This window comes from Hylobates moloch, unplaced genomic scaffold, assembly GCF_009828535.3.
Source record: "Hylobates moloch isolate HMO894 unplaced genomic scaffold, HMol_V3 SCAFFOLD_12, whole genome shotgun sequence".
Lineage (NCBI taxonomy): Eukaryota > Metazoa > Chordata > Mammalia > Primates > Hylobatidae > Hylobates > Hylobates moloch.
The window spans coordinates 95,383,527-95,527,705 of record NW_026652287.1 but is presented as its reverse complement, the minus strand read 5'-3'; the positions used below and the strand labels follow the sequence as shown (position 1 = coordinate 95,527,705).

At 41.5% G+C, this 144,179-nt stretch overlaps 2 protein-coding genes and 1 long non-coding RNA gene across 8 annotated transcripts; 1 reads left to right on the top strand and 2 right to left on the bottom strand.

Annotated features, from left to right (window-relative positions):
• Window positions 1-59,961: 59,961 nt before the first annotated feature.
• USP44 (ubiquitin specific peptidase 44) lies at window positions 59,962-89,122 on the top strand. Of its 4 annotated transcripts, none has more exons than XM_058424748.1 (6): window positions 59,962-60,166; window positions 72,179-73,679; window positions 77,222-77,417; window positions 81,200-81,308; window positions 84,775-84,980; window positions 87,318-89,122. In XM_058424748.1, exons 2-6 carry the CDS (start codon window positions 72,249-72,251, stop codon window positions 87,515-87,517), a joined length of 2,142 nt encoding a protein of 713 aa, XP_058280731.1. In that variant the 5' UTR covers window positions 59,962-60,166; window positions 72,179-72,248; the 3' UTR covers window positions 87,518-89,122. The 4 variants fall into 4 exon arrangements, with proteins under 4 accessions (XP_058280731.1, XP_032026827.1, XP_032026826.1 ...); XM_032170936.2 differs by lacking the exon at window positions 59,962-60,166 and adding an exon at window positions 62,592-62,653; XM_032170935.2 differs by lacking the exon at window positions 59,962-60,166 and adding an exon at window positions 70,043-71,107.
• LOC131380717 (uncharacterized) lies at window positions 69,705-84,781 on the bottom strand. Of its 2 annotated transcripts, XR_009208831.1 has the most exons (4): window positions 84,010-84,781; window positions 82,505-83,547; window positions 81,765-81,862; window positions 69,705-69,913 (listed from the first exon to the last, which is right to left on the bottom strand). It is a non-coding gene; the product is annotated as an uncharacterized LOC131380717 (long non-coding RNA). The 2 variants fall into 2 exon arrangements; XR_009208830.1 differs by lacking the exon at window positions 82,505-83,547.
• A 2,185-nt stretch (window positions 89,123-91,307) lies between the features above and the next one.
• On the bottom strand, window positions 91,308-131,614 carry METAP2 (methionyl aminopeptidase 2). Of its 2 annotated transcripts, none has more exons than XM_032170932.2 (11): window positions 131,381-131,614; window positions 129,515-129,622; window positions 122,095-122,160; window positions 119,378-119,480; window positions 111,100-111,261; window positions 110,178-110,359; window positions 109,231-109,325; window positions 101,177-101,273; window positions 93,731-93,834; window positions 92,835-92,950; window positions 91,308-92,007 (listed from the first exon to the last, which is right to left on the bottom strand). In XM_032170932.2, exons 1-11 carry the CDS (start codon window positions 131,529-131,531, stop codon window positions 91,755-91,757), a joined length of 1,437 nt encoding a protein of 478 aa, XP_032026823.1. In that variant the 5' UTR covers window positions 131,532-131,614; the 3' UTR covers window positions 91,308-91,754. The 2 variants fall into 2 exon arrangements, with proteins under 2 accessions (XP_032026823.1, XP_032026824.1); XM_032170933.2 differs by having other exon boundaries at window positions 129,515-129,619.
• Window positions 131,615-144,179: the final 12,565 nt, after the last annotated feature.

The window sequence follows — 144,179 nt, the reverse complement described above, 5'->3', positions numbered from 1 at the left end:
ATGCAATATGTGGAAATTTTCTTTACAAGTATACTGCCTTTAGGATATTTATGTTTAACCAGAATTGCAGGTTGGAACCTGCAACTAACTTGCATTTAGTGAAATGCAAGTTATTAATGCAAGTTATTTATTATATCCTTACTAGTAAAAAACTGGCTCTGAGGTCATTTAACATCTCCTAAATGTCAAGAGGTCATTCAACCTCTTTACAATGACTTCAGGTTAACAACAAAAGCAAAGAAACATTATCTTTAGTTGTTGCTTCCAACTGGCATCTTCAGAATCAAGGGATATAGTGCCACATCAGTACCATGTCAGACTTGCTACAGGATTTTGAAAAGACGAGTTTCCCAATCATCACTTTTTTCTAGAACTAGATTAGTGACTAAAATAAAGTAATAACACTCCCAGGGGACTGTGACCATCCATATTTAGATACTTCTTACCAGAAGATATAGTTGCATTACGATATCGGTTTGAACACCTTAACAGAATCCAAAATAACAGTGACTTAAATAAGAGTTAAAAACTTATTTCTCAGGCTGGGCACAGTGGCTCATGCCTGTAATCCCAGCACTTGAGGAGGCCAAGGAAGGAAGACTACTTGAGCCCAGGAGTTCAAGACCAGCCTGGACAACATGGTGATACACTCTCTCTACAAAAAATTTTTAAAATAAAAAATCAGCCAGGCACGGTGGCATATGCCTGTAGTCCCAGCTACTTGGGAGGCTGAGGTGGGAGGATCACCTGAGCCAAGGGAGGTTGAGGCTACAGTGGGCTGTGATCCTGCCACTGCACTCTAGCCTGGGCAACAGTGTGAGATTCTGTCAAAAACAAAAAACAAAACAAACAAAACAAACAAAAACAAAAACAAAACACCTTATTTTTCCTTCACATAGACATCAGAGTTAGTAGGTGATCTGGAATGTAGGGCAGCTCTCTTTCCAGGGCATCCAGGGAACCAGAGTTCATGAATGTTATTGTTCTACCAGAGCAGAGATGCAGAGATAAACAAACTATAGTTAGCAGGCACCAGTTTTGGTAAATAAAATTTTACTGGAATACGGCCACATCCATTATAGAAGTCTTGTCAATGGCTGCTTTGGAGCTACAAGGTCAGAACTGAGTCACTGGGACAGAGACCCTATGACTTGCATGGCAAAATATTTCCTATCTGGCTCTAAGAACATGTTTGCTTGGCTGGGCATGGTGGCTCACACTGTAATCCCAGCACTTTAGGAGACCGAGGTGGGTGGATTGCTTGAGGAGTTCCAGATCAGCCTGGGTAACATGGCAAAACCCCACCTCTACAAAAATTAAAAAATTAGCTGGGGCCAGGCGCAGTGGCTCACACCTGTAATCCCAGGACTTGGGAGGCCGAGGCCAGCAGATCACTTGAGGCCAGGAGTTCAAGATCAGCCTGGCCAACGTGGTGAAACCCCGCTACTAAAAATACAAAAATCAGGTGGGCATGGTGGCACACGCCTTTAGTCCCAGCTAGTTGGGAGGCTGAGACATAAGAATCCCTTGAACCCGGGAGGCAGAGGTTGCACTGAGCCACGATCGCACCGCTGCACTCCAGCCTAGGAAACACAGCAAGACTGTCTCAAAAAAAAAAAGATTGAGAGAATGGATATCAGAGGCCAATTAGCAGGTTCTATAGACCACCTTTCTGGCCACCCAAGAATCAGTGCATACCCTTCTGAAACATAAGAACACATTCATCTCTTTCCCAAGGAAACCAATCCAAAGTCCTACCCAGTTACCCCTCAGAGTCCAAGACCTCTCCATCGAGTTTGGATGTGGCTCCTTTAGGAGAAGTGACTCATCTACTAAACATCCACTCTCCACTTCTGTGACAAAGACAGGATAACTACAAGTAAAACTCCAAGTCAGACAAGGGAAGAATGGGAAATACACAGTTGTCACTCGTCCTCAGCAACTGTGAAATCCTAATGAGCAGAAGCTGCAAAGATTCCCTGCCCTGGCAGAGAGTAAGTTCCTTGGTTGACCCACCTGATCACCCCGAATTCTGTTGTCTGGGAGGATCTTTTGTGTCCATTATTCTCTATAGCAGCATCTGGGTCAGCATTGGAAACTACATCCTTCTTATTTTATTTTTATTTTTTAGTTTTTTGAGACAGAGTGTTGTTCTGTCACCCAGGCTGGAGTGCAGTGGTGCCATCTCGGCTCACTGTAACATCTGCCTCCTGGGTTCAAGCACTTCTCCTGCCTCAGCCTCCTGAGTAGCTGGGATTACAGGCACCTGCTACCGCGCCCAGCTAATTTTTTCATTTTTAGTAGAGACAGAGTTTCACCATGTTGGTCAGGCTGGTCTCAAACTCCTGACCTTGTGATCCGCCCGCCTTGGCCTCCCAAAGTGCTGGGATTATAGGCGTGAGCCACTGTGCCTGGCAGACTTCCTCATTTTTAAAGTCAGTTTGAGTTGCACATTCCATTAATTGCATCAACATCAAGCTTTTATTAAGTAACTACCGCTGGGCACAGTGGCTCACACCTGTAATCCCAGCCCTTTGGAAGCTGAGGCGAGCAGATTGCTTGAGGTCAGGCATTTGAGACTAGCCTGGGCAATATGACAAAACACTGTCTCTATAAAAAATATAAAAACTAGCCAGGTGTGGTGGCACAAGCCCGTGGTCCCAGCTATTTGGGAGGCTGAAGTGGGAGGATTTCTTGTGCCAAGGAGGTCGAGGTTATAGTGAGCCAAGATCACACCACTGCACTTCAGCCTGGGCAACAGAATGAGATCATGTCTCAAAAAAATAAAAACATAACTACTGTGTCAGGGACAATATTAGGCACAGAGAATATAAAAATGAAGAAGACGGCCAATTGGCTCAACATAAGAGTTTTTATTCTAAAGGAAGACATGAATACCTAAAGAAATAATTATGATATATGCTATAATCAAGACAGGTGTAATGTGAGCGTAATAGAAGAAGCATTCCTTCTGCCTGTCTGGGACATTGAATCTGTTTCCTGTAGTAGATTCCTCAAGGGCAGAGGATCAAATCATTTTCTTCTTCTCATTCTCAATATTTGGCGTAATTCCTTACACACAGCTGTTCAATAATATTTAATTAATATAGTGTACTTATCAAAAGGATCAATTTTACTAAGTTCTCTAATGTGCTTGTTGACTTTTAGAGGGTAAAGTTGCGTCCAAATGCAATGCATAATTTCATTAATATTTCCACCTAGTTTGCCAGAAGTCTCCAGCCCTATCTAGTATGTATGTGTGTATCTGGTGTACCTCCAAAATATGTTTAACATATCTTAAAATATAAAATACAGATAAAATTTAAACTGAAAATCACTAATCCAAGTGAAAAGACAAAATTAAAGTAAAAAGGAGAAAAGGGAAGAAGTAGGAAGAAGGAGACATTCCAAAACGTCTTAGAAAACCTTAAAGCGGATGATGCCAGTTGGCTTCATAAAGATAAAAATGCTTAATTACAAAGCTTGGAGTGAGAAACAAACTAAAAACAAAACTACTGATCGTCTGTGCTTAAAGCGTCCTTTTCACTGCTCCCAACACACCCAACAGAAAATAGCTTACGCTCAGTGGATTTATCCATCATATCGTCAGTACATCTTGAAATCAACCTGCATTCCTAAAAAGATACATGGGCCACAGTTCTTTCCTTTCAGTTATTTCCTTGGGTCCTATATTCCTAATATTTTGGGAAAGAGTGAAGCAACAACTCTATTCCCTGAACTAAAACTTCCCATTCGGTCATAATATATTTTTTTGAAAGATTTGAATGGAGAATCTTGTCAGACAAGCCACCACCTGCCTGGATTAAGGAAACCACTCTTACCTCTAAAAAATTCTCACTTTTCAAAAAATTACCAAATTATATGAAAACCTGTTCTAAAGTTTCAACAACTGTGATTTACATTTCTAAGAAGGAAGCTATTTTTAAGGTTGCATACATTTTTCTTAAAGACTATGTTGCTGTTAATTATGACTCTTGGATTGCAAATGAGACAAACACAACTTAAATGCACTAAAGTAAAAAAGTAAATGAAGGTCTTAGAAGTTCAATTGTAGCTGCATCCAGGGGCCAGACCAATATTGGCACTTCTCATCTTCTCTGTTTCCACTCTGCTCCCATGTGTTAGTTTTCTATTTATTTATTTATTTATTTTTATTTTATTTTTTTTTTGAGACGGAGTCTCGCTGTGTCGCCCAGGCTGGAATCACAGTGGCGCGATCTCAGCTCATTGCAAGCTCTGCCTCCCGGGGTCACACCATTCTCCTGTCTCAGCCTCCCATGTAGCTGGGACTACAGGCACCCACCACCACAGCCGGCTAATTTTTTGTATTTTTAGTAGAGACAGGGTTTCACCATATTAGCCAGGATGGTCTCGATCTCCTGACCTCGTGATCCACCCACCTCAGCCTCCCAAAGTGCTGGGATTACAGGCACGAGCCACTGCACCTGGCCTAGTTTTCTCTTAATATAAGGCAGATTCCGTGTGGCTTAGGACGATTACTATATGTGGTTGTATGCTGCATTCTAATGTAGCATCTTCTGCAGGGGAATCTTCCACCATCATCTATCAGTTCAGCCAAGTCTCTGATTGGCCCTACTTGGATCAATTGCCAACACCTGAACCAATCCCAGTGTCCAGACGAAGAAGTTAACATGACTGGTCAAGCCTGGATCATGTGCTGTTACTATAGTGAAATAAGTGACGCCTGGGAATTGTAGCCCATCAGAATTGCAGGATGTAGAGGAAAGACCCTTCCTGAAGAGAAAGGATGCTGAACAAAAAACAAAAAACGAAAAAAAGACCCATTATGTAGGAAAGAACACAGTCATGATCTCTGGGGTAAATCATATTACCCCAGAAAGTGCTTAGGCAAATGTTTAAGGGGCCTATGACAATGAATGCTTTTCCAGTTGGAGCGGGTTGAGGGGTGAGTTGGAGAAACAGTGGCCTTCTGCCCTAGAACTAGTAACCATGGGAATTTGTGTTGTGTGAACCTTACAGTCTGCCTGCCCCATAGATCAACGCTTCTATTCTGTTGTTGCCTCAGGTAACGTGTTTAGCGCCTAGATAGTCTATCATCTGTAAGAAAGGAGAGGTGGGTCCTAAAAGGCATGCAGTTCTTTTCAACAGCACTTTTTGAAATCCTGGGAAGATGGGAGTTATGGCATATGCTCCAGTGAGCCTTTTAAGATTACTCATGATGACTCTAGGCTATGTTTGGAACTCCTTCTAAACTGCATAAACAGATGGCCAGCAGTGGCTAAACCTGAAAGTAGTTTGAAAAATGCTGAGAATCAATTACTTTAATGCTCTCCGAGCTTAAAGGTCCTTCAAAAATGACTGGACAATATTTATTAGGAAACATGCTCCTTCTGGAATAAATTCAGCTCAAGGAGAACAGATGTGCTGTAATATTCTGAGACATGAATTCAACATGATGTGAAAAAGAATTACTGGCTTAGATCCCTATCACAGAAGTCTTGACGCATAGTTAATTGATGATGATTACTTCAGGAATATTCTGAGCCAAGACTCCACCAAAAAAAAAAAGAATTTTTCTCATTAACTTCCTAATAGCACATGTTATTCACAAGAAATTCCCAGGAATGGGCATGCTATATCTTGGAAAATAGACCAATTTGGGAATATGCTTGAGCCAGAAACAGCAAAATGGGTGGGAAAGGCAAGTTTCAGAGTTTTGAATTCTAGAAACTATGCCAATAAGGTTTTCTGAGGGCCAAAAAGGACAGCGAATCTGCCAGCCCAGCTGTGAGAACACAGCTGTGAGATTTCTGAAGGAAATGATGAAGGAGAAGGCAAGCTCATAAAGTGGACATATCACCAAGCTGGGAGCAGTATGAACACACTGCAGGATGGAAATCAGCACCTGAAATACCGATTTAAAATGATTCTGGCAAGTTAGAGACTTGAATCTAAGGGGGGAGAAAAAGAGAATAAATTTCAACAAGCCTAGTCACAAGTTAGTATCAAATAAGAATATACGGGACCAATATCGGGTCGTAGGCAGAAGTTGAGCAGCAATGGAACAACACAGACTACACTCTAAATAATAGGTTATAAGAGGTAGAGATTACCTTGTCCAACTAATTCACTTTACAGGTGGAAAAAAGAAAGTCTTGCCCAGAGAGAATGTTTCAATTATTTCTCGGTATTTCACAAATTACTCCAAAAAATACTGTCTTAAATAAATGATTTGTTCACAATTCTTCAATTTGTGCAGGGCTTGCCAAGGAGAGCTTGTCAAGCTCCACATGGCGGCAGCTGGGATGGCGCAACTATGACTAGACAATCTACTTCCAAGATGGCCTCATTCATAGCCAGGCCAGTGGGTGCTAGCTGTTGGCCAGGGACTTTGTTCTCCACCACATGGCTTCTCCATGTGGCTAGGTTGGGCTCGTGGAGAGGCCATGTGGAGGACAACTGCTCACAGCATGGCGGTCTTAGGATGGACATATTACATGGCAGCTGGCTTCCCCGAGAAAGCTGCTAGGTCTTCTTAAGGATTAAGCCTTCCTCTGTGTTCTGTTGGTTAAAGCAGGCCTCACGGCCAGCCCAGATTCAAGAGAAGACTACAGAGGGTATGAATATCAGGAGATGTGGTTCAATCTGCTGCAGAGGGGATATGACTTGTGCAAAGTTAATTATATGCTATTGTCAATTACAGGAAAATTTTATAATAAAAATTTTTTCTTTAAAAAAAGAAAAAGGAAAGTCGGCAGAAATAGTAAAAATAATCCTATTACAAGGAACATGATCAAATCTCAGCTTCACAATGTAAAAGAAACCTGGAAATCTTGGAGATAAGGTAGAAGAGAGCAATGATTATGACTGAAAGATAGGAAAAGAAAACAGAATGAATTATTATTATTATTATTATTATTTTGATGACAGAGCAAGACTCTGTTGTCCAGGCTGGAGTGCAGTGGCACAATCCCGGCTCACTGAAAATTTTATCCCCTGGTTCTAGTGATCCTCCCACCTCAGCCTCCCAAGTAGCTGGAACTACAGGCCTGCACTACCTCGCCCAGCTAATTTTTTGTATTTTAGTAGAGATGGGGTCTCACTATGTTGCCCAGGCTGGTCTCAAACTCCTGAGCTCATGCAATCTGCCCACCTCAGCCTCCCAAAGTGCTAGGATTACAGGCATGAGCCACTGCACCTGGCTGAAAATTTTTTAAAAAGTAAAATTGTATAGCCTGGCATGGTAATGCACGCCTACAGTCCCAGCTATGTAGGAGGCTGAGGGGGGAGGATCACTTGAGCCTGGGAGTTGGAGGATGCAGTGAGCTGAGATCACACCACTGCATTCCAGCCTGGGCAACAGAGCAAAACCCTGTAACCGTCTTCAAAAAAAAAAAAAAAGAGAAAATAATGAAATAAAGTTGTATAGCCTGGAGAGTGACTTAATAATTAAGCAAATTAAAAATTAAGTCACTGGAAAGTAACTTAATAATGATCCTCAAAGCCTGTAGATGAATATTCACTATCAATTCCTATTCTCTAACAACAGAAAAGGAGGGTGTCTACTGAAATTGATTATATAAGATTTAGGTTGAAAGAATTTCCTGGAAAAAATGATAGATCAGAAAGAGGAGAATATAAAACTTTCTTTCTAAAAATCTTTAAGACGCTAGGTGCAGTGACTCACACCTGTAATCCCAGCACTTTGGGAGGCCAAGGCGGGTGGATCACTTGAGGCCAGGAGTTTGAGATCAGCCTGGCCAACATGGTGAAATTCTGTCTCTACTGAAAATACAAAATTAGCCTGGTTTGGTGGCGCACGCCTGTAATCCCAGCTTCTTGGGTGGTTGAGGCGGGAAAATCGCTTGAATCTGGGAGGTGCAGGTTGCAGTGAGCCAAGATCACAGCACTGCACTCCAGCCTGGGCAGGCAGAGTGAGACCCTGTCTCAAAAAATAAATAAGTAAATAAAAATTAAAAAATAAAAATGCTTAAGAGAAGTTACGGTTAAATATACAGGAAAGAGCCTGGGCGCGGTGGCTCACGCCTGTAATCCCAGCACTTTGGGAGGTCGAGGCGGGCGGATCACGAGGTCAAGAGTTTGAGAACATCCTGGCCAACATTGTGAAATCCCATCTCTACTAAAAATACAAAAATTAGCTGGGCATGGTAGCGGGTGCCTGTAGTCCTAGCTACTCGGGAGGCAGAGGCAGGAGAATCGCTTGAACTCAGGAGGCGGAGGTTGCAGTGAGCCAAGATCGTGCCACTGCACTCCAGCCTGGCAACAGAGCAAGACTCTCTCTCAAAAAAAAAAAAAATATATATATATATGAAAGCCTTCTCTGCCTTTCAAAGAATGGAAGCCTCCATGATGACTCTTTTATGAAGCTGTGAAGTTCCTAGAAAGTGGTGACACTATCTATAGTCAGTTGTCTACACCTGCCCACCTGCATTATTATTAATCCTTTTATGCCCTTGTCCTTGTCCCTGCCCTAAACCCCACTGAGGATTGGAGATTCCTTGAAGGCAAAGATCACGTCTTGATCTTCTTATCTCAGAGCCTACAACTTGCTATAGACAGAGTATGTACTCAACAAATAAAGCATTTTGATACCTTTGCCCATGCTGATTAGATGCTAAGCATAACGATTAAATAATTGTCCAAGTATTTAGCTTAATTGATATTTACTCTGCATTGACTCTGTGCCAGGTACTGCGCTATACACAGTGAGATACTGTGGCCAGCAAAACAAACATAGTGTCCTTATGTATAGTTTAAAGAAAAAAAAAAAAGCCCCACCAACAGTGTAAAAGTGTTCCTAAACCATTGTGGAAGACAGTGTGGCGATTCCTCAAGGATCTAGAACTAGAAATACCATTTGACCCAGCCATCCCGTTACTGGGTATATACCTAAAGGATTATAAATCATGCTGCTATAAAGACACATGCACATGTATGTTTATTGCGGCACTATTCACAATAGTAAAGACGTGGAACCAACCCAAATGTCCATCAATGATAGACTGGATTAAGAAAATGTGGCACATATACACCATGGAATACTATGCAGTCATAAAAAAGGATGAGTTCATGTCCTTTGTAGGGACATGGATGAAGCTAGAAACCATCATTTTCAGCAAACTATCGCAAGGACAGAAAACCAAACACCACATGTTCTCACTCATAGGTGGGAATTGAACCATGAGAACACTTGGACACAGGAAGGGAAACATCACACACCGGGGCCTGTCATGGGGTTGGGGGAGAGGGGAGGGATAACATTAGGAGATATACCTAATGTAAATGACGAGTTAATGGGTGCAGCACACCAACATGGTGCATGTATACATATGTAACAAACCTGCACGTTGGGAACATGTACCCTAGAACTTAAGGTATAATTAAAAAATAAAAAAAAGCCTGTATTCCCAGCTACTTGGGCACAGTGGCTTGCGCCTATAATCTCAGCACTTCGGGAGGCCAAGGAGGGCAGATCACCTGAGGTCAGGAGTTCAAGACCAGCCTGGCCAACATGGTGAAACCCCGTCTCTACTAAAAATATAAAAATTACCCAGGCATGGTGGCAGGAGCCTGTAATCCCAGCTACATATATATATATATATATATATATAAAACATACATGTATATATATGTGTGTGTATATATACACATGTATATGTGTGTGTGTGTGTGTGTATATATATATATCTCACTATATAGTTTTTTAAGGAAAACTGTAGGATAACATAAATGATGAAAATAGGAGGACTGGCTGGGTACGGTGGCTCACACTTGTAATCCCAGCACTTTGGGAGGCTGACGCAGGTGGATCACCTGAGGTCAGGAGCTTGAGACCAACCTGGCCAACATGGTGAAACTCCGTCTCTAAGAAAAATACAAAAATTAGCCAGGCGTGGTGGTGGGCGCCTATAATCCCAGCTACTCGAGAGACTGAGGCAAGAGAATTGCTGGAACCCAGGAGGCGGAGGTGTAGTAAGCCAAGATCATGCCATTGCGCTCCAGCCCAGCCAACAACAGGGAGAATCCGTATAAAAAAAATAGGAGGACTAATTTATCTGGGGAGATTGAATAGTAAGTAATTACGAGCATGGGCTCTGGGGTTAGACTGGCTGCAAGGGGGTTTTTGTTTGTTTGCTTTTTTTTTTTTTTGAGATGGAGTCTTGCTCTGTCACCCAGGCTGGAGTGCAGTGGCACGATCTTGGCTCACCGCAACCTCCACCTCCCAGGTTCAAGCATTTCTCCGGCCTCAGCCTCCTGAGTAGCTGGGATTGCAGGTGTGTGCCACCACACCTGGGTAATTTTTTTAGTTTTAGTAGAGACGGGCTTTCACCACGTTGGTCAGGCTGGTCTTGAACTCCTGACCTTGTGATCCACCTGCCTTGGCCTCCCAGAGTACTGGGATTACGGGAGTGAGCCATTGCAGCCAGACAGGCTGCAAGTTTCTTAACCCTGAACACTGAGGTTTTTTTAATCTGTAAAATGGGGATAAAAATAATATCTATCTTGTAAAATTGTTACAAAATTAAGCCCTTGGTACGTCAGTGTCTTTTAAACTCATTTTTTGATTTTTTTTTTTTTTTTTTTTTTTTTTTTTTTTTTGAGGCTGGGCATGGTGGCTCACGCCTGTAATCCCAGCACTTTGGAAAGCCGAGGAGGGCCAATCACTTGAGGTCAGAAATAGAAATTCAAGACCAGCCTGGCCAACACGGTGAAACCCTGTTTCCACTAAAAATACAAAAATTAGCTGGGCATGGTGGCATGTGCCTGTAGTCCCAGCTATTTAGGAGGCTGAGGCAGGAAAATCGCTCAAACCTGGGAGGCGGAGGTTGCCATGAGCCAAGATGGCACCACTGCACTCCAGCTTGGGTGATATGGCGATACTCCATCTCAAAAAACAAGAAACATAAAATAAATTTATTTTTTGAGCTGTTCTATTTGTAAGGATTGACTTTTTCATAAAGATCTTCCTCTAGGAAGATTGACTTTGGTTTTATCTTAGAGTTCTTCAAAAAACAAAGAGAAATTTTGCTCTTTGTTTTTGAATTTAATTTTCTCTATTTTATTTTTAATATTTGTGGGTACACAGCAGATGTAAATACTTACAGGGTATGTGAGCTATTTTGATACAGACATGCAAAGCATAACAATCACATCAGGGTAAATGGGGTATCCATCACCAAGCATTTATCCTTTGTGGTACAAACGATCCAATGATACTCTCTTTGTTATTTTTAAATGTGCAATTAAATTGTTTTTAATAGGCTAAAACGTATTCTATTTTGCAATTGCCATATGCATCAGCTGGACCCTTGTAAAAGCTAGGATAAATTAGGAGATGTTAGTGATCTTGTTTTTCTCACATTTTGAAATATTTTGCTGTTTCATTATCCTAGGAATTCGTTCACCATTTCTGATCAGTTTTTCTCAACTATGATTTTTTTTAAAACTAAAATAATCAGAAAATGGAAGAATTGTAGAATTGCTTAGAAGGATGATACAATAGTGAAATAAGTTACCACTAATATATTAATTTCTAATTGTACTACCCAAAATATTAAATCATCTTTCAAGGAGGTATAAAAGATAAATGAAAAACTATCTGCATTTTCTTTCAGCTTTTGTTAAACACAGTTGAAAGATCTGAGTGTACAAGTGAAGTTTAGGAGATGAGAGAATTCAGAAAGGGGGAAGTAACACTTCATGTGGTACACAAATATAACAACGACAAAAAAATGATGAATAACTAACTAAGGTTTAGGAAACATTCCTCTTGATAATCTTGTGATCCCTCAGCTAGATTAAATGCACAGAAAACACTTATAATTTTTTTATTCCCCCAATCCTGGCTGTGCTGGGCTCACAGTATGTTTTAAATAAAGACTTGACTGACCATTTGAAAGGAATGTATTCAAATCAGTCCTTAATGTCAATAAAATGGAATGGATAGAGGCATGAATCTGGCAGTCCAATTAACCTGGGTTCTCATTCCTGCTCTGCACTTACTAGATGTTTGACCTTAAGCAACATCCCCCTCTGAGCCACAGTTTTATCATCTGTAAAAGAGGGTCAATAATATTATTGGCCTCAGCCAGGCATAGTGGCTCGCGCCTATAATCCCAGCACTTTGGGAGGCCGAGGAGGGCAGATCACCTGAGGCCAGGAGTTCGAGATCAGCCTGGCCAACATGGTGAAACCCCGTCTCTACTAGAAATACAAAAATTACCCGGGCATGGTAACAGGAGCCTGTAATCCCAGCTACTCAGGAGGCTGAGGCATGAGAATTGCTTGAACTCGGGAGACGGAGGTTGCAGTGAGCCCAGATTGTGCCACTGCACTCCAGCCTGGGTGACAGAGTGAGACTCTTATCTCAAAAAAAAAAAGAAAAAGAAAAAGAAAAAAAAATTTATCAGCCTCTTAAGACTGAGAAGATACTTAAATGACATAATACAGGTAAAATACTTAGTACAGGGCTCAATAAGTGCTAACCTCTATTATTCGTATTAGTATCATTTTTCCTAGTTAACAGATATTTTTCATCAGCATAGCAGTCAAATACAAAACCAAATGTCAACAGCAATAAGAAAATAGTCTCACATGCTTATTCTTCCTAGAGCAGGAGCCAAGTTTTTATTTAATATTAGGACTTTTGACGGTGTTACATTTGTCAGGCGGATGAATTAAAAGCCTCGGCCTGGCTTTTCCCTTAATAAGCTGGGAAAGAGAGTTCCTTAGGAATCATTGAATGACACTGAATTCGATCTCATAAAAGCAAAAGGGAAGATTAACATTTTCATTACCATGTGTAAAGGGATTAGCACTCATACTACAGGAAAACAACCCCAAATTTGAAACTTTTTCAGGGCCAACTCTACATAATGTATGTACAACAGAAATGTAATAATATTCTTTTCAACTAGTATCAGATCTGTCTCCCAAGCTTTGTTTTTATTAAGCATCTTGCCCATGCTTAATGAAAACAAAGCTTGGGAAACAATACCAGGTCTTTTCAAGACATCTGCTAAGTGAGAATAACAATATTAATAATTACAATGATAGCTAACATTTAATAAACCATATTTCACATTTTCTCATCGAATTATCATACTGATACACACTACATCAATTCTGAAGAGAAATAAAAGACACATAATGGTTTTAAACTCTGAGAAGCTGATCCCAAACATAAGAACGGTGCGTGAGGTAGGCATTGTGATAACCACTCAGAGGCGTCTTCAATGAAGGACATGTTACCCAGCTGCTACTTCTGTTGGCAGATAGCCTTACCCTGTGTTAGCAACCCTATTAGCCTTCAGCTGTCACAAATTCACTTCCCAGCTTGCCTCAGAAGCAGAGAGCAACATTGCCCAAAGTCACACCCTTTCCAGGGTGGCCCACATCCAACGACTGGATGATGAGGGAATAGAAAGACTTGGCCATCTAAGGCCAACTTAGGACAACACCAAAAGGCTATTCTAGCTTCAGAGCTTCTGGTGGGATTGGCCGAGATTGTGGCGGGTGTGCATCACAGCTGGATTTATCCCTCTGCTTCCCTCCCCCTCATTCCACAAGTCGTGATCCCAAGGGCACTCCTTAATAAACATCCTGCATGCTAAGCTCTGAGTCTGTGGCTGGGGAGCCCAATTTGCAACAATACAAGTACACTACTAATAAAAGGTCATCTGTAGTCACACAAAATACATCACATTGTTAATAATTTACATTACTAAATTTAGTCATCATGAAATACTGAATCTTAAACAAGCTACATTATTCTTAGTCTTATTCTCCACACTTCTACAGCCTGCAGATTGGAGGAAAGATGGTCATGGAATATCTGTGCTTTTGATGCATAGAATACAGTGCTAGTTCCAGCATAGAGTTGTAGGTGAATATTGAGAAAGAAAATTTGTCAGGCTAAAGGTGATAACTGATACTCTTAATCAAGATACAATCAAAATATAGAAAAGTAGTATCTTCCCCAGGAATAAAGAACAAATGCAAGAATACACTGCAAGGGGAGAATTTTAATTAGAGAAATTGTAAAAATAAAAAGGGAGGCCAGGTGCAGTGGCTGGCTCATGCCTATAATTCCAGCACTTTGGGAGGCTGAGGCAGGCGGATCACTTGAGCCCAGGAGTTTGAGACCAGCCTGGCCAACATGGTGAAACCCTATCTCTACAAAGAATAAAAAAATTAGCCTGGTGTGGTGGCACGTGCCTGTAGTCCTAGCTACTCAGGAGGCTGAGGTGGGAGGATCACTTGAACCCGGGAGGTTGAGGCTACAGTGAGCCAAGCTGAGATTGCACCACTGCACTCCAGCCCAGATGACAGAGTGAGACCCTGGTTCAATATGAAAAAAAAAAAAAAGGAAAGATATGACCCTTTTCCTTACCTCAACTCCTATTTAATTCCCCAAAGGAAATAATTGTTGTACATTGTTTCCAGACCTTTTTCCATGAGTATTTGTGTAGATGCTTGAACATAAATTTTTAATAAAAATGAAATTTACTATGTGTATTGCTCGACAACCCACATTATGGAAGGCAATCTGCTTTACTCAAAGCCTACTGATTTAAATGTTAATCACATCTAAAATACACCTTTACAGCAACATCTAGACTGATGACCAAACATCTGGGCACCCTAACCAAGTTGACACATAAAATTAACCATCACAGGTCTACCCCTGGTCAATTTGGCACCCATAGACATCTCTTTAAACACTACTTGATCTCCAAATAAAGATAGTAGCAAGATTTTACTTCTGCCTAACATGATACAACTATCTTGTACACAACTGAAATCGTACTAACCCTCTCCCCAGAAGAGGATGCGAAGCCTTTAGGTGATTTGCACTCATCTTGATACAATGTAACTTAAATTCTACAATGCAAAGTCAATACATCCTATGCTGTATAATAAGCGGATAGCAGAGGAGAAGAAAACAAAGATAATTGTGTGTATATATATACACACACGTGCATAAACATATTCATAAGAAAGGAAGAAATACTCATGACACAGTTCTCATTTCTGTAACTGGTCAGAGCTGATATTTATAACTACCTTCTTCCAAGACTTGTTCTGTATTTCTTTTGCCTTCAGCAAGCACCTCAGCTGGCTGTGGCTCTTCAGCTAGTGGAGTGACTCAAACGTTCATTCCTGAAGGGTCTAGGTCATTCGTAGTCCTGCCTGGATTGAGCTGTTGTAGTTTCCCCTTGACCTTAATCACAGGACATAGTGATACTAAGGGACACCCTAAGAGATCGCCCATATTCCAGACATACTCCTCCTCACCTCTACTGTGATCCATTTTCCCCTTGGTAGTGAGGATCAGTTACTCCAGCCAGTGCAGTTAACTCCTTTGCCTTTTGATTCAGAGGTCTAAGGAGTCCGCAGTGGCCAGGTAGCAGTCTTAACTTCCAGTTCAATGAAATCATTATTGTGTCTCCTAGTGGAAGCATTTATCCTTTTAGAACTAGGATTTCTAGGCCAGCAGAGGTGGTCATGGAAACAGAAATAAAAAATTTGGCCAGTGGATCATTACAGGTAATGGTGAGTGGTACCACTCCCATTTTCACCCCTTGATACCTGGCCTCATGAATCCAGGCTATGGGAGACAGCATCATATATTGGACACTGATTCAGAGCATGCACAGCCTCCTGGGAACCTTGTCCCAGCCCAGCAAAGTACTGCCACCTGGCTGGTGCTGTAACTGAGTCTTCAAAAGGCCATTCTACTATTCTACCAAGCTGAGTGCTTCAGAGTGATGGGGAACATGGTAAGAATTCCTTCAGCATGGGCCCATTGTGACACTTTGTTTGATATGAAGTGAGTTCTTTGGGCAGAAGCAATGCTGTATAAAGTACTATGATGGTGGGGTGAATAGGCATTCTGTAAGTCCACAGATGGTAGTTTTGGCTGAAGCATTGCATGCAGGAAAGGCAAAGCCATATCCCAAGTAAGTGTCTATTCCAGTAAGAGCAAAATGCTGCCTCTTCCATGATGGAAGCAGTCCAAGGTAATCAACCTACCACCAGGTGGCTGGCTGATCACCCCAGGAAATGGTGCCATATCAGCGACTCAGTGTTGGTCTCCACTGCTGGCAGATTGAGCACTCAGCAGTGGCCGTAGCTGTCAGCCTTGAAAAGTGGAAGTCTATGCTGCTGAGCCATGCTTACCTCCAGCCTTGCCATGAAGGCCACTATTTTCATGCACCTACCAGGTGATGACACGGGTGGCTGAGGAAAGAGGCTGACTGGTATCCACAGACCAGGGCATCTTATCTGCTTGATTATTTAAATACTCCTCTGTTGGCTGGGCACGGTGGCTCACACCTGTAATCCCAGCATTTTGGGAGGCTGTGGCAGGTAGGTTGCTTGGGCCTGGGATTTCAAGACCAGCCTGGGTAACACAACAAAACCTTATCTCTACAAGAAAACTACAAAAATTAGCCAGGCGTAGTGGCATGCACCTGTACTTGTGGTTACTCAGGAGGCCAAAGTAAAAGGATCGCATGAGTCCAACCTTGGTGATCCCATGTTCTTGCTTTACCTAAACCTGCAGTGAGCCCTGATCGTGCCACTATACTCTAGCCTTGGCAACAGAGTGAAACCGTCTCAAAAATAAACAAATTAATTAATTAGAAGCCTCCTCTGGGCCGGGTGTGGTGGCTCACGCCTGTAATCTCAGCATTTTGGGAGGCCGAGGCAGGTGGTTCACGAGGTCAGGAGATCGAGACCAGCCTGGCCAACATGGAGAAATCCTATCTCTACTAAAAATACAAAAATTAGCAGGGTGTGGTGATGCATGCCTGTAATCCCAGCTACTCAGGAGGCTGAGGCAGGAGAATTGCTTGAACCTGGGAGGCGGAAGTTGCGGTGAGCGGAGATCGTGCCATTGCACTCCAGCCTGGGCAACAAGAGTGAAACTCCGTCTCAAAATAAATAAACAAATTTATTTCATTCATTTTAACAACTGAATTACATCCCATTGTATCCTTGTACCATAATACAACTTTCCCATTATAATACATTTTCACAGCTTTTCTCCAATTTCTTGTTTTTAAAATGTTCCAGTGAACATCTTTATTTTATTTATTTATTTTTTTGAGACGGAGTCTCGCTCTGTCACCCAGGCTGGAGTGCAGTGGCGCGACCTCGGCTCACTGCAAGCTCCGCCTCCCGGGTTCACGCCATTCTCCTGCCTCAGCCTCCTGAGTAGCTGGGACTACAGGCGCCTGCCACTGTGCCCGGCTAATTTTTTGTATTTTTAGTAGAGACGGGGTTTCACCGTGTTAGCCAGGATGGTCTCGATCTCCTGACCTCGTGATCCGCCCGTCTTGGCCTCCCAAAGTGCTGGGATTACAGGCGTGAGACACCGCGCCCGGCTCGGTGAACATCTTTATACACATGTCCTTGTGTATCTGTGAGAATTCCATAAAAAATGGATACTAGAAATAAAAAACAAGATTTCTATTAATGTGGTGATGAGATTGGCCACCCTAGAACAAAGATACCTCAGGAAACTCAAAGTGCCATTTCTCACAGCTATTAAAGAAGGCTTCCTGGCTCATGTCTGTAACCCCAGCACTTTGGGAGGCCGAGGTGGGCGGATCACTTGAGGTCAGGTGTTTGAGACCAGCCTGGCCAACATGATGAAACTCCCATCTCTACTAAAAATACAAAAAATAGCTGGGCATTGTGGTGCATGCCTGTAATCCCAGCTATGCGGGAGGCTGAGACATGAGAATCGCTTGAACCCAGGAGGCAGAGGTTGCAGTGAACCAAGATGCTGCCACTGCATTCCAGCCTGGGCAACAGAGTGAGACTCTATCGCAAAAAAAAAAAAAAAAAGGTTTCCCTGACTACTCAGAAAATAAACTAATTGAAACTCTCAAGAAAATACGTGTGTGCGCGTGTGTGTGTGTGTATCTACATATTTTATCACTTAATGTATATTGTTGAGCTAAAATCTAAACCAATATAGGAGCAATTGTTTTTACCCACAATTTTGAGGTGGCTTAGTAATTACTGGCACCACATGACTTTTGGGTATTCAACAGCCAGAATATAGTCCAAATTGTTTAAACTTATTCTGTTAGCTGCAAGTACAGGTCTACAAATTACCTAGCAAATCAGTTAGCTAAAATACTTCTAGTATTCTTTTTTTTCCACTAATTTCTATTACAGAAGACCGTTCAATCTTGGGGATAATTGTTTAAAGAATACATTTCAAATTCAGCAGAAGTCTTATTCTTGTACTTTTGCATAAAGATATATCTTTTCTAACTTTGCCAAAGTAATGATCTTAAAATTTACACTTTATAAGTCAAAGAAACTCATTTCATCCCAGCCAACAGTCATTTTTCCAGCTTCTTTCTTGGTCTCTCTCTGTCACTCAGGCTGGAGGGCAGTGACACGATCATAGCTCACTGTAACTCAAACTCCTGGGCTCAAGTGATCCTCCTGCCTCAACCTCCCAAGTAGCTGGGGCTACAAGGACATGCCATCATGTCCAGCTAAGGTTTTCTGTTTTGTTTTAATTTTTTGTAGAGATGGGGTCTCACAGAGGCTGGCCTCAAGCAATCCTGCCTCAGACTCCCAAAGCACTAGGATTACAGACATGAGCCACAGTGCCCAGCCTCTGGTTTCTTTTATGAAGGACTTCTAAGTTTCATATTTTAGTGGTTGGTTATATTTCACTTGACTGAGCTGAGACTAGCTGTTTCATACGTGGGCAGCTAAAGTGTCTATCACTATTTACGGTTCATTGAGTTAGTAGAGATTTCACCTCTCACACAGCAAAAACTTCAGGCAAAGTGCCCTAAATCTTTGTCAGTTTCAAAAGAAACCAACTCCTAGCCAGAAGGAATCTCTTCTTTGGTAGGTCTTCTACAAGCAGTGGTTGCTTGTTACTTACAATACCTTACAAGTAAGATATCTTGTGAAAAATGGCCTCACATTTCTCAAAAATAGCTTAAGTTCCATCACCTTGAGATTTTATTTGGGGTCTATAAAGCCTTTAAGTTTATTTCAAATAAATCTCTTAAAATACAAATTCCTGGAAGAATTAACCCCTTAAGTCAAGAGAGTAGCTATCATCTTCACTAAACAAATTAGAAATGAGATGCAGGATTTGGGCAAGACAATAAAACCAGAAGGGAAGAGGGCATACAGCCAAAAACTTTGTCAATTTTATAATTTTACCTATAATCTACCCTTGCAGGATTTCAGGTAAATATAAACCCCTACTACAAGTTAGGCTTGGATATTAATTTTTCCTCTAAATACTTCAAAATATTGACCTCATAACTCTAGATAATATCTTTTATTTTTTATCTTTTTTTTTTTTTTGAGATGGAATCTCACCCTATCACCCAGGCTTGAGTGCAATGGCGCAATCTCGGCTCACTGCGACCTCTGCCTCCTGAGTTCAAGTGATTCTCCTGTCTCAGTCTCTTGAGTAGCTGAGACTGCAGGCACCTGCCATCACGCCCGGCTAATTTTCATATTTTTAGTAGAGAAGAAGTTTCACCATGTTGGCCAGGCTGGTCTCGAACTCCTGACCTCAAGCAATCCACCCACCTTGGCCTCCCAAAGTGCTAGGATTACAGGCCTGAGTCACTGCACCCAGCACTAACTTTCATCCTTATCACGTTCTGGCTTTTCTTCAGTTTTACTCCCCGTAAGTATATCCTTAAATAATATAGTTTAGTTTTGCCCACTTTTGACCTTTCTTTAATGGAATCATACTGTATGTATCCTCATTTCTTTTGCTTCATGTTGTTGCTTGCAGCTGTAGTTTGTTTTCATTTCTGTATAATTTTCCATTTCATTTTTATTAATTTATTTTTTTTGAGACAGGGTCTCGCCCTGTCACCCAGGCTGGAGAGTAGTGTTGTGATCATAGGTCACTGCAGCCTCAAACTCCTGGGCTCAAGTGACCCTCCCACCTCAGCCTCCCAAAGTGCTAGGATTACAGGCATGAGCTCCCCATGCCCAGCCTCCCCATTTTATAAATACACCCCAATTTATTCCTCCCTTGTACAGCTAATGAATATTTATGTTTCCATTTTGGAGCTACAATGAACAATGCTGTTATGAACATTGTAAAACACAAACTGTAATAAACATAAGCACACAGTATATACTTAGGAGTAGAATTATTGTGTCATAGGATATGCTTATCTGCAACCTCATTTGTTAATGCAAACTAATTTCCAAAGTGTTGTGTCAATGTCCACTGCTACTAGAAGTGTATGAGAGCTCCTACTGCTTCACATCCTGGCCAAACTTTGATATTGTCAGACTTCCCAATTTTTGCAAATCTAGTGGGTATATAAAAGTATCTGAATTTTTGTGATTTGTTTCTTTTATTTGTTTGTGGGGTTTTTTTTTTGAGACAGAGTTTTGCTCTTGTCGCCCAGGCTGGAGTGCAGTGGCACGATTTCAGCTCACTGTAACCTCTGCCTCTCGGGTTCAAGTGGTTCTCCTGCCTCAGCCTCCCAAGTAGCTGGGATTATAGGCGCTAGCCACCACGCCCAGCTAATTATTGTATTTTTTTAGTAGAGACAGGGTTTCACCGTGTTGGCCAGGCTGGTCTTGAACTCCTGACCTCAGGTGATCCACCCGCCTCAGCCTCCCAAAGTGCTGGGATTATAGGCATGAACTACCATGCCCAGCCCTGTGATTTGTTGTTTGTTTGTTCATTTGTTTTGGAGACAGGGTCTCATTCTGTCATCTAGGCTAGAGTGCAGTGGCATGAACACAGCTTACTGTAGTCTCAACCTCCCAGGCTCAAGTGATCCTCCAGGCTCAAGTGATCCTCCCACCTCAGCCTCTTGAGTAGTTGGGACTACAGGTGTGTGCACCACCATGCCTGGCTTTTTGTTTTGTTTTGTCCTGTTTTGTAGAGATGAGGTCTCACTATGTTGCCCAGGCTAGAATTGAACTCCTGAGCTCAAGCGATCCTTTGGCCTCGGCCTCCCAAAGTGCTGGGATTACAGGACTGAGCCACTATGCCCGGCTGTGACTTGTTTAATACATCATTTCTCACCCTTGAAGTACTCTATTATCTCCTGAAAGCTTTATAGGCCAGGCATGGCGGCTCACGCCTGTAATCCCAACACTTCGGGAAGCCGAGGTGGGCTGTTCACTTGAGGTCAGCCTGGCCAACATGGTGAAATCTTACGATATGGTTTGGCTGTGTCCCCACTCAACTCTCATCTTAAATTCCCACATGTTGTGGGAGGGACCCAGTGGGAGGTAATTGAATCACAGGGGCAAGTCTGTCCCGTACTGTTCTCATGACAGTGAATAAGTCTCACAAGATCTGACAGTTATATAAGGCAGAGGGAGTTTCCCCGCACAAGCTCTCTCTTTGCCTGCTGCCATACATGTAAAATGTGACTTGCTCCTCCTTACCTTCCACCATGATTGTGACGCTTCCCCCACTACATGGAACTGTAAGTCCATTGAACCTCTTTCTCTTGTAAATTGGCCACTCTCGGGTATGTCTTTATCAACAGCATGAAAACAAACTAATATAACTTGTCTTTACCAAAAAATACAAAAATTAGCCGAGGATGTTGGTGCATGGCCAACAGCTAGCCATAATAATGACATAGGCCGGGCACGGTGGCTCACACCTCTAATCCCAGCACTTTGGGAGGCCAAGGTGGGCTGATCACGAGGTCAGGAGATTGAGACCATCCTGGCTAACACGTTGAAACCCCATCTCTACTAAAAATACAAAAAATTAGCCAGGTGTGGTGGCGGACACTTGTAATCCCAGCTACAGGAGGCTGAGGCAGGAGAATGGCGTGAACCCAGGAGGCGGAGCTTGCAGTGAGCCAAGATTGCGCCACTGCACTCCAGCCTGGGTGACAGAGCGAGACTCCGTCTCAAAAAATATATAAAATAAAATAAAATGATATAAAATAAAATATTTGTTAACACTGCCAAATAGCATTTGCTCCCATTTTAAAATGGTTGCAGTCCCAGCTACTCAGAAGACAGGTGCATGAGAACTGCTTGAATTCAGGAGATGAAGGTTGCAGTGAGCCGAGATTGCACCACTGCACTCTAGCCTAGGCAACAGAGTGAGACTGTGTCTCAAAAAAAAAAAGCTTTATAGTTTTGACTTTCACATACCTGGAATTAATTTTTGTCTATGGTGTAAGGTTGAAGTCAGTTCAATGTTTCCCCATATAGACACCCAATTGTTCCAGCACCACTTATAGTAAAAAGAACAAGAAGACATTCTTCAAGGTTGTTTTTTCTTTTCTTTCAGACATAGGAAATCTCTGGGCCTTGATTCAATTATTTGCAGCTCATAGAGAAGGTAACGAGAAGGAGTTCCATTTATTCCAATAACCGCTAAAACCCAGAAGGGTTATTTTTGACATTGTTAGTCATAATAATCTAAAAAGAGGCTAAATGTGGAAATAGATTTTTCTATAAAAAACTGAGATCCACCCTTGAGCTCAAGAGTTTAAGACCAAACTGGGCAACATAATGAGACCCTTGCTCTACAAAAAGTTTTTGTTTTGTTTTTCTTTTTTTGAGATGGAATTTTGTTCTTCTTGCCCAGGCTAGAGTGCAATGGCACAATCTTGGCTCACTGCAACCTCCACCTCCCAGGTTCAAGCGATTCTCCTGCCTCAGCCTCCCAAGTAGCTGGGATTACAGGCATGCACCACCACGCCCGGCTAACTGTGTATTTTTAGTAGAGATAGGGTTTCTCCATGTTGGTCAGTCTGGTCTTGAACTCCCGACCTCAGGTGATCCACCCACCTCAGCCTCCCAAAGTGGTGGGATTAACAGACGTGAGCCACCACGCCCAGCCCAAAAAGTTTTTAAAACACTTTGCCAGGTGTGATGGCATGTGCCTGTAGTCCCTGCTACTCAACAGGCTACGGTGGGAGAATCCCTTGAGCCCAGAAGTTTGAGGCTACAGTGAGCCACAATCATGCCACTATACTCCAGCCTGGGTAACAGAGTAAGACCCCAACTCAAAAACAACAATAACAACAACAACAACCACCAAGCAAAAAAACCCCTCAAATCCAGCATTCCTTATTTTTTTGAGATGGAGTCTCACTCTGTCACCCAGGCTGGAGATGGGGTTTCACCATGTCACCCAGGCTGGTCTCAAACTCCTGGGCTCAAGTGATCTACCCACCTCGGCCTCCCAAAGGGTTGGCTGGGTGAGATGGCTCACATCTGTAATCCCAGCACTTTGGGAGGCCAAGGTGGGCAGATCACTTGAGGCCAGAAGTTCGAGACCAGCCTGGCCATCATGGCGAAACCCCATCTCTATTAAAAATACAAAAATTAGGGCCAGGCACGGTGGCTCATGCCTGTAATCCCAGCACTTTGGGAGGCCAAGGCAAGCAGATCACAAGGTCAGGAGTTCCAGACCAGCCTGACCAATATGGTGAAATCCCATCTCTGCTAAAAATACAAAAATTAGCCAGGCGTGGTGGTGCACACCTGCAGTCCCAGCTACTTGGGAGGCTGAAGCAGGGGAATTGCTTGAACCCAGGAGGCAGAGGTTGCGGTGAGCTGAGATCCCACCACTGCACTCCAGCCTGGGCAATAGAGTGAGACTCCATCTTAAAAAAAAAAAAAAAATTAGTCAGGCATGGTTACCGGCACCTGCAATCCCAGCTACGTTGGAGGCTGAGGCAGAAGAATGTCTTGAACCTGGGAGGCGGAGTTTGCAGTGAGCCAAGATCATGCCACTGCACTCCCGCCTGGGCAAGAGTGAAACTCCTTGCAAAACAAAGAAAAAAAAAAGAAAATTAATTAATGGGCTTAATTATACTGAAAATGGAAAAATGGATAAAAATATTTCTGGGCTTATCACTTTAAACCTACTCAAATTCAACAAACACTTAAGAAGTAAAATATTTTATAACACTTGTTTTATGCTTAAGGTTATATTAATACTTGTTTGATTCTGCACTTTTTTAGTTATTTTCACATTCTTCCCAAATAAATTGAGTTTTGATTCTCAGGGTTTTGGCAGATTGATGGTCTATCTTGGTCTCAGACTTCATCCTATCATCATTCTATCTTCCTATTTGAATCTCCTCTACAAATGCCCAATGGCTTTACAATCGAAGAGCTCAATATTTAGCCAAAATTTGCCTGATCCCTATTACCTCCACTCACTGAACACTATCTACTTGGAAGGCCCATCCTAAAGAAGCCTGATCTTTCTTCCTTTTCTTGACTCCTCTAGCCTTGCCTTTTTTAGACTCAACAATTCCAAGATCATTTAGTTCTTCCTTGATGTCCTAATTTCATGGCCCCTCATCATTCTCGCTCTTCTGAAGGAATAGGTCGATGTTATGAGTCATAACATTGACCAGCAGAAAGCAGAATAACCTATTAACTTCCTTATTCCTGTTGTAATACCTTCATTAATATACTTGCCCTGGTGAAAGCCACTTTCCATTGCTGTTTCTGTATGCAATCAACAGCTAGCCATAATAATAAAATAAAATTTTTGTTAACACTGCCAAACAGCACTTTGTTCCCATGTTTAAAGTGGTTGAGTCTAATCTTTTATATATCTCTCTCAAAAAATAATCTCAATTATGTTGCTTACGTACTTAGAGATGATTCTAAATATATTAAAACACACACACACACACACACACACACATATACATATTTGAAAGAAAATAGAACCACCTCTAATAAAGTATGTATCAAAGAGAGGTTTTCTTTTTGTTTTGGTTTGGTTTTTTTGAGATAGAGTTTCGCTCTTGTCATATAGGCTGGAGTGCAATGGCACAATCTCAGCTCACTACAACTTCCACCTCCGAGGTTCAAGTGATCCTCCTGCCTCAGCCTCCCAAGTAGCTGGAATTACAGACGCTCGCCACCACGCCTGGCTAATTTTTGTATTTTTTAGTAGAGACGGGGTTTCACCATGTTGGCCAGGCTGGTCTTGAACTCCTGACCTCAGGTGATCCACATGCCTCGGCCTCCCAAAATGCTGGGATTACAGGCATGAGCCACCACACCCAACCCTAAGAGAGTTTTATATCTCACCCTTTAACACTCAGAGGTAGAGATACTTTGGTCACTTTATTTTCTTCATTATTCTTTTTTCATAAGTAGAATGAGGAAAATTTCATGTCTCTGCGTATTCACAGTTCTCAGCATGTGATAGGAAAACATCTTTGCCCCTGGATTTTTCCCTAGTGTAGCCAGTCATTATTTTGAAGTCATTCCTTTATTTAAACGGTAGGGGGTTTTTTAGTTTTTTGTTTGTTTGTTTGTTTGTTTTCCGTTTTGAAGATTTATGACTAACAATCCAAAAAACTTAACTATACCCAGCAAAATCTCATTATCTCATTTCCCAAGGGTTACTTGTGGGTCCTGCCACACCAGCAGCCAGGATCCACAAGACCTCTGTTTTAAAGCAGTTCCACATGGATGCCTATTTCTCCCCTGTGTTGTGTATGGCTGGGAATCACCTCTTTGAAAACCACAATGCCATGATGAATGTGCATTTTTCATTAAAATGTGACCTGTTTCCAGGCTGGTATCTCTGCTCCGCATTCAACTAACCCTTTGGCCAAATGCACACCCACATATCTTGGTCATTCTTTTGCCCTAAAACTGCACCCCGAGCCTCTGCACTGCACAAAGGATTAATGGGGGATGGGGGGGAATATGTGTGCAGGTAAGAAGCCAATCTAGCCACTGCACATCCTCGTCTGATGCTTGTTCAGCCCACAAAATGTATGGGACAACTATCAGCCAAGTGGAGTATATGGTTTACTCTAACTCTTAAAACCTTTGGCTGGGCGTGGTGGCTCATGCCTGTAATCCTAGCACTTTGGTAGGCTGAGGAGAGTGGATCATTTGGGCTCAGGATTTCGAGACCAGCCTGGCCAACACAGTGAAACCCCACCTCTACTAAAAACAAAATACAAAAATTAGCCAGGCGTGGTGGCGCGTGCCTGTAATCACGGCTACTCAAAAGGCTGAGGCAGGAGAATCACTTGAACCCAGGAGGCAGAGGTTACAGTGAGCTGAGATTGTGCCACTGCACTCCAGCCTGGTGACAGAGCGAGACTCTGCCTTAAAAAAAAAAAAAAAAAAAAAAACTGAAAACATTTTTTTCCTTTTTGTTTTAGTTATTCACCATTTGATAATCTCCTATGGCTTCTAATATTAAACTCTTTAAATTCTTTTCCTTAGGATGTTCTGTTGTAATCAAAAGTCTAAGAAATATGTGAGTTTTGTTTTTTTTCATGGGTGGGAAAAACAAGGAAAATACAGTTTTAAACCTAAAAATTAAGAGGGAGAAAAGCTCATGTTCATTTTCCTTTAACCAGAACTACGTTTTCCTCTTTTGCTTTTATCACCTCTAGGAAAAATACACACACAAACACACCCCATAAAGAAAACCAATTCTGGGAAATGAAACTTAACAAATATTTAAGAAATATGTTTTTAGGTTTCTTTTTGTTTGTTTTGTTTTTGAGACAAAAACAAACTGGGTGGCTCTATCCACCCAGGCTGGAGTGCAGTGGCACAATCACAGCTCACTGCAGCCTAGCTCTCACAGGCTCAAATGATCCTCCCACCTTAGCCTCCAGAGTAGCTGGGACCACAGGTGCACACTACCATGCCTGGCTAATTTTTGTATTTTTTGTAGAGGCAGGGTTTCACTGTGTTGCCCAGGCTGGTCTTGAGCTCCTGACCTCAAGCGATTGCCTCAGCCTCCCGAAATGCATGGATTACAGGAGTGAGCCACTGCACTAAGCAGGAAAATGTATTTTTTAAAAGTAGGTATTGGTGGCCAGGTGTGGTGGCTCACGCCTGTGATCCCAGCACTTTGGGAGGCCAAGGTGGGCAGATCACATGAGGTCAGGAGATCAAGACCAGCCTGGCCAACATGGTGAAACCCCGTCTGTAATAAAAATACAAAAATTAGCCAGGCGTGGTGGCTCATGCCTGTAATCTCAGCTACTTGGGAGGCTGAGGCAGGAGAATCGCTTGAACCCAGGAGGTGGAGGTTGCAGTAAGCCGAGATCGTGCCACTGCACTCCAGCCTGGGCAACGACAAAGCGAGACTCCGTCTCAAAAAAAAAAAAAAAAAAAAGTAGTTATTGGTATGACTATATCTTGAATTTTTAAAAAGTACTGGCATCACGAAGATACTAAAGACCAATGACTGGACATTATTCTCTTATAAAATCTCCCAAGTTAAATTATGTAAATCCTCAGCCAAATTTTCATTTTGTATATGGAGTTAAATGTTCATGAAGATGACTAAAGAAGCCTCATCTGCTTTTGCCTAATGAGATGAGTTCAGAGAATGTGTATCGAGAGAACTGCTCTCCATAAGCAAAGGTGTAACATTCCTCCCAATCCCTGTACTGTATACCAGGGCTATTTGTCACCCAGATTGGAAGGAACCAGCACCTTCAAATATGCTGCCGCAGAACCCAGGGAATTCTTTTGACCAAACATTGAGGACTACCTATTCCTGCCTCCATATTGTGGCCATTCTCCAAATGTCCTGTTGGTGGCCTTGACGAGTTTGTTGTCCTTCACAATATCATGTGCTTAGAATAGCTGATTGCTACTGATTGCCTCTCCCAAGTACTTGAAAACAGAATTGAGTTTCCTCTCCACCTCCTCACCTCACACAATTAGACAGGAATAAAACCTAAAAATTGGTCAGGCATGGTGGCTCATGCCTGTAATCCCAGCACTTTGGGAGGCCGAGGTGGGCGAATCACCTGAGGTCAGGAGTTCGAGATCAGCCTGACCAACATGGAGAAACCCCATCTCTACTCAAAATACAAAATCAGCCGGACATGGTGATGCATGCCTGTAATCCCAGCTCTTTGGGAGGCTGAGGCAGGAGAATCACTTGAACCCAGGAGGCAGAGGTTGCGGAGAGCCAAGATCGCGCCATTGCACTCCAGCACGGGCAACAGGAGCGAAACTCCATCTCAGAAAAAAAATAACAAAACACACAAACCTAAAAACTGATTCATAAATGTGACAGAGGTGAGAATGAAATTACTTTGTAATTCTTAATTCCTATGCTTTTCCCCAAGGATGGGTTAACAATGACTGAGCTTTGTAAGAAAGCAATTTCAACCATAATGAATCTCCACAACATTGGCAGAAAGATATAGTTAACATAATGCTATCAAAAAATAACTAAAGTAAAAGGACAAATGCAAATCCTTTATGGCTTTCTTCTCCTAACCCAGAAGAAATCCAGTGCAGGTTCAGTTCACTGTGACTCTAATCTCTCTCTCTTTCTTTTTTTTTCTTTTTCTTTCCTGTTTTTGTTTTGAGATGGAGTTTCACTCTTGCTTCCCAGGTTGGAGTGCAGTGGCATGGTTTTGGCTCACTGCAACCTCTGCCTCCTGGGTTCAAGCAATTATCCTGCCTCCGCCTCCTGAGTAGCTGAGATTACAGGGATGTGCCACCATGCCTCGCTAATTTTTTGTGTTTTTAGTAGAGAACGGGGTTTCACCATGTTGGCCAGGCTGGTCTCAAAATCCTGATCTCAGGTGATCCACCTGCCTCAGCCTCCCAAAGTGCTGGGATTACAGGCGTGAGCCACCGCGCCCGGCTCTAGTGTCATTGGATATTGAGTTCCCCTATTTATTTGAGAAAAGCATCCTAATTATTAATCTACAATTGCCTTATACTAAAGGCACAGTATCAATCCCACCATAGCAGGGTTCCTAAAAGGTCAGCCCTAGCTAAGGAAGTCTGTGCCCTACAAAAGAGTTTTCAATGTTTGTCTTTTCCCTAGCAGTCAGACACTGGTTGTTTACATTTTAAATAGTTTTCACTAATTTTTTCATATTTTTAATGTAAATGGACACGTTTTGAAGATTAGTGAATATGGATAGGATGCAGAATTAATAAATGCTTGCCTTTTTTCAGTTAACAGCAGAAGAGACCACTGCTTTGCTGAAAAGTATTATCCCAGAGCACCCCCTTATGGTAAAATGCACTAAGGAAGTAAATCCTTGGGAAAAAAAAATCAGAAAGTGTTTCGATCTCAGGAGACAGATGCTGCTTTTCTACTCTTACGAACGTTTCACCTTTTTTTTTTTTTTTTTTTTTTAAAGAAACAGGGTCTCACTCTGTCACCTAGGCTGGAGTGCAGTGGTGTGATCATAACTCACTGCAGCCTCGACTTCCTGGACTCAAGGGATCCTCCTGCCTCAGCCTCCTGAATAGCTGGAACTACAGGTGCATGCCACCATACCTGGCTAACTTTTCTGGGGGAATGGGGGTAGAGATGGGGTGTTGTTGTCCAGGCTAGTCTTGAACTCCTGGTCTCAAGCAATCCTCCCACTTAGGCCTCCCAAATCACTGAGATTATAGGCATGAGCCACAGTGCCTGGGCTGAACCCTATACTCTAGATCCACTCAGTCATGGCAAACCTAAACTAGCGTAGTTGTTAAACTCCTGATGAGCTTAATTCCCAGATGGATTTCTTCTACCACCAGCTGGACTTGAAGTATTTTGTAAAGTGTAATTTTTCATTAAACAATTCATACCCACTTAACTCCTCTTGGATGCCGCTTCAGAGCCAGCTCATGTTATGAACACTATATTAACTGTTATTCACTAGTAACAGTAAGCTGTTATTCACTAAAGAGGATCATGTTTGTTAAGATCATGAATGGCCATAGCTGTAAACATGGTTCTCTGGAGGATTTTTGCTATGGCTGGAAAGACAAGAAATGAGATAATAATTCTGACCCAAGCAGACAAACATCTATAATAGTTTAGCACATCAGGAAATTCACACATAGCTTTTATCCTGTTACATTTTAACACATTGTTTAGACTTTTCAAGTGTTCTGTATGTCTTGAGAATAAATCTCTACGTTCTTGTCTTAGATATTCAAAAAAGTCATCAAATTTAAGCATGCTTGGACAGCAACTAGTATGATAGAACTTGGTTTACTAGCATATTTAAATGCTAATAAAGATAATAATATTAGATATTGAGTTCCCCTATTTCTTTGAGAAAAGCATCCTAATTATTAATCTACAATCACCTTATAGTGAAGGCACAGTATCAATCCCACCATAGCAGGGTTCCTAAAAAGTCAGCCCTAGCTAAGGAAGTCTGAGCCCTACAGAGTTAAATCTGGTCTACATGTTAAATATGGGATCAACAGCAGCAGTGGTGACTTGAAAAACAGTCTCACAGGTACAAGACCAAATATCAGGATACAGGGGGCCGGGGCAGGAGGGACTGCTATTAGACAAAAGACCCAAACCAAATATCCAAACCAGGCCAGGCGTGGTGACTCATGTCTGTAATCCTAGCACTCTGGGAGGCCAAGGCGGGTGCACTTGAGGTCAGGAGTTCAAGATCAGCCTGGCCAATGTGGCAAAACCCCATCTCTACTAAAAATACAAAAATTAGCTGGGTGCGGTGGCACATGCCTGTAATCCCAGCTACTTGGGAGGCTGAGGCGGGAGAATTGTTTGAACCTGGGAGGCAGAGGTTGCAGTGCGCCAAGATCATAACACTGCACTCCAGCCTGGGAAACAGAACGAGACTCCATGTCAAAAAAAAAAAAAAAAAGTTCCCCACTGTAAGAGTGAGCCAGTTGCTGCCAGGGTTTGGGTCCTCATGACCAGAGCTGGAGCAGGGTATCTTCCTCAAAGCATCTAGGAGTAAGAACATTCTGAAAGGTAAGTCCAAATTCTTAAAGAGTTCTAAGAATTCATTTGGGGTAATCAAGATCAATGCAAGTCCAAATGGCAGGAAACATTATCTAGAGCAAGAAAAGGAACCAGGGTGGACACACCCCGGGCAATATATGTGAATGGATCTTGTCTTTTTTTTCTGGTGGTTGAGTTGGGTTGCATAAAAGGTACAGAGTTAGGGCGAGAGAGAAAAACAAAGACAGAGACTAAAAGACTGAGAAACTTTCATTTCCTTATAATCTCCTTTCCCCACCTACATACACATAGATACACTACTAAGCACAGTCCTTGCACATAGAAGATACTCAATAAAGAGTTGTTAAATTTTATTTTATTTGTTTGAGACAAGGTCTCACTCTGTCACCCAGGCTGGAGTGCAGTGGCGCCATCTTGGCTCACTGCAGCCTCTGCCCCTCAGGCTTAAGCAATCCTCCTAACTCAGCCTCCTGAGTAACTGGGACCACAGGCAGGAAGGGCCACTACACCCAGCTATTTTTTTCTATTTTTCGTAGAAACAGGCTTTCACCATGTTGCCCAGGCTGGTCTCCAGCTCCTGAGCTCAAGCAATCAGCCCACCTCGGCCTCCCAAAGTGCTAGGATTACAGGAGTGAGCCACTGTGTCCAGCCACATTTTAAAAAATAACTTAAAACAAAAATCAATGTCACTGGCCGGACGTGGTGGCTCACACCTATAATCCCAGCACTTTGTGGGGCCAAGGCAGGTTGATCACTTGAGCTCAGAAGTTCGAGACCAGCCTGGCCAACATGGTGAAACCGTGTCTCAATTAAAAATACAAAAGTTAGCTGGGAGTGATGGTGCACACTTATAATCCTTGAGCCCAGGAGGTGGAGGTTGTAGTGAGCTGAGACAGCACCACTGCACTCCAGCCTAGGCAACAGAGTGAGACTCCGTCTCAAAAACAAACAAACAAACAAAAAAGGTCAGTATCCCCTAGAGTTCCATCATTGACTTTCTTATCTTGTCACCGGGTGATCTCTCACCTTCGCTTGTATTTTTCAAGTACCTCTCTTACACTAATGACAAAATCTCTATCTTCAATTCTAACCTCTTGCCTATTAGGTTCACCTGGATAACCTAGAGGTAACCAGATTTACCATCTCCCAAACAGAATTCATTAACTTCAGTTGTGACTTCCTCCTCCAGACCCTCCTCAAGTGTTTGTGAATCACTCATCCATCCAGTTAGACATCTGAAAGTCAGGCCAGGAGCAGTAGCTCACACCTATAATCCCAGCACTTTGGGAGGCCGAGGTGAGGGGATCACCTGAGGTCAGGAGCTCTAGACCAGTCTGGCCAATATGACAAAACCCTGTCTCTAAAAAATACAAAAATTAGCCAGGCGTGATGGTACTCTCTAAAAAATACAAAAATTAGCCGAGCATGGTGGTGCATGCCTGGAATCCCAGCTACTCTGGAGGCTGAGGCAAGAGAATCACTTGAACCTGGGAGATGGAGGTTGCAGTGAGCTGAGATCACACAACTGCACAGCAAAACTCTGTCTCAAAAAAAAAAAAAAAAAAGAAATCTGGAAGTCACTTGAACTCTTCTCTTTTACTCACCCCAACAGATAGTTACCAGATGCCATCATTCTGAGTCCCTGTCTCTTGAAATCAACCCATCTTTATCCCCCCACCACTATCTTAATTCAGGTCCCGATTTCTTCTCTGGATTACTGTGATAACATTTCAATATTGCTGCTTCTAGCTTCCAGCCCTCATCCCCATCCCAGTCATAATCTGCATCACTTGGAGACTTTTCCAAAAGGCAAATGTTTATGTTGCTTTCCCACTTAAAATCCTTCACTAGCTTCCATCAGTTATAAGAAAAAAACCCCTAGATGCTGCAGCATGGCATAAAATCCCAGCCTGGTCTTTTTCTCCATTCATGCATCTATCCAACAAATATTTCTTTTTGTATAAACATTATATTACATAAATATTTATACAAGAGCACCTTTTGTACTCCAGACACTGTGCTGATCACCGGGGATAAAATGCTGAACCAAGGCCAGGTGCGATGGCTCATGCCTGTAATCCCAGCACTTTGGGAGGCAAAGGCAGGTGGATCACCTGAGGTCAGGAGTTCGAGACCAGCCTGACCAAAATGGTGAAACCCCGTCTCTACTAAAAATACAAAAATTAGCCAGGCGTGGTGGCTTGCGTCTGTAATCCCAGCTACTCAGGAGGCTGAGGCAGGAGAATCACTTGAACCCAGGAGGTGGAGTTTGCAGTGAGCTGAGATTGTGCCACTGCACTCCAGCCTGGGCAATAGAGCAAGATTCTGGCTCAAAAAAAAAAAAAAAAATGCTGAGCCAAACAGACCTGGTTTTTGCCCTCGTAGTTCTCACAGCCTAGTATGTCCTGGAAAGGAATAGAAACCCAGTCCTGGAAAGGAATGGAAAGCTGTCTTAGGGGGCTTTACAGCTCGGTTCAGAGCTGAAGGATGAGTGGCACGTTAGCCAAAGAAAGGAGGCAGAGGGAACAAGCATATGCAAAGGCTCAGAAAAGAGGTGATCTTGATGTGAGAAGAGGAGAAAGAATTAAGACTGGAGATGTAGACAAGGATAGAATCATACAGGCCAGGAACTCAGCTAAAGGTGTTTGGAGTTAGTCCTAAAGGTCATTCAGTAGGTTTAAGTGAGAGAATAACTTAATCAGATTTGTGTTTTAGAAAGTCACTCTAGCCGTTCAATGGAGAATGGCTTGTGGATGAGAGGCAACACTGAAAGCCTGCAGAACAGATACATATTTAAAGGTAGAACCAATAAGACCTGGTGATAGACTGGACGAAGGAGGGAGGAGTGAGGAAGAGAGAGAGGCAGCTTGAATGGCCTCCAGGTTTCTGGCTTCAACAACCCAGGATGTGGCACCACCATTCTTCAAGATGGGAACAGAGGAGGAGGCAGTTATTTTGGGCATGGTGGAGAGATGATGAATCCAATTTTGGACATATTAGTTTTAGGTTTGAGGCACCTATGAAGTCATCCAAATGAAGATGTCAAGTGTTTTATACAAAGGTCTAAAGTTCAAAGGACCAATCTAGACTAGAGATAATAAATTTGAAAGTCATAGTCTCAACTACTGGAGGGGCTGAGGTGGAAAGATCATTTAAGCCCAGGAGTTGAGGCAACAGAGCAAAACTCTGTCTCTTTAGGAAAAAAAAAAAAGAGAGAGAGAATCAGCTATTCTTTCTTTATTTTTATTTTATTTATTTATTTTTTGAGACACGATCTCACTCTGGAGTTGCCCAGGCTGGAGCACAGTGGCACGATCTCAGCTCACTGCAACCTTCACCTCCTGGGTTCCAGAGACTGTCATGTCTCAGCCCATAGCTGGGACCACAAGTGTGTGCCAACACTCTGCTAATGTTTGTATTTTTAGTAGAGACAGCGTTTCACCGTGTTGGCCAGGCTGGTCGCAAACTCCTGTACTCAAGCAATCTGCCCACTTTGGCCTCCCAAAGTGCTGGGATTATAGGCGTGAGCCACTGTGCCCAGCCTAAGAGTCAGCTACTATTGATTTGAATAAGAATGCCAAAAAAAGTACAAAGAATGAAATAAAGACAAAGATCAATACAAGGTTAAAGCTGGGCAGAGAAAAGAGAAACAAAAATTGATTTAGACTGGAGATAGGGATTTGGAAATCAATCAGCATAGAGATGGTAATGGAAGCAGTCAGGTAAGCATATGAGTGAGAGCTCTCAGGAAGAGTGTACAGAAAGCAGAGAGAGGAGCTAGCACACAGCCCTAAGCTACAGGAAGATCTCAGAAGTAGGTAGAAGAGAAGCCCTCAAAAGAAACTGAAGCAGGCCGAGCGTGGTGGCTCACGCCTATAATCCCAGCACTTTGGGAGGCCGAGGTGGGCTGATCACAAGGTCAATAGATCAAGACCATCCTGGCCAACATGGTGAAACCCAGTCTCTACTAAAAATACAAAAATTAGCTGGGCATGGTGGTGCAAGCCTGTAGTCCCAGCTACTCGGGAGGCTGAGACAGGAGAATGGCTTGAACCTGGGAGGCAGAGGTTGCACTGAGCCAAGATGGCACCACTGCACTCTAGCCCGGCGACAGAGCGAGACTCTGTCTAAAATTAAAAAAAAAAAAAGAAAAGAAAAAAGAAACTGAAGCCATTGCAGTGGCTCATGCTTGTGCTCCCAGCACTTCAGGAGGCCAAGGCGGGAGGATCCCTTGAGCCCAGGAGGTCAAGACCAGCCTGGGCAACATAGGGAGACCCTGTCTCAAAAAAAAACAAAAATTTAAGTAGCAGGCATGGTGGTATGTGCCTATAGTCCCAGCTACTTAGGAGGCTGGGGCAGGAGGATCACTTGAGCCGGCAGGTTGAGGCTGCAGTGAGTCTTCATTATGCCACTGCACTCCAGCCTGACTGACAGAGTGAGACCCTGTCTCAAAGAAAAAAAAAGAGAGAGAGACTCAGAAGTAAATGGAAATATAGAAAGAAACCAAGAGAACTTTATCTCTGAACATTTCTACATTGTACTGATTCCAGCCATAAAGAGCTGCTTGTGGTTCCTTGTCTGTTTCATTCCTCCGCTATGCTTTTGACAGGGTAGTTCCTCAATCTAATAAATACAAACACCTAGTCTTTCCCCCAGCACATTTCTTTTTCTTTTTTTCTCTTTTTCTTTTTTGAAACTGAGTCTCAGTCTGTTGCCCAGGCTGGAGTGCAGTGGCGTGATCTCGGCTCACTACAACCTCCAAACCCGGGGTTCAAGCAATTCTCCTGCCTCAACCTCCCAAATAGCTGGGATTACAGGCGTGCGCCACCATGCCCAGCTAACTTTTATATTTTTAGTAGAGACAGGGTCTCACCATGTTGGCCAGGCTGGTCTCAAACTCCTGACCTCAAGTGATCCACTCACCTCGGCCTCCCAAAGTGCTAGGATTACAGGTGTGAGCCACTGCACCCAGCCTCCCCCTAGTACCTTTTTAAAGACATTTCTGCAATGACCTGTGTTGTCCATTAAAGTAGCCACTAGCTACATGTGGCTACTGCGTACTTCAAATATGGCTAGTACAACTGAGGAACTGAATTTTTAATTTATTTGAATGAATTGAAATTTAAATAGCCACATATGGCTAGTGGGTACTCTACTGGACAACACATTAGCCTGCACAAATGTTCATTCCTTTCTGATGCTGCCCCTCCCCCCTTCTCTCTCCCCCAGGCAATCATGGCATTCCCAGGTCCCTATAGCACTTGATTGAAGAGCCTGTCAGAATTCATCAAATCGTATGCAATAATTTATTTGCTGGAGATGATACTAAAAATAAAACTACCTCTCAGATGTTTTATGAAGATTAAAATAAATGTTTAGCCCTCAGCTGGAACTTTAATAATATTAGTTTCCTTCTCTTCCTCCCACCTAAAGTCCCACCACTCAGAATATAAAATGTGGAATATTCACTCCATTGCTTTTACCTAAAATGTACATCATGACTTCAAATTATTCTTACTGCTTATTATTTCAAAGAGACTGCTTTTTGTCCCCCAAAATCAATCAGTGGGTTGGTCTATTCATAACCTAATCCTTGATCTTTCTTTAGAGAAATGTTAGTTCCAGGGTACTCAGTCTCTTGAAGCCACTTTGAAACAATGATGAATCTTGCTTCATTCAAATGTAGCCCCTTCATCTGCCCCAGACTTGGCATTGAAGCTGATCTTTTGCAGCCAAATAAACTTCAGTGCCCAGCAGATCTAATTTCAATAATCTATCCGATCTCTACCGACAATGACAGCTCCTTATTCCAAAATTTTCTATGAACTACCAGGAAAGTCCACTAGAGGTCACTTTACTGCCACATGCAATGAATGGGAATGTTGGAGCTCCACTTCCTCTAAAAAGGCTATGAATTAACAGAGTGTTGGTGTTGATGTTCTAGGAAAATATGAGAGCCAGTTGGAGACTAATTACATATTCCCATGCCATGGCACACAGTGCTCCCAGATTTTCTGATATATGAGGCTGAAAATTATGGAAAACTGAGAGGAAATCAGATTATTCCATCTCAAAAGCCACATTCACTACTGAGGCCTTCATACTAGATCAGATCTCAGAACCCCAGAAGTACGCTAGCGCAGGCAGGAATCCTAATTTGGAGACAGTACATTCGTGGGTATCAGAAGGTCTGTGAGCCTCTAAAATTGTGTGCATTTTTCTGAGGACAGAAAGAACCTCAAAAAGGTTTAAAAGATGAGAAGGTCTGTGAACCTCTAAAATTGTGTGCATTTTGCTGAGGACAGAAAGATCCTCAATAAGGTTTTAAAGAAGAGGGAGAAATCTGATCCAGGGCCATCTGACTCAGGGCCACCATTGGAAGAGCACTTTTTTTTTTAATCTTTTCTGACACGGAAGAAAATTCAAGGAAAAATCTGGACTGAAAAATCCCCTCCAACTCTAAGACATCTTGTTAGTCAGAGACAGGTCAAGCTACTGGTAAGCCCCAGTTTTTGTTTTGTTTTGTTTTGTTTTGTTTTTAGAAAGAGGATGAATGGCAGAACTGAAAGGCTAGCAAAGCCTCAGCATTCACCACCAAGCTAAAAGGAACAGAATAAATGATAATTGTCAGTAGTTAAGGCAGAAAACAAAAGGAAGATAAATGAGAATGGCTCACCAGGACCTGAAACCCCAAGCACTTGGGACAAATGGGGATCATTGACATAGAAAAAGAGGTGGGACCCCCCAGTGTGATGCAGATTTGTTTGAGGCTGGGTGACCAGCCCCAGAGACAGGAGTCCTCACTGGCCAGCCCTCCCCTCCCCCCGCAGCCCAGCGCGAGCTCACAATTTCTCGTCCTTCTGATGGCAGTCGGCTCCTAGGGAATTAAGCTGATCAAAATAGAAAGCTTGGGGTGAGCAGAACCTGCCACCACCCCGAAGCCTGATAGTTCAGAACAGTCTAAACTGAGCGGACAGGCAACGCTGAAGGGAAAGAGAATTCGGGGAACTGCGATGTATTTCTGTTCCTTTAGAAATGGAAGGTTTGGGCTTTAATGTGAACTTAAGCCATTTGAGGGAAGTTTGGAGTTTAGGATGATTTGAAGAATAAAGGCCTTGTTTTTGACTGACTGTTGTTTCAGAGCTTACCCATCTATCAATTAAATATGACTTATTAACAATATCTGGCAAAAATTCTATTTGAGGATAGTATGAGGTATCCTTCTACCTATTCTCTCTAACCTTTTGGGAAAATGACCATATCCTTTTGTCTTAGCACTGGGCCCCCTCAGGACTTGCAAGACTTTTTTTTTTTTTTTTCTGAGCCAGAGTCTCGTCTCACTCTGTCACCCAGGCTTGAGTGCAATGAAGCAATCTTGGCTCACTGCAACCTCCGGGTTCAAGCGATTCTCCTGCCTCAGCCTCCTGAGTAGCTGGGATTACGGGTGCACACCACCATGCCAGTCTAATTTTTGTATTTTTAGTAGAGACGAGGTTTCACCATGTTGGTCAGGCTGATCTTGAACTCCTGACCTCATGATCCACCCGCCTTGGCCTCCCAAAGTGCTGGGATTATAGGTGTGAGCCTCAGCCTGGCCAAGGACTTGCAGGGCTTAAGGAGAGAATTGTGTTTTCTATTATGTCTTAAAAGCCAGCAAACTGTAAATAGTCCAGCCTTGGAGTAGCTTGCCATCCATATAGTCTTAAAGGTACTATCAATTTCTTATTAAATCAAAGGATCAAACAGCCACCACTGTTTGTAAGGACTTGGGGAAAAATGAGCCCAATTGATACTTCTTTTCAGGCAAGTAACATCTAGCAAACTACACAAGCAAATAGGAACAAAATCAAGAGACTACAAAACTGATTCCAGCTCCAAAACTAGTTCTGTGGCCTTCTGAAATTTCTTACCTTTACCACAAATATTCCATGTGATCTGACACACAGCATATTACAGTGAAAAGAGCAAGGACTCAAAGCCAAGGCATTCATCCCATGGGAATTTTCAGTTCTAATGCCAATGTAGCCAGTTTCTAGCTGAGTGATTTTAAAGAGTTATCTAACCACAGATTCTTCATCTGTAAAATGGGGATAATAAAATCTAACTTGTAAGGATTAGGGACATTGTAGATGTCCAACAAATGGGGTGTGTGCATGTGTATATGTGTAAATTACCTCAGCCTCCCTCTGAGATGAGAGAGTAAGATAAAATACAATGAACTAGCCCAGGCACAGTGGCTCATATATGTAATCACAGCACTTTGGGAGGTTGAGGCAGGAGGATCGCTTGAGCCCAGGAGCTCTAGACCAGCCTGAGCAACATGGAGAAACTCTGTTCCTACAAAAAATTCAAAAATTAACTGGGCATGTTGATGGGCCACTGTGGTCCTAGCTACTCAGGAGGCTTTGTCTTTAGATTGCTTAATTTCATTTGCTTTTATTATAACAAAAATAAGCTTTGTTTAGAAGTCCCTTGGACAGCCAGATGCAGTGGCTCACACCTGTAATCCCAGCACTTTGGGAGGCTGGGGAGGGAGGATCGCTTGAGGCAGGAGTTCAAGATTAGCCAGGGCAACCTAACAAGACCCCATCTCTACAAAAAATTAAAAACAAAATAGCAGAGCATGGTGAGGCTCCCGTGTAATCCCAGCCACTCAGGAGGCTGGGGTGGGAAGATCACTTGAGCCCAGGAGTGTGAGGCTACAGTGAGCTGTGATAGTACCACTGTACTGCAGCCTGGGTGACAGAGCAAAACCCTCTATCTGGAAAAACAAAAAGATTCTTGGTTGGTGATGTTTCCTCAGAAATCAAATCCACTTCTGACCCTAAGCTGCATAAGACATATGCAGGGGAGACGTGGAGAAAGTTGTTTGTTCAGTGCGGCCTTGGAGGGCAAACATAGGCCCAGAGGGTAAATATCACAAAGAAGCAAATTTTGGTTTGCTCTAAGGGAGAAATTTCTAATAACAGGAGGAGGTTACTGAGTCACCAAATCCTGGAGGAAACAGCTCTGCCTTGCTATCAGGAAGCTAAGTAACCCACTGTGGCTCAGTCATTTCACCCCCAACTTCAACTGCCTCAGCGGCAAAATTCAGACTAAAGCTTTTATCTTTACTGTTTTGGGTGCCAGCGATTACCAGGACACTTCCTGTATCACTGAGTCTACAGAAGAAATTGATATATGACCATCAATGCATTTCACATCAAATAAAGATAGAGGAAATGAGGATACAGTTCAGATTAGGAAGAGGAAGTAAAACCTTGTTTATAAACCAGTTGATCCCCACCTGCATCCTTATAATGAGTAGTGTAGAGAACAATACATCTCTGTCTCTTTTTTACTTTTTTTTTTTTTTTTTTTAGAGACAGGGTCTCACTCTGCCACCCCACTGGAGTGCAATGGTGCAATCTTAGCTCACTGCAGCCTTGATCTCCCAGGCTCAAGAGATCCTCCTATCTCAACCTCTCAAGTAGCTGGGACTACAGGTGTGCCACCACATTCAGCTTTTTTTTTTTTTTTCTTTTATGTTTAGTAGAGACAAGGTCTTGCTGTGTTGCCTAGGCTGGTCTCGAACTTCTAAACTCAAGCAATCCTCCTGCCCTCCTGCCTGGGCCTCCAAAGTGCTGAGACTACAAGCTTGAGCTACCATGCCCAGTGAGAGCACATACATTTCTCTTTCTTCTCTGAGCCTTTGATCATCTGTTATTCTGCTCATTCTCCAAGGTCATGAGTTAACAAGTGAGTAAATTATGGTAGAAGAGATTCTATAAATTATGATAGAAGAACATCTCAATCAATTTGGGCACCTTAACTTGTAAGTCAGGCCATGTGTGGTAGCTCATGCCTGTAACCCCAGCACTTTGGGAGGCCGAGGCAGGTGAATCACCTGAGGTTAGGAGTTCGAGACCAGCCTGAACAACATGGACAAACCCCATCTCTACTAAAAATACAAAAAATTAGCCGGGTGTTGTGGCACATGCCTGTAATCCCAGCTACTCAGAGGGACGCTGAGGCAGGAGAATCGCTTGGACCCAGGAGGTGGAGGTTGTGGTAAGCCGAGATCATGCCATTGCACTCTAGCCTGGGCAACAAGAGTGAAACTCCGTCTCAAAAAAAAAAAAAAAAAAAAAAAAAAGGCATAAGTCAAATTAGCTTGGCATGGTAGCCATCAAACAGGAGATAAACAGCCAGGTGCTGTGGCTCATGCCTGTAATCCCAGCACTTTGGGAGGCTGAGGCTGATGGCTTGCAAGATCAGGAGTTTGAGAACAGCCTGGCCAACACAGTGAAACCCAGTCTCTACTAAAAATAAATTAGCCAGGCATGGTGGTGCGCACCTGTAGTCTCAGCTACTTGGGAGGCTGAGGCAGGAGAATTGCTTGAACCCAAGAAGTGCCACTGCACTCCAGCTTGGGTGACAGAGTGAGACTTCATCTCCAACTATACAAATTCTACCTGATGAATCCAACACACTATTCTGTCTGATTTAGTCAGTCATGTTTAAATACATTATTTTCATGGGCCAGGCATGGTGGCTCATGCCTGTAATCCCAGCACTTTGGGAGGCCAAGGCGGATGGATCGTGAGGTCAGGGGTTCGAGATCAGCCTGACCAACATGGTGAAACCCCATCTCTACCAAAAATACAAAAATTAGCTGGGCGTGGTGGTGGGCGCCTATAATCCCAGCTACTCAGGGGGCTGAGACAGGAGAATCGCTTGAACCCAGGAGGCGGAGGTTGCAGTGAGCCGAGATCGTGCCACTGCACTCCAGCCTGGGCGACAGAGCGAGACTCCATCCCAAAAAAAAAACCACATTATTTTCACAAGTAGATACATTGTGGGGTGAGAAGTTGTAATAACTATTCCTCAAAAAAGTCACTTCCATGCCATCTGTAAGGTAAACTGTAAAAGAACAATGGCTGGTCATGAGAAGACTTGCTTTCTAATTCCAGATCTGATGCTTGCTGTGTGGCTTCAGACAAGTCACTTAATACTTTAATTTCCTCAGCTATATAATGCTAAGTATGAAGAAAGAGGATCTATATGAAAATCCTTTGAGAGGTAGAAATTGCTCTGCAATGAAAAACATCATTACTAATGCATAATTCTTCCTTTCCTCATTCTATTTATATTGGAATAATGCCATTAATGTATCTTTGGGATACTCATAATTCTCTCTTCCCTCCATTGATTCATTCATGAAATGACTGAAGGCATTTTGGTGGGTAAATAAAAGACAAGTGACAATAACCTGTTACAGGATTAAAGCCAAATGGCTGTGAAAAAAAGGGTACATTAAATGATTAAATCAAAGACTATACATTTGCTATTTGTAAGACAAATACCGCGTCTTTATGGGTTTTCAGATCCATCAGTTAAATAACAAAGTAGTGGTATAACATACTCAAGAGGTTTAATATAACATTAATGAAGGCTGACAACCATGAAAACCATTTATCATTGTATTTGAACCACTAATTTCAGATGAAATTTAAAACACTCAATTCCTAATTGTTAGCATTGACATGCCAACAAAAATCTTAAGGAAATATTTTGTAGCTAGATCACACCATTGTTACACATTTGCTTGAGAAAACAAAGTATGTATGTAATTAAAGTATGTAACTAAATCCTACCTTATCATTACAGTGGTTTCAATAAGATCCACTCTGCCAAAAATTGAACAATTTATAATATGTAGTTTAATTTGAAATCTATATTGTCATCTGTTAAATTTTGATGACTATACTTTTTGATGTAGTGCATGTGGTTAGAACATTCTCTGAATAAATCCAAGGTTGCACTGCCATTCTTACAGGAGCCAGTTAACTTGAAAAGGGGAAAAAAAAATCAGTGGCATATCACAACTTGCTATCTAGCCACCTTCTCTGATTTTGGTGAAAGTGATTCAAAGGTGACCAGATAATTGTAAACGGACAGCCTGAGTAGAAAAATTACTTGAAATGACATCTTTCCAAATGTATAGTACTTCCTAAAACTACAGATAAATGGAATAAAATAAAGTCTACTTAATCTAAATATAAACAACACGGCATGCTGTGATCCAGTTAGAAAAAAACTTTTTCTTCTTTTCCGTTGCAAAATCTAACATTTCCCAGAGCAGATCCTGTTCTGGTGTGTGAATTTGAACCAGTTGATTCAATTTTGAGCCTGTTTCCTCAGCTGTAACATGGGGATAATAAGACCGATCTCCTTAGGGTTGCTGTGGAAACTACAGTAAGCAGTGAGGAAAGCTAACTACTAAGTACAAGCAGTAATAATTACAGTAGGAGCAGCAGCAGCCACAGTTCTCACTCTGTCCTGATGCATCGAGGATGATGTATGGTCTGACAGTGAAAATGAAGAGAATGTTTCAAGAAAAGAAGCATGATCAGCGGTGGCAAATAGTGAAGTAAAATCAGTGGCTTTTGAATTTGGCAAGAAAGGAATTGTTGGTAGCATTGTTTCCAGAGAACATTTCCAAAGCAGTAAGAGGGGAAGCCTCAACGTAGGCAGCTAAGGAAGAAGCAAACGTAAAGAAAATTGAGGCAGCGGCCGGGCGAGGTGGCTCACGCCTGTAATCCCAGCATTTTGGGAGGCTGAGGCAGGTGCATCACGAGGTCAGGAGATCAAGACCATCCTGGATAACATGGCGAAACCTGGTCTTTACTAAAAATACAAAAAATTAGCCGGGCGTGGTGGCAGGCACCTGTAGTCCCAGCTACTCGGAGAGGCTGAGGCAGGGGAATGGCGTGAACCCGGGAGGCGGAGCTTGCAGTGAGCCAAGATCGCGCCACTGCACTCCAGCCTGGGCGACAGAGCGAGACTCCGTCTGGAAAAAAAAAAAAAAAAGGAAGAAAGAATGCATTTGTAGTGACTGATGAAACACAGTATGCCCACTAGATTACTGCTATACCACTGAAATCTGCTGATACAGTTTTCTCATTGATGGCGTAAGGAAGAAGAGAAATAATGTGGTTGAGACAGGAAGCAATCGGCCAAGCAATTTCTTTCAAGATATGGATAAATAGGCATGCTTGAAAGCCGAAGGTAAGGGGCCAGCGAACAGGAAGAGAACGCAGAGAAGAGGAAGGGTATCTGCTTGAAGGTGATGTCTGTGTGGGGGACGGGGGAGAGGAGGAAGGGGGAAAGCTTAGCAACAAAGTATCTCATGTATTAAGACAGCGTAAGTCTTAATTCAGTAAGAGTAGCAACTCCACGTATTGAGTACCATTACCATATTAAAACAGTGTCAGATATCTGTCTTATACATAGTAACAGGTAGTGCTTAAAAGGTAATTCACATTTTTTAAAAGTCTGTTTTATCATCAGAACATATGTAATTCACATTTGATTTTTACTGGTATCAGTATAAATCGTAAATTAAGTAGTAACATCATTTATTCAACTTCTGGACTTAAAAATATACCTCAAATTCATGGGACATTCATAGTTTACAAAAGCTTTCACAGAATCCTCCCAACTTTGTGAATCTGCAGAGTCAGTTGAGTTTCCCAGGCTGGAGTGCAGTGGCACATCTCAGCACACTGCAACCTCCACCTCCGGGTTTAAGCAATTCTCTCACACCAGCCTCCCAAGTAACTGGGATTACAAGCATGTGCCACCAAGCCCAGCTAATTTTTGTATTTTTAGTAGAGACTGGATTTCGCTACTGGTCAGGCTGGTCTCAAAATCCTGATCTCAAGTAATCCGCCTGCCTCGGCCTCCCAAAGTGCTGGGATTACAGGCATGAGCCACCGTGACCAGCCTATAATTTTCATATTAAGATAAAGAGAGTCATGAAGGCTAAATGACATGTGTAAGGTTACACAGCTAGTAAATAGGAAAGCCAATATGCAAATCCACTGCTTTGAAATATCCCCTCATTCTTCCTCTCTCCATTCCTCCAGCAATAAACTCTGATTTTTCCCACTTCAGCTAGCACCCCCGATAGAGAAGACGAAAACAGTAAGATAGCAGCAAGACATAAAAATCAGGTTATTCCCACTAGTCAGAAAATAGATTTCAGCCTGTAAAAAAACTTCATTGATTCCAGACTAAAATGTAAATCATCTCCGATTGCACTATATCCACATGCTTAGCAAAGGGATCAACCAGAATCAAATAGAGTGAATCTGCATTCATGTATTAAGTCTCTACCCTGTGTGGGCCGGGCGCGGTGGCTCACGCCTGTAATCCCAGCACTTTGGGAGGCCGAGGCGGGTGGATCAAGAGGTCGGGAGATCAAGACCATCCTGACTAACACGGTGAAACCCTGTCTCTACTAAAAATACAAAACAATTAGCTGGGCGTGGTGGCGAATGCCTGTAGTCCCAGCTACTCGGGAGGATGAGGCAAGAGAATGGTATGAACCCAGGAGGCGGAGCTTGCAGTGAGCCGAAATCGCGCCACTGCACTCCAGCCTGGGCAACAGAGCGAGACTCCATCTCAAAAAAAAAAAAAAAAAAAAGTCTCTACCCTGTGTAATCTATCAATCAACATGTCAAGTTATCTTTGAAATTTTTAAATATATATTGTTATACTTTAACACATATATTAAATTATATATTTTTTAATTTGCCAATACTTTATTTTGAATTTTTGTATCATTATTGTCGAGTAAATTGGTATATAATTTAGTTTTCTGGTAGCTGTATTTGGCCTTTTAAATTAGGCCAAGCATGGTGGCTCATGCCTGTAATCCCAGCTACTCGGGAGGCTGAGGCAGGGAGAATTGCTTGAATGCGGGAGATGAAGGTTGCAGTGAGCCGAGATCGCACGACTGCACTCCAGCCTGGGTGACAGAGCAAGACTCTATCTCAAAAAATAAAATTAATTAATTAAATGTACACGGCTTTCTTCATATGAATTAGGAAGCTTTTTTACCTCACTCTATTATTTGTATTTATTTGTGTAGCTTAGAAACATCCATGCTTTGGCCTGCAGAAGATCTTCTTTGGCATTCTTCAGTTCTTCTTCTGTTTATGATTTATATATTGATGTCCTCCTACATTCATGGCTCTGAACTTTTCACTTATGATTTCCATTAATAGGTTTTCTTTGTCTTTGCTATTCTTTGTTTTCTTTCTTTTTTTTCTTTTTCAACTTTTATTTTAGATTCAGCGGGTACATGTACAGGTTTTTTACCAGCGTATATTGCGTGATGCTGAGGTTTGGGGTACAAATGATCCCATCACCCAGGTACTGAGCATAGTAACCAACAATTGAGTTTTCAGTCCTTGGCCCCCTCACACCCTCCCTCGTCTAGTAGTCCCCATGTCTACTGTCGCTTTTTTTTTTTTTTTTTTTTGAGACAGGGTCTCCCTCTGTCACCCATGCTGGAATGCAATGGTGTGATCTTGGCTCACTGCAACCTCCAGCTCCCGGGTTCAAGTGATTCTCCTGCCTCAGCCTCCTGAGTAGCTGGGATTACAGATGTGTGGTACCACAGCCCAGCTAATTTTTGTATTTTTAGTAGAGACAGGGTTTCACCACATTGGTCAGGCTGGTCTTGAACTCCTGACCTCAGGTGATCCACCTGCCTCGGCCTCCCAAAGTGCTGGGCTTACAGACGTGAGCCACTGCACCCGGCCTTACTGTTGCCATCTTTATGTGAATGAGTACCTGATGTTTAGCCCCCACTTATAAGTGAGAATATGCAGTATTTGATTTTGTTCCTGAATTAATTCACTTAGGATAAAAATAATTTGAAGAAAGAAAAATATGCACATTCAAATTTAACCATGGCTCTGTAACATTTTTAATAAGCAAATTTTCATGTAAATGATAATTTGGAGAGGATTGTAATCCTAAATGCATCTGTTGAACCTTAAAAAGCAGTTAGATTACATAATTAAGTAGGGGGGTAGTTTTACCCATAAAATGCTTGTCTATAAATTAAATCATGAATATGGCTTTGAGGAGTAAGTAGGCAATCTTACTCTGACTTCTCAGTTGCTTATTTATTGATAACAAGCTATGGAGAAGCGTAAATGTATTCAAGGATGCACAAATCAGAGTTACAACTTGAGCACCAAAGTTCTCCCAAAAGACAGGTTGGTGAACAAATTCCTTCCCCTTTATTAACACTTATGTCACTATTTGCTAGATACCTTATACATACTGTCTCATTACATTTTTCACCATACTCCTGACTAAACAGATATAGAACCCAAGCCATATTTGAGAAAACTGAGCCTCAGAGAAGTTAAATAACTTGGTCTATTAAAACTTGCTTTACCCAATAACAGAATGTGAGATTACCTCAAAACTTTCCACTGAACCATTCTGCCCCCACCCAACACACCTTACAAGGATGATTATTTGCTTCAGAGCCAAGAATGACCCTGTTGTAAGAAGATACAGCCTGTTTTTTGGGATTAGATTATTTTAGTACATTTTGGGGGTAAATTTGAGCTTGAAAAAAGAAAATAGGACTGGCTCAATGGCTTATTCCTTTTTTTTTTTTTTTTGAGACGGAGTCTCGCTCTGTCGCCCAGGCTGGAGTGCGGTAGCGCAATCTCGGCTCACTGCAAGCTCCACCTCCCAGGTTCACGCCATTCTCCTGCCTCAGCTTCCCAAGTAGCTCAGATTACAAGCACCCACCACCACGTTCAGCTAATTTTTTTTCTTTTTTTTTTTTTTTTGTATTTTTAGTAGACGGGGTTTCACCATGTTAGCCAGGATGGTCTCGATCTCCTGACCTCGTGATGCGCCTGCCTTGGCCTCCCAAAGTGCTGGGATTACAGGCGTGAGCCACCGCACCCGGCCAGTTTATACCTTTAATCTCAGCACTTTGGCAAGCCAACATGGGCGGATCACTGGAGCCCAAGTTCAAGACCAGCCTGGGCAACATAGTGAGACCTAGTCTCTACAAAAAATACAAAGAAAAGAAAAATTAGCCTGGCACAGTGACATACACCAGTAGTCCCAGCTACTTGGGAGGCTGAGGTGGGAGGATTGCTTGAGCCTGGGAGATCGAGACTACAGTGAGCCATGATCGCACCACTGCACTCTGGCTTAGGCAACAGAGATCCCGTCTCAAAAAAAAAAAAAAAAGAAAAAAGAAAGAAAGAAAAGAAAAGAGGAAATAGATTTGCGGCTATCATGCTACCACTATTATAGGGCTTGCCAACTATGGATTTGGGGGAGATACCCCTAAAGCGAATCTGTATGTATAAATGAATTCAAGTATCTTTCACTAAGATATATTCAGGTATGTGGGAAAAATAATTGGAAGAAAAAAGTGAGAGAAATTAGTAACTGAGATTCAAATATGCATACATTACTTTTTTCCTATCTTTCAGGGTTCATGGGAAGACAAGAGATCCTCTGCAGAAATGTTTAGAAAATATTTAATTCAGGCTTTTAAAAAAATTACCTGCCTAAATAAATAGTCACTGACATGTTTACGGCAGATCTATTGAGAAGCAGAGATTCTGAGTGTGCTGGACTGTAAGCAACCTAAAAAGAGAGCATTAATCCTCTTTCTACAGTGTCTGGTAAATTACTAGGCAAGGTGGGGCACAGTGGCTCATTCCTGTAATCCTAGTCCTTTGGGAGGCTGAGGCTAAAGGACTGTTTGAGGCCAGGAGTTTGAGATCTGCCTGGGTAACACAGTGAGACCAAGAACCTCTCTCTACAAAAAATTTAAAAGTTAGCCAGTTCCACAACTGTGGTCTACAGGTGCACGCCTGTAGTCCCAGCTACTTGGGAGGCTGAGGAGGGAGGATTGCTTGAGCCCAGGAGATTGAGGTTACAGTGAGATATGATCATACCACTGCAATCCAGCAAGGGCAAAAGAGTGAGGCTCTGTCTCTTAAAAAAAAAAAAAAAAAAAAAATTACTGGCTGGCCCAGTAATTTTTTACAGGATCATGCCTGTAATCCCAGCACTTTTGGAAGCTGAGGTGGGCGAATCACCTGAGGTCAGGAGTTTGAGACTAGCCTAACCAACATGGAAAGACCCAGTCTCTACTAAAAATACAAAATTGGCCGGGCATGGTGGTGCATGCCTGTAATCCTAGCTACTCGGGAGGCTGAGGCAGCAGAATCGCTTGAACCCAGGAGGCAGAAGTGGAGATCGTGCCATTGCACTCCACCCTGGGCAACAAGAGTGAGACTCCATCTCAAAAAAAAAAAAAAAAAAAATTACTAGGCAAATAGAATGTACTCAACAAATACTTGTGGCTGGGCACAGTGGCTCATGCCTGTAATCTCAGCACTTCTGGAGGCTGAAGTGGGAGGATCGCTTGAGGCTAGGAGTTTGGGACCAGCTTGAACAACTTTAGGAGATCCCAACTTTACAAAAAATTTAACATTTGACTGAGTATGGTGATGCATGCTTGTATTCCCAGCTACTTAGAAGGCTGAGGCAGAAGGATCATTTGAGCCCAGGAGCTCAAGGCTACAGTGAGCTATGATCGTGCCACTGCACTCCAGCCTAGGTGACAGAGTAAGATCCCGTCTCTTAAAAAAAAAAAAAAAAAGGGAAAAAAATGAAATAGGAAATACAGCAATGCCAAGTCATGTGAGCCCTTATAGGCCACTATAAAGGCTTTGAGATAAAAAGCCTTTCGAGGATTTTAAGGGGAGGAGTGACATGAAAATGCCTACTGTGTTGAAAACAGAATGTTGATAGATGGTGTCTGAGGCCAAGAGAGGGAGAACATCACAGTTCTTCTGATGATCATGGAACATCACCATACCTCGTATCTGGATTACTGTGACAACTTCCTACCAAAAGACAAAAAGCCAGGCACAGTGGCATGCACCTATAGTCCTAGCTACTTGGGAGGCTGAGGAGGTGCTGCTGCTGCTGCTGCTACTACTACTACTACTACTAAGGGAGGAGACCACTACTACTACTACTACTACTACTACTACTACTACTATTATTAAGGGAGGAGACCACCCCTCATATCGTCTTATGCCCAATTTCTGCCTCCGAGGAAAGAAGAAATAAAAACTAAAAGGCAGAAATGAAATCCACAGGCAGACAGCCCAGTGCCACACCCTGGGCCTGGTAGTTAAAGATTGAACCCTGACCTAATTGGTTATGTTATCTATAGATTCCAGACATTGTATAGAAAAGCACTTTGAAAATCCCTGTCCTGTTCTGTTCCGATCTGACTACCGGTGCATGCAGTCCCCAGACACGTACCCCCTGCTTGCTCAATCGATCACGACCCACTCACACAGACCCCCTTAGAGTTGTGAGCCCTTAAAAGGAACTGGAATTGCTCACTCTGGGAGCTCTGTTGTTGGAGACGTGAGTCTTGCGGAAGCTCTCGGCCGAATAAAGCCCTTCCTTCTTTAACTCGGTGTCTGAGGGGTTTTGTCTGCGGCTTGTCCTGCTACACTATAACTTCTTAAGTTATCACGGTAATCCAGATAAGAGGTATGGTGCCTTGGACCAAGATGGAAGCGATGAGAAGTAATTGAGTTTTGGATGTATTCTGAAAGTAAAGCTAACAGGATTTGCTGACCAGTTGAATATAAAGTGTGTGAAAAGGAAAAGCTGGGATTTTGGCCTGAGGATGGAGGTGCCATTTACTGAGATGGGGAAGACTCTGGGAGGAACAAATTTGGGTGGAAATACCAATATCTTTTTGTTAAATATATGCAATAGTTTCATAGAGCTACCATAATAAAATCCCACAGCCTGGGTTGCATAAACAATAGAAATTGGCCGGGCGCAGCGGCTCATGCCTGTAATTCCAGCACTTTAGGAGGCCGAGGCGGGTGGATCACAAAGTCAGGAGATTGAGACCATCCTGGCTAACACGGTGAAACCCCGTCTCTACTAAAAATACAAAAACATTAGCCAGGCATGGTGGTGGGTGCCTGTAGTCCCCACTACTCGGGAGGCTGAGGCAGGAGAATGGCGTGAACCTGGGAGGCGGAGATTGCAGTGAGCCGAGATCACGCCACTGCACTCCATCCAGCCTGGGTGACAGAGTGAGACTCCATAAAAAAATTATATTCTCAATTCTGGAGGTGGAATCCAAGGAGGTATCACAATTGGTTCTAGACCTTCTCTTCTCCTTTTTGTGTGTCCAAACTTCCTCCTCTTAGAAGGACACCAGTCAGACTGGATTAGGGTCCACCCTAAGGGCCTCATTTTAACTTAATCACCGTTTTAAAAGAACTTTTCTCCAAATATTTCTAAATCTCGCATCCTGAAGTACTGGGAGTTTGGGCTTTACGTATGAATTTTGAGGGGACAAAATTCAGCTCATAATATTAAGTGGGTTATGTGAAGTGTGAGGTACTTGTTAGATATCCAAGTGGAATTGTAGAGTAAGCTTTTGAATAGATGAATCTGGAGTTCCTGGGAGATGTCCAGGCTGAAAATATAAGTGTTCGAGTGATCGATGTAGAGATGGTATTTAAGACCCTAAGACTGGAAGAAGTCATCAGTGATCTCATTGATCACTATGAGTGGAGATAGTGAAGAGAAAAAAATTTAATAACTAAACACTGTAAGAATGTCTAAATGTCATAACATCTAATAAACAGCAAACTTTGTTATGACATTTAGACAGTCTTACATCCAGGAGCAATTTTGCAGTGGCTAGGATTTGAGGAACCTAGCCAAGGAGATCCCAGAAGAAGAGGGAGGAGGAAATCAGAGGAGCATGGTATGCTGGAAGCCAAGGGAAGAAAGTATTTCCAAGAGGGGTTAATGATGTGTCAAAACATTTGTCACATTGTGGATTTATAATGTGGAGGTCATTACTGACCTCCACAAAGTAGTTTTGATGGCATTTTGATGATGAGAGAGGGTTCAAGAGAAAATGGGAGGAGAGGGAAGCAGAGAATGTAGAAATTAATTGAAAGGGGGCCAGGCGCGGTGGCTCACACCTATAATCCCAGCACTTTGGGAGGCTGAGGCAGGCAGATCACGAGGTCAGGGGTTCGAGACCAGCCTGTCCAATATGGTAAAACCCTGTCTCTACTAAAAAATACAAAAATTAGCTGGGCATGGTCAAACATACCTGTAGTCCCAGCTACTTGGGAGGCTGAGGCAGGAGAATTGCTTGAACCTGGGAGACGGAGGTTGCAATGAGCTGAGATTGTGCCACTGCACTCCAGTGTGAGCGAAAGAGTGAGACTGCATCTCAAAAAATAATAACTAATTAATTGGAAGAGATAGTAAGGTCAAGAGAGAGGGGTGTGTGTGTGTGTGTGTGTGTGTGTGTGTGTGTGTGTGTTTAAACATTTGTTTGCTGTTGGTAATGAGTCAGTAGAGAGGGAATATTTGATAATACGGAAGAAAAAAGGAAATTGCTCAAATAACATCTTTGAATAAGTTAAAAAATGCGGGATCTAGCAAAAATGGGAGAACTGGCCTTAAAAAGAAGCATAACCGGAAGTGGTGGCCTGTAATCCTAGCACTTTGAGAGGCTGAGATGGGCAGATCATCTGAGGTCAGGAGTTCAGGACCAGTCTGGCCAACATGGTAAAACTTTGTCTCTACTAAAACTACAAAAATTAGCCAGGCATGCTGGTGGGCACTTGTAACCCCAGCTACTTGGGAGGCTGAGGCAGAAGAATTGCTGGAACCCGGGAGGCAGAGGTTCCGGTGAGCCAAGATTGCAACACTGCACTCCAGCCTGGGCGACAGAGCAAGACTGTCTCACCAAAAAAAAAAAAAAAAAAAAAAAAATTAGCCAGGTTTGGTGACATGTAACTGTGGTCCCAGCTACTTGGGGTGCTGAGATGGGAGGATCACTTGAGCCCTGAAGATGGAGGTTGCAGTGAGCTGAGATTGCACCACTGTACTCCAGCCTGGATGTCTCAAACCAAAAAACAAAAAAACAAGTAGCATGGACAGTTAATGCATAGTAACAGCAGGATGGAAGGCTAAGTAGAAGGGCAGAGAAGCAAGTAGTGAGTATATGTGGGGACAGACACCCTCTTGCTTCAATTTTTAAAATGAACAAAGGCTATCACCTGAGCGTGAGGCTGAGAGAAGAACTGTTAAAATGTTGGTGAAAGACTTGAAAGTATGAAATAGTCATCTAAGAAAATGGAAGAATACATAAACTAGAGGTATACAGGAAGATTTCCAGGCAGCATGATGGGTTCACTTAAAGTTGGGTCAGTCATCACATCATGGTTGTTTTTCTCTAGCCTCATCAGCCTCTGTAGAGCAGGTGGGAGAGTTGAATTTAAAGAGGATAGATGTTTGTCAAGACAAAGGCACAAGGGAGTTGACGTATGTGTGAGAGTCATTGTAATGATGGATCATAGAATTTAAACACACATATCACTCTCATAACATTTTCCACACTGTGCTAAAATTACTGTGTCTTTCCCACTGTTCCCAAAGCAGAAGCTGTGGCTCTTTGGTCCTTTAATCCACAGTTCACAAGCCAGGGATGAATGCACAAAATCCATCCCACAGATGTGTTTTGTTTGACCCATAGAGTGATGGAAAAAAAAATTTGAGCAAATATTTGAAAAGTAGTAAGTTTGATATCAATGAATTCATTTACGTGAGCTTTTTCAGGGCCTTACTACTTACACAATGTATACACAGTCACACCCAGACTGAGTCACTCATTTAAATCACCTGCCTGTAGCCAAGTGTGGTGTCACATACCTGTAGTCCCAGCTACTCAGGAGGCTGAGGAGGGAGGATCACTTGAGCCTGGGAGTTCAAGGCTGCAGTGAGCCATGATCATGCCACAGCACTCTAGCCTGGGTGACAGAGTAAGACCCCGTCTGTAAAAAAATAAAATCAATCATCTGCTTGGCACAGAATGAAAATTCAAATGGTTGGTTTTGCTGAAGAGAGGGGGTTAAAAAATTAAAAAAAAAAAAAAAGTCTGGAGAACAAGGCGACCAACAGGTTCGTATAACTTTTCCTAGGGTTGGCTCTATGAAGGAACATACATTTTGACATGTGTAAATGCATAAAACACCTCAGATAACTTTCAAAGGAGGCTTCTCTTTTCCCTAAGCACAGAATTGATCACAGTCATTCCTCCCAGAGAACTGTTAGGTTGTCAGGTTTTCAGTAGATATTTAAAATGTTTAACTTCAAGGCGGGTAGATCAGTTGAGGGCAGGAGTTCAAGAGCAGCCTGGCCAATGTGGCAAAACCTCATCTCTACTAAAAATACAAAAATTATTGTAATCTCAGCACTTTGGGAGGCCAAGGTAGGTGGATCACCTGAGGTCAGGAGTTCCAGACAAGCCTGGCCAACATGGTGAAACCCTGTCTCTACTAAAAATACAGAAATTAGTTGGGTGTGGTGGCAGGCACCTGTAATCCCAGCTACTCAGGGGGCTGAGGCACGAGAATCGCTTGAACCTGGGAGGTGGAGGTTGCAGTGAGCCGAGATTGCGCCACTGCACTCCAGCATGGGTGACAGAGCAAGACTCCATCTCAAAACAAACAAACAAACAAACAAATACAAAAATTAGCTGGGCATGGTGGGGTGCACCTGTAGTCCCAGCTACTCGGGAAGCTGAGGCAGAAGAACTGCTTGAACCCAGGAGGTGGAGGTTGCAGTGAGCCGAGATCACACCATTGCACTCCAGCCTGGGCGACAGAGTGAGACTGTCTCAAAAAAATAAAAATAAAATAAAATGTTTAACTTCTTGATTATAGGTAGTCCTAGATTAAAAGTTTTGCATCTCACTCAGATCCCTCTATTTCCCCAAAGACACAGTGAGTGCCCCAATCTTGATCTGGCCTCCCACAGGCAGCCCACTATCTATACACCTTTCTCACCCTTCCCTCTCCCTCCCAATCACAATTTAACAACATGCTTCCAGCTTTCTTCAGGACATGATGAACTTACCTAACTCATTGATTTGTACTAAGGTATTAGCACTAATAAGAGCTTACCAAATTATCTCCTCCCAGATTTTCATTTTACCCTGGGACCTTAAGTAGTTTAGTAATATGGGCATTTTTGACCCCAAAAACTGGGCGAAGGACATTTGGTCTCTCCTGGCATCCCATCAAACCAACACAACAAAGGCCTACTGCATAGTTTCTCTTATAGGAATAAGTCTAATCTTAATTACATGTAGACTGATATTTAACAAAACAATAAGGGGAAAATTATTCACTATGAGGCTAGTCAGAATTGTAATTGTCTTGCACAATTTTGTGACTAATGATAAGACCACATTTTTGTCTAAAATTTTTTATTTTTTATTTATTTATTTATTTATTTTTTTTTTTGAGACAGAGTCTTTCTTTTCCCCCAGGCTGGGGTGCAGTAGCGCGATCTTGGCTCACTGCACTCTGCCTCCCAGGTTCAAGTGATATTCCTGCCTCAGCCTTCCGAGTAGCTGGGATTACAAGTGCCCACCACCACGCCCAGCTAATTTTTGTATTTTTAGTAGAGACGGGCTTTCGCCAGGTTGACCAGGCTTGTCTGGAACTCCTGACCTCAGGTGATCCACCCTCCTCAGCCTCCCAAAGTGTTGGGATTACAGGCGTGAGCCACTGCACCTGGCCCTTTTATCTTAAATTTAATACAGTGTTATAGGCATAAGCATATAAATGTTTAAGTCATCCTTTATTACTACCATTGATTTTTAAGAGATTGTTTCACAGGCATTTAATGGTAAATTTATATAAATTTCCTTCTGTGATCATTCCTGTGGCATTTTGGAGTTTTCATCCAAATAGACAAAATAAAACTTTATACTTGTGAAAAACATCCCATTACATGTCATATTTCAAGCTTCCCCCCTCCCCCACCACAATGCTTGGCTCATCTTTCATTATTTTTCTAAAGATTAGGAGCCACATATTTAGGACATTTTAAAAAATCCAAGGACCAGACACAGTGTCTCATACCTGTAATTCCAGCACTTTGGGAGGCCGAGGCGGGTGAATCACCTGAGGTCAGGAGTTTGAGACCAGCCTGGCCAACATGGTGAAACCCCATCTCTACTAAGAATAAAAAAAATTAGCCGGGTGTGGTGGCAGGCACCTGTAATCTCAGCTACTCAGGAGGCTGAGGCAGGAGAATCGCTTGAACCCGGGAGGTGGAGGTTGCAGTGAGCTGAGATCGTGTCATTGCACTCCAGCCTGGGCGACAAGAGTGAGACTCCATCTCAAAATACATCCAAGAAATTCATATCAAGTATTCATTAGGCTTAATTCTTTAAACACTAATTTCAAAACCAAAAATAAAATGAAATAGATAGGGACTATCTACCTTACACACAACCTCCCTTCCCCTGAAGAGTTACCCTCCGAAATGTGGTTTTCAAGACTGGGTTCAGTGGCTCACGCCTGTAATCCCGGCACTTTGGGAAGTCCGTGGGTGGGTGGATCATTTGAGCTCAAGAGTCCAAGACCAGCCTGGGCAACATAGTGAAACCCCATCTCTACAAAAAATACAAAAATTAGTTGGGTGTAGTGGCATGTACCTGTAGTCCCAGCTACTTGGGAGGCACAGGTGTGAAGATTGCTTGAGCCTGGTAGGTCAAGGCTGCAGTGAGCTGAGATCATGCCACTGCACTCCTGTGTGGCAGAAAAAAAAATGCGGTTTTTCTAGGAGTTACTCACTGGTTAGCTAAGGAAAAGGGGCTTACAGACACTATTTACAGATGACTAAATCAATGATTGCTACCCCAAGGTACCTTGGCCTAAAAAGAAGCAACCTTAAGATGGCAGACAAAAGCAGGTTGATCATCCTAGCTCTTACACAAGAATTGTTGGCTCTTTTTATTGTATGCATACATCCTGAATAGACAGTTTGTGGTTTCTTTTAAATGATGCAATATCACGCTGCATTGAGGGGGCCTTCTATTTACTTTTCTTATCTTTTACAACCCAGGAGCCACACTGCAGGATTTCAATTTCCAAATGGTTTGGCAAGATGTAAATAATTATACAAATAGCTACAGTTATCCATCTACACTTTCCTCATTCTACTATTTTTTTTTTAAAAAAGAAATGGGTTTAAAAACATGTATAGAGTATAAAAATAAAACTTGGGTACCCCAATAACCTCTCCCTCGCGAAAAGTTACTAGTATATTTTTGGCATGGTTTACTAAAACTTTAAGAGTTGAAATTTCCACCTCTAGTGCCATTCCTTTTCTCCCTCTCCCTTTCCAGATCTTTTCCCTCCCTACTATGAGACAGAAAGGCTAAAATATTATTGCCGTGTTTCTCAGAGTAATAGAATTAATTTTAACCTTTATAGCACTTGTCCTTGAATTGACTATTACTCTATACAGAAGTAAAACTTGATTTAAGGGAATACTGCTTATCTATTCTGAGTGAGGTTCTGTATTAATTGCTGTCGAGGTTGTAAATATGAACAAAAGTCTGTTTCTGACTTCAAAGAACTTTACAGGGTAATAGTAAACCTAAGAGAGAAATAATGATAAACACACTGACTTTTCTCCTTACAGTTTAGGCAGTTTCCATGGACAAAACCTCATTTGATCCTTAAAACATTATTGTGAAGAAGATAGGACAGATACTATTTTCCAAACTCTACAAATGAGATAGAAATTTCAAAAATCCTGAAAGGATTGCAAATAACTAGATAGACAAATTGTTATTATAGCTAAATGAGTTCTAATTATATATGCGCATATGTGTGTATATATATATGTGTGTCTGTGTGTATAGTGTCTGTGTGTGTGTGTGTGTGTGTGTATTCTACTCTCATCACCTCCCATAGCTTATCCTTGGAAAGAAAGTACCTTGGCTTAGCAAAATATCTATCCCACTGATCTGTCACAATGTTTAAAATGTCATTTTAGAAATTCCATACTCTGGGTGTCTACAGGAAGTTCCATTAGAACAGTCTTAGAGAGAAATGAAAAAAAAAAAAATACTAAACACTAATAATACAAAGTAGATAAATTTACTTCATAACTGAGCTCCTTAGATAATGACAGGTTGGGGCCAGGCATGGTGGCTCATGCTCGTAACCCCAGCACTTTGGGAGGCTGAGGCACAAGGATTGCTTGAGACCAGGAGTTTGAGACCAGCCTGGGTAACATAGGGAGAACCCCCCTCCACCCCCACATCTCTACAAAAAATCAATTAGCAGAAGTTGTGTCGCATGCCTGTGGTCCCTGTTACACAGGAAGCTGAGGTGGAAGGATTGCTTGAGCCTGACAGGTCAAGGCTGCAGTGAGCCATGATCACGCTACTGCACTCCAGCCTGGTGACAAAACCCTGTCTCCATTTTAAAAATAAATAAAAAGAGAGAGAGAATGAAAGGTTGGGGTACCTGTCCTGAACAAAATGGGAAAAGTTTTGATGGGAAGGAAGAGAGACAGACTGCAGTAAAGCCCTGGACACAGCATCCTGAGGATCCCTGTAAAAGTGAGTATAGAGTGGGCCAGGCATGGTGGCTCACGCCTGTAATCCCAGCACTTGGGGAGGCCGAGGCGGGTGGATCACGAGGTCAGGAGTTGGAGACCAGCCTGACCAACAGGGTGAAACCCCGTCTCTACTAAAAATGCAAAAATTAGCCAGGCATGGTGGTGCATACCTGTAATCCCAGGTACTCAGGAGGCTGAGGCAGGGGAACTGCTTGAACCCAGGAGGCAGAGGTTGCAGTGAGCCGAGACCACACCACGGCACTCCAGCCTGGGGGACAGAGCGAGACTCTGTCTCAAAAAAGAAAAGAAAAGAAAAGAAAAACTGAGGCCGGGCGCGGTGGCTCACGCTTGTAATCCCAGCACTTTGGGAGGCCGAGGCGGGCGGATCACGAGGTCAGGAGATCGAGACCACGGTGAAACCCTGTCTCTACTAAAAATACAAAAAATTAGCCGGGCGTGGTGGCGGGCGCCTGTAGTCCCAGCTACTCGGAGAGGCTGAGGCAGGAGAATGGCGTGAACCCGGGAGGCGGAGCTTGCAGTGAGCCGAGATTGTGCCACTGCACTCCAGCCTGGGCGATAGAGCGAGACTCTGTCTCAAAAAAAAAAAAAAAAAAAAAAAAAAAAAAAACTGAGTATAGGGTGGAGGTGGAGTGGATGTTTAAAAAGGGGGAGAAATGGACTCACTTCCATTAATACCTAAACCCTGGGGCTCAGGGTTTCAGTTTCCAATAGGCCTATGCTGGAAGTTCACCTCCAAGGTGCAAGTTTCCCTGACAGACCACCAAATAAACAATGGTCTTTTAAAAACAAATCAGCTTTGGTACCATCTACTCAGCTAGCATTTACCTTCCTTACCTGCTACCACCCTCATTCTTAGAATTAAAGAGAAAAGGCGAATTCTAAAGTCCCTTCTACTCACTTTCTTCCACTAAGGCCATAGCTTACATCTGCTGCTCTTTTTCCCATACTCCTTTTTTCTCAACTCCTTTCTTTCATATTTGCCAGAAATTTAAGGTCGTTTGGGTTCCTCTCATTTAAAAAGTTCAACTGAAGTGTGTTGCTACACCTTAATCAAAAGTTTATGGTTGAGTTATTTGGCGTTTCTTTACCCACTTCCTCTGCTCAATCCTTCATCTCCTCATAACCATTGAAATAAATGCTATGAATATCTCAACGCTTAGCATGGTGCCAGGCATTTAGGTGTTCAAAAAAATGTTAAACGAATCTTAGTTATTAGGTAAGAGCATTGTCTGTAAAACTCTGAAAAGTCTTAAAAGTAGATTCCTAAAATTTCATAAGCTCATAAATTCTTTAGTCTGCAATTATGATTCCCGAAATATTCTTCGATTCCTGAAAGACTGGACTAGGAAATCCTAAAAATCAACATAAAGCATAAAAAGCCACTCTGAAGTTAATGAAATTTACAATGTTTTGTCTTCTTTTAATTTATTCATACTTTTCTCTCAGGATACAAAGGGCAAAACTAGTTTGTGTAGTAACTCAGAATTGAGTAGTTACACATCCATTAGGTTTCAGAATCGTTAAAATTTTATCTTGTTTAGGAAACTGCTTACCTTGGAAGGGCAAATTGCCATTTCTCTCCATCTGGGGATCAGGGAAGCAAGGGAAGCTCCCCTAAACATCACTTCCACGCCCCTATATTATGCTAAGGAACTTCTGGTTGATTCATTAGGCATTTCAGCAGTGTTTTTGGCCGGTACTAGGAACTGTGGAGAGGTATAGAAAGGGAGCAAGTGCACAGTCCCGGCCCCCAAAGAGGTTAAGATGCAAATAGAAGCAGGCTCAGAACTCGGAACAAAAGCAGTGACTGCATAATAATGCACTGCTGGGGGTGGGGGATGGGGATCTGCACGCCCGGTTTGTGACTTCAGGAAAGCAGTTTCCAGGAGGTGAGAGTTTAAGCCAGACCTGAAAGAGGTTGATTTGTAATGATTTGCAGGGGGGCACTGGAGGCAGCGGCCAGGACTTTTCACTTAGGAGATCAGCATTTGCCGTGATGGAAACTGGGCGATCCCACAGGGACTGACCTCTGAGTTATCCAAAGGCCGACCTGGGGAAAGACTGATTTTGAGGTTTTAATAGGTAAGTTTGGGGACATCATTGATGAAGGTGGGCAGGAAAGGAGGCTTTTTTCTTTTCTTTTCTTTTCTTTTTTAATGTTACAGTAAAAAGCTTAGATTCGAAGAGACGGGTAAAAAACAAATAGGAAAATTTAAGGAGAAGAATGACTATGATTGCTGTGTAAAAATAAAATTGCAATAGGGAGGTTCTGGAGCTCAGGAAATGAGCTAGAGCAGCTATAATTTAGGCCTAGGTAGTGAAGATCATGAATAAAATGGTAGCTGAGGAAATTTCAAAGTTGAATAAGTAGCAATAAGTATGAAGGAAAAGCTAAACTACAAACATCTGCTCTTTAATTACTAACACTAGTAATGAGAATTTCTTGTCTCCAGCCTCTTCCCTTCCCACTCCGCGCCTCTTGCTTACATCATTGTATTAAGGCATTTTATTGAAGACACTATTCAGCACTCTCCACCTATGCCTTACACAGCTTGCCTTTGCCTTTCTTCCCATTTCACTTTTTCTCTTCATTTATTCACATCATTTTAGTCCTTAAAAGACCCTGCCCAATTACTAGATCAGAGGGAGACAACTAAGACTCTTCATATCTCCCAAACGACCTTCCAGAATGGTTTTATGGCATTATAATAGGAAAGCAAGAGTTTTGATTTTTCTATTATTAACATTTTGCTTTCATGGAATTACAGGAAAAACCATATTGCATGCCAGAAATACTTAAATTTTAAATATTTCATCTTAAGAGATGCCCTCATGTAATGCTTTTAATGCATTTGAGAAATTCAGGTGGTGGGCAAAAGTACAACACAGAGGTTAGATGTTTTGAGTGGGAGAAGTGCACTGTGATCGCTATTGAATCAAAATCATTATGCACTTAAATATATAGAAAAAAGAATGAAATGAGTATTAAACTATGCAAATTCATCCCTTTAATCTTTGTGTGACTATATTTTATGCAGTTGTAACCTTAATGTACATATTTGGTATTTTTTTCAAACATGAATCGATTAGACATTGTTGCTATTTTGTTATCTATTTTGTTAACATAACAACTTCCTGTGTTATATCAGATTTTTTTTTTTTTTTCTGAGACTGTGTTTCGCTCTTGCTGCTGCCCAGGCTTAAGTGCAATTGTGGATCTCAGCTCACCACAACCTCCGCCTCCTGGGTTCAAGCAATTCTTCTGCCTCAGCCTACTGAGTAGCTGGGATTACAGGTGCTCGCCACCACGCCCAGATAATTTTTGTATTTTTAGAGACAGGGTTTCACTATGTTGGCCAGGCTGGTCTCGAACTCCGGACCTCAGGTGATCCACCCGCCTCGGCCTCCCAAAGTGCTGCTATTACAGGCGTGAGCCACTGCGCCCGGCCTCTATGTCAGATCTTAGCCATTTCCTGTTAGAATCCTGCCCCGCTCCTTCTCGCCTTTTACAGTGTTTGGATAATATGCTGCCAATACCTTTGTGCACTCATTTCTTTATTCAGGTCATACCACTGAAACATACTCCCCAGAATAAAATTGATGATGAAAAGATAGGAACAATTTTATAGCTTGTCTTACATATTGCAAGATTTTGCACTGCATTGATGTATTGTTAACTTTGCATGTTTGTCTTCTTTTTAAGCTCTCCTTGGAGAGTTTTTAAATTTTCAGTATACTCCACAGGGTGGCCAAAGTAGATCTGGCTCGTCATTGAGTATAGGTTCAGTTAAAAACAACAATCTGGCTCAGAGTTGAACACAAAGAATCCAATAAATATTAATGGGTTAATTTTCAGGTACCGTAGCCTTGACTTTCCTGTTTTCCAGATTTCCCCTCCTTTTCCTTTTCGGTATCTACTTCATTATTTAAATGGGCAATTTCGGGTTAGGCAGTTCTGGATAGCGGTGCCCTTCCTGTGCCTGTTCTGGAACCTCTCTCGCCCTTCTGCTGTACGAGGAAACCCAATTCACAGCCGTCATCGCCACTGAAGTTACACCCAGGGGTCGCTTCAAGAAGGAAACTTTTTCTGTAAGAATTTCTATGCCAGTGAATTGGGGAAGGTTTTAAAGATAACGGAATTTGCCACGTGTTTCTGCCAAACAATTCGACGTTGCGTAAATCGCAGAAATTCTGGGAAGGACTAACGATGTCCGTGGATGATTCTGCGGCTCACAGGCACACAGGACACTGGGTTTACCCTCCCGAGTCCCGATGGCACGACAGGTGCGAAGCCCGCCCGGGGAGGCAGTGCTTGTTGTCCGCACAGACCCACGTGCGGCGCTGGGGGCAGTCCGTGGCCCCGACCCCCGCCTCGAGGCGCGGAAGGCGGCCGCCAGCGGGTTCTCGGTGCCCGCGAAGAGCCGGCGCAGGGGCGGGGCTGTGGGAGGGGGCGGGGCCTGCTGCGCGTCACTGCTGTCGTAGCCGCCGGACCAGGTCGTAGTGGCCGCCGAACCGGGGGCCGGGGGGCCGGGGTGAGCGCTAAGATGGCCGTCCCGGCTCGGGCTGGTGGTGAGTGTGCGCGAGGGCGCGCGGCCGCGGCGATTGGCCGAGTGAGGACCCCTGCGGGACCGGACGTGCGACGGCAACCCCCTGGGCCGGGAGGCACCTGGGGGCGTATTCCCGCCGCGCAGGGCACTGGGGGGTCCTGAGAGAGGGAGAGACTGGGGCTGCGGGCGCGCGGAGGGGAGCGAGCCGAGGGGCGCGCGGCGGCGACGGATCCGGCGAATTTTGAATTGGCCCCCCTGGGAAGTTTCGGTGGGTTCTGCTGCGCTCCGACCCTGTCTCGGCGGCCGCCTCAGAGTGCCCGGAGATGCTGCGGCCAGGCGCCGCGGGCTGGAGGGGGCAAGCTGGGGGAGAACGGGCGCGGGCGAGGGCTTTGGGGACCCGGAGGGGCTTCGTGCTGATCCCGGCACGAGCGTCGCGGAGAGGCGGGCGCGGGGCTGGCACTGGCTGGGCGCTGTGTGGAGCACGCAACGCCTGGGTCCAGCCGCATCCTTCCCGCCGCCCGGATTACCGCGAGGTGATGCTCGAAGCCCCGGGGCGCTCGGTTGAGGAGGAATGCGCTTCCCGGCGTCTTGCCCGCCTTCTCTCATCGATCGGTCCCCGCGCTGTCGGCACCTGCTGCCACTTAAAGCTTGAAAATCAGCTTCCTAAAGCCATTCCCGATGGCCTTCGATGGGAAAGAATTCCATATGGCTGAATTCATTATGGGGGATGAGAAATATGTCATTGTGGGCGCAGGGGAACCTGTTAATACGTTCAAATTTAAGAGTAGGTAAGACACCATCCCCCGCCCCCATGAGAAAAGAAAGTGAAATATAGTAACTGTTTCAAATGCAAGGTTGAGCTGCTGTTAAATTCTACTGGTAGCTCGCAGTTTTTATACTGGAAGCAAAACCATTTAGGAACCCTTGGGAGATTCACTTTCTCCTCAGACCAGTCCTCAAGTCCCCCACTCCCGCCACCTTTTAAGCCTTAATTGTTGTATCTGGGCAAGTAACGGGGATTGTGAAATTTGCATGGAAATAAGACCTTCAGGTCCTGCACTTGAATTCCTTATTATCTGTTAAGTAGCTGCCTGTGGGGGTGAAAGTAGGGGTGGTGACTTTGGGGCCTGGAATTCCATTTTGAGTTGTGTTCAAAACGAGCATTTGGTGTAAACAAGGAAAAAGAATGGGCTGTTCACTGTGGTGAAATTCGGAAAGCCAAACAGAAGTTAAGCACATGCTTATAGAATATTTCATAATCTCAGTGAGAGTCAATATTCAGTTGAATCTTGAAAGAGATGAAAATTTGTATTCTTGAAACTCTAATCGTTTTGTCCTTAATTTAGCATCTCAGGATATTTTAAAGAGCGTTTAAATGTTTTGGCACATTCAAGTTTTCTCTCCCCATTCTGTGTTTTTTCATACTAGCCATTTGTTTTGCATATGTTCGATGTCAGATTTTTCAGTCCAGTATTTATCACTGTGGACTATCCAAATTCAAATGTAGAGATATTCTAATATTGAAGTTATTCCAGTGCATACAGTTTAGAAAGTTGAAATATCCTGACTACTTTGTGTATCAGTCCTGTTTTTCTTCCCAAATGTTAATTGTTTGAGATTTTTTAGCTTAAAAAATTGTAGGTGATAAATGAACCCGCATTTAGTATAATATACAATGGTCCACCTCTTGCAATATTTAAAATGGAAAATCTGTTGAAGATTTGGGTTAGATATTTGAAATAAATTTTCTACCCGGTTGTCTTTCTCCCTTTTCTACAGATTCATCTTTTCTGTACTACAAAAAAAGAAAGTGTCATATCCACTCTACCAAACTTCTCTACACACTTGAATCTATTACAGCGTTTTGGTTGTGCATAAGAGAATTTTCTGCTCATTGGGTTGTTTGAGGGCAGAGTCTGTGTTTTCTATGTGTATCTCTAGTACCCGTCTAACTGCTTAACGTGGAGGAAAAACCCGTGTGTAAATTTGTTGAATTGGGGTTTTGAATGGTAGAGGATACAGAAATTTGGCTTCTTGGTAGCCAAAAAACCAAGTCTCTGTTCTTCCTGCAGTGTTAGGCAGAACAAACGTGGGTGCCAGGTTCTAATGGAGTTGTCTGGTCCAGGGAGATTAGCAAGAGGCTGGGGCACGGGCTCAGGAGTCTAATCAAGATAGGAAATAAATCGTGTGCCCGAATAATTCTCTGAATTCAGTAACTGGGGACAGTTTTGCTACTAGGACCAGTCTAAATAGGTGACAAATAACTGAAATACAGGAGGATTCTACAGATAATGGCTTTCTGGCTAAAAGATCATTGTAAAAGGTGTAATATATTCACAGCAATTTTAGACGCCATAAAAAACTTTATTAGGAAGAATTCATTTTTAATGGAGCTTTACGCGTCATAGGAAAAAGGTAATTTGTAGTCTAACGATATACTTGCTAGGTCAGATCATAGATGTGCTAGAATGACAGTCTAGGCATTTTACGCAGAGTATTTGAATTCAATTTTTCAGACCCTTGGTAGGTTGCTCAGTATTATTCTGAATGTTTCTCCCATTGTTACGAAGTTAGCTGCAGTGTATTGACGTGTAAATATGTTGATGTGACACTGATGATAAATGTTTTGGAACAAAATTACTTGTTAAGTAGGGATGGGGGTGAGAAATTCAAATAACCTGGAGGCAGAAAGTGATTTCAGGAGCTTTATCTTACAGCGTGTTCAACTAAATTCAATCTCTGCTTCAGGAGAGGCATGTTAGAGACACGAGGAAGGCCCAAGGGAAAAGGGTGTCCTTTATTGTTTAATGAGGAGTTTCAAGCGAGATCAGGGTAATTATAGATTCTAGATCTCTAAAGGAAGAAAGAATAACCGGGGCCTTTCTAGGGATAAAGGAAAGGAAATACATCATGATTGACATGGAGAGGTGCCAAAGCACATAATGGACATAATAGCATACCTAAAAGGGAGTAGGGAGGGTTTGAGAGCCCATTGTGTTCATTCGCTCAGTAATTTGTTCATTCAAAAATATTGAACCCCTTTCTGTGTACCAAGCACTATGCTTGACCCTTGGCGTTTTACAAACATTTCTTAAGAGGGCAGAATACTATGGTGGTTCCTTGAAGTAAATGGAAAATGGAAAATTGCTTATACGAGTGGGTAAGATTTACCCTAATTAGTACAAACTATAGATAAAGTTGTTTTCATTCTTATCCAAATGTATTGTGGTGGTTAGTAATTCCTAAGGCCTACTTCCTACCGAAATTACCATTTCCTCCTATCTTTTATTATGGAAAATAACAAATCATACAACTTTTAATAGCCTGTAGAGGATCTGTTTAGTTTATTTGTTACTGTTTAAAGAAAAATGTTTTGTTACAAAAATTATCTTCATTAAAATAGATAGTCAACATATTCTCCCTCTGGGAGATTTCAAGTTTTTTTTTTTTTTTTTTTTTTTTTATGAGATGGTTACTGTGACACTTTTAAGTGTATTCTATTTTATGCTCAGTGGTACTTATATTTCTTCTTTCTTTAATAGAGTTAGAATGTATATGTGTTCCTGTAAAATATGAATGCCCATTTCTTATGAAAATAGTTTATATCCCAATTATGAAGAGTTTTAAAAATTAAACATTCACAATAAGATTTGTTAAAAACATCTTAACAAAAGATGTTTGGGCCGGGCGCGGTGGCTCACGCTTGTAATCCCAGCACTTTGGGAGGCCGAAGCGGGCGGATCACGAGGTCAGGAGATCGAGACCACGGTGAAACACGGTGAAACACCGTCTCTACAAAAAAATACAAAAAATTAGCCGGGCGTGGTGGCGGGCGCCTGTAGTCCCAGCTACTCGGAGAGGCTGAGGCAGGAGAACGGCGTGAACCCGGGAGGCGGAGCTTGCAGTGAGCCGAGATTGCGCCACTGCACTCCAGCCTGGGCGACAGAGCGAGACGGTCCCAAAAAAAAAAAAAAAAAAGATGTTTGGGAAGTGGTTAGTCATATATGAGAGTAGAAAAGTATATATTGTTCCAAAGTTTAAAGGCTTTTATGTGCCATGTTAAGAAGTTTAGATTTAGCTTGTGGTCTTTCAAGACTTTAAACAATATTTATAAAATCGTGGCTATTTTAGAAATACCTTAATATTGATAAAATTGTGGTTATAAGACACTAAGACATATAAAATGTAAATATTGTATGATGATTATTTGACTAAGTATGAGCTATGGCTTTTTTTTTTTTGAGACGGATCCCTTGTCCCCCAGGTGGGCCGACTCGGCTCACTGCAACTCCCCCGCTCCCCATCCTCGCGCCCGCCTCGGCCTCCCAAAGTGCTGGGATTACAGGCGTGAGCCACCGCGCCCGGCAGGGGGGAATCTTCTTAATAGTGAATAAAAATGTTATCTCATGGGAGGCCGAGGCGGGTGGATCACGAGGTCAGGAGATGGAGACCATGGTGAAACCCCGTCCCTACTAAAAATACCAAAAAATACAAAAAAATTAGCCGGGCGTGGTGGCGGGCGCCTGTAGTCCCAGCTACTCGGAGAGGCTGAGGCAGGAGAATGGCGTGAACCCGGGAGGCGGAGCTTGCAGTGAGCCGAGATTGCGCCACTGCACTCCAGCCTGGGCGACAGAGCGAGACTCCGACTCAAAAAAAAAAAAAAAAAAAAAAAAAGCCATTTCATTGACAAGTCACACTGGAGAAAAAAGAAAAAGAAAAAAAAAGCCATTTGATAGCTACTAATTTGAATTTGGAGTATGAAACATTTTTTAAATGCGTGAGAATTACAGCACAGATAGTTTTAATCCTTATAGATTTCATTCCAAGCATCCTATTTGTAAGATGGCATTATATTGCTACACGTAATATTTTGTCAGAATCTGCATGAGGGATATAAAAATGTTTTGTCAGGTAATACCTCTTTAAAATGAATATACTGCCAGAAATCATACATCCAATCTGCTGATGCCAGAGCTAATGCATAGCTTCACAGCGGTGGATTAGCAAATGAAAAGAGGTGCTCTGAACCCAGTAGAGGAATATAGGAAGTGTCCATCCTCCTTTCTTTCCTCCAAGCTCTTAGATCTTTGTGTGATGAGGCCCCTTTGGGGATACCCTAGTTACTGTCTGAGTTACTGGAGATCTCTGGGAACAGAAGCCTGGCTCTGTAGCTCCTGCTTTCCGCCGTGCCCTTGCCTCTGTTGTCTACCCCTTACTGATTTCTTTCATAAGTAGACAGGGTAAGTGGGCCCCCTGCCCTAAAATATTAATCTCGTGATCTGTCATTCCACTATTCTGGTTTCACATCTATTTTTAAAAAGATTTTATCTTTGAGAGACCCCGTTTTAAAATGCAAATTCCCCTGGGAGAGGTCAGACCTTAGTTCTTAGCTAACATCTTATCTGTTAGCACCTTAGTTGGGCTTAGTACACATTTGGCTGAGAAGAAGGAATCCTTGGCTAAAAGCGATCAACTAGAAGGAAACTAGCATTTATAATAATAATTTATTATTATTTTATTGGCAGCTAAGATGTACTGAGGGCCATATTATTAAGTGCCAGGAGTTCTAAGTTAATTCCCTCAACAACCCTATTGGTATTATTACCACTGTTACTTTACAGATAAGAAAACTGAGGTATGTAGCACATAATTTATGGTCACATAGTAAATCCTGTCAAGGATTTAGATTCCAGGGTATGCTCACTAACCGTTTTACTGTAATCCCTCTCTTCCACTGTGATGTCTCTCAGATAGATGACATCTAATCAAGATTTCACCCTTTTCACAATTTTGTATCAAATAGAATGATGTGTTTAATTATAGATGCCACTTCCCTTTGAAGGTCAAGTACTTTGTTATTATCTAAATAGATTTTTTAGCAACAGCTTCAATGAAACAGGTACTGTTTTTGTATTCAAGGGAATTTATTTGCAGAGTAGAGAAAGGAGTAAAAAGGCTAGTGTACAATTTAGCACATACTTAACGCTATCTGAGCTGTTTTTATTTAAAATATGTTATTTTTACAATTTCAAAAGTATAGATTAATAAAGAAAGTACAGTAATTTGCAGTCCCATTACCCAGAGATAACCTCAGAATAAATGTATTCTAGCCAGGCTTTTTTCTGTTGAGACTTTTCTGAAAGTGTTAACTCATTCTATGTCTTTAAAATTTTGGAATGAAATGATCTTTTTTTGCTGGCACTTCCTTCTTCATCTCTGCAAGGATGTGGAACTAATAATTATTTTCAGCCTGGCGTGGCGGCTCTCGCCTGTAATCTCAGCACTTTGGGAGGCCAAGGCAGGCAGATCACCAGGTCAGGAGCTCAAGACCAGCCTGACCAACATGGTGAAACCCCGTCTCTACTAAAAATACAAAAATTAGCTGGACATGGTGACGTGTGCCTGTAATCCCAGCTACTCAGGAGGCTGAGGCAGGAGAATGGCTTGAACCCAGGAGGTGAAGGTTGCAGTGAGCCAAGATTGCACCACTGCACTCCAGCCTGGGCGACAGAGTGAGACTCTGTCTCAAAAAATAAAATAATATAAAAATTATTTTCTATGATTTGCCAGAAACATGTTTAACTAAATTTTCTCTGTATTCTTTATCTTATCATCTTGAATAAAAGGTAATACAGAGCCCTAGATTCTTCCCTTAACCTCCAAATTGAGTAAGTTCTCTCAACCAATGTTTGTTAAGCACTAATTCTACCTCTGCCCCCTTCTTCAAAGCTGCTATTCTCCTGCAGCTTTAATTTCCTTATAATTTCTGGACTGCTAGTCTCTCTTAATCACTCGTCCCTTCTCCAGAGCTCTTTGTAATTCAGATCCCTCTGTAACCCACAGATCTGATCATATCATTCTTCTCTACAGATTTCTTCAGTGGCTCTGTGTTGCTCATAGGCCCTAGAAGCAAGCTTGGGGATGATTGGGGCAAGTAATTCTCTGAGTCCCAGGTACCAGCGAGTGGCCTTAGAAGGGGAATTACTGGTGTGTGCAGACTTCAAGTGGCCACAATGCCCTTAGCCTTGCTGACTACACATTAATAGAGGAGGGCCACAGCAAGGATCCCCTAAAGTGGTTGTTTAGGTCTAGATGCAGACCATGCTACTGTGCATTGAGAGTAGACTGTTGGTGGCAGTAAGGACAGAAGTGGAGAGACCATCTGGGAGCCTTACTGCAGTAATCCAGGTAAGACTTGATTGTAGCTTGGATCAGGCTGGTGGCAGTAGAGGCACTAAGTCAGATCCTCAGTATATTTTGAAGGTAGAGTCAACCATTTTTCCTGACGGATTGATTTAGAGAGAGAGAGTCAAGGATGACTGTAAAGTTTCTTGCCTCATACAGAAAGATATGGGATAGTGGAATATATTAATCACTGATGTCTCAATTTTACCATTAGCAACTGTTGTCAAATCCTAGGTCTTCTAATAAAGTACCATATTTGACCAGATTTTAAACCTCCGGAAATTTTTAGAGAGAGAAGTAAATTTAAAATGTGCACTTAAAACGTGTGAAATGGGGGCTGGGCACGGTGGCTCATGCCTGTAATCCTAGCACTTTGGGAGGCTTAGGCGGGTGGATCACTTGAGGCCAGGAGTTCGAGACCAGCCTAGGCATCATGATGAAACTATTTCTCTACCCAAAATACAAAAATTAGCCAGGCATAATGGCACATGCCTGTGGTCTCAGCTACCGAGGACGCTGAGGTGGGAGAATCGCTTGAACCTGGGAGGTGGAGGTTACAGTGAGCTGAGACTGCACCACTGCAGGCCAGCCTAGGTGACAGAACAAGACCCTGTCTCAAAAAAAAAAAAAAAAGCAAAGAAAGAAAGAAACACATGAACATGTGAGAGCTGGGACTGGTCGGTACCTGATACCTAAAAATTAAGGAATGAATATGAGATTTTACAAAAAGAGGTGGAAAGGAACCAAAAATCAACTGCTTTTGCAGTTTTCCTAAGGCCTGGAGGTGGCACTTGCAGGTACCATTGATATTCACAGTTTCAGCTACCCTAAAAATTTAATGCTTTGGTCATGATACATAGGGTGTTTTTAGTGTTCCGTAACTAGGTCTCCACCCAAACCCTGAAATTTGTCTTTGATTTGTATTAAATCAATGAAAAAAGTGTTTTGTGATCATGACTTTTTAAATAAGATTTCTGTTCATTACATGTAAATAACTTACAGCAGAAGTGCTCCTGACTTTAACTGATAAAGGAACAAATTCTGTGTCAAAAATCACATAAGCTTTTTTTAAAAAATAAGCTTATAATTTCAGGTAGGTTTAGGCCTGCTAGAATGTAACAAAAGCTTATTGCCACCCACTTCATATTCTTTCTTTTTCTCTCTTTATTTCCTTGTACGTTCCTGAGACTTCAAATACAAAAGCACATTCTCCTCTTCTGTCTTTCTTTCCCTAAAGCCAACTGTCAAGTCTATTCGGCCTCAGAGTATGTTATAGAGCCATGAATTAAAGGTAATTATTGATTTACCAAATGGAAAAAAATAAGTTTAATGGTAATCAAATAGAATAATATGATTTATTTAAATAGGGTAATAATATTTGTTCACTATAGTTATAATTAAAACTACCATTTATTGAGCATTTACCATGTGTCAGATAAATATTATCTCTCAGTTCTTCAACAATTCAATTGAAGTTGGTATGATTTTCCCTCTCTTACAGATGGTTTAGAGAAGTTAAAACATATGCTCAAAATCATACATTTAACAGTGAGTGGCAAAGGTACAATTCAAACCTACGTTTTTCTGCCTTAAAACTCACCTTTTCATCTTTGGTTATGCTTTATTAACTCCGCATAAGGCTTGGAATGTTTATAAATATTAGTGAGATATATTTGGGTCTTGCCAACCCCAGTCTTTAAGAAAAGGGGCCAGGCACAGTGGTTCACACCTGTAATCCCAGCACTTTGGGAGGCCAAGGTGGGTAGATGACCCGAGCTCAGGAGTTCAAGACCAGCCTAGGCAACATGATGAAACCCTGTCTCTAGTAAAAATACGAAAAACAAATTAACTGAATGTGGTGGTGCACTCCTGTAATCCCAGCTACTCGGGAGGCTGAGGCACAACAATCACGTGAGCCCAGGAGGCAGAGGTTGCAGTGAGCTGAGATCGCACCACTGCACTACAGCCTGGGTCACAGAGCAAGACTCCGTCTCAAAAAAAAAAAAAAAAGGAATGCAGTTTTGGAAACTGCCCCTCAGACTACTGGGTAAAAAGGATAGATCTTAAGCTATTTCAATGGAAAGTGATTACTACCCATTTTTCACCACTAGATGGTGGCAGAAAGTTAAAAACAAAAGTTAAAGGCGATTCATTAGAGAAAGTGAAGTGTGTGCTTTCAGAGCAAGGTGGATGTGAGATTAGGGAAGTCTAGAGAAAGGGAAATGTGAGAACTGCCAATGGTATTATGATAAGCAGCCTAGAAATTGGGAGCAGAGGACACAAATCTTTATTGTTCGTGGGAAAAATATCTTATGAAAAATATTAGCGTCTTGTTATTAACACTTGACATTGTTCTGTTTAGTTTTCAGATGCTTCAAGTGTTGTGAACAGAGACTTGTTTGGATTATGCGTTTCTCAGCTAGACTAAATAAATGCTAGCAATGGATAAGTGCAAACATGTTGGGGAGCTGCAGCTTGCTCAAGACCATTCCAGCCTCAACCCTCAGAAATGGCACTGTGTGGACTGCAACACAACTGAGTCCATTTGGGCTTGCCTTAGCTGCTCCCACGTTGCCTGTGGAAGATATATCAAAGAGCATGCACTCAAGCACTTTCAAGAAAGCAGTCATCCTGTTGCGTTGGAGGTGAATGAGATGTATGTTTTTTGTTACCTTTGTGATGATTATGTTCTGAATGATAATGCAACTGGAGACCTGAAGTTACTACGAAGTACATTAAGTGCCATTAAAAGTCAAAATTATCACTGCACAACTCGTAGTGGGAGGTTTGTACGGTCCGTGGGTACAAGTGATTATTCTTATTTCTTACATGACAGTGCCCAATCTCTGCTTCAAAATGAAGATCAAATGTATACTGCTCTTTGGCACAGGAGAAGAATACTAATGGGTAAAATCTTTCGAACATGGTTTGAACAATCACCCATTGGAAGAAAAAAGCAAGAAGAACCATTTCAGGAAAAAATAGTAGTAAAAAGAGAAGTAAAGAAAAGACGGCAAGAATTGGAGTATCAAGTTAAAGCAGAATTGGAAAGTATGCCTCCAAGAAAGAGTTTACGTTTACAAGGGTTCGCTCAGTCGACCATAATAGAAATAGTCTCTGTTCAGGTGCCAGCACAAACGCCATCATCACCTGCAAAAGACAAAGTACTCTCTACCTCGGAAAATGAAAGATCTCAAAAAGTCAGTGACTCCTCAGTTAAGCGAAGGCCAATAGTAACTCCTGGTGTAACCGGATTGAGAAATTTGGGAAATACTTGCTATATGAATTCTGTTCTTCAGGTGTTGAGTCATTTACTTATTTTTCGACAATGTTTTTTAAAGCTTGATCTGAACCAATGGCTAGCTATGACTGCTAGCGAAAAGACAAGATCTTCTTGTAAGCATCCACCAGTCACAGATACGGTAGTATATCAAATGAATGAATGTCAGGAAAAAGATACAGGTTTTGTTCGCTCCAGACAATCAAGTCTGTCGTCAGGACTAAGTGGTGGAGCATCAAAAAGTAGAAAGATGGAACTTATTCAGCCAAAGGAGCCAACTTCACAGTACATTTCTCTTTGTCATGAATTGCATACTTTGTTCCAAGTCATGTGGTCTGGAAAGTGGGCGTTGGTCTCACCATTTGCTATGCTACACTCAGTGTGGAGACTCATTCCTGCCTTTCGTGGTTATGCCCAACAAGACGCTCAGGAATTTCTTTGTGAACTTTTAGATAAAATACAACGTGAATTAGAGATAACTGGTACCAGTTTACCAGCTCTTATCCCCACTTCTCAAAGGAAACTCATCAAACAAGTTCTGAATGTTGTAAATAACATTTTTCACGGACAACTTCTTAGTCAGGTATGGATTTTTTAAAATCTTATTTTCATCATGGGGAGTTCATAAAGTGTAGCCTATAAAAAGGCATATTCTATGTACATCTAGTGTGTTGAGCTAGTACCATTTTCAGGTCAAAATAGATTGTTTTTATAAATATGTATAGAGAAATCAGTTCACTCATTTACAATTCCTTCTTTCCTGAATCATTGGAAGTAGTTTTACATCCATGGTATCAAAAGCTTTTGGAGGTAGGGAGAAATCAGGAGACGGAGCTCTCTAGGTTACCAATATTACATTCGTTATCTGAGGGATTGAGAAGAGGAGGGTTTAATCCCAGAGGGAACGGATTTAAAGATGCTGCTATTCTCGGGATGAAAATGGTGCACATGGCCGGGCGCGGGGACTCACTCCTATAATCCCAGCACTTTGGGAGGCCAAGGCAGGTAGATCACCTGAAGTCAGGAGTTCAAGACCAGCCTGACCAACATGGTGTAACCCCGTCTTTACTAAAAATACAAAAGTTCGCTGCATGTGGTGGCAGACGCCTGTAATCTCAGCTACTTGGAAGGCTGAGTCAGGAGAATCGCTTGAACCCAGGAGGTGGAGGTTGCAATGAGCTGAGATCACGCCATTGCACTCCAGCCTGGGTGACAGAACGAGACTCCATCTCAGAAAAAAAAAAACCCAAAGAAAGAAAGTGGTGCACACTTGAGCAATTTCAGGGACCAAGGAGTAGCCCTGGAGGACTTCCTATATCCTGGTCTGAGAGCTTTAACAAGTAGGTAGGGAAATTTTAAGGTAAACAAATGTGATTTCATCCAAAATAATCTTAAATTATTTTCCTTTATTTTAATTACTACTCAAAAGTTTCCTTTGTCATGATAAGGTAGGCTATAAAACCAGAATCTTCTAAGTAAAGGTTCTCTATACTGAGTGGACTTATTGGTGAACTGTTAATAGACATAAGGTTCTCTACTTTCCCATAACACACAGATTTAAACAAAATTTTTTTTATAACTGAGGCTATTAGGCTTTTAGGTCATTTCCTTCCCCCTGCACACCTGCCTCTGTTCTTCAGTTCAACTTTCATTGTAATAAGGCCATCTTTTGTTTTTATAGCATACTTTCCTACAATGTTGTTTAAGTATTTGAGATGTAATTCTTCTTAAGGAATATCTATGAAGTTTATTTTTCAGTGTTTCAGAAATGCAAAGACTTTGTGTCAATTAGCAAATAAGAATTGTACTGCAATTTTACTTCTCCATCTTTCTCTGTCATTTCCCTTTTATGCAAAAGTTTTAAAATATACTGTTACAGAGTGCAACATATAGTTGCAGGAAACCTATATAATATAGGAAATCTGTATAGAAGAAAAGAAAAATCATTCTCTAATCCTATAACCGCACAATCCATAGGTAAAACTATTAATATTTTGGTATATCTTCTAGTCTTTTTTTCTCCTGCACATATATACATATTTTTTCCCATAATTGGTCATTTTGCATTTATCTGCTTTTCTGATTTAATATTGTAATGATTTTCCAGTAATTAAAAATATTTCATCATTCTTTTCAAAACATTTCAATGTTCATAATTTTTTTGTGTTTTTTTGGTATATTTCTGCTATTTAACATCATATGTTGGTTTTTTGTTTGTTTGTTTTTTTGAGATGGAGTCTCGCTCTGTTGCCCAGGCTGGAGTGCAGTGGTGCGATATCGGCTCACTGCAAGCTCCGCCTTCCGGGTTCATTCATGCCATTCTCCTGCCTCAGCCTCCCAAGTAGCTGGGACTACAGGCACCCGCCACCACACCCGGCTAATTTTTTGTATTTTTAGTAGAGACGGGGTTTCACCATGTTAGGCAGGATGGTCTCGATCTCCTGACTTTGTGATCCGCCTGCCTCGGCCTCCCAAAGTGCTGGGATTACAGGCGTGAGCCAATGCGCCTGGCCACATCATATGTTTATACCATAACTTAACCATTCCCCTATTGTTGACTGTTTTTAATTTTTTTCATTATTATAATGTCATCAGTTAATTTTCTGATTTCCTTATGACAGAGTCCTAGAAGCTGACTTTGTCAGAGTAAGACTTCTGATACTTGGTGACAAAGTTCTTTCCAGAAAGTGTTTTTCTTTTATATCTATCTATCTATCTATCTATCATCTATCTATCTATCTATCTATCTATCTATCTATCTATCATCTATCTATCTATCTATATTTCCAGTAGTATGAAAGTGGCTTTGTGCTTGTTTTTTCCTTTATAAATGAATTTTGAAATTAATAAAAATTACTGTACCAGCTTTTTCTTCTCTTTCTTTAATACACTCTTAGGGAACTGGTTCTCAGGAGATTTAAGACAGTTGGTTGCTGTAATGGCTTTTCCTTTCTATTTTTTATTTTTTTTATAGAGACAAGGTCTCACTGTGTTGTCCAGGCTGGTCTCAAACTCCTGGGCTCAAGCAGTCCTCCCACTTTGGCCTCTCAAAGTGCTGGGATTACAGGCATGAGCCACCACACTCAGACTGGGATGGCTTTTTGTGTGTTTTTGCCTTTGTTTTTGTTTTTTTTTGTTTAATTCAAGAAAATTCTCAAAATGTCTGGCCCTGGCACTACTGAGTCCTTAGACTATAAAAGCCAGGAGAGTTCTTTGTGTCAATTTGTGAAATCTAAAATCTGTATTAGAACTGGCTTCTTTATTTTGTTGCCTGTGCCAGGACTATAGCTTGTATGAAAGAGGTTCTTTATAATATATCATATGTGAATTGTTAGTTCATGGAGTCTGTCTTTAATTATGTGCAGTGTTTGTTGGCATTAAATCCTGCTGAATGTTTCACTGAAGTTGCTATTCATTTCCTTTCTGGTTGCTACATTGCCTATGTAAGTTGTTAAAACAGCTCCATGTTTTTCATGTTTTCTGTGGATGGGGATTTTAATGTGATGTTTGCTTTAAGTAGGAGTATGACATGATCATTTATGTCATATATCTTGTCTTTTGAAATTATCAGTTGTCAGGGCCTCAAAAAAGATAGTATTTTACTTGTAATGTGGTTAAGATTGGATTGAGTTAAGAGGTTATAGGATTTGGGGTTAGGAAGAAAAATCAGCAAAAGATGAAGGAGAGGCCGGGCGTAGTGGCTCACGCCTGTAATCCCAGCACTTTGGCAGGCCGAGGTGGGCGGATCACCTAAAGTCAGGAGTTCAAGACCATCCTGGCCAACATGGCGAAAGCCTGTCTTTATTAAAAATAGAAAAATTAGCTGGGTGTGGTAGCTGGCACCTGTAGTCCAGCTACTCAGGAGGCTGAGGCAGGAGAATCGCTTGAACCTAAGAGCCAGAGGTTACAGTGAGCCGAGATTGCACCATTGCACCCTAGCACTGGGGACAGAGCAAGACTCCATCTCAAAAAAAAAAAGATGAAAGAGAAACAGGCAGATTATTCAGAATTCTAATGGTGCATTTTCATGAGAAAAGTTTATTTAGTGGCAGTGACCTCTAGTGAAAAGGGTTAATGTTTTGATGGAAAGATTATAATCTTAGGAACTCATATTCTCATTTGCAGGTTACATGTCTTGCATGTGACAACAAATCAAATACCATAGAACCTTTCTGGGACTTGTCATTGGAGTTTCCAGAAAGATATCAATGCAGTGGAAAAGATATTGCTTCCCAGCCATGTCTGGTTACTGAAATGTTGGCCAAATTTACAGAAACTGAAGCTTTAGGAGGAAAAATCTACGTATGTGACCAGTGTAACTGTGAGTAAAGATGGTGTGTTCTTGGTGCTTTCCTAGGAATGATAAAGAGAAACGCAGTTGAGAGGAAGCTGAAAGAAATCTTTAGCATTTATGAAAATGAACTTTTTTTCAGTTCGTCAAAAGAAACAGACATTTTCACTTTATAACTGGCATTTACGAACTATGCATTTGTTTGGCCATATTGATGGAATTTAAATTGTTTCTGATCTTCTAGACAATTTTGGAGACAGAAGATTCATAACAAGTTTAAATATGATATGTGGACCAAATAAAGTAGTGAAGAGGAATAATGAAAGGAAAGCATGTCATGTAGTGTGAATGAAACACTTGCTTTATGAGCTTTTTTTTGCTACATATCAAAATGATATGTAGATAAATGTATGTGTGTGTGTCTATATACATAAAATAGGAAATAGTATATGCAGGACTGCTGCATATATTATTTGGATGTGGAGACTGGCTTCATCAAAACAAAGATTTATTCAAAACCATGCACTGTCTCTTCTGTGTTAGTTATTCCCAGTGTCTGTAGATAGAGGTTATATACTGTCAAGGTGCTCACATTCCTAATGGAGGAGGCAGATAGACAGGATCCACTATGATAAGTGCTCTAAGAGGGGAGAGCACAGGAACCTGACACTGGGGGTGAAACAGACACTTCAATTAAAGAGAAGTGTCTTTAGCCGGGCGCGGTGGCTCACGCCTGTAATCCTATGCACGTTGGGAGGCTGAGGTGGGCAGATCACCCGAGGTCAGTAGTTCAAGACCAGCCTGGCCAATGTGGTGAAACCCCGTCTCTACTAAAAATACAAAAATTAGCTGGGCGTGGTGGCACACACTTGTAATCCCAGCTACTCGGGAGGCTGAGGCAGGAGAATTGCTTGAACCCAGGAGGCAGAGATTGCAGTGAGCTGAGATTGCACCACTGCACTCCAGCCTGAGCAAGAGTGAAACTCTGTCTCAAAAAAAAAAAAAAAGAAAAGAAAAAAGAAAAACAAAACAAAAAAAGAAGCATCTTCCTCCAAGGAAATGGTGTGTAAAACCACATCAGATCTGCTGTGTTGGCCAGGTGCGGTGGCTCACGCCTGTAATCCTAACACTTCGGGAGGCCAAGGCAGGTGGATCGCTTGAGGTCAGGAGTTCAAGACCAGCTTGGCCAACATGGCGAAACCCCATCTCTACTAAAAATATAGAAATTAGCCGGGTGTGGTGTAGCACATCCATAATCCCAGCTACTTGGGAGGCTGAGGCAGGAGAATCTCTTGAACCCAGGAGGCAGAGGTTGCAGTGAGCCAATATCGTGCCACTGCACTCCAGCCTGGGTGACAGAACAAGCCTCTGTTCACACAAAAAGATCTACTGTGTCTTTATCTCCTCTGTCAATGTGTATATATAGTGGCAGTTAAGCTACGAGGATGCAAAGACATAAGAATGATCGAGTGTGGGCCGGGCGCGGTGGCTCACACCTGTAATCCCAGCATTTTGGGAGGCTGAGGCGGACGGATCACCTGAGGTCAGGAGTTCGAGACCAGCCTGGCCAACATGGTGAAACCCCATCTCTACTAAAAATACAAAAATTAGCTGGGCATGGTGGCGTGCGCCTGTAATCCCAGCTACACAAGAGGCTGAGGCAGGAGAATCACTTGAACCCGGGAGGGGGAGGTTGCAGTGAGCCGAGATCACGCCATTCCACTCCAGCCTGGGCGACAGTACGAGACTCTGTCTCAAAAAAAAAAAAAAAAAAAAAAAAAGAATGATCCAGTGGACTTTACAGATTCAGGGGAGAGGGTGGGAGGGGGTGAGGGATAAAACACTACGCAATTGGGTACAGTGTACCCTGCTTGGGTGATGGGTGCACCAAAATCTCAGAAATCACCACTACAGAACTATTCATGTAACCAAACACCACCTGTTCCCCAAAAACCTATTGAAATTTAAAAAAAGAATAAGATATACTTACATAGCATCTTAGTATTTATACTATATATATAGTATAAACATATAGTGTAGTATAGTATACTATACAGTAAACTATGCTATAGTTATACTAGTTTATACTATACTGTATATATTTTTTCAGGTATTCTCCCTAATTTCCCTATCTCGCAAATAGATTCTAAGGCTTTAGATACTAAACTTTTAAGATAAACAAAAAATAGGATATTCCCACATTGAAGAAATGTTATATCAATTGATGGTTTCCTGGAATGACTTTAACATTTTTTTCTGAGTGCTGTCTAATGTGAACACATAAAGTAGCCTTAAATTTATAAGGTTTTTTTAAAAAATAAATCTTTGTCAAAGTTGTTATGAATGAAGTATTATTTTTTCTTGGACATAAATGTGATGAGTCCCAAATGCTTTCATCACCAAATTTGGGGGTGATGTTATAAATGCAGAATATGGTTTTATAGCAAATTTCTATATGTTTACTAAAGCTACCAAATACAGGCCTAAAAGAGCTGCTTTAACACAGCAATGCAAACGTTTACAATTATACGCCGAGGAGCTGACATCCCCTATCTGGCTACCCTTGGACCGGATGTGCTAGGAGACAATCCAGAGGTAGGTCCAGGACATTCAACAGCAGCCAGATAAGTGGATCGCAGGGTCAGACACCTGGAAGAAAGGCCAGTGAAGGTGGCTTAGAGCTCAGCTTCATGGTGGACTGAGCCTGCTTCCCACATGAGAAGCAGCTGCTGCCATGGCTGGAGTTGGAGCTGGTGTACAAGTTGAAGGATAGCTCCTGGACATCAGGAACAAACTGTAGCCGATGGCCCAGCTGCAGGACAGTCCATAGATGGACCTCTAGGGAAGCAGAAGGGACAATGAGAAGAATCCTGAGTTCCAGCTGTCTAAGATCTAGTGCTAAAAGAGCAAAAGCAAAACGCTTAAGTGAGGGAGGCCTCAGAGCTGGTAAAGTCCTGCTTTCCTAGGCCATTGACCAGGGCTGGGGTGGTCCCAGGAAAAGTGGAGGGATGTTCTAGGCAATCAGGACCTTCCTCTGGGTTTCTGACTAGCCTAAGTAAATGAACTGACCACACACTTTTTTTTTTCTTATTTCTTTTTAAAATATTTTGACCACCAACTTTTAAATTAAGAGTTTGGAAAATGTATATTAAAATGTTTAGGGAATGTTGTAACTTTTCCTATTAATTGGTATAGCCAGTTCCATTTAAAAATATTATTATGGCTGGGTGTAGTGGCTCATACCTGTAATCCCAGCACTTTAGGAGGCCGAGGCAGGTGGATCACGAGGTCAGGAGTTCGAGACCAGCCTGGCCAACATAGTGAAACCCCGTCTCTACTAAAAATACAAAAATTAGCCGGGCGTGGTGGTGCACACCTATAGTCCCAGTTACTCGGGAGGCTGAGGCAGGAGAATTGCTTGAACCCAGGAGGTGGAGGTTGTGGTGAGCCGAGGTCGTGCCACTGTGCTCTAGCCTGGGCAACAGAGTGAGACTCTGTCTCTAAATAAATAAATAAATAAATAAATATATTATAGCAGTATACTTTGTTCTATTACATTATATGCAAGATTATTATTAAATCATGTACTTGATTACAGATCTGTCTAACTTGACTAGCTCATAAGTTTTTTGTTTAATTGTGGATCATGAGTTTCTCGAGGGCAAAGCCCATGTCTGTATCTCTAGCACAGTACAATGCCTGGAACACAGTAGATACTTTTCATTTCTGACTTAATTAAAAAGAAGGTTCACTCAGCTTTTCCCTGCATCTTTAAATTAAATTTGATTTTTATTCTTTCTTTGATGTTACAGCAAAGCGTAGAAGGTTTTCCTCCAAACCAGTTGTACTCACAGAAGCCCAGAAACAACTTATGATATGCCACCTACCTCAGGTTCTCAGACTGCACCTCAAACGATTCAGGTCTGTAGTAGGACCAGTTGCAAAGTGATCATTCCTTGTGCTTATAATGCTTCAAAACTTAAAGAATGCATGTTATAATTTTTTCCCCTTACTTTAATCACCTTTCTGACAAATGAATTAACTTTTAATACCATATACTTGGCTAGTAAATGACTTACATTTGCTTATTTATTTATTTATTTAGAGATTGAGTCTCACTCTGTCACCTAGGCTGGAGATAGGGTTTTACCATGTTGCCCAGGCTGGTCTCAAACTCCTGGGCTCAAGCGATCCACCCACCTTGGCCTCCCAAATTGCTGGCCGGGCAAGGTGGCTCACGCCTGTAATCCCAGCACTTTGGGAGGCCGAGGCAGGTGGATCACCTGAGGTCAGGAGTTCGAGACTAGCCTGGCCAACATGGTGAAACCCCATCTCTACTAAAAATACAAAAATGTAGCCGGGCATGGTGGCGCATACCTGTAATCCTAGCTGCTCGGGAGGCTGAGTCAGGAGAATCGCTTGAACCTGGGAGGCAGAGGTTGCAGTGAGCCGATATCACGCCGTTGCACTCCAGCCTGGGCGACAGAGTGAGACTCCGTCTCAGACATACATATGTACGTACATACATACATAAACATAAAAATAAAAATACAAAAATTAGCCAGGCGTGGTGACACATGCCTGTAATTCCAGCTACTTGGGAGGCTGAGGCAGGAGAATCGCTTGAACCCTGGAGGCAGAGGTTGCAGTGAGCCAACATCATGCCATTGCACTCTAGCCTGAGTGACAGAGCGAGACTCTGTCTCAAGAAAAAAAAAGAAAAATGTTGAGATGACAGGCGTGAGCCACCGTGCCTGGCAGAATATTTCTAATACCTTTGATGTCCCCTGTGTGTGCCTGTCAATCTTGTTCCTTTCCCCTCTTCAGAAGCAAACCATTATGAATTTTGGGTATAGTATTATCTTATTGTTCTTTATCAGTTTGTTGTATCTCTCTCTTTTTTTTCTTTTTTTTGGGGGTAGAGACAGGGTTTTGCCATGTTGCCCAGGCTAATCTGGAAACTCCTGAGCTCAGGCAATCTGCTCGCCTCAGCTTTCCAATGTGCTGGGATTACAGGCGTGAGCCACCGCACCTGGCTGAGAGATATTGGAAAAGCCGAACTCAGTTTCTCCTACCATACTCTTACAACAGAGAATACGAATGTGACCTCTGCTTACGAAATGTGTAGGAGATTTCTCCCCACCAAGCAAGTCATCAGTTCTGCAGCAGACGTGAGCTGGGTGTCCTCTAATTCAATTTAGTTCTGACACCATCTACCTGGAGGTAGCATCAGATCCCACAGATTGAGAGCTCAGTCCCACAAGACTGACCCCCACTTCAGACACCAGTCATAACTCCAGGTTTGTGGAAATTCTGGCCAACCCGTTGACTGTAAATTTAATGGGATTCCCACAAGCCGCTCCCCTGGTTTGATTAATTTGCTGGAGGGCCCCCACAGAACTCAGGGAAACCTTTGTGTTTACCCGTTTATTACAAAGGAGAGTTTCAAGGATCCATATGAACAGCCAGATGGAAGTCATGTATAGGGCATGGCTTGTGGGAAGGGGCTTATAGGTTCCACACCCTCCCTGGGGGTGCCACCCTCCGGGGACCTCAGCATAGTTAGCTATCTGGAAGCTCCAGAAGCCCATCCTTTTGGGTTTTTATGGAGGCTTCAGTACATAGGCATGACTGACTACATCATTCAGCCCCATTCCCTTTGGGGGTTGGGGGCAGTGTTTGGAAAGAAGCTGAAAGTCCCCATCCTGTAGTCATTCCTGGGTCTTTCCTGTGACTTGCCCACATCCTGAAGCTATCTAGGGGTTGCCAGCCAGTAGTTATCTCATTAGCTTACAAAAGACACACTTGTTTTTTGTTTTTGAGTGACAGTTTCGCTCTTGTCGCTCAGGCTGGAGTGCAATGGCGCAATCTCGGCTCACTGCAACCTCTGCCTCCTGGGTTCAAGCGATTCTCCTGCCTCAGCCTCCCCTGTAACTGGTATTACAGGTATGCGCCACCACACCTGGCTAATTTTTGTATTTTTAGTAGAGATGGGGTTTCACCATGTTGGCCAGGCTGATCTTGAACTCCTGACCTCAGGTGATCCACCTGCCTCGGCCTCCCAAAGTGCTGGGATTACAGGCGGGAGCCACCACGGCCAGCCAAGACACTCTTATCACTCCAGAGATTCCAAGAATTTTAGAAGATGTATCTTAGGAAACTGGAAGGAAAACCAAATATATATTTCACAACCCCACAGAGAGATTGGAATATGACTTATGGTCCAGCAGATAACATGATTTGCATAGTTCATCTTTAGTTCCATGCCATTTTACACTGGACTAAGCATTTTCACATTTTTTTTTCCATCATAAAATTATGTTCTTGTCTCTCCCTTCTCTACCTGCTGTTATTTGTCTGAAACTCATGTTTTAGTACTTTACTACTATATTTTTATCTATGTCTGCCTTGTCTCTGTACCATACTACCCCAAACTGGATTATAATCTCTTGAACTACCACATTACATTATTTTCCCCTCGTAGCACCAACTCATTATGCGTATCGATAAACACATTGCCATGCTGAGATCCAGTAATGTGAAGTATGACCAGCAGACAGAAAATGACAGGATAAGGGCATTCTTTCAGTTCTGTCACCAATGGGCGGTTGTGCTGACTTACACACAGCGAGGGGACACAGTTCCTGTTGTTTTAGTCTGAAAAGCTCTGAAGTGTTCTGAGGAAATAGAGGTGGGCTGTTTTGTTTTCCTCCATACTTGGCCAAGAAAGATCCAGATTGTAGCTCCTATCTGGGATAACCCTCTTCATATCCTGGCAAGACAATAAGGAATTAAAAACCCTTTGGTGGGGCTGGACACAGTGGCTCACACCTGTAATCCCAGCGCTTTGGAAGGCCAAGGCAGGCAGATCACTTGCGGTCAGGAGTTCAAGACCAGCCTGGCCAACATGGTGAAGTCCTGTCTCTACTAAAAATACGAAAATTAGCTGGGCGTGATGGCACACACCTGCAGTCCCAGAAGGAAAATGGCTTGAACCTGAGAGGCAGAGGCTGCAGTAAGTCAAGATCGCACCACTGCACTTCAGCCTAGGTAACAGAGCAAGACTCCGACTCAAAAACAACGAAAAACAAAAAATTCCCAACCCTTTCATGGCCTTGACTTTTACCTGTTAGGGGATAAATGCCCCCATAAGGCAATACTTTCCCAAAAGTTAATTTTTTTTCCTACATTATCATGTAACTACATGAAGGCAAAATAAGCCAAAATTTCTCCATTTATAGCCAGCTTCAGCATTGAAATAATTTTATATTACATATGATACTTTGTATTCCATGCTGCCTGGGGTCATCTGTTACAAGTGTCTGGACCTAGTACATGGTTATTTTCCCTTAATTGTGTTGATAATTTTACACTGGTTTGTTCACAGGTGGTCAGGACGTAATAACCGAGAGAAGATTGGTGTTCATGTTGGCTTTGAGGAAATCTTAAACATGGAGCCCTATTGCTGCAGGGAGACCCTGAAATCCCTCAGACCAGAATGCTTTATCTATGACTTGTCTGCAGTGGTGATGCACCATGGGAAAGGATTTGGCTCAGGGCACTACACTGCCTACTGCTATAATTCTGAAGGAGGTATAGATAAGAAAAAGTATTTTATCTTGGGTTGGACTTGGAGGTTGGAGTTCAGGCTTTAACCAATTTCTAAATTGACTACTAAATCATAAAGCTACTTGACCACTTACTTTCTTAGGGAGAATACCTCTGCAGGTACTAAAAACTGAGAGTTAATGCATGAAATATTTTCTGTAGGTTTTGCAGTACTTTTGACTAAGGGCTGGAGGGATATAATAATGAGGATAGTCTTGTTGCTAACTAAAAGTCAGAGTGTTAACTTTTCTTAAAGACACAATTCAAAAAGCAGATCATATGTTTATTGGTTTACTTCAGGTAATTTTGTTAAAGAAATAGGGTACCTAATGAACTAGGGGATCACAGATATTTGGAACAAACACTGCGTTCAAGTTTAACATACAAAACTCACTTATTTTCTGCCTTCTGGGATAGTCTAGTTCCAGCAAAAGTGATTGGATTGAGAATTTATTTTTTACTCCCCCCCTCCCCTTTTTTTTTTTTTTTTTTTTTTTTTTTTGTGAGATGGAGTCTCGCTCTGTCACCCAGGCTGGAGTGCAGTGGCACGATCTCGGCTCACTGCAACCTCCGCCTCCCAGGTTCAAGCATTCTCCTGCCTCATCCTCCCAAGTAGCTGGGACTACAGGCATGTGCCACCACGCCCGGATAATTTTTTGTGTTTTCAGTAGAGACGGGGTTTCACCGTGTTAGCCAGGATGGTTTCGATCTCCTGACCTCGTGATGTGCCTGCCTCGGCCTCCCAAAGTGCTGGGATTATAGGCATGAGCCACCGCACCCAGCCTTACTTCCCCTTTTGATACTTAACTGTTGAACACAGAATGAACCTCCAACTCCCCACCTCCACCCAACACACCCCAAACAGAAAAAGAGAGGTGAGGACGAGAAGCCCGATAATCCACCAAGCTAACTCAACACTGAACTACCAAAAACTACCAAGTTAGTTGTACACTATTGGCTTTTTTTTTTTTTTTTTTTTTTGAGACAGTCTCACTCTTTCCCCTGGGCTAGAGTGCAGCAGCATGATCTCGGCTCACTGCAACCTCCGCCTCCCGAGTAGCTGGGATTGCAGGTGTGCACCACTGCGCCTGGCTCATTTTTGTATTTTTAGTAGAGATGGGGTTTCACCATGTTGGCTAGGCTGGTCTTGAACTCCTGGCCTTAAGTGATCTGTGAGCCTTGGTCTCCCAAAGTGCTGGGATTACAGGCGTGAGCCACCATGCCCAACCCAATTTGCTTTTTAATACAGATTGAGTATACCCTTGTCTGAAATGCTCGGGACCATAAGCGTTTTGAATTTTGGATTTTTTTGCATAGACATTATGAGGTATTGTAGGGATGAGACCCAGGTTTAGACATGAAATTCGTTTGCTTCATATACACCTTGTACCCATAGCCTAAAGATAATTTTATACAACACTGTAAATGATGAAACAGTTTCATTAACAGAGTGCATATAACAAAGTTTGTGTACACTGAGCAATCAGCAAACAAAGGTGTCACTATCTCAGCCACTCATGGACAGTCTGGTGGTTTGGCATCACGATAATTCCTGGCTGATTTATATGCTAATGATAAGCAGTCATTAGCATACTTATGTGCATGTAATGTATGTAAGTGCATTATACTTATGTGCACATAAGTTTCATAGTAAAAAACAATACAGTTGGAAAAAAATGTGTTCAGGGTTACTTATGACATCATGTTGGCACAAAAAGTTTTGGTTTGGTAGTTTTTTTTTTTTGAGACAGTCTATCACCCAGGCTGGAGGGCAGCTACGCGATCCTTGCTCACTGCAACCTCCGCCTCCCAGGTTCAAGCCATTCTCTTGCTTCAGCCTCCTGAGTAGCTGGGACTTCAAGCGTGCACCACCATGCCCCGCTAATTTTTGTATTTTTAGTAGAGACGGGGCTTCACCATGTTGGCCAGGCTGGTCTCTAACTCCTGGCCTCAGGTGACCTGCCTGCCTTGGCCTTCCAAAGTGCCGGGATTACAGGCATGAGCCACCACGCCTGGTCAGATTTTGGAATTAAGGATGATCATCCTGTATGATTAGTGGCAAAAGCATTAACTGGTAGATTTACACAAGGAATAAATAGTGTCAGGTACTCTCATCAGTCACATGCTATGAAAAACTTAAGCTACTTCTAGAATAAAGGTAGATAATTCCAGGATAACACTTCCCAAACTGTATTTCTCGTTAAAGAAAAATGAATTGGCTAGAAAATTATTTTCCCTTCAGAAAAAGCTTCCCACTCAATGCCTTTCATACTAGAATTTTCTAAAGTCCCTTCATAAATGTATTTCTGTGCTTCACTCTAGGGTTCTGGGTACACTGCAATGATTCCAAGCTAAGCATGTGCACCATGGATGAAGTATGCAAGGCTCAAGCTTATATCTTGTTTTATACCCAACGAGTTACTGAGAATGGATATGCTAAACTTTTGCCTCCAGAGCTCCTGTTGGGGAGCCAACATCCCAATGAAGATGCTGATACCTCGTCTAATGAAATCCTTAGCTGATCCAAAGACAATGGGGTTTTCTTCCTGTGATTTATATATACTTTTTAAAAGACTGATGTACCATTTTAAACTTCATTGTTGTTTTCTTGTGAATCGGTGTACACTACATTTATACATTTTATATCTAGCTACAATTTTTTTTTTTTTTTTTTTTTTTTTTACAAAGTATAAATGTGTGTATCAACTGAAGGTAACTACTTTCTTCAAATATTTGGAGTTTTAAACTTTTGGTGTTTACCTCAGACTGTTATCTCTTTTATATTTTTATGTCTTAATTGGCTCAGATCATGAACTTGTGCAATCTTCTACCAACAAAGTTCAAGTGGCATCATTTTATATACATGTATCTTTTTCAGGTATTTTCTATACAAATTCTTAATAGATGAAAATTAGACTCTACTTTGGTCACTAATAGTCTTTCATTTGTATATTGAAGTTACCTTGCCCCTTGGAGTTATTGAAGTGACATGTCAAGGTATCACCTAAATGTTCTTCAGTCACACTCACTGGTATTTCTGAGGCTTTGTGTGTTAACAGGCCTTGTAATAGACATTATTTTGGTTAATGTAACCCCAAAATTGTTTTAGTAATTGCTATTTGGCATAGTCAAACTATAAATGAAAATGGCAGCTTTACAAATAGTATATTTAAGTGAACTCTGGAACTATGGACATGAAAAAATGATGGCTGGGATTTATGATTTTTGTCTGGCAGCAAACAGGTTTGTCCAGAAGTCTAATAATTAAGCAGTCATAAAAAGTCTGAATTTAGCAAACTAGTGTATGATGTTATTCAAATCGTTTACCTTGGGTATGAGTTCATTTTATAATGTCTGATGACATTAGATCTCTTAAAACTTTATATATATTTTTTAGTTCAAAGGAATAAAGAGTCTTGAAGAGAAAAAATTATAGGGCAGAAAAGGTAAGTGTTCAAAATTGGCAACCGGACTATTATGTCTAGCATCTCATTCTCCTAAATAACTAAAGCTTGATTTACTCTTGCTAGGATTATGTGACTGCTAGTTAGGAGCCTCTTAAAACACTGGCCCTGAGCATTAAAAAAAAAAAAAAAAAATTAAAAGCTATCTAAACTTGCAAAAAAAAAAAAAATATACAGTGTGAGTCACTCTTTTTGTTCTTCTCTGATAATCTCACTGGATTTCTTTAAAGTCCTGTTGTTGCTAACTTTATCTTATTCGGAGAGGGTAGAATCAACTAATCTCTGTAGACCAGCTATGTAAGCTTTGTTAACCACAGGAAGATCATGTATCCTTTTTTAATAAGTGGGTTTATTTGCAGGTTGAAGTCATATTGAAAGATAATATTCTGTCGAATGCTGTTCACCACTAGTGATCATCTGTAAGTACAAACTTGAAAGAGATCTCTACTAGTAAATTTTCTTAAATTTCACAAAACAAGTCATCTGGGTTAGCTGATAGTGAAATGCAATGAGACTTTTATCACTGAACAGACAAATCATTTGTGCCAAAAATACATCTGGAATATTAAATGGCTATGTCTAAAATTGTTCATAATACCTATGCAAGTTGTTACCTCAACTGTTACACACTCAATACCTCATTAAAAATTTACGTGGTCAAGAGACCAGAGTCTACTCTTTTCTAATTTCAAGGACTATTTTTAACGTTATACATTTTAGCACGTCATTTTAATGGAATTGTAAAAACTCCTGAACTATTTGTATTGGTATCGTTGCTTGTACTTATTTCAATATAAAAATACACAAGAGGCCGGGCACTGTGGCTCATGCCTGTAATCGCAGCACTTTGGGAGGCTGAGGCGGGCGGATCACAAGGTCAGGAGACCGAGACCACCCTGGCTAACATAGTGAAACCCCACCTCTACTAAAAATACAAAAAACCATTAGCCAGATGTGGTAGCACTTATCTGTAGTCCAGCTACTCGGGAGGCTGAGGCAGGAGAATAGCTTGAACCCGGTTGCAGTGAGCTGAGATTGCGCCACTGCACTCCAGCCTGGGCGACAGAGCAAGATTGTCTAAAAAAAAAAGAGAGAGAGAGAGAGAGAGAAAAAGTGACTTAGCCCTTTACTTTTTAATCCCTTAAAACTAACACCTATGGGGAGAGGCTTGGAGAAGGGGGATATTATTGGGGGGTCTGGGAAATCTGTAGTACTGTCCACTAAATTTTAGTATGAAAAAGGTCTCAAAATACCAACAATAAAATTAAAACCTAAACAATAAACAGAAACTTAGATTTCTTACTATTTATCTTAAATCTCAACATGGACGTCTACATTCTGCTAAGTTGATCTAACAAAAAACAACATGTTTTAGTTGTAAAATAATTTACTAAAAGGCACTATTGTTAAACATCAAACTAATAACTTGTTGCCAATAAGGTACATCGTTGTAAACATAACAAAATTTTAAGAGATACATGGCTAATAAGCAAACAATACAGTTTTAAGTGACAGCTTTCCTACTTACAAGATCATGTCCCTTCCAGCCATTACAAGGGCATACAGTGATGCCATTGCTCCCAACAGTTACCTGGGAAGGGAGCTTGGAGCTCCTAATTGGTTTGAGATCATGACTGCCAAGGTCTTTAAAAGCTCCAAAAGTCTTCACTCATAAAGGGCAATTGTAAAATTGCTGGGTTTAGAAATCAAGATACTCGCTTTATACTTCCACATCAAAAAGATATGGACTCAACCCCAAAGGAGCTAGCTGGAGGGCCCAGCCCTGACAGTATGTCCAGGCATGAACTGGCGAGCTCTGCTGCTAGCCACAGCATCACAGAGAATGGAGAAATTAGTCAAATGTGGCTATTGAACATTAGCACCATAATAAACATAGCTCATACAGCTAAAACCTAGGTTGTTTCCCCACAAGATAACATTCATTTATAGCTCTAATGCTGAAAGAGCAGCTTTTTAATGTAACAGATGATCTAGGTACACAAGTCATAGGTTTCTCTTCCTAGGATAAAAACGTTCAACAAAATAAAAACTAAACAGCATCCCAGAGGCAATAAAATCTCACTGTACTGAAACATACAAATTAAGGCTACCTTGGTATATAAACGATTTAGAAATGATGATGGAACATTCCCATAAAATTATTTACATATAAGAATTCAAGCAATTTGTTAATCAGTAGTGGGCCTCAGTTCAAACAAATATTACCATTGTTACATTCAACTTAATACACTTAGCCACTATAAGGAAAGTAACTGTAACCTCACTTCCTGAAGCACCACTAGTAATGTTAAGAATTCAAACCTGTCAAAGGGCAAGGTATTACAGCATTTGCCTCATGAATGAAAAAGTCCAATAATTTCAACTTAATTTTTCTAACTAGAACAAGATCCAAACATGGGAGGTTTTTTTTTTTTCTTCTTTGCTTTTGTGGCTTTAATGCCCTTTGGGTTTTCTGAGCAAGCTGAGCACATTCCCTGATAAACACCACCACTGGACAAAGGATCTAAACATTGAGATTTTTACTAAATCAAGGTTTCGAGTTGGCACAATGTTCCTACTAAGTTTCAATTAGCACATCTTTCCAATGTCAGGGGAAAAAAAGACAAGGACTACTATGTCCTACAAAGAATGGTGAAATATTCCTAAAGCTGTATATTTATGAAGAAAAGGTGATTGTCCCTTTTTATGCATGTGTAGATCTTGTTTTAGCCACTATGTCAGAAAAGTCTCAGTGTAGAGGTCTACATTTCAGATAAATGTCTCTGCATTTGCCTACATTAAGTTTAGCTATTTATCCTGTCCAGAATTATAACCACAGACATTGAGATGTAGCTCTCAGATCTGAAAATGTCTTTATTTTTTAGAAAATGGATTCCAGGAAGGTTAAAAAGCAACACCAGAGGGTATAGGTGCAGAACTGGATGTAGTCATTCAAAGCATTCAAGTAAGAATATGGCAATATAAATATCCAAAAAGTATCTCTTAGGTATTTAAAACAAAACGTATAAGTCATTCCTAACTAATTTGAGCTTTATAGCATTTTCCTAGACAGGAAGGGGAAAAATAGTTAGCATTTAAAAGTCCTGAAAGCTTTTTCGTTGGTTAACTACATTAGATGGTTTGCCTTTGTCCAAATTCCTTCTTTTTTAAACATGGATAAAAGTATTACATGGGTCCACTGTTAAAACAGACAATATGTTGCAAATTAATTCTGGTATAATGTTTTCCAACAAAGCTTAGAAAATAAAGGTGTTGAGGTGGCTTTGGACTAAGTTTAATAGTCATCTCCTCTGCTGACAACTTCTTTACATGTTGGACGCAACAGGATGGTATGTTCAAATTGTGCTGTATATGATCCTTTAATGTCACATAATGGTGGATATGGATCTACAATACCCAAGTCACACAGATTCTTCAGAGCCATCAAGTATTTACTTTCTCCCAAGCGATCCAGCCATCTGCGGCAGAAGGCAAGGGTGCCAAAGTTTTCATTGATGACATTTAACAAGTGTTTTGTTCTTGGAAGCCTAAGAGGAGAAAATCCAAAATTAATTGTTGGCAAAAGAGTTACGAACTCATTTCCCTCATTAAGAAAAGCCCAGACCTTAGCTGTGTCTTAGTAGTTGAAGTCCAAAACTCATTTCCCTCATTAAGAAAAGCCCAGACCTTAGCTGTGTCTTAGTAGTTGAAGTCCAAAAACTTTTATTGTTGCTCTTTCAACAATCAAAAGCCAGAATGTATAATAGCCCATACCTAACTATAGATGGCAGCTGAACAGGACACCAGCTGGAGGCCATCTTATCGTGTTTACGTGTCTATGCGTGCGTGTGTGTGTGTGTGTGTGTGTGTGTGTGTGTGTGTGTGTGTGTTATATTCCCCAGTACAGACCTACTACAGGGTATTATCATGGGAATTTCCTCTTGCGTGCAGCAAGCTCAAAGACCTGCATATAAAGGATGTAAATCCAGACTTCATTCATCTTCAAATGTTAAAAAAATTCAATGTAAATTGAAAGACATTGTAAATGGAAGTTTACCAATGGAAAAATATTAAACCAAAAACCTAGGAATGCTAGCAAAATAATCTCTGACATTTATGATTATCAGAAACCGGACCTGAAGAGAGCACTTGTGTGTGTGTGTGTGTGTGTGTGTGTGTGTGTGTGTGTGTGTGTGTGTGTATAATTTTTATCTCAGTTAAAATGTTTAACAGGCTATTTTTTTTTTCTTATTGTTGGGCTACAGAACTCTACATTCATGAATATACCATTTTGTATGTATGCCACATTTTAAAAAAATGCTGTTAACTCAGAAATGCTAATTAGCCACATAAAATCAATCGTCTCGTCTCTCACCTTATTGGCACATGTCCAACATCAAAATTTTTCATGTAATGTGAACATTCCATATCATCATGAACAACACCTTTTCCCGTACTACCAAAGGTTTCAATTGCATATACTTCTCCTTCCTGAAAAATAAGTAAGGGTCAAGGGGAGAGAAAGAAGAAAAATTCAGAACGAATCACAATTACCATCTCTCTCTTTTTTGAGACGGAGTCTCTCTCTGTTGCCAGGCTGGAGTGCAGTGGTGTGATCTTGGCTCACTGCAACCTCCGCTTCCCAGGTTCAAGCGATTCTCCTGCCTCAGCCTCCCGAGTAGGTGGGACTACAGGCACATGCCACCATGCCTGGCTAATTTTTGTATTTTTAGTAGCGACAAGGTTTCACCATGTTGGCCAGGCTGGTCTCAAACTCCTGACCTCACTCAGGTGATCTGCCTGCCTTGGTCTCTCAAAGTGCTGGGATTAACAGGCCTGAGCCCAGCCTACAATTACCATCTCTTGAAGTCTCTATCTGATTACGCAGCAACATGAAATAGCCCCTGGCAGTCCTTATCTAGCCTTTCCCTGCTTTATCTCCTTAGCACTTTTTGGTCTTTCTGCTTCCCCCTATGAATTCTGTTCACAGCTCTACCCCTAGAGCCTACTATAAAGAGACTGGCACCTAGGAATGCTCAATAAATATTCATTAAATGTTGAATAAACAATCCTTTCACAGCCCCAATTTCCACAACTGATTTAGTACTGACTATACACAATTTGCAAATTCAAATGGCCCAATTCCCGGCAGGGTGAATATGGATGATAAGCTAATTCTGGTCAGTATAACTATATACTTAACTATCACGACCTTCTGCTTGGAAGAAAAAAATGTCTTCTATGGAAGTAAAATGTTAGTGACACACATACCTCCATTCTTGTTGCCTCCCCTCCTTTCACAATCGGCACTGTTTTTCCAGCATGTATTCTATATTGCCCAATTGAATGCCCATTTAGATTACGGATTGGTTTCACTGTTATAAAAAATAGGGAAATAAAAGTTATTCAAGATCTCAAGAAGCAAAAACAGATCTCTTACATTTTGGTACAGAGTTCAAGCATTTATTCAAAAACCAGATATGGCTTTACTAAATAACCTTACATTAAGGTAGTTAAATATAAACTGGAATCTAGTGGAATATAAAAAGTAGTTAGTTGCAGTGTTATTAATACTAGAAGTAAGCCAGGTGCAGTGGCTCATGCCTATAATCCCAGCACTTTGGGTGGCCGAGGCAAGCAGACCACCTGAGGTCAGTTCGGGACCAGCCTGGCAAACACGGCGAAACCCTGTCTCTACTACAAATACAAAAATTAGCTGGGTGTGGGTGTGGGGGCCTGTAATTCCAGCTACTTAGGAGGCTGAGGCAGGAGAATCACTTGAACCTGGGAAGCAGAGGTTGCAGTGAGCCGAGATCACATCACTGCACTCCAGCCTGGGCAAAAGCAACTCCGTCTCAAAAAAAAAAAAAAAAAAAGTGCTAGAAGTAACGGAGGATGGAAGAAAGAAATACTGGAATAAAACTTCTAGCTTTTTTATTCCAGTTGTTTTAAAACAACTGACAAATGAGCAGAAAAAGGCACAATTACATACACACTGTACAATTCCACATATATATAATAGTTCAAAATTAGGCAAGAAAACTAGTTTAGGGATGCATAATTAGGTAGTAAAGACATAAAAGCAAATGCAAATCCTTTCGTACTTGCAGTGCTGATAAGCTAAATATATTTCAAAATTCAGACATCATTACTATTTCTCTAAGACCTGGCAAACTGACCCCAAAAGCCAAGATGGTGGCTCACTAGAGGCAGGCTGCTGTAACTGGAAAGCAGTGTATTGCTGCTATGGTTTGAATGTATCCCCCAAAGATAATGTATTGGGAATTTCATCCCCAATGTGATGGTGTTGGGAAGTGGGACCTAATGGGAGGAGTTTGGGCCATGGAGGCACCACTCTCATCAATGAATTCATGCCATTATCTCAGGAGTGGGTTCCTTGAAAAGGAAGAGTTTGACCGCTTCTTGCTCTCTCTCTCAAACTTCTCATTGCTCTTCTGCCTAATGCCATGGGATGATGCAGCAAGAAGACCCTCACAAGATGCCAGTCCCTCAATCTTCCCACCCTCCAACACTGTGAGAAATCAATTTCTGTTCTTTATAAATTACCTAGTCTCAGGTATTCTGCGGTAGCAGCACAAAACGGACTAAGAAAATGAGACTGAGCATCTTCTGGAATACTGACAATATTCAATATCTTGAGGAGTGAGGTTACGTAGCTTCTACAATTGAGAAGTTGTGTTTTTATGCTTTGTGCATTTTGTGTTAATATTTCAAATTTTAAAGGGCTAAGAACGGCCAGGTGCAGTGGCTCACGCCTGTAATCCCAACACTTTGGGAGGCCAAGGCAGGAGGATCACTTCAGGTTAGGAGTTCAAGACCAGTCTGGCCAACATAGTGAAACCCCATCTCTACTAAAAATACAAAAATTAGCTGGGCATGGTGACACACACCTGTAGTCCCAGCTATTTGGGAGGCTGAGGCAGGGGAGTCACTTGAACCCAGGAGGCAGAGACTGCAGTGAAATGAGATCACACCACTGTACTCCCGTCTGGGCCACAAAGTCTCAAAAAAAAAAAAGGGGGGGGGGGGTTGTGGGGGAGGTCTTAAAAAAAATTTAGCTCTATAGCTCTAGAATCCTCAGTATGAGCTACCTTTCTTCTAGAGCCGAATTAAGTAGTCTGAAACAATGAACAAGTATGTTACAAACTTAGTGGAGTAGCAAAAAAAAATCAATTTGCTCTTCACAACAACCTTCTTATATAAATGTGTCAAAGTTGTCAGACTCAAACAGAGCTAGGGAAAGCCATGAAGAGAGGGTTCTCATGCTTATACGCCTGATAATGAAAATGACTATGAAAACCATAACCTTGCACAAAGCCCACTGCAACCTTACACCAAAAAAATACTTCTGCAAGGACATCTGCCCAACAACTGCCTGCCCAACCTCCAACTGGCGTCACTCTTGTTTAATTAATCTTTGAAGCCAAGGATAATTATTTCAAAACAATTATGTCATCCTCATTTTCGTCTTTAAAAACCTCTGTCTTCCTTACCTCCCTGAATATGCACAAGTTTACTATGGCATTCCCACTGCAATGCTCTATTACCAAACATCATTTTCTTTTAGAGAGCCTCTGTTTGTTATTTAGGTTGACAAGTAACAAGCTTATTTTAAAATTCAAACTTTGCAAACTGACCCTTACAGGCCAATCAATTTTTTTAAAGAAAGTTTCTTGGTCATACCAACCTAATACGTTATTTACACAGAAAAATGAAGGTACAGGGGAATTCATTTTTTACTTATGCAGGTTGTAACAGCACAGGCTAATTCTGGGACTAGTAATTTGTTAACAATCACTTTTTAATTCTATCGCTTCCTGATCAAAGGAGATTAAGGTACTCCTTTGATGGCCCAGTTGTGCTATGTGGTTTTTTGATTTGTTCCGGAAAGTTCAACCTAGAGTCCATTTCTTCATCTCCCTAGTATCATGATTTTTCCACATCCTCTCTGCTTAAACTATTAAAAATGGATTGTTGCCTTAAACTAAGAACCCTGATCAATAAAATAACAGGGGTCAAAAGAGGGGTACTGAAATAATGAAACCTAAAATGCTGCACTAGCTTAGTGGAAGAGGTAAAAGGGTAGATATTAAAAATCCCAAGGTTGCAGGCTGAAATTATTATGCAGTGACTAAACATTAAGTCAAATTTTCACCTACCATACCTTGAAAGGCAGACCACGTACCAAACAAGTTGTAGAATTAGGAGAAAATGAAAGGAAAAAGAGAAGACATTGGTATATGTTGGCTAGTGTTGGAATTTACAAAAATTTCAGCAAATTCTCAAAAAAGAGAAATAACTAATTCTAGAGGTAGTCCCCCAAGCAGACTGCTACAGTTCGTTCTCCAAGTTCACATAAGAGTCACGAATTTGGAAATAATAGATTCTGTTCATTTGTAGCAGTGAACCTAGAGATCAGAAGGCCCATGTTCTAGTCCCATAAATTCCTCAAATTAACTTGGCATTTATGCTCTTAATCTCAGCTTCCTTTGGGATAAGAATCTTGCTTCTGGGGAGCTCATAAAGTGTTAATAGAAGCAGCAACTCCTAAAACTGGTTCTAAGATATTTAAAGAACTGGACAAAACATTTCCCAAAGAAAAGCACACTGAAAATGAGATATTCTAAATTCTAGCCTTTAAAAATCTTTTGCTCTCCTTATGGCTTTGGCTAGGATACAAAGAAAAGTATGTTTACCCTTACTAAGGAACATAGTAAATTTAAACCAGGTCTTAATGTAAAAATAAACTGTAAAAATTTCTAACAGTAAGTAAAAGCCAAAAGCAGAATATGTGAATCGCCTGGGTGCAGTGCCTCATGCCTGTAATCCCAGACTTTGGGAGGCCGAGGCAGGCGGATCACCTAAGGCTGGGAGTTCAAGACCAGCCTGACCAACATGGAGAAACACCATACCTACTAAAAATTAAAAATAAATAAATAAATAAATAAATAAATAAATAAATAAAAAATAGCTGGGCGTGGTGGCGCATGCCTGTAATCCCAGCTACTCGGGAGGCTGAGGCAGGAGAATTGCTTGACCCTGGGAGGCGGAGGTTGCGGCGAGCCAAGATTGCGCACCATTATACTCCAGCCTAGGAAACAAGAGCAAAACTCCCTCTCAAAAAAAAAAAAAAAAGTATGAGAATCATGGAAGGATATCTAATGCTATGATTTTTATTCTCCTCCACATGTGCTTTCACACTCACTGAGTATGTAGAGAAAAGGGCTAATAAGGTGGTATCTCAAAGGAGGTGGGAGGATTAACACTGAAAAGAAGATCCTTAAAGCAGTGTTTGAGCTAACAATTTAAAAAAATTTTTAAAAGGAAAATACTGTATCGAAGAAAGAGTATTTCTTCCTTGAAGAACAGAGATAAAAACATAAGAATAGGGAGAAGCTGGGCAAATCCTGGCATTTGCCAATCCCGGCATTTTGCCATGTTCTTTATGCAACATGGAAAAAATGTTAGAGTGTTAGGCTTGTTTGGCTATTTTTCTCATCAGGTAAGTAATTTCCTGAGATGTGAAGAGCGATTTGGAAGAGCCTGAATAAGCACTGCATTTGTGGCACTAATCCCAGAATTGGGGTGAGAAGGGGACAGAATGACAAATATTTGTTGGATACTTAATAAATTCCAGGCACTATCACATAATTTACATTTCTCAAAATAAACTAGATACCATTAACCCTATTACAGTCAAGAAACTTGGGTATTCAGGTCATAGATTTACCTAAGACTCTAAGTCAAAACTGCCTGAACCCCAAAGTGTGTTTTCTTCATTATCCCACACCTCCTACCTAAGTGTGAGTAACATCAAGAGTATTCTGGGCCGGGCACAGTGGCTCATGCCTGTAATCCCAGCACTTTAGGAGGCCAAGGTGGGCAGATCACCTGAGGTCAGAAGGTCGAGACCAGCCTGGCCAACATGATGAAGCCCCGTCTCCACTAAAAAAAATCTGAAAATTAGCCAGCATGGTGACACACGCCTGTAATCCCAACTACTCGGGAGGCTGAGCTTATAGTGATCTAAGACTGCACCACTGCTCTCCAGCCTGGGTGACAGAACGAGTAAGACTCTGTCTCAGTAAATAAATAAATAAGTAAATAAGTATTCTGCTTTGCACTTCTGTTCACAGGATTAGAGATCTTAAAGAGAATATCTGAAAATCAAATAATAAGGAAGTTAAGGATATAGATGAGAGAAGAATTAAAGCTGCAGACACAGGGTCCAGGCAGGAGGAAGGGAAATGAAACCTTGAAGAACGATGAAATGGAAGAATATTTTTATATCAAACAACATATATAGGCTGGGCACGGTGACTCACACCTGTAATCCCAACACTGTGGGAAGCCGAGGTGGGCGGATCATGAGGTCAAGAGATCGAGACCATCCTGGCAAATACAGTGAAACTCCGTCTCTACTAAAAATAATCGCTTGAACCCGGGGAAGCGGAGGTTGCCGTGAACCAAGATCACGCCACTGTACTCTAGCCTGGGCGATAGAGTGAGATTCCATCTCAAAAAAAAAAAAAAAAAAAAAAAAAAAAAGCATATATATTAGAAATAAAAAGAAATTTTTTTTAAAAATACAAAAATTAGCCAGGTGTGATAGTGTACATCTGTAGTCCCAGCTACTCAGGAAGCTGAGAGCACTCCGAGTGCTTGAGCAAGGGGGTTGGGATGCGACCGTGCCACTGCACTCCAGCCTGGACAACAGAGGAAGACTCTCTTTTATTTTTTATTTTTTTCCCAGACGAAGTCTCACTCTGTCGCCCAGGCTGGAGTGCAATGGTGCAATCTTGACTCACTGCAACCTCCGCCTCCTGGCTTCAAGTGATTCTCCTGCCTCAGCCTCCCGAGTAGCTGAGATTACAGGTGTGTGCCAACATGCCTGGCTATTTTTTTTTGTATTTAGTAGAGATGGGGTTTTACTGTGTTGGCCAGGCTGGTCTCAAACTCCTGACCTCAGGTTACCCACCCACCTTGGCCTCCCAAAGTTTTGGGATTACAGGCGTGAGCCACCATGTCTGGCAGACTCTGTCTAAAAAAGGGTTGGGCACAGTGGCTCATGCCTATAATCCCAGCACTTCAGGAGGCCGAGGCGGGCAGATCACCTGAGGTCTAGAGTTCGAGACCAGCCTGGCCAACATGGCAAAACTCCGTCTCTACTAAAAATACAAAAAGCAGCCAACTGTGGTAGCACACGTCTGTAATCCCAGCTACTCGGGAGGCTGAGGTAGGAGAATGGCTTGAATGGCTTGAAACTGGGAGGCGGAGGTTGCAGTGAGCCGAGATCGTGCCACTGCACTCCAGCCTCGGTGACACAGCAAGACTCCACCTCAAAAAAAAAAAAAAAACACAAAAAACATTAGCCGGGCGTGGTGGCGGGTGCCTGTAATTCCAGTTAACGAGGAGGCTGAGGCAGAATCGCTTGAACCCAGGAGGCAAAGGTTGCAGTGAGCCGGGATTGCACCACTGCACCCCAGCCTGAGCAACAGAGAGAGACTCTGTCTCAAAAAAAAAAGTATAAGTCTGGTAATAAATTTCAGTATTTAGACATGAAAGAGGACTGTTATGTTGGTGGCAACTGTCTATATAGAAGGCACGGTCAGGTTCCAGAGGAAGAATCACTTCTGCTCTTGGTAGAAACACATAATGGGCAATGGGAAATGCAAAGAATGCTGAATGGTGTGAATTTACTGAGTAAGAGGCAAGAAGACAACATGAGAGTCTCCACTCAAGAGTCTACAAACAGAGACAGAATTCTGTTAAAGGAAATACAGAAAATATTCTATAAAGAAGTTATTAGAGAAAGGTCACAAAGAATAATGAGCACAGATGAGGGAGGAGGATGGTGGCTGGGGGATGGTCAGACAGACTTGGAGCTGGAGGAGGACTGGACTGACAGAGATTAACATACAGCACCAGAAAGCATAGGGGACTCTGGGAGTATATACCTGAGGTAGTCACTGGTAAAGACGAGAAAGCAAAGGGACTTGGGAATTAAAGTGATAGAAGGAACTGGCCTCCAAATTCTGAATGTGATTCCAAAAAACCACAGGCTAGGAGCAGTGGCTCACACGTCTTATCCCTGCACTTTGGGAGGCTGAGGTGGGAGGATCACTTGAGCTCAGTAGTTCAAAATCAGACTGAGCAACACAGCGAGACTTCGTCTCTACAAAAAAATTAAAAATCAGCCGGGCATGGTGGCCCACACCTGTAGTCCCAACTACCTGGGAGGGCTAAGGTGGGAGGATCACTTAAGCCTGGGAGATTGAAACTACAGTGAGCCGTGGTTGCACCACTGTGCTCCAGCCTGGATGACGGAGTGAGACCCTGTCTTTAAAAAACAAACAAAACAAAAAACAACAACAAAAAAAATCACAATGAGAAGTCATCAACGGCAAGAGACCTGGCTTCTCTCAGCCCTGATTTGACTAGTCACAGAAAACTGGCTGCACATTTTGGCTGCCCTAGGATATTTCCTCAGGTGTTTTCTTATGAGCTAACAGAGTGGCTTGGCAATAGTTTCCAGTCAGTTACAACAGTACTCCTACCATGCTCTAAGCAGGTCATTTCCCATCTTCTTTCTTTGAATTCCCAAGATAGAAACATGAAACAGCTGACCCAAAGAAAGCACTCGACAATAGTTTGTAAAATCAATTTCAAAATAAGATATATTTTAAAAGAACATACCTTGATATGTCTTCCCATCTATTTCAACTTCATAGGACTCCATAACTTCTTGGATGGCCTCACCAACATCACACAGACGAACATCAATTCCAGCACACTAAAAAAAGAGTAACGTATACTTTATTATTCAAAGTGCAAAATTTTCATAGCAACTTAATTTTGTAACATTTAAAAATAAGGGACAATCAGAAAAACTGCTTTGTACATTGTAACTTCCTGTTTAAAATACTTTGCAGAGGATTATGGGAGGATAGTGAAGTATTAAGCACCAGGAATCTGCCTCCCTAAATAGACAAGTGCACTGACAAAATCTGTCTAATGTAACTACTTGGGAACTCTGGAGTCTACTGAAGCCTTGCAACTTCCAGGGGAAAAACGGGATGGTCAAGTGTGGTTAATTTCCATCCATTTTAGCTCTCAGCACAGTAGCAGCACTACTACATACCGTTCCATAAGCTCGTGGTTGGCTCGTGTTCCTGGAGCAACATGCACACAGCTTGGGGGTATCACAGTGGGCAAAACAGTCTACGTCCTAAACATCAGGGATCTGTGCTTTGATCCCTGGTTGCTGCTTCTGGTCACACAGGTGCAGATATAGAAGTGGCCACTGTTGTTGCATCTCCCCTCATAGTTGCAAACCTCAGCCCTTACACACCCCTGTGGCTGAAGTGACTTTCAGCGGATTTAAATGGTGAGCACCCCTTTCCCCTCCACTCCCTCACACTCAGCATGGCCTCCAGCCCACACTCATTTTTCTTTTTCTCCCCAATTCGGGGCCCAGATATTAAAGACTAGGTCACTCAAAAACAAATGCATGTATGAGAAAAGTGTAAAGTGAGCGCACATGCCCAGGGAAAGAACTGAGAAAACCTGAAGTTTACGCCTCAGGTGGATCCTTGGCGGAGATTGGTTACAAGAATCAAAAACAAAAAAACCAACACAAAAAATCTAAAAGAAATGCTAGGGAAGGGGGAATATCTGATTTTCAGAATTACCATATTACATTGAAATAGGCAGTGTTCAACACAAAGTCACAAGGCATACAAGGAAATAAGAACACCCATCAAAGGAAAATAATAAATCGACAGAAACTATCCCTGAAAAAAAACCTGATGGCAGATCTACCACTAGATAAAAGCTTCAACTCTTCTAAAGATGCTTAAAAAATTAAAGGAAGATATTGAGAGAGCCAAAAAAAAAAATGTATGAACAAAATGAAAATATCAAAAAATAGAAAACCTAAAAGAAAAAAAAATTTCTGGAGCTGAAAAGTACAGTGACTGAAATGAAAAATTCACAAGAACAATTCAAAAGTATTTGAGCAGGCAAAAAAAAGAACCAGCAAACCTGAAGATAAGGACAAGGGAAATCACCAAGTCTAAGAACAAAAAAGATTAAAGTGAACAGAACCTCAGAGACCTGCATATCAAGTAGACCAATATATGCATTATGGAAATTTTCAGAAGTAGAAAGGTGAACAATATTTGAAAAAGTAATAGCTGGAAACTCCCCAAATTTGATGAAATACAAGAATATAACATCCAAGAAGTTCAAAGAACTCCAAAAAAGATGAACTCAAAGAAATACACACACACACACACACACACACACACACACGATAATCAAACTTTCTGAAGGACAAAGGAGGAAACCTGAAAGCAACAAGAAAGAAGTGATTCACTATATAAAAGGGATGCTCAATTAGAATTCAAGCACATTTCAAACTAGAAACTTTGGAGGCTAGAAGGCAGCAGTGCAACATATTCAAAGTGCTAACTAAAAGAAAAAAAGCTGTCACCCATGAATCCTATCTGGGAAAACTGTCCTTCAAAAGTGAGAAATCAGGCTAGGTGTGGTGGCTCATGTCTGTAATCCCAGCACGCTGGAAGGCCAAAGTGGGAGGATCACTTGAACCCAGGAGTTCAAAACCAGCCTGGCCAACAAAGTGAGACCCCCATCTCTACAAAAAAGTTTTAAAAATTAGCAAGGTATTGTGGCACACGCCTATAGTCCCAGCTTCTTGGAGAACTAAGGTGGGAGGATTTCCTGAGCCCAGGAGGTCGAGGCTGCAGTGAGCAATTATCATACCACTGCGCTCCAGCCTGGGCAACAGAGCAAAACCTTGTTTCGATTTGGAAAAAACAAAAAACAAAAAAAAAAAAAACTGTATTAAAAAAAAAGTGAGGGGGAAATTACGATTCCCAGATAAAAGCTGATGGAGTTCATTACTACTAGACCAGGCCTGCAAGAAGTGCTCAAGAAACGCCCTGCAAAGGATACTATGCAGTAACTTGAAGCCATATGAATTTTTTAAAAATCTCAATAAAGTAAAGTAAATGGCCAATTGTAACAACCAGAATTATTCTAACAAACACTATTTCACTAATTGTTTTCCACATGACTTAAGGAACTAATATATTTACTTTTTTTTTTTTTTTTTGAGACGGAGTCTTGCTCTGTCACCAGGCTGGAGTGCAGTGGTGCAATCTCAGCTGACTACTACCTCCATCTCCTGGATTCAAGCCATTCTCCTGCCTCAGCCTCCTGAGTAGCTGGGACTACAGGCACGCACCACTACGCCCAGCTAATTTTTGTACTTTTAGTAGAGACAGGGTTTCACTACGTTGGCCAGAACGGTCTCAATCTCTTGATCTCGTGATCCACCCGCCTCGGCCTCCCAAAGTGCTGGGATTACAGGTATGAGCCACTGTGCCCGGCCAAAATTACTTTAATTCTAAAAGTATTATTATAACTTTGGTTTATAATTCCATATTCTATTTTTTACATAATTCTAGAGACTAATGCATTTAAAAGAATTATTAGGCTGGACACAGTGGCTCACGCCTGTAATCTCAACACTTTGGGAAGCCAAAGTGGCAGGATGGCTTGTGACCAGGAGTTCCAGACCAGCCTGGGCAAGATAGCAAGACCCCGTATCTACAAAAAATTTAAAATATTATTTATTTTTTTAAATTAGCTGGGTGTAGTGGTACATGCCTGTGGTCCCAGCTACTTGGGAGCTGAGGCAGGAGGTTTGCTTGAGCCCAGCAGGTCAAGGCTGCAGTGAACTGTGTTCATACCACTGTATTCCAGCCTGGGTAACAAGGGAGACCTGTCTCAAAAAAAAAAAAAATCCCTACAAAGGAAAACCTTGAACCTGATGGCTTCCACTGGTTAATTCTACCAAACATTTAAAGAACTAATACCTCCTCAAACTTTTCTAAAAACCTGAAGAGAATACTTTCTAAGTCATTACATGAAACCAGCATTACTCTGATACCAAAGCCAGGCAAAGACACTATAAGAAAACTACAGGCCAATATTCTTATGAATACTGATGCAAAATCCTTAACAAAATATTAGCAAACCAAATTCAACTGCATATTAAAAGGAATACACACCATGACTTAGTGGGATTTATTCCTGAAATTCAAAGATGGTTCAACATAAGAAAAACAGATCAATCTAATACACATTAACACAATGAAGAAAAATAACCATATGACTGTCTGAACTGATGCAGAAAAAGCATGACAAAATTCAACACCCTTTCATGATGAAAGGCTCAACAAATTAAGAACAGAAGTAAACCACCTCAACGTAATAAAAGCCATCTATGGAAAAACCTACAGCTAACGTCATACTCAATGGTCAAAGACGGAAAGCTTTCCTCTAAGATCACAAACAAGGCAATGAAGTATATCCATTTTTGCCGTTTTTACTCAACATAGATCAGAACAATCAGGCAAGAAAAATAAAAAGGCATCTAAATTGGGATGGAAGTAAAACTATCTTTGTTCACAGATTATATGATCTTACCTATGGAAAACTCTAAAGATTCCACACAAAAGTGTCAGAATAAATTAATTCAACCAAGTACAGGATACAAAGTCAAAACATAAAAATCAGTTGCATTTCTACACACTAAAAATGAACAATCTGAAAAGGAAATCACAAAAACAATTCCATTAACAATAACTAAAAAAAGAAAAAAAAAAACCTTAAGAATTAACCCCAAGAAGGTGAAACACATTAAAACACATGTACAATGAAAACTATAAAATGTTGCTGAAATAAATTAAAGACATAAATGGAAACACATGTGATAGGTTTGACTCTGTGTCCCCACCCAAATCTCCTCTCGAATTGTAATCCCCATGTGCAGAGACAGGGAGGTGATAGGATCACGGGGGTGGTTCCCCCATGTTGTTCTCATGATAGGAAGTTCTCACGAGACCTGATAGTTTTATAAGCGCCTGGCATTTCCCCTGCTTGCAGTTCTCTCTCCTGCTGCCATGTGAAGAAGGTCTTTGCTTTCCCTTTGTCTTCTGCCTTGATTCTAAGTTTCCTGAGGCCTCCCCAGTCATGTGGAACTGTGGATAATTAAACTTCTTTCCTTTATGAATTACCCAGTCTCAGGTATTTCTTTATAGCAGCGTGAAAATGGACTAACACAACATCTCATGTCTATGAATTAGAAGACTTAATATCGTTAAAATGTCAATACCATCTGAAGCCATCTACACATTCAACACAATCCCTATCAAAATCCATTTGGTGGTTTTTGCAGGAAAAAAAAAATCCTAAATTCATATGGAATCCCAAGACATCCTAGATAGCCAAACAATTTTGAAAAAGAACAAAGATGGAGAATTTACACTTCTCAACTTCAAAACTTACAACAAAGCTACAATAATCAAAACAATGTGGACATCAGGCGCAGTAGTTCATGCCTGTAATCCCAGCACTCTGGGAGGCTGAGGCAGGAGGACTACTTGAGGTCAGGAGTTCAAGACCAACCTGAGCAACACAGTGAGACTTGTCTCTATAAAAAACAAATAAAATTGATGGGTATGGTGGCACGAGCCTGTAGTTCCAACTACTTATGAGGATGAAGTAGAAGAACTGCTTAAGCACAGGAGGTACAGGCTGCAGCGAGCCAAGATCACGCCACTGTGCTCCAGCTTGGGTGACAGAGCAAGACCCTGTCTCAAAACCAAAACCAAACCAAACCAAAAAAACCCAGTGTGGTACTGGCATAAAGACAGACATATAAACCAATAAAATAAAATGAAGAGCCCAGAAATAAACCCTCACTTACAAAGACAAGTGATTTTTTTTTTTTTTTGGACAGGGTCTTGCTTTGTCACCCAGGCTGGAATGCAGTGGCATAATCTTGCCTCACTGAGGCTTCAACCTCCCCAGGCTCACGTGATCCTCCCACCAGAGCCTCCTGAGTAGCTGGGACCACAAGGGTGCACCATCACACCTGGCTAATTTGTTTAATTTTTGATAGAGATGGGGTCTTGCTATCTTGCCCAGGCTAGACTTTAACTACTGAGCTCAAACGATTCTCCCACCTTGGCCTCCAAAAGGGCTGAGATTATAGGCATGAGGCACTGTGCCTGGCCCAGATGAGTTTTGACAAGGGTGTCAAGACCATTCAAAAGCAAAAGAACAGTCTTAACAAATGGTGCTGGGAAAACTGGACATTCACATGCAAAAGAATGAATGTGGACCCTTACTTAACACCATATAAAAAATTAACTCAAAATGGATCAAAGACCTAAGTTGAAGACCTGAAACTATAAATACCTTAAAAGGAAACAGAGTAAAAGCTTCATGACATTAGATTTAGCAATGATTTACTGGATATGACACCAAAGGCACAGGCAACAAAAAAAAAAATTGACAAACTGGACTTCATGAAAACATTTTATGCTTCAAAACACAATATCCGGAGTAAAAAGGTAACCCACAAAATGAGAAAAAAAAAATTCTCAAATAATATATCTGATACAGGATTAACATCCAGAATCTATACAGAATTCCCAAAACTCAACAACAAACGACTCAATTAAAAAATAGGCAAAGAGCTGGGCATGGTGGCTTATGCCTGTAATCCCAGCACTTTGGGAGGCCAAGGTGAGGGGGTAGCTTGAGCCCAGGAATTCAAGATCAGCGATCAGCATGGGCAACAACACAGCAAGACCCCCAATCTCTACTTTTTTTGTTTTGTTTTGTTTTTTTGAGACAGAGTCTTGCTCTGTCACCCAGGCTGGAGTGCAGTGGCGCAATCTCGGCTCACTGCAAGCTCCACCTCCCGGGTTCACACCATTCTCCTGCCTCAGCCTCCCGAGTAGCTGGGACTACAGGTGCCCGCCACCACGCCCGGCTAATTTTTTTTTGTGGTATTTTTAGTAGAGACAGGGTTTCACCATGTTAGCCAGGATAGTCTCAATCTCCTGACTTCATAATCCACCTGCCTCAGCCTCCCAAAGTGCTGGGATTACAGGCGTGAGCCACCGCGCCCGGCCTTTTTTTTTTTTTAATTAAAAAATAAATAAAAATGGGCAAAAAACTTGAATAGACATTTCTCCAAAGATTAAAAAAAAACTACCTAGAAAATAATGTGTTGGCAAGGAAATGGAAAAATTGGAGCCCTTCCTTGCGTACTGTTGGTGGGAATGAAAATGGTACAGCCACCATGGAAAGCAGTAGAGAAGATACTCAAAAAGTTTAAAATGATATAATTACCAGATGATTCCCAAATCCACTTCTGGGTATATACCCAAGAATTGAAAACAGACCTTGAAGAGATATCTGTACACCCATACTCATAGCAGCAATATTCACAATAGCTAAAACATGGGAGCAATCCAAGTGTCCATCAGTGGATGAATGGATAAACAAAAATGTGGTATATACACACAATAGATTATTTGGCCTTAAGAAAGTAAATTCTGACATATGCTACAACAAAAGTGAACCTTGAGTATATTGTGCTAAGTGAAATAAACCAGTCACAAAATAACAAATACTATATGAGGTACTTACAGCAGTCAAAACCATATATAGTAGAATGGTGGTTGCCAGGATAGGGGGAGAAGAGGAAATTGGGAGTTACTGTTTCATGAGTATAGAGTTTCAGTTTTACAATATGAAGAGTAAACAGAGATGAATGGTGATAACGGCTGCACAATATTATGAACGTACTTAATACCAATGAACAACATACTTAAAAATGGCCGGGTGCAGCGGCTCACGCCTGTAATCTCAGCACTTTGGGAGGCCAAGGTGGGCAGATCACTTGAGGTCAGGAGTTTGAGACCAGCCTGGCCAACATGGTGAAACCCCATCTCTACTAGAAATACAAAAATTAACCAGGAGTGGTGGTGGGTGCCTCTAATCCCAGCAACTCGGGAGGGTGAGGCAGGAGTATCACTTGAGCCTGGGAGGCAGAAGTTGCAGTGAGTCAAGATCGTGCCACTGCACTCCAGCCTGGGCAACAGAGTAAGACTCCATCTCAAAAAAAAAAAAAAAATTTAATGTGGTAAATTTTATGCAATGTCTATTTTAACTGCACCCCCCCCACCCCCCGCCAAAAAAAAAAAAAAAAATAGGGTGGGTGGGGAAAAGCTGGGCTGTACCAGAGCTTGGTGGACAGAGAGGGATGAATCAGTTGAGCACAGAGGATTTTGGTGGCTATGAAAATACTCTGTATGATACTATAATGGTAGATGTGTGTCATTATATATTTGTCAAACCCCTTAGAATGTATATTACTAAGAATGAACCCTAATGTAAACTATGAACTTTGAATAATTGTCATGTGGTCAATGTTGGTTCAAATGATTTTAACAAATAAACCTGTGTGGTGGGGATGCTGACAATGGAGGAAGTTGGGGATGGGTGGGTATATGGGAAATCTCTGTACTTTCTGCTCAGTTTTACTATGAACCTAAAATTGTTCTAAAAAAGAACCACAAAAAAACCACTGCCAACTGACAGGCAAAAATAGATCCAAACTCTGTTTTAATAAATTTTAGCAAAGTTCAAGGGAAAAAAACAAACAGACAAACAAAAAACAACCTTTGGTACACAATCATACAATTACCCGCTTAAAACCATAAGGGCAATGGATCAATTTTATTCGTCTTAATTACCCAAAGACCTTAAATAGGCCTTAAAAGTGCTTAAATGCTGTTAAGTGTTTAAAAGACCTTAAAGTGCTCAAAATACTTGGAATGAAATGGTGCTTACAGTTCACATACCTTTATTCCTGTGTTAGTAGCATCTTTTACAGCTTTTAATAACGTATCATATTTGGGATTAAAAGTAACAGTAAAAGCACAGTCAATAATCCTACCTGAAAGAGAAAATTCTTCTTTTAATTTTACTTATCAGCTAGTCAATTTATCTACTTTACAGCATTTAATCTATTAATCTTGCTCGTTTAACAGAAAAATAGAAGGCTCAGATGAAGGCTGCACTCCAAATACCCAAAGATCATTCATAATCAGAGACAAAATGTAGAAGTATATAAAGGATTCAGAATAGAAAGAATTACAGGGTTAGTATATATTCCTCCAAGACAGCACCAGTTCAGTGCTCACCCTGGCAGTTATACAAACATATAAACAGAAACAAAACAAATACAAGAAAAGACTAGGGAAATGAGAAATAGCAACGCAGGGCAGAGTATACGGGGCTCTGAATATACTGTTACTTTTCCAAGGTAGTGAAACCTTAGGTAAGTATTTATTCTAAGCTTGCTTTCTCACTTGTAAGTAAGATAACGAGGTGCTTACCTAATCAGGTTTTGGAGAGAATTCAGAAAAGCAAACATGTATATAAAGTCTGATAAACTTAAATATTCTAAATAAATGTTATTATTTGAATAAAAGAGGTATGAAACAATGACCTAAAGGTAGGATAATGTCTTTCATGCCTTGATACAAAGAGTAATAAACCTCAACTACCCAACAGTTTTCATTTTATTCCACTTAGTAGTATGCTTTCAAGTAAATTTCACAACTGCCTCTCTCTCCTTATAAGTGCACTAAAATTTTTTTTAAAATCTGCCTCAACACACCTTTACTAATGAAGTGAGGAAGCAAGAACAAAATTTGGGAGTTCAGTATTTATCACTCCATTTAACAGAGACAAAAACTAGTTTTTCAGGAGGAGGCTGGGGTAGGAATTTTCTGCAAGAATTTACCACTTATATGTGTTCCAAAGTCTATTTTACAGATGTCATCATACTGTAATACTGTTGTGTCACCAGCATTGGGAGTATAATGGGCAGCACAATTATTGAGAGAACATCCAGTAGGAAATGCCAGGCCTGCATTTAATCCATTCTCTTTTATTAACTTGCGGGAACAGTCTTCTAACTTTTCACTAAAACAAAAAAGCAAAGGGAACTTGTTTACTTTTACATTCTTACTTTTATATATTAATACCATATAGTTCATCAAATCCAGAAAGTTTACTAAAAACCTTTAATACTTTCTGGGAATGATCTGAGCACTTTCTCAATATAAATAAATAACAGTTCTCTGATGCTATGAAAATAGCTTATCTTTGGAAGACAAGGAATTTGATTCTGCTAGAAACTCTGAGAAAACACAATCCACTTTTAAATAAACTTACTAGAAAATAAGAGTCTAACTTAGACCAATTGAAATGATGATCTTATTTGTTCGTGTTGTATATTTTTTAAATTGTAGGAATCAGAGAATTACATGTTATACTAACCATTTATCAAAAGGAAAAACTAGAGAAATAATTACTTGAATTGGTTTTGTTACTGTATTATCATCATGTTCTGTATTTGGGCAATTGCTCCAATACTTTCTTATTTCTTAGTATGAATTGTTAGATAGCAAAATAACAGATTTCCAGATAGAAAATAACATCAGTAACGACTACATGTGCACAAAAAAGGGTGGCTGAGGTGCCAATGTGTACTCCTCTTCATGGTTTTCTCATAGTGACACTAAAATAATCTAGAAGACATTTCTACAACCTTTACTTAAAGATTTAGCAAAGCAGTAATGAAAGCCAAACATTATAATTGGAGAGTTAGTACTTAAAAAACATTTTTTATCATGTTCTTACAAAAAAAGTATTCATTTTACCAGATTTCTATCATTGTCATCCCAGGCTTGATCCAGCTCATTACGTATTTTCTAACTTGTCGATGTGCTTCTGCAGCTTCTCGAAAATCATTCCAAATCTCTTCACTTGCCTGATCTAATGCTTTCTTTTCTTCATTTGTAGTTCTCCAAGCAGCTGTTCGCCTTTAGAGTGGACATAGCATACTATTAGTCATAAAACAGCAGAACAAGCATAAAAGCTGACAACTATACTAAGTAATAAGACAGTTCAAATAAAAATACATTACATATTCAGTTTATGTCAACAAAGTTTCTGAAATACAAAAAGCCAAACACTTGCAACCAACCCAAATGAAATTAAAACTTTTAAGACTCTAAGGGAGGGAAAAAAACCATCATGTAAGATTTCATTTCTATTCAGAGGAACTAATACCCTGACAACACAAAAAGACAATAAAAGAATCAGAAAAGTCTGAAGAGTCCTAGAATCAGAGTAGGTAGGAAAAAGTCATCCTTCCACTTGAGGTCATATATACTTTAGAGACTTCAAAAGAGCACAACAATAATTTGCATTTAATTTTGCCAACAGGGTAACTACTAACCCAAGAAACTGACTTGGAAATCTGCATATACTTCCTCAAAACACATATTACATGCGTGTGCTGGGTTTTTCTAATTGTATACATAAATATAAGAGGTATTCTTCCTTGAAAGACATGGCTCACACTTTACAACTGCCAGTGCTAACGAATTTCTTTTTTAAGAGACAGGGTCTTATTCTGTTACCCAGGCAGATGCAGTGATGTGATCACAGCTCACTACATCCTCAAACTCCTAGGTTCTTCCTGCCTCAGCTTCCCAAGCAGCTGGGAGTATACAGGTGCATACCACCATATTCAGCTAATTTTTAAAAACTTTTTCTTTAAAGAAATGGGGTCTTGCTATGTTGTCCAGGCTGATCTCGAATTCCTGCCCTGAAGTGATCCCCCTGTCTCAGCCTCCTGAGTGGCTGGGATTACAGGCGTGAGCCACCCCATCTGACAGAATTTTTTATTCAGTATCTGAGAATGAGATCCATGACTCCCTGTAAGTAGGAAAAACATTAACTGCCTTAAAACAGTATTTTTTTAAAAAAACTAAACAATTTTCACACATTCTTAAATACCGAATATACAGTTTGCAACTTAGTGATCACTGAGTATAAATTACACAAGTGTAAAAGTGATACCTTCAAGGAATTGCTATTTGCCTCCCCTGCTGTTTTATAAATAAAATTTTATTGCAACATGTGCCTACTCATTTATGTACTGTCTATAGCTGTTTTCATGCTACAATGGCAAAGCTAAGTAACACTCAAGGCCTAAAATATTTACTATACGCCCTTTGAAGAAAAAGTTCACTCAACTCAGCCCTAAACTACAGACCCTGGCCAAGGTGGGAGGGTCACTTGAGGCTAGTAGTTCAAGACCAACCTGACTGTCTCTGACTCTGTCTGTACCAAAAAAAAATTAGCTGGGCATTGGGCTTATCCCTGTAATCCCATCTACTCAGGAGTCTGAGGAAAGAGGATCATTTGAGCCCAGAAGTTCAAGGACACAGTGAGCTATGACTGCACCACTATACTCCCGCCTGGGCAACAGACCAAGACCCTGTCTCTAAAAACATAAAATAAAAAATAAAAATAAATAATAAAGAAAAAAGAAACGGAATTAAAGAAATTCTTTTGCTCAAAGTCTCGAGTTCAAGTTATTAAGTTATTATTGTTAAAGTTATTAATAATAAGAGAAACCCAGCGTCAGGGTCTATAATTCCAGACCCCCCAAAAACTCCTTATAAGTGGACTAAAAATTTTTTTTAAATCTGCCTCAACACACCTTTACTAAGAATATTATTTTCCTACATTTGATCTTATTTTGTTCAGTCAATTAAACAAAAGTATAGCAATTAAAGCCAGGCACAGTGGCTTACTCCTAAAATCCCAACAGTTTGGGAGGCCAAAGTGGGAGGATTGCTTGAGGACAACAGTTCGAGACAATCCAGGGTGACACAGTGAGACCCTGTCTCCACCAAAATATATACATACACACATATACATATATGTATACATACACATATACATTCACACACACATACATACACATACACACGATAGGCCAAGTGCAGTGGCTCATGCCTATAATCCCAGCCATTTGGTAGGCTGAGGCAGGAAGACTGTTTGAGCCCAGAAGTTCAAGGTCAGCCTGGGCAACATAGCAAGACTCCATCTCTACAAAAAGAAAAAACAATTTTAGCCAGGCAAGGTGGTACACGCCTGTAGTCCCAGCTACTTGGGAGATGGGGTAGGAGGATCACTTGAGACCCAGAGGTCAAGGCTGAACTGAGCTAGATCTCACCACTGCACTCCAGCCTGGGTGACAGAATAAGACCCTATCTCAAAACATAGTAACAGCCGGGCGTGGTCGCTCACGCCTATAATCCTAGCACTTTGGGAGGCCAAGGGGGACAGATTGCATGAGCTCAGGAGTTCAAGACCAGCCTGGGCAACATAGCAAAACCCTGTTTCTACTAAAAATACAAAAAGTCACCCAGGCATGATAGTGCACGCCTGTAGTCTCAGCTACTCGGGAGGCTCAGGCACGAGAACTGCTTGAGCCTGGGAGGCAGAGGTTGCAGTGAGCCAAGACTGTACCACTGCACTCCAGCCTGGGTGACAGAATGAGGCCCTGTCTCAAAAAAATAATAACAACAATTAAAATGTATGCATATATCACATAAAGTCCTTCCTCTAAAAACTGGTACTTAAAGGATAAGAAATAAAGCATATTTTAACTCTGCCTATAAGAAGGAACTATAGTTGATTCCCAGTTGATAGAGAAAATTCTTCTTACAGAATAGTATCACCTAATAAATGTAGAATGAATGAAAGAATTAAAAATCCACCATTTTGCAGTTCCCAATGAAATAACCCATAAAAGCAAGGATCATCAATGGATATTAAAAGAATTAAGTGAAAAGTTGTTAAGAAAAGGATATTCCTTTCTTCTCAAGTTTGTATAAACTAGGAAGAACAGGAAGGAAGATAGATATTCCAAATGATACCAAAGTAGCCCCACAGATTACTTGGAAACTGCAAAAAGCAAAAAGTACCCTTAAAGGGAAAAAAAAAAAAAAAAGAGTTGGCTGTCACATTAATCAAAAGGTCAAACACAATAAAACTAACAGTAGGATAGCCTGAGATTACATCTAATGTAGCAGAATATGGTACAATGTGAAGGTCATAATCACTTATTTTATACCTCTGTCAAAAATGTTTAACCTAAATCTAATCTAAGCCCATTAACACCTAATTCCAGTTTGCAGAAAACACAGAAACAGAGAAAAAAGTTTTAACACCCTATAAGGAAACAATCAGAGAAATCCCAGAACATGAGACTTTCTACAACTGCTTGGTTTCTTCAAAGAGATGGAGCATGGAAGAGAAAGAGAAAAAGGTGAGGCCTCTAACCATATGCAATGAGAACCTCAAGTGGATCCTGGTTTTAGAAAGTAAACAAACATTACTATAACTATTAAAAATTAGTTTCAAAGCTACTTGGGAGGATAAGATGGGAGGATAACTTGAGCCCAGAAATTGTAAACCAGCCTGGACAATACAACAATACCCCATCTCAAAAAAAAAAAAAAAAAAAAAAAGGCTTCAAGCTATGTGTGAGAAGAGTGTTCACAACAGTCATCTGGATATACTCAAAACAACTACCCACAACTTAATAATTATAAGAGGAAAAAATTAGTAACAATACACTTGAGAAACTGGCTAATACTTTAAACAAACGATAAAAATTAAACATCACCAATAAGGAGCAAATTGACATCGTATGTCTCTAGATACAACCCCCTGAAAAGGATACTGTATATACATTATCTAGTATTCCAGCCAAAAATGCAGTCTCATCTCAAATGGCTCGGAAAAAAAAAAAAATACTATGCCGGTGTGGTGGCACACGCCTGTAATCCCAACACTTTGGGAGGCCAATGCAGGAGGATTGCTTGAGCACAGAAGTTCCAGGCTACAGTGGGCTATGATCACATCACTGTATTCCAGCCTGGCTGACAGAGTGAGACCTTGTCTCAAAACAAAACAAAAAAAAAAAAAAGAAAAAAAACTATATATATATACAGACTCACCAATTTAACATTTTTCACATTTGCTTTGTATCTGTCTTCGAAGGAGAAAATGGAATGTTATTTGTATATGACAATATGTAGACTTGTCATATTTCATTGAGATAGAGAAGAATAAAATGTGGCAAAACAAAGGAAATCTAGGTGAAAGGTATGTGGGAATTCTTTGTACTATGCTTGTAGCTTTTCTGGAAGTATAAAATTATTTCAAAATAAGAAGTTTTTTGGGTTTTTTTTTGAGACAGAGTTTCCCTCTTGTTGCCCAGACTGGAATGCAATGGTGTGATCTCAGCTCACCGAAACCTCCGCCTCCCAGGTTCAAGAGATTCTCCTGCTTCAGCCTCCCAAGTAGCTGGGATTACAGGCATGTGCCACCACGCCCGACTAATTTTGTACAAAATAAGAAGTTTTTAAAAATACACTTAACCTAGAGTAGTTTCAAAGGTGAGTTATTTGTGATAATTCATTCAATTTCTAATAAAAGTTTATTAATAAAACAATGAAGGAAAGATACAAACTATATGAAATCTGTAAGAATACTGAATCTGATCTATTTGCAAATAGTCAAAACTGGTTATATGAATGTAAAAAGTATTGAGATTTATTAAAAAGCAAACACACCACACTATCTTATACTTATTCTGTATTTCTCCAGGATAACATACAATACTGCAATATTTAAGAAAATTACTTTGAGAAGTATTATAACATGTAATTAATTATCTTCCTTTATTATTTCAAAAACAGAAGTTATTCTACTTATTTAATTTCAACAGAAGCTGAGAGTAAGGAAAAGGAAGCTTTTGGAATTTACAAAATCTAATTTTTTTCATGTATTAAATACCATTTCAAGTGTTCCATAATATTCACATTGTTAAAAGTATTAACAATCTGTTAGCAAGTATAAGAAATCAATGGCTTTCCTCCACTCTAGCAGCAAGTATAAAGAAACAGAAATGGGATTAAAATATTTAATTCACATCACTAACAAAAACCATAAAACACTTAAGAATAAATTTAATTAAAAAGGGCTAGGACCTACCTGAAAAAAAAAAATTGAATAAATGAAAAAGTATCAAAAACATCCCACGACATTGGATAAGACAAGGTGATAAAACTGTCAATTTTCAGAAACTAATACATAAATATAAATGCAATTATGATGAGAATTCTAACAAGGACACGTGTTTGTGTGTGTGTGTGTGTGTAAGGCTATATGACTGAGAGTAGTCAAGAAAAGTATTAAAAAGAATTGTTTGGGATATCAAATCAAAATAGTATTAGCCTAAGAAGAAACAGATCAGTGGAGCAGAGTAAATAATCCAGAAACTGATTCCATTATTCACATGGGAATACAGCATGTGACAAAGGTGGTCATTCGATTCAGTAGGAGGGATTATTTAATAAACAATAAACTGACTCTGCACTGGAAAGAAAAATAAAATTAGTGCTCCCAATCTTACACAAAAAATTCCAGATTAAAGATGTTAATAAAACACAAAATACGTGTTTAAGAAAATCTAAGAGACTACTGCGAACTCAGAAGTTTTGTTTGTTTGTTTTTTTTTTTTGGTGAGACAAAGTCTCGCTCTGTCACCCAGGGTGGAGTGCAGTGGTGCGATCTCAGCTCACTGCAACCTCCGTCTCCTGGGTTCAAGCGATTCTCCTGCCTCAGCCTCCCGAGTAGCTGGGATTACAGGCGTGCACCACTACAAACGGCTATTTTTTTTTTTTTTTGTATTTTTAGTAGAGACGGGGTTTTACCATGTTGGCCAGGCTGGTCTTGAATTCCTGCCCTTAGGTAATCCACCTGCCTCAGCCTCCCAAAGTGCTAGGATTACAGGCATGAGCGAGCCACCACGCCTGGCCGGAACTCAGAAGTATTAAACATGGACACATAATGCATTTAAAAATTTAAAACTTCTGGGAAGAGCAAAAGATATCATAAAGCCTATGATCAAAAGATGCTCAAAATCACTAATAGTGTAAGAACTGCAAATTAATATATTCTTTGATTAATCAATCTCACTCCTAAAAACTTATTTCAGAATATAACTACCAGTACATGAGAGAGAGAGAGAGAAAAAAATACACTACATATCCAGCTACCTATTTACCTAAGGAGGTTTATTGCAGAATGGTTTATAGTGGCAAAAATTATTGCAGACAAAGAAAATGGCCATCAGCTAAAGAATGGTGGAATAAAGTGTGGTACACTGACACCATGGAATATTATGAAGCCATTCAAGATAATAATAGAACTATTCTAACTGACTTGGAGGAACTTCCAACGGTTAGCACTGAATGAGAAAAGGTGGAGGAAAGTGTGCCTATGATTCCATTTTTGTAAAACAAACAATGATCAAACATTCCCTTACATAAACAGACAGATGTATACATATATGAGCATAGAAAAAATATGGAAGGCTACCTGCTAGGTGGTTAACATGGGTCTGGAAGGAAGGAAAAGAAGAGGGAACAAGCAAAAAAAAAAAAAAAAAAATTAAGAGATTATATTTAAAAATAAATGTGATCATATCATATGTACTATAAGAATTTATTAATGTAAAATTATCTGTATCTGTGGCATTTTAAAAATAAGTGCTTTTAAGATAGGGACAACTGACGATTTCAAATTCAAAGAAAAGAAGCCCATGTCATACAATTCCAGAATTTTACACTTATTCCCTAAGAACATTCGTAACTGGAAATGAGGGAGCAGGTGGTAATGTAACAACAGTTATGTTCTTTCTTCTTTTCTTTTTTATGTTTAAAAAAAAAATAAGGGTGTCTTTATAGGCCAAGAAAACGAGCTACAGTAGAAACTTTCTTAACCAACGACTGCAACCACTGGATTAAGCAATACTCTTAATTCCCTCTGTAAAACATACTGATCAATGTCCATGGTATTATAAATATTGTGGGTGACAGGTTATTATTTTGAATAACAGGAACTAGCTTGCTTTATGTTCACTATGCATCTACTCTTCTAAGTGCTATGCATATATCATTCCTCACAATGACCCTGCAGAGTGCCTATTTTATGGATGAGGAAACAAAAGCACAGATGTGATAATTACTTGCCCAAGTCACAAAGCTAATAAATCTCAGAACTGGGATTCAAATGCAGATAGTTTGGTCCCAGCTTCCATGTTCTCAATACGTCTGCATAATGCCACTTCCGCTAAGCATTTTAAATGTATCCTTACAGAACACCTTGAAGAATCAGGTGAATCTGTTCCCAAGACTGTTTAAGTCATCTGTACTTGTTACGGTAATTATGTGATTTAATAATGTTATATTGGCTGGGCACGGTGGCTCACGCCTGTAATCCCAGCACTTTGGGAGGTCGAGGTCGGTGGATCACCTGAGGTTGGGAGTTCAAGACCAGCCTGACCCACGTGGAGGAACCCCGTCTCTACTAAAAATATAAAATTAGCCAGGTGTGGTGGCGCATGCCTGTAATCTCAGCTACTCGGGAGGCTGGAGCAGGAGAATTGCTTGAACCCGGGAGGCAGAGGTTGCAGTGAGCCGAGATCCCAGCATTGCATTCCAGCCTGGGCAACAAGAGTGAAACTACATCTCAAAAAAAAAAAAAAAAAAAGTAACATTAAAAAAACTGTTTCCATGAAAAGTAACCACCCTGATAAATCTCAATAAGTCATCAAAAAATACTTCTGTCAAATTAAGTGTAGGTAAGAACTATCAAAAGGTTTCAGGAAAAAAAAGTAAAGATATAGTAGACATCAACCCTTATATCACTCAGAAACCCCAAATGGAATTGTAAATAACACATTATGAATACATATGAGGGGTGAAAAGTATTAAACCACACCCAAATTTCAAGAGAGGTAAAAAACAAATTTGTTTAAGTTAACCTTTATCTACAAGAATTTTTATTTTGTGATCCTCCATTTAATATACTTTTTAAATGACCAATAACCTGCTATTGGTCCCAATCATTTTGGATAAGAGGGCTTCTACTGTATCATCTTTACGACAAATTTGTAAGTATTTATTAACGTAGTGGAGCAAAGTTCTGAGAAATGTCAAATCTGCTTTATTGCTAAGCTATAACTGTCAAAAATTAAACAGGAAGTGATTTGATGATCCTTACCCATCTTGTGTGGGTGGGTATTCGCATTCTTGTCCTTTGGGAAATACACCATTAGGATACAGGTCACATATTGGAACTGAGGGAGGGTCTGTTTGAACTTTTGCTGTGAGATACAAATAAAGCATTAACTTCTGTAGTTAAAAATAAAATTAAGCAGTTATTAGAATTTTCTCAGTTCCTAATGGTTGTTATATGCTCTGATTTTAAGGAACCTCCTCCTTGCTGTCACAGTTAAAAGCAGAAGACACTTCATCACGCTGGCCACCTCCTCACTGATTTATTGCTGCTTGGGAAAAAGAAATTTTTAACTCCTCAGAATTCCATTATGTATTTAAACAGTATATGCCTTGGCAAAAAGCGCACTTCTAATGTCTTCATCTTCATTCACTATACTAGAGATGGAACAGCATAGAGAGGTTGGCTTTCACAAATACAAACCAAAGTAGTAAGAAGTCCTATAGCAATAAAATAAAAATATAAACCTAATATATATTAATAAAATAAGAAAAACTATTATTTCAATAGTATATAAGGTATAAAAGTTAAGAGCATACATAATCAATTATGATTTTCTGAAATCTTAACTTTTGTCAATGGATTTATCACTCCAACTTTATCTCATCTACAAATCTGATAAAGATGACTTTTATATTGTGCATAAATTACATGACAAGGGACTTAAAAAGATCATTAGAGATAAAATATACAATTTGTAATCAGAATATCAAAGTTGAAGTCTAGTCTTTACCACTTATTAGCTGTGACTTGAACAAATGGCCAAATAGTACCAATCCTAAGTTTCCTCATCTACAAAATGAAAGATCAGATGAAATCCTGGATAACCTTTGAAAATTATAATGTATTACATCAAAGTCATTATATAAAACTGAATTATCTGTAATAATCTGCATTATAGTTATCATTAACTAACATTCATAATTTTCACACTGTATAGATGAGGCAAATAAGGGCAGTGAACTGCCCACGATTATATTATTTGGCTTGTTCCAGAAATGATTCAAGAAGTCTACCAGGACATAAAAAATAGACAAATAAGAGACATTCAAAGTAAATTAGTAAAAACCAAAACAAGAAGAACATAGAATAGTACCTGAAATGAGGCCAACACAAAAACCACAAATTTGGCTCTAAGCCCTTTAGTAGCCAACATTAAAAAAAAAAAAATTATTTGCACAGGTCACAATGGTTCTGAGATGAAACAGACTGATACTCAGAAAAAAACACAATTATCCTTGATACTAGGCAGAAAAAAAAAAGAGTACCTCATAAAGAAATATAATGAACAGTACATTCAACAACATCCTCAGAGGAAGCAGAATAAAGGTTAATGGCATCAAACTTAAACATCTGTCAGAAGAATTCTATCAAGGGCAAATATAAAACAGTCCTCTAACAACACTCCTCCCTGCTGGTCTGACTTCAGAAGGGAGCAATTTTAGAGTATTTGGAGAAATAGGTATCTCTCTCTCTCTTTTTTTTTTTTTTTTTTTTTTTTTTAAGAAATAGGTATCTCTTAATTCATTCTCAGGTAGTACTATTTCTCATAGCCAAACTTTTAATAATTTTTTTAATGGAAAGAATAGGACATTATATAGCCCTTGGAAGATTCCTGGAATGCAAGTATCCTGTGCTCATCAAATACAGAATCATGGTACCTCACAGGCTACGAGAATAGTTGACATCCTCTTCTTAGAGTGGAAGGATCTAGTAATGATGGATGCCTGAACGCAAAGGCTATCCCACCTCCACCTGGAGACCAGGGAAATCACTATCAAGCCCCCAAAATTCTGATTCATAAAAGTTTAGCCTGAAAAATTTTAAAGGAAGGCATAACCAGACATTCAGTGGTCTACAACAGCCCAAATGGCATCCAAGATTAAAACTTACATGTTGTGATTCTCAACCCAACCTTTCTTCTTCAATACTATGAAATCTCCCTTTAGTCTCCCTAACATATTTTCAGGCCCCTGATGATGTTTGGTTGTGGCACTTATAGAAACTCAAAACAAGTAGGATATTTTATACAAATCTAATAGTACAATATAAAAGTTATTATTAATAATAAAGTCTCACCATATGCACACATCTTAAATAACGGGACTCTTCATTAAATACTCATCCAGAATCTCATAATTTAAAAGCTGGAAGGTAAATTACAAACGACGTTTACCCTACCACCACAGTGGCACCACTTCAGCCATTCCTGACAGAATTATTCTTTAAATTATGCAAGTTTTAAATCATAAAATTTTTAGAAACTCATCCCTAACTTGCAGTAAAATGCAACCAATTCATATTGCCATCCCTTAGCTAACAGCTAAAGAAAATACAGGATTGTTAAACTGAAGTTATTTTCTAAATAATTATTAGTTTCACTAAATTCTGCTTCTATTAAGCCTAAGTTTATTTCTCTAACATATATCAGGACCTTAAGCAACTTCAAACCTACTCTTCAAACCTGTCAGTGAATAACCACTTCTTTTTTTTTTTTTTTTTTTTTTGAGACAGAGTCTCACTCCGTTGCCCAGGCTGCAGTGCAGTGGCACAATCTCAGCTTACTGCAACCTCCACCTCTTGGGTTCCAGCGATTCTCCTGCCTCAGCCTCCTGAGTAGCTGGGATTACAGATGTGAGCCACCGCGCCCAGCCAAATAACCACTTCTAATATATCGATTAACATTAACTTAAGACACTAACGTCCTCTCTTCTTCTTCTTCTTTTTCTTCTTCTTTCCAGTTGCTCCATCACCATCGCCATCTCCATCTAAGAAAAGACATTTCAAGTACGTGTTCATTTAAACCTCATAAGCAGAGGGACAAAGCAAGTACAAGGAGACAAGTATTTGTTCTATTCAATAAATGAATAAACGTTAGTTTTATCTTGTTTACATTTATTCTTTCACTAAAATAAGAAATAGGAAGCAGCTACCAGGTGTGGTGGCACATGCCTATAGTCCCAGCTACTAGGGAAGCTGAGGTGGGAGGATCACTTGAGCCCAGGAGTTGGAACCCAGCTTGGGCAACATAGTGAGACTCCAACTCAAAAAAATTTAGAAACAGGAAGCAGTAGTTTAGCAAAGTGGGAGGTAACGTGATCTAGGACTTACGTGGGCTGAACCATATGAAAATGCCAATACTTGACCATTTTTGACTTACAAAATTGCCATTTCTTTTCTTTTCTTTTTGAGACAGGGTCTAGCTCTGTTGCCCAGGCTGGAGTGCAATGGTGCAATCTCAGCTCACTGCAACCTCTGCCTCCCGGGTTTGAGTGATTCTCGCGTCTCAGCCTCCGCCTCCTGAGTATCTGGGATTACAGGTGCATGCCACCATGCCCAGCTAATTTTTTGTATTTTTTTTAGTAGAGATGGAGTTTTGCCATGTTGACCAAGCTGGTCTCGAACTCCTGACCTCAAGTGATTTGCCGGCCTTGGCCTCCCAAGTCCTGGGATTATAGGCGTGAGCCACCATACCCAGGCTCAAAATCACCATTTTTTATGTTCAATCTTATGAAATTATCAGAAACCTAGCAGGTAGAAGAGAACAACAGAAATACAAACATTAGGCTAGGTACAGTGGTTCACACCTGTAATCCTAGCACTTTGGGAGGCCGAGGCAGGTGGATCACTTGAGCCCAGGAGTTTGAGACCAGTCTAGACAACATGGTGAAACCCTGTCTCTACTAAAAGTACAAAAAATTATCCAGGTGTGGTGGTATGCGCCCATAGTCCCAGCTACTTGGAAAGCTGAGATGTGGGAGGATCACCTGAGCCAGGGAAGTCAAGGCTGCAGTGAGCTGAGATCGAGCCACCGCACATCAGCCTGGGTGACGGGAGGGAGATCTTGTATCCTAACAACAACAAACCCAAAACACAAATATTGCTGACTTATTCATTATGGATTTTTAGATTCAAAAGCCTAACAAAATGCACACGAAAAATTATAATCTAATTCACATATCATGCACTATAACGTTAACAGTAACCTTCTTCATCCCATTAAATGTTTGCTGGGCTCTTAAGTGCCAGGCAATAGGGACAGAAAAATAAGATAGCTTCTGTTCTGGAGAAACAATCGTTTTTTCCAGACTAAAATTGGTTATAAATCTTGAAGTATTTGTTTTAGGTTGTGACTAGTGTATGTAGCACTATACTAGTGTATGTAGCACAACCTAAAACAAATACTTGAAGATACATAACCAATTTTAAACATATACTAAAAATCTTTCCATCTGTGTGACCTTGGACAAGTTATTTAGCCTCTCTCTACCCTGGTTTCTTCATCTTTAAAATGGAACAAAAAGGTCCTTCTTTGATACTTTCATCCTTTTGAGGCTAATTACCTCATTCAATGTCCAACGTCTGTATTCAGTACAGAAAAACAGCCACCATTTATAGAACTTTGTGTCAGGATGGCAGCAGAGCCAGGATCTGAATATTAATCTATATATGTTTATAGTTCCGACCATTATACCATGTTGCAATTTGTGCTTTTACATGTCTTTTCTTCACAGTATCCCAGCATATTCTTCACAGGCAGAGATGGTCGTTTTTTTTTTTTTCCTGTGACAGGGTCTCGCTCTGTTGCCCAAGCTGGAGTGCAATGGCAGGATCACAGCTCACTGCAGCCTCAATCTCCCAAACACAGGAAATCCTCCCACCTCAGCCTCCTGAATAGCTGAGACTACAGGCACGGACCACTATACCCGGCTAATGTTTTCTAATCTTTTTCAGAGACAAGGTTTCACTAAGTTGCCCAGAATGGTCTCAAATCGCATCTCAGCCTCCCAAAGTGCTGGGATTATAGGCATGAGCCACCAGGCCTGGCCAGCAGAGGCTGTTTATGTTTATTTGTGTTACTACTATGCCCAAATCAATTGATATCTGTTGAATGACAACTGGAAATCCATATTAAAAAAAAGTCTCAAGCTTTTAAGCTCTGCCTTGCACTATCTAGAAACATTAATTCTAAATGAACCATAGAGCTAAACATAACAGCTAAAAATATATAAAACTTCTTGGAGAGAACACAGAACATCTTTGTGACCTTAGAGACAGCAATGACTTAACTTTTTAGACAGGACACAAAAAGCACTACCCATAAATTTAAAAAAAAAGATAGACTGGACTTTATCAAAATTAAAACTGTCCTATAAGCAATACCATTAACCAGGTGAACAACCATCCCATAGAAATATCTGTAAAACATATTATCTGATAAAGAACTTGCATCCAGAATATACAATGAACTATTACAATTCAATAGGATGACAAATAGCCCAGTAAAACATGGACAAAAGATGTGAACAAACACCTTACCAAAGATAAAGGAAAAAGCAAATAAAAACATGAAAAGATGCTCAGTATCATTAGGGAAGTGCAAATTAAAACCACAATGACAAAGCACTACATACCCATTATCAAAGACTAAAATTTTAAAACAGACAAATACTAAGTCCTTACAAGGATACAAACAACCTGAAACTCAACCATTGCTGAGAGGAATGCAAAACAGCGTAGCCACTTTGGAAACCAGACAGCTTCTTCTGAGTTTAAACACATACTTAACCATATGACAGGCAACCCAGTCCTATTTACCCAAGAGAAATGAAAACATATCTACACACAGACCCATATGCAAATGTTCATAGTAACGTCGTTCACAATAGACCAAAACTGTAAACACCCCAAATATTGCTCAATATTGTAAAAGGGTAAAACATATTAGGAACACTACTCGCAATAAAAAGGAATGTGCTATTGATATACGCACAACTCGATGACTGTCAAAAGTACTATGCTAAGTAAAACAAGCCAAACACAAAAAACTACATACCAAATAATTCCATTTATAGGATACTCCAGGAAAGGCCAAAACTAGGGTCAGAAAACGTACCAGTGATTGCCAAGGGTTAGGTATAGTGCAAGTGAACCGACTACAAGAGACACAAGTTTTTTCTGGAGATGGAAGTGTTAAATGGAAACAGTCTGTATCTTAGGTTATGGTAGTAGTTACGCAATTGCATACTTTGTCAAAACTCACCAAACTATACACTTAAAAAGGGTGACTATTGGGGCCAGGTATGGTGGCTCACGCCTATAATCCCAGCACTTTGGGAGGCTGAGGCAGGCAGATCACTTGAGGCCAGGAGTTCGAGACCAGCCTGGCCAACATGGTGAAACCCTGTCTCTACTACAAATACAAAAATTAGCCGGCAGTGGTGGTGGGCACCTGTAATCCCAGCTACTCAGGAGGCTGAGGCAGGAGAATTGCTGGAACCCGGAAGGCAGAGGTTGCAGTGAGTTGAGATCGTGCCACTGCACTGCAGCCTGGACAACAGAGTGAGACTCTGTCTCAAAAAAAAAAAAAAAAAGAGGTGACTATTATTTTAGGGAAATTATGTTAATGAGCCTGACTCAAAATGTATTGAATGAATTACCTCCAGCACATTGTCAGATGCCCGCAGGATCAACTTTTTACACCAATACCCAGTTTCCAATTCAGCACATCTAAAATTAAACTTAGTACCCTGTTCTTTGCCTGCAAACCTCTCCCCCAATGTCTAACTGGCTCTTTCCCAACTTCACTATTTCAGTCAACAGCACCAACGTTCCGTCACCCAAGTTCGAACTCCCACAGTCCACTAATGCCTTACTCCTGCTCCCAGAATGCAAGTCTCCAAGTCTTTTGAATTCTGCTTCCACACTACTGTTCACTGGATCCTTCCTCTCCATGCCTATTTCTGACTACCAGTTTACATTTTCATTACCATACGCCTGGGCTATTTCTAAGAGGCCTCCAAAATGATCTCCTCCTTGCCTTTCCTACACACTTCCTCTCCTCTAAACAACCCTGTATATAGATACAGCCTAAATTTTTATTTCATAACATTCCTGTTTTGTTAAGAGACAGGGTCTTACTATGTTACCCAGGTTGGAGTAAAGTGGCCAGTCACAGGTGTTTTCGTAGCACATTGAAGCCCCCTGGACTCAAAGATCCTCCCATCCCAGCCTCCCAAGTAGCTGGGATTATAGGCACCAGCCACCGTGCTTGGCTCACAACATTTCTTAAAAATCCTCTAAGGCTCCCTCAATCAATCACCTCATATGGCAAGCTTGTATTACCACAATGCTTCAAATGCTTTCTCAGCATTATACCAACCCAAAATAGTTTCTTTTGTTTGGTTTTACTCAAGTTCTATTCCTTCTAATGAGCTTTCCTTCAGCATTCAGCCCACAATTATACCACCGAATTTCAATAAATTTTATTACAGGTACCCAAATACCTTTTCACCTCTAGGTTTTGTCTGTCTACCACATCCTTAGTTTTCTTTTTTTATTTTTTCTTATTTTTTGAGACAGAGTTTCACTCTTGTTGCCCAGGCTGAAGTGCAATGGCGCAATCTCCACTGACAGCAACCTCCACCTCCTGGGTTCAAGCGATTCTCCTGCCTCAGCCTCCCGAGTAGCTGGGATTACAGGCACCTGCCACTACACCCGGCTAATTTTTTGTATTTTTAGTAGAGACGGAGTTTCACCATGTTGATAAGGCTGGTCTTGAACTCCTGACCTCAGGTGATCCACCCACCTCGGCCTCCCAAAGTGCTGGGATTACAGGCGAGAGCTAACGCACCCAGTCTAGTTTTCCATTAGGAGAAAGATCTTGAAACACTAGCTTTCCATTCCCTCAAAGACCTAACAACAGATAAGTAGTATTGACTGACTCTGATTACTGAAATAACTACAAATATTCCTAAAATCTTCTTTAATACATTGAAGATTTCCAACCTGACAGGCAACTTTGTAGAGATGTAACAGAACAAGATACACTTCAAGATTAGCACTGTGATTTTTGGGGGCGGGGGCGGGGGCGGGGCGGGTGTAGAAATGGGATCTCCCTATGTTACCCAGGCTTGTCCGGATTACAGGCATTAAGCCACCACACCCAGCCAGTATTTTTTAACTAGCCTGATAGGCCCAGGAAGCATTATGATATTGTATACATAGTGGGTCTATAGCAGCCTATTATATTGCCTTGAATTTACAAAACATTTTCTTGTGAAGAGCTCAAAATAAGTTCATAATCTAAAGCATGAGCCAATGTACAATGGAGGTTTAAGGAAGAGGAAAAGCTAATAATTCCCTTGAATCTTGGCACTTTTTTCCACCAGATGTTCACTATAAGCTTCTTGAAGGCAGAAAACATATCACTCTAAAGGAAAACAACTACTCTATATTATGCTAACACAGTAATTAAAGTACAGTGCCAACTAATGGTTAAAGACCTAACCCCAGGCTGGTGGTGCTTGAGGTGGAGCAGATGTTCTCAGCAGTAGGCAACTACAAATAAAAAGAATGGGAAAGCCCCGTTTTTCCTCTGCCAAAAGAGGCTGGAAAAAATAAGTTTTCTTACCTGTCTCTTCCTCCACTGTTTTACTGATAACATCAACTAGCAGTTGCTGTCTTAAAAAAAATCTTATTGTACCCAAACACCCAGAAGGAGCTAGGGTCAAGGAATTTATAATAAAACTTAGTGCACTCTTATATGATCCCTTGAGAATGAAAAGAGTTAATTTTGGTATAGAGAGTAAAAGGAAAAGGCCGGACACAGTAGCTCAAGCCTGTAATCCCAGCACTTTGGGAGTCTGAGGTGGGCAGATTACTTGAGGTCAGGAGTTCGAGACCAACCTGGCCAACATGGCAAAACCCCATTTCTACTAAAGATACAAAAAAATTAGTCGGGCATGGTGGCAGGCGCCTGTAATCCCAGCTACTCGGGAGGCTGAGGCAGGAGAATTGCTTGAGCCCAGGAGGTCGCAGTGATCTGAGATCATGCCACTGCACTCCAGCCTGTGTGACAGAGCGAGACTCAGTCTCAAAATGAAAAAAAAAAAAGAGAGAGAGTAAAAGGAACAAACGTGCAGTCAGGCACTAGGTTTGAAATTCTGGCTCTATTCTACACATATTAGCTGTGTCACTTTGGGTAAATCAGGTAACTACCATTTCCCTATCTGTAAAATGAGATGGCTGGGTAAAGCCATGAGGTACTGGGTAAAGTCAAAATAAATAGGAAAAGACAGTCCATTACTAAAAAACAAAACAAGTATCTAAGCACAAGTAGGTTACTTTGCTTGGTTTTGTGAGGTTAAAATGTGAATGTATGTGAAAATAACCTAGGAAAGTATCTAGTACATAGCAGTTCTTCAATAAGTATTAGTTAATTAACAGCCCCTCAATCTTATTAATATTCACTACTTTGCCTTCTACCAAGTATATTTTTAAAACTTGAAATCTGTCCTATCTGAACAGCTAATTAACACACTGAACTTTTTCAAGACTTGCTAATAAATACCTTTTCCTTTTTAATCTGTGACATTAATTGAGGCTCTAACAAGTGAAATGTCAGAGAAAAGACTATATGGGTAAATAAATTTTGATTAAGGAATATCACATTTTCTAGCTTTTCTTTCTTTTTTTTGAGACAGTCTCACTCTGTTGGCCAGGCTGGAGTGCAGTGGTGCAATCTCAGCTCACTGCAACCTCCATCTCCCAGGCTCAAGCAATTCTCCTACCTCAGCTTCCCAAGTAGCTGGAATTACAGGTGTGTGCCACCACGCCCGGCTAAATTTTTTTTTGTCTTTTTAGAAGAGACGGGTTTTCACCATGTTGGCCAGGCTGGTCTCGAACTACTGACCTCAGGTAATCCGCCCGCCTCGACCTCCCAAAGTGGTGGGATTACAGGTGTGAGCCATCACACCCAACTACATTTTCTTTTTTTTTTTTGAGACGGAGTCTCGCTCTGTCGCCCAGGCTGGAGTGCCGTGGCGCGATCTCGGCTCACCGCAAGCTCCGCCTCCTGGGTTCACGCCATTCTCCTGCCTCAGCCTCCAGAGTAGCTGGGACTACTACAGGCGCCCATCACCACGCCCGGCTAATTTTTTTGTATTTTTAGTAGAGACAGGGTGTTTCACCGTGTTAGCCAGGATGGTCTCGATCTCCTGACCTCGTGATCCACCCGCCTCGGCCTCCCAAAGTGCTGGGATTACAGGCTTGAGCCACTGCGCCCGGCCCCAGCTACATTTTCTAGCTTTTCTAACCACAAAGATCAAATTAACCATTTACCTTCATCATCTTCATCTCTTTCTTTATCTTCCAATGCTTGTCTTTCCAACTGTCTTGCTACTTCATCCACTGAGGCTCCTGATTCTTTATCAGGTTCCTGTTCCCCTGCTGATCAAAATAAAATAGCAGAAATCAAATCTAATACAGACACTTTCCCACTAGAATATGCTCTAATGATCTTCGAAAACTTACAAATCCTTTCCTCAGGAAACAAAAACAGAAACATTATTGTGAATATAACAGAATTAGTTTAATGACAGAAAAATCTTCCATACCTACACAGTACTGTCCATTCATTAATTTACTCAACAAAATATCCATTACACACACTAGCAGCTAAAAGATAAACAAAAGCGTGAACTGGTCTCTATTCTCAAGTAGTTTAACTTGTAATACTGGTCAGCAATCAGACTCAACAAATACTTAAATACCAGATAGGTAATAAATGCTGAAGGCCTTAGGAAGAAGATTCATGTGCAACACCCCGGGGCAGCCTGGTTTCATGAAGAAGGATATCACGATGGGCTGGGTAAAGTCAAAATAAATAGGCAAAGATAGTCCATTAATAAAAAGGTAAAATGCTCAAATATTTAAGCATAAGACCAGGCCCCTGCTCTTGAAGTGATTATAACCTACCTATAGAAGCAATATGTTACATGTATTAATAGTATCAGGTAGCACAAAATGAAGTGACATTCTGGCTACTAGAGAGAATTCATATTAAGAAATACAACTGTTAAAAATACATTAGGATCAGTCAGCTGAACACCTTACAAGACAAACAGCAGTGTTTGATTTTCACTCGAAATCCAGGAACAGCCACCAGAATAACAAATTTTGCTCTGGAAGAGTTCCAGCAACGCTACAATTCTCCTTCCATTCTCATCTAATCAAAATTTCAAAAGATGAACATTAGCTCTCTTCGACCTCTCTCAATTCCATCTTAATCGCTTCTGCCTTCTCCATTTTTCTGTTCTGGCGATTTTAATTACAAACAAGTAAAAATAATTTTTCTTAAGGTGAAGGAGCTTGTGCAGCAAAAACACAGACTTCTCAAAACATGTAAGTTCCTAGCTCAGAATATCCAACTGTAAACTCTCAGCAGTTCTCCTTGCCTTACCAGTGGATTTAGAGGTTAAGACCTGAGAAGTTCCATTTTGAGCCACAGAATATCCTATCTGCACTACTTGCAAGTGGCATCATAATTCAGGTCTAAAGGCCCTAAAGCTTGGCGATATTATGGGATTAGGCAGGTGAAAATTCGTATCACCACCACAAATTCTGCAATTAATAACATGAGCGCGGGCAAACACACATGTACACACACCTCAAAAGTGCAGGCTGCAACGACAACCCCAACGTGAACCGGGCTAGTGGGGGGAGGTGTGCTCTCCATTACATTTGCCCACCCTACCCCCACCCCCACCCCCAAAGAAAATAAGTCCTAGATTGCTCCAGCAAACCAGCAAAGACGCGGCAATACGGGTCAGAATCGGATTTTTGAGGCGGCGGCCAAATCGCGCGAAAGATGGTAGGGCTGTGCTCTGTGCACAATCTCAAGACCGTGCCACGATATGCGTGGGAGCTCAGTTCTGGTAATACAGGGGCTCGGGCCCAGCGACCCCAGAGGTACCACACGCCAACCTCAGGCACTCTTTTCTCCCCCACCAGCCCTCTAGTCCCACAGGAGGAGATGACGCCTCTTCTCAGACTGGGAATCTATAGCCCGGCTTTGCCACCCTGTCAGGCCCAAGAATCAGTCTAGTCTGGGGCTCCGGAGCCCCGGTCCCGGCCCCCTCAACGGGCCTGAGCCAAATCGTTCAGCCATTCCCGGAGGGGACTGGGAAAACATAAAACTCTCTTTACCTGCAGAGGCCCCTTTGCTCTTTTTCTTCTTTCGTCTTTTTTTCTTGGCTGCTTCCTCAGCCGTAGAGGCAGCTCCTTCTTCCCTGTCGTCTGGATCCAGGTCGCCATTCAGGTGGCTCCCGGAGGCCGCTGCCTCCTCCACACCCGCCATGTTGCCCGAGAGAGCGCGAGGGAATGAGACAGAGCAGCGAGGGCCCGCTCCTTCTCCACCCGCCTACACCAGCCACGCCGGAAGCTGCTCTCGATGGTAGGGACGCAGGGAATGCTGGGACGGCGGAGGACTCAGCTGAGGGTGTCGGGCCAGCTTCGGGCCAGGCGTGCCCGAGTCTCGGCTTGGAGCCCCGCCTGGCGGGGGTCGACTTGGGCCAGACCAGGCTGCTTCGTCCGGTGCCTCGGGCATTCCCGAAGCAAATCGGCTTGCACAGGGTGAAGTTTAAAGGGGAGCTTGAGCTCTAGAGTCAGCTAGAGATACCTGTGGAGAGCGGCAACCCGCGGTAGCAAGCGGCGTCTCTGCTGGAACGGAAATATTTTATATTTGCGTTTTTATAAATCACACAGGCAGTGGGGAAACGGGCTAAGAAATGTGTTCGCTTGTACACATTTCTATTGTCATGACTCCACATATCTCTTAAATCTAAGAGATTTAATCAAATCTGCGTTGACATTCACAATCACAGCTCTCCGCGAGGCTCTGTAGGCACTGGAGAGAATTTTAGAAGCTGGAGTTCCGTATTAGTTTCTTGTACTACTCAACCCTGGACGGTTCAAAATGGGAACCCGTCACACTCCGCTCACTTTCCAATTCAGGACAAGAATGACAGGTTCTAACACACGGGGACACGGTCTCTCTCATTAATGCAAAAGATCCCACTCCGTTTTCTCTCTTTCCGGTCACCGTTCTTTTGGATTTAGGACGTTTCACCAGAAACTAATTTAATTTTGCCTATTTCTTTACTTCTTATGTTTTGAACCTCATGTTCAAACCACAGTTTGAGATTTAGTTTGTGGCGTAAGTGGATTCTGATTGGCTGGCTGCACCAACTCCTCAATTTCTCCTGAATATGGCTTTGTCCACCTAGAGAGTTTAGGTGTTTTCATTAGTTTTAAACTAGGCACCAAGCTTCACGGGCATCAAAATGTCTTTAAGAGCCTTCTTGCCAGTGGGTTTACAGTAAACCTCACACAGGCTCTGACAGCAGCTGCAAAAATGTACATTCTCTGTCTTAAAGGTTCAGGCAGCACCTATCCAATACTAATAAAAACTGCTTCTCTTATTCTTGTACATATCTTTATCTCTCTAAATCTATCCCTATTTAGATTTTAAATTGTTTTCCCTAGTTGATTGCTAGCAATATAAAAGTTGGTAAACCGGCCAGGCGCTGTGGCTCATGGCTGTAATCCCAGCACTTTGGAAGGCCGAGGCGGGCAGATCACAAGGTTAGGAGTTCGAGACCAGCCTGGCCAATATGGTGAAACCCCCGTCTCTACTAAAAATACAAAAATTAGCCGGGCATGGTGGCAGGCGCCTGTAGTCCCAGCTACTAGGGAGGCTGAGGCAGGAGAATCGCTTGAACCCGGTGGGATGTTACAGTGAGCCGAGATTGCATCACTGCACTCCAGCCTGGGCGACAGAGCGAGACTCCTAAATAAAATAAAAAATAAAAAGTTGGTAAACCAAACATAATACCACAAAAATAAAAATAGAAGTAGCTTCCATGTGTCCAAAATCCTTTAAAATGCCCGGCAAGATCCAGCCATAGCTACTTTTCCAGTGTCTCCACTCTCTTACTATTGCAGCTCCAGCTCTCAAAGCTCTTTCTGACCTTGGAGCATTTCAAACTCACTGTTACTTTTATCTGGTCTGCTCTTTGCTTGGCTGACATATTCACCCATTCACTCATCCATCCATTCGTTCAATGCCTACTATAAACCTAGATCTGGCAATATTTAGAGAGCAAAAACAGAGATGATCCTTGTCATCATAGAGCCAGTTAACAAAAATAGACATCAAGCAATGATGCTAATAAAAGCAAATTTACAACTGCTGCTATGAGAGCATATTACAAAGGGACTTGCCTAGGTAGGGTGGCCCGGCAGAGTTTCCTGAGGAAGTAGCAATTAGGCTGAGATCTGAAGGATAAATAGGCAAAGGGGAGGGGAAAGGTTTAGAGAGTTTTTTTGTTTTTTTGTTTTTTTTGAGACAGAGTCTCGCTCTGTCACCCAGTTTGGAGTGCAGTGGCCTGATCTCAGCTCACTGCAACCTCCGCCTCCCAGGTTCAAGCGATTCTCCTACCTCAGCCTCCTAAGTAGCTGGGATTACAGGCGCCCACCACCACGCCCAGCTAATTTTTGTAGAGACAGGGTTTTACCATGTTGGCCAGGCTCGTCTCAAACTCTTGACCTCAGGTGATCCACCTGCCTCAACCTCCCAAAGTGTGGGGATTACAGGCATGAGCCATTGTGCCTGGCAGAGTATTCTTGGCAAAGGGAAGGTAAAGAAAAATTAATTGTATTTAAGAGGAGACGTGGATTCTAATATTGGAATGGTCATTTGGCTATAATTTTGTGACTCTGGACAGCTCATATATTTTTGAGCCTTGGTTTTCTCATCTGTAAAACAGTAGGGAGTATAACACATTTGAAGAACTAAAAAACATTCAGAATGGCTGAAATGCAGAGGTGGAGAAGGGAGTGAGTGTGATGAGATGAGACTAGAAAGGTAAGAGCCTTGGAGGAAGGAAAGGGTAGGAGAGCTGACAGAGCCTTTTAGACCATACTAGGGGCTTTATACTTTGTCCTAAGGACAATATAAATCTCTTAAGTATTTTACTTTTTTAATTTATTTTTCAGACAGGGTCTCATTCTGTTGCTCAGGCTGGAATGCAGTGGCGTGATGTCAGCTCACTGCAACCTCTACCTCCTGGGTTCAAGCAATTATCCCACCTCAGTCTCCCAAGTAGCTGGGACTATAGGCACATGCCACCACACCCAGCTAATATTTGTATTTTTTGGTAGAGACAGGGTTTCACCATGTTGGTCAGGCTGGTCTCAAACTCCTGACTTCAGGTGATCCACCTACCTCCCTTAAGTATTTTATTTTTATCTTTTATTTTTTTCTGAGATGGAGTGTTGCTCTGTCGCCCAGGCTGGAGTGCAGTGGTATGATCTCGGCTCACTGCAATCTCCGCCTCCCGGATTCAAGCAATTCTTCCGCCTCAGCCTCCCGAGTAGCTGGGACTACAGGCACGCGCCACCACACCCAGCTAATTTTTGTATTTTTAGTAGAGACGGGGTTTCACCATGTTGGCCAGGCTGGTCTTGAACTCCTGGCCTCAGGTGATCCGCCCTCCTCAGCCTCCCAAACTGCTGGGATTATAGGCATAAGCCACTGTGTCCAGCCCCCTTAAGTATTTTAATGGTGAGGAGACAGTTAACCTGATGAGATTTGCAATTAACATGATTAGATTTTTGAAAAGATTACCATGGCTGCAGTGTACAGAGTAGAGTTGAGGGTGGCCAGAATGAAAGCAGGGAGATCAGTTTAGAGGCTATTACAGTCAATAGATTATAGTGGCTTGAAAGGGAATGATGATGGGTATGACCAAAAAAATGAATAGATTTAAGAGATATGTGGGAGATAAAATGGGTAAGACTTGGTGATGAATTGTATAAGGGATCTGAGAGAGAAGAAGATATCAAGGAAGCCCCTTAGGTGTGTGCTGGTGAAACTGGATTGACTGGTAATGTAATGTGAATAACAGCGATAGAAAAACATTTCAGATTTGAAAGGGAAGATTATGAGTTAGATGTGAGACATGCTGAGTCTGAGGTGTCTTGGGGCATTAAAGTGGAGCTGTGAAGAAGGTGGATAACTGTAAGGAACTGGAGATCAAAAGAATAGTTGGAGCAGATATAAAAATTTGAGTCATCAACTAATAGATGGGAATTGGAACTTTGACACAGATAAGATTATCCAGCAAGTGGATCTAGACATGAGAGTCTACCTGTACTGCACAGCATGGTGGCCACGTGCCACGTTGTCACTTAGCACTTAAAATGCTGCTAGTTCAGGCCGGGCGCAGTGGCTCACGCCTGTAATCCCAGCATTTTGGGAGGCCGAGGCTGACGGATCACAAGGTTGGGAGATCGAGACCATCCCGGCTAACAAGGTGAAACCCTGTCTCTACTAAAAATACAAAAAATTAGCTGGGCGTGGTGGTGGGTGTGCGCCTGTAGTCCCAGCTACTCAGGAGACTAAGGCAGGAGAATGGCGTGAACCCAGGTGGTGGAGCTTGCAGTGAGCATAGATGGGGCCACTGCACTCCAGCCTGGGCGACAGAGCGACACTCCATCTCAAAAAAAATGCTGCTAGTCCAAATTGAGTTATGCCATAATTTAGAATACACAATGGATTACAAAAACTTAATACAAAAATACTAAAGTTTCTCAATGTTATATTTATTACTTGTTGAAATGATAATTTTTATATAGTTAAATAAAAACATCATTAAGATTGATTGTTACCTGTTTCTTTTTACTTTTTAAAATGTGGCTACTAGAAAATTTAAAATTACATGAGTGACTATTGGACAATGTGAATTGTCAACCTTAAAAAAAAGACACTAGAGGCTAGGCGTGGTTTCTCACACCTGTAATCCCAGCACTCTAGGAAGATCACTTGAAGCCAGGAGTCAGAGACCAGCCTGGGTTACCAAGCAAGACCCCCTCTCTACAAGGAATTAAAAAATTATCTGGGCGTGGTGGCATGTGCCTGTAGTCCCAGCTACTCGGAGCCTAAGGTGGGAGGATTGCTTGACCCAGGGGAAGTCAAGGCTGCCATGAATTATGATCACACTGTTACAGAAGGGCTGGGCTCCCAGCTAAACCCCACCCTTAAGCCTGGAACCATGGCCCTAAGTAAAAACAGCTGACCCTATTTTTCTGCCCAAATGTTGCTTTTTTGGCCTGCCCCACCCCTATCCTGTGCCCATGAACGACTTAAGCTGGCAAAGCAACATAAGCAGCTGAGCGTTGGGAACACGAGCGGCTGAGTGGCAAGCAAAGAAACAACTAAGTGTCAGAGAATAGATGCAGCTAATTTTGGACGTGCAGCTTCCGAGAGGGGCCTAGCCAGAGATGGGTGGGCTTCAGGGAAAGATCACCTTCCCACCCCCTTTCCAGCCTCCGTTTCCGCTGAGAGCCACCCACCGCTCAGTAAAGTTGTCTGCATTCATTACCTTTCAATCCGTTCATGTGACCTGATTCTTCCTGGACGCCAGACCAGAACCAGGAAGCCCCTGAGAGTATAGGGGCTGCCACCCTGACCCTCCATTGAGCTGGTTGGCACTTGGCCATCCCTGGAAGGCAGAGCAGAAAGAGCATTGGCTGTAATATGCTTGGATGCTGCTGTGGGGCCCATATAGAGCCTGCTCCCACCAGAAAGGAGCGACTGGCTGGTTCCAGCGTTCGTTCACTCCGGTTGCCACACTCACTCCCTCGCACACTCCCTCCCATGAGGAGTGGCCAGCAGTGGGCTTAGTGAAACCAGTCACTCCACTTCACCCACCAAGGGGGTCAAGGGAACTATCCCATCTCATCACCACTGCACTCCAGCCTTGATGACAGAGTGAGACCTTGTCTCAAAAAAAAAAAAAAAACGGCCGGGTGTGGTGGCTCACGCCTGTAATCCTAGCAATTTAGGAGGCTGAGGCAGGTGGATCACTTGAGATCAGGAGTTCGAGACCTGCCTGGCCAACATGGTGAAACCCTGTCTCTACTAAAAATACAAAAATTAGCCAGGTGTGGTGGCACGTGCTTGTAGCCGCAGCTACTTGGGAGGCTGAGGCAGGAGAATCACTTGAACCCGCAAGGCAGAGATTGCAGAGGGCCAAGATCGCACCACTGCACTCCAGCCTGGGTGGCAGAGTGAGACTGTGTCTCAAAAAAAAAGCAAGAGAAAATTATCTCTAAACATGTTGGGTTTACTTGGGAATAGAAATAAGGATTATAATCCAGAATGCAGGAAATGGCAAGCCTCCAGTGCACTCAGTGAGGGAAGGGGAGCTTTTATTAACAAAAAAGAGATTTATATAAACTGCTTAGAAACAGATCATTGTTCCTAGAGGCTCAAAGCCAGAGTTGTCAGTTCGTTGGTGGAGATACCTTACTGGGCAAGTGTTCTGAGAACATTTTACCTGAATTACAGCAGTCCTAAAAAATGTCTAGTGATAAACCTTATCAAATCAGGAGATGCTTGAAGGATGCAAAAGAGCTTTTTGAATCCTTGGAAACAATTCTTAGACATGTAAGCATAGTTTCTCCTCTCCTTTCAACCTTTCTGGCCCTTTGTTGTCTTTATCTCACAAAACCGATTTCATTTTGGCATCTGCAACCTTCACGAAGTCCAGAGTAAGAAGTATGGAAGTTGTCAAAATCAAAATGGAGTCACTAGTGTTAAAAAAAACTTAGACAAAAAGAGCTGAGGAAGGCTATAAAAAGAGTGTTCTCACACTTGTATGCCTAATAACAAAAACTATCACAAAAGACTCTGCAAAAACCACAACCTTGCATAAAGGCCATCCCAACTGTACACAAAAAAATACTTCTACAAGGACATCTACCCAGCAACTGCCTGTATGACTTTGGACTGGCATCACTTTTGTTATTGATCTTTGTAGCCAAGGATAATTATCTCAAAACAATTATCCTTCTCATTTTTCCTTTAAATACCTTTATCTTTTTTTAAACCTCCCTGGATATGCACATAATTTACCACATATCTTTTTCTCTTACAGAGACTCTCTCTGTTATTTAGGCTGACAGAAAAAAGTGAACCTGAGACTAAGCCTTGGGGAACATTTAATGAATGAGTTGGGGCAGATGAACCTTCAAAGAGGACTGACGAGGTAACCAGAGAAGGAGGAAGAGATCAGGAGGCATTTATTATTAGAGAAGCCAAGGGAAGACCTTCTCAAGAAGGAGGGCATGATTAACTGTGTTAAGTGTAGCTAGGAGGTCACGCAAGAGGACTGATGTACATAGTAATTTGGATGTCATTGGTGACCTTAGCAAGAGCTATTTAGGTAGAGAGATGGAAACCAGACTAAAGAGTGTTGAGTAGGCTGGGCGCGGTGGCTCACGCCTGTAATCCCAGCACTTTGGGAGGCCAAGGCGGGTGGATCAGGAGGTCAGGAGTTCAAGACCAGCCTGGCCAACATGGTGAAACCCCACCTCTACTGAAAATACAAAAATTAGCCAGCCATGGTGGAGGGCGCCTGTAATCCCAGCTACTCGGGAGGCTGAGGCAGAGAATTGCTTGAACCCAGGAGGCAGAGGTTGCAGTGAGCCAGGATTGTGCCATGGCACTATAGCCTGGGCAACAGAGCGAGACTCCGTCACACACACAAAAAAAGAAGTGTTGAGGAATGAGTTGGGGGGTGGGGAAATAGAGAACCTCCCCATCCTTTAAGTTTCAGCTTCAGTGCCACTTTTTCAGGGAATCCTTCCATAATTTTCTAAATCAGGTCCTCCTCTCACAAACTTTCATTGAATTCTTAACTTTTTTTCATGGTACTTATCACAATGTGTAATGAATTTATTTATGTGGTTGTTTTATGGCTGTCTCCCCAGGAGCCCTGCATATTACATTTCCCTTTCCTTTTCTTTCCTTTTTTTTTTTTTTTTTGAGACAGGTGGTCTCACTCTGCCATCCAGGCTGCAGTGTAGTGGTACAATCACAGCTCACTACAGCCTCAACCTCCTAGGCTCAAGTGATTCCCATCTCAGCGTCCTGAGTATTGGGACTATAGGTACATGCCACCACACCTGGCTAATTTTTTTTTTTTTTTTGTATTTGAGATGATGTTTCAAAACATTGCCCAGGCTGGTATTGAACCCCTGAACTCAAGCAATCTGCCCACCTCGGCCTCCAAGCACTGGGATTACAGGCATGAGCCACTGCACCCGGCCCCTGCATATTCTCTACACCATCACCAGCACCTGCCTCAAACCTAAGGCATAGTAGGAGCTCAGTAAATACTCACTATATAAATAGCACTTAAGCACCCAGCATATTACATTCACTATCTCATTTAATCCATTTTTGAGTTGAGGAAATTACAGAGAGAGTTTAGGCAACTTGCCCCAGGTCATACAGCAAGTGAAGAGTGGAGTCAGAATCCAAAGCCAGGTTATCAGATACCAAAAGTTTAATGATTTTGAATTCTACCTTCCCAGTTGAAATTTCAAATCAATTCAGTAAACATTTATTGAGGTTGCAGTGAGCCGACATCACACCACTGCATTCCAGCCTGGGTGACAGAAACTCCATCTCAAAAAAAAAAAAAAGCCGGGCGCGGTGGCTCATGCCTGTAACCCCAGCACTTTGGGAGGCCGAGGAGGGCAGATCACGAGGTCAGGAGATCGATACCATCCTGGCTAACACAGCGAAACCCCATCTCTACCAAAAATACAAAAAATTAGCCAGGCATGGTGGTGGGTGCCTGTAGTCCCAGCTACTTGGGAGGCTGAGGCAGGAGAATGGCGTGAACCTGGGAGGCGGAGCTTGCAGTGAGCCGAGATCATTCCACTGCACTCCAGCCTGGGCGACAGAGCAAGACTCCATTTCAAAAAAAAAAAAAAAGTTTCTTGCCTGTAGTCCCAGCTACTCAGGAGGCTGAAGCAGGAGAATTGCAGACTGGGAGTAATTTTGCTTGGTGAAAAACACAAAACTGAATAAGACAGAAATCTGTACCCTCAAGAAAGTCTAGAATTCAATGAGACAGATGTGTAAACAAATGAAATAAGATGCTAACCCTTTCTTTATTTATTAATTCTTTTTTATTCTAAGATAGTCTATCACAAAGCTGAGGGATTTTTCCTTTCTTTTTTTTTTTGAGACGGAGTCTCGCACTGTCACCCAGGCTGGGGTGCAGTGGTGTGATCTCAGCTCACTGCAAATTCTGCCTCCCAGGTTCAAGCAATTCTCATGCCTTAGCCTCCCAAGTAGCTGGGATTACAGACGTGAGCCATCATGCCCGGCCAGCTGAGGAATTTCTCAAGGGATCTAAAAGATCTTTAGACTCAGGGCAAGGATGTGGCTGGTCAGCCTCAGGACAAATCTCAAAACTTTGGGGGAGCTGAAGCAGGAGGATCACTTGAGCTCAAGAGTTCCAAACCAGCCTGGGCAACATAGTAGAGACCACATCTCTACTAAAAAAAAAAAAAGAAGAAGAAGAAGAAGAAATTAACTAGGCATAGTGGTGGGTGCCTGTAGTCCCAGCTACTCGGGAGGCTGAGCCGGGAGAACGGCTTGAGCCTAGGAGATAGAGGCTGCAGTGAACTTAGATCGTGCCGCTGCACTCCAGCCTAAGAGATCCTGTCTCAAAAATAAAAGAAATAAAATAAAAAGCCAAATATATTTAAAGAACTGTCTTCTGAGAGTATGGTATTTTTTATCTTTTGAAGTTAAACAGTCATTTCACTTATTATTATAAAATGACAGTGAGAATAGATACCATTTTTCAGTGCCTTGACAACATTTTTTAAAAGGCAACACTATGTTAGTTCTCAAAACCACTTTTTAAACATTTCTTAATGGTGACATCCCTAAGTCTGATGGTCTCTATTCTAAAAAAGTAATTGGAGATGGGAGAGCCTAGTGTTATGGGAGAACTGCCAAATTATTGCTGATAACGATATTGATGGGAACTTATGCAAAGGCTGTGGTTAGGGGTCTAAGAGGAGAGGCTGCATCACAGAAACTTTTTTTTTTTTTTGAGACAGAGTCTTGCTCTGTCGCCCAGGCTGGAGTACAGTGGCATGATCTCAGCTCACTGCAACCTCTGCCTCCTGGATTCAAGTGATTCTCCTGCCTCAGCCTCCCGAGTAGCTGGGATTACAGGTGCGCACCACCACGCCTGGCTAATTTTTGTATTTTTAGTAGAGACAGGGTTTCACCATGTTGGCCAGGCTGGTCTGGAATTCCTGACTTCAAGTGATCCACTTGCCTCGGCCTCCCAAAGTGCTGGGATTATAGGTGTGAGCCACCGCACTCGGCCTCCACAGAAACATTTCTAAAGAGGTATTAAGAGAACTTAATAGTGCATTGAGCACAGAGAGAGAGGAGTTGAGGATGAGACCCAGGTTTCTAGCTTGGGTTCCTGGGTGGAGACGGGTACCGCTCCCTGAGATAGAGAATGAAGGTGGGGGGGCGCGGAGGTAGGTTTTGGAAGAAGTGGAATGGAAGATAAGCTTTGGGTATTCTAAATTTGAGATGCCTGCAGGTCACCCAGGCAAAGATATCTGGTAGTCAGTTAGAAATATGCATCTAGAGATACAGACACGGGAGTAATTAGGCCCTCCGTGTGGCAGAGGCTGTGAACGAAATCATTCAGGAAGAAAGGAAGGGGACCAAAAAACAAAACACAACCCACAAGGACACTAATGTTTTGGGGATTTTGTTTGTTTGTGGGGAGAGTGGGACACTACAAAGGAATGGCAAGACAAGAAGGAGAAAATGCTGTAGAGAAAAATCACATGAAGGTAAGGAGAGAAAATGTTTCATGAAATAGTTTGATCACCTATGTCAACTGTTGTAGAAAGATCAAGTGGTACAAAGTCTCACAATAGACAGTTGACTTCAGATAGAGCAATTTTGTTAGGGGGCATCAAAACAGGCTACATAGGAGTGATTGCGATGTACTTTCCTGGACACCACCTCAAAGGACAAAGTGTGAAAGTTGTCAGAATCATAATGGAGTCACTTGTGTTAAAAACCCTTACAAGGCCGAGGATAGTGGTGCACATCTGTAACCAGCACTTTGGGAGGCCAAGGCGGGCATAACGTTTGAGTCCAGGAGTTCAAGACCAGCCTAGGTAGCATGGTGAAACCCTATCTGTACAAAACATACAAAAATTAGCTGGCATGGTGGCGCATGCCTGTAGTCCCAGCTACTTGGGAGGCTGAGGAGGATGGCTTGAGCCTAGGAAGTGAAAGCTACAATGAGCTATGATCGTGCCACTGCACTCCAGCCTTGGCAACAAAGTAAGACTCTGTCTCAAAAAAAAAAAAAAAAAAAAAGCCAAACAACAAAACCCTGACAAATAGAGCTTCAGAAAGCCATGAAGGGAGGATTCTCATGCACAAATGTTTGATAACAAGAATTACGGTAAAAGACTGCAAAAATGACAGCCTTGCACAAAGGCCATAGCAATCTTGCAAAAGTAAACAAAACAAAACATTTCTGTGAGGACACCTGCCCAGCAACTGCTTGTCCATACTCTGACTGGCTCCACCCTCATTATTGATCCTTTTAGCCAGTGATCCTCCTCATTTTTTCTTTAAAAAACTTGTCTTTCTAGGCCGGGCGCGGTGGCTCACACCTGTAATCCCAGCACTTTGAGAGGCCGAGGAGGATGGATCACCTGAGGTCAGGAGTTCGAGACCAGCCTGGCCAACATGGTGAAACCCCGTCTCCCTACTAAAAATACAAAAAATAGCTGGGTGTGGAGGTGGGCACCTGTAATCCCAACTTCTTGGGAGGCTGAGGCAGGAGATTTGCTTGAACCCCAGAGGTGAAGTTTGCAGTGAGCTGAGATCGTGCCATTGCACTCCAGCCTGGGCGACAGAGCAAGACTCCATGTCAAATAATAACAATAATAAAAATAAAAATAAAATAAAAAGCTTGTCTTCCTTTACTTCCTTGAAATACACATTCTTTCTCAATCATAGTTGTATCCAATAACAACTTAAATTACTTATTTTTTTTCTTTTTCATACAAGGTGGCAGAAGTAGAACTAAATTACTTATTAATCTTATAATTTATCTCCTTTTGTAGTTGGAATAAAGTTAGACAACTAATAGTAGAAATTTACCTTCTATGGTGCCCATGTATTGAGGCTTAGGCTTTGTGGAAAACATATATGGTTCAAAGCAATATTCTTTTATTCTTTTTTTTTTTTAGTAGAGGCGGGGTTTTGCCATGTTGGCCAGGTTTGTCTCAAACTCCTGACCTCAGGTGATCCGCCCACCTTGGCCTCCCAAAGTGCTGGAATTACAGGCGTGAGTCACTACGCCCGGCCCAAAGCAATATTCTTATGCCCAAGATGTCAGCAGTATCATTACCCACATGAAAGTTTCCTTTCTTTCTTTCTTTTTCTTTCTTTTCTTTCTTTCTTTCTGACAAGCTCTTGCTCTGTTACCCAGGCTAAAGTGCAGTGGCACGCTCTTGGCTCACTGCAGCCTCCACCTCTAGGTTTCAAGTGATCCTCATGCCTCAGCCTCCCAAGTAGCTAGTATTACAGGCATGCGCCACCACACCCAGTTAATTTTAGTATTTTTAGTAGAGACAGGGTTTCAACATGTTAGGCTAGTGTCTAACTGCTGACTTCAAGCGATCCTCCAGCCTCAGCCTCACAAGGTGCTGGGATTACAGGCGTGAGCCACCACACCCAGCCCTCATGCAAATTTTCAAGTGCTTATTTGCCAGGGCCAAGTAGGATTTAATACCAAGTGTTCATGAAAGAAAGCTCAGAGCTAGATGGAATACTTTGCCTAGACTCACAGTCTTTCCCTGAGCAGATTTCTGGAGTTCCTTCTCTCTCTCTGTTTTTTTTTTTTTTTTTTTTTTTTTGAGACAGAATCTCACTCTATCACTCACTCTGTCACTGTAGTGCAGTGACACAATCTTGACTCAGTGCAGCCTCAGCCTCCCAGGCTCAAGCAATCCTCCCACCTCAGCCTCCCGAGTAGCTGGGATTACAGGCGCATGCCACTGCAATCAGCTAATTTTTTTTTTT

Excerpts from the sequence above, each read along its gene's own strand:
- USP44 (XM_058424748.1), top strand. The coding sequence starts at position 72,249 with ATGCTAGCAATGGATAAGTGCAAACATGTTGGGGAGCTGCAGCTTGCT. Across the intron at positions 81,309-84,774 it reads CTGCACCTCAAACGATTCAG|GTGGTCAGGACGTAATAACC; the intron begins GTCTGTAGTAGG and ends GTTTGTTCACAG. Across the intron at positions 84,981-87,317 it reads CTGCTATAATTCTGAAGGAG|GGTTCTGGGTACACTGCAAT; the intron begins GTATAGATAAGA and ends GCTTCACTCTAG.
- METAP2 (XM_032170932.2), bottom strand. The coding sequence starts at position 131,531 with ATGGCGGGTGTGGAGGAGGCAGCGGCCTCCGGGAGCCACCTGAATGGC. Across the intron at positions 119,481-122,094 it reads GAAGAAGAAGAAGAGAGGAC|CAAAAGTTCAAACAGACCCT; the intron begins GTTAGTGTCTTA and ends TGTATCTCACAG. Across the intron at positions 92,008-92,834 it reads GTTGGACATGTGCCAATAAG|GCTTCCAAGAACAAAACACT; the intron begins GTGAGAGACGAG and ends TTCTCCTCTTAG.